Here is a 113,974-nt window from a genome sequence, read left to right as displayed (position 1 = left end):
GCGGAGGAGGTTAATCTGCAGCAAGGTGGACCTTTGGCTGGTGTTAAAAAGGCGACGATTACATGGGGAATTAGTGGCCTGCCTATAACTCACGCAACTTTTAGGGTGATCTTAAAAGAACAGCCTTTCTCGCGAAGTTGAGGCTTCTTCTGCAGCTCAGTAGTTCCCTAGGCAGGGAATGTTATCAGGTGCTGAGTTCATAAAAAAAATTTAAAAACTGATGTTGTGGAAGAGATGTGCTGGTGTCATTTCTTAAATGTGTTTCCACTCCAAGGATGCTTTCATAAGCCTAGTGGTGCTGTGAGATCAATGAGAGTATTTGATGAGTATGAAGGGCAGATGTGAGCCTGAGTCATCAATCTTTTCCCTTCCAGTAGGTGTCATTGCAGATGGATTTTGAATTCTGATTTCTTTGGCTCTTCATGTTGGGGCAAGAGCTAGCAGCCGATAGTTTTGTAGGTCTTTTGGAGGTTTTACAGCACAAAATTTGTTTTTATGATGCTTGCTGCTCCAAACCATACCCTCTGTGTGTGTTACTCACATGAGTAACAGGTATTGCCTGCAGAGAGCATAATAGATGTTATGTCTTTCGTTTAAGCTTTTAGACACACTAGAAAAGTTGGTCATTATGGCCACTTTTTTCCTTTGTTTAAATCTTCTTGAAGAAATTTAAGTAGATTTGAAGTATGGCTGGGAATGAAGGGTGTGACTTGTGTAGTATATTTCTCCTTGGTGCTAAATATGTGAAGAAAAAAGAAGTCAGACAATGTACCATTATAGACCCTTGTACTAGGGGTGTCGAATCAGGAGTTTGAATCACTGTTATTTACATCATTTAATGCTTTAACATTCTCAGTTTAATCCAGGAAAAACTGTTTTCTTAGGAACTGCTAGCCATCTACGATGTCAGGTGCTGCGGGAAATCCAGATCCGCAACTTCCTATTGTGCTAAGGAAGCAGTGGCTGACTACTTGTTCTAAGGTCGCCATAGTGTAATGTTACACATTTAATACTTTGTATTCATGAGTGCTTCTGAATGACACTGTTTGTTTCAGTAGCACTTCTTACAGCGTAAGAATTATATGGTTGAGCTAGGACTGTGGTAACAGTTCCTTGCTCAGTGTCTCTCAGTTTTGGTACAATGTGCTACCTTTGGCCAAAATGTGACAGAACTCATTATTTAGAATAGTACTTTAAAATAAAGAAAAAAATATCTACTGACAGCCAGCTAATCAGAGGGAAAGAGTGTACCTGGTTTGTGTGGGAATGTACTTTGAATTGTGTGATACCATGACCCAGCATACCGGAGTTTCTCCTGCTCTGAATTGTACCGATGTTGAGAGAATATAATTCTAAGTATGTTAAAGCGTTACAGGTTTATGCAGTTAGAATTTTGCATACTTCTTAAGAGCAAAAGCTATATAGAAATACTAGTATGCCTTAAAAAGAATGCTTGATTTAAAAGCAGCATGGCTATTTCTAATAGTAAGATTAGAACTTGCAGTGATCGGTCTTTCATGTGCTACTTTTTTAAAAGCAACATGGTACCGTTTAAGTGTCATCTCACACTTTTCATGACTAAACTTGGTTACCTAAACATACTAGTTCCCAAAATTTAAAGGAGTCATAGTGTTAGGTCAAGTATTAAAGGTATATAAAGGTCAAGTATTAAGAAATAAAAATTAAAATACCAAAAGGCAGGTGCAAAAATGGGATTATGTAATACAGTAAACAGCGTTACTTGATTTTCTCTCTGAAGATAACAAACTCAACTGTTGATTGCAAAAGAATTCATATGTTTGGTATTTTAATAGGCTCGGCAAGTACTGTCCAAGTGCTGGGACATTTGTGATTTTTTTAGTGAAAGCAATGGGAGGATTGAGTGTCTTTTTACAAGTATGGGATCTCACTTGTGAAACTCTGGTGTCTGAAAATCTTACATGTTTAAAGAATCAAACTTTCATGAGCCCAGCTCCATAGCTACAAGGACTAAGCAGTAAATATTGCACACTACATGGTGATATTATTAGTACTCTTCATTATGAGAACTTTTATACCATTAGCATGCTTTGGATGATATTGTAATTGTGAATATCAATCAAGAAGAGAGGAACTGCAATTTTTTCAGTCAGAGACCATTTCTTTGTCTTTAGTAATAGCAAACAGTATTAGAGTAATGGACTGCTATAGGATATTTTCCATTGTAAAAATTCTTTTTTGCACCAGCAGTTAGTGTTGTACTGTGAAGTTTTGCCTCCTTTTATTAAACAAAAGCCTTTAAACCTCCTGTAAGATTTTTTATATGATTAGATGTTTTAACAAAATTTATTTTCAGTATAATAATCTCAATTTTAATTGCAGTGTGCACACCACGAATCCCTCAGCCTCAGTTAACTATGTAGTGAAAGCAAGAGAGCTCTCAGTGTTTTGTCCCTCAGTTCTATCAAACACTCTTTTGAAATAGAAGACGATAATTAGGATCACTTAGGACCTCTATCAGTCTGTTTTTGTTGTTGTTGTTTTTGTTTGTTTTAATTGGACAATCTCAGCTATAAATCCATCTTTAAAAGGACTTCTCTTGCTTCCTGGTGAGCTTTTGCTTTTTATGTTTTGGTTTTTATCTCTTCTGGGAATTACTTTCCAGAAATCAACTCGCTATTCTGGAGGATAGAGAGTATCTATCTTATTTGTCTCTTATTTCTTATGCATCTGCATATTTTTATTGTTGAGGTCCAGGTTCCATGTGAACACTTATGGAACATGCCACTTACATACAGAAATGCTTTGGAAATTTGCATCTTTTGGGAGTGCTGATATCTGAGTTTCTTGCGTTTTCAGGAGTAAATAAGGAAAAAAATTCTTGCACATGAAACCTCAGCTGACTTGCTTTGGCAGTGCTATCTGTTGCCACCAGCATACCCTGGACATCCACTGTGTTTGCAGAAGATAAGATCCCCAGTCCAGCCTTGACTGTGTATGTGTAGGAGATACAAATTTTGAATGAACATGCAAATTATTCCTACAGAGCTACTGATTTAAACTTGTGTTCTCTAGGATTTCATGGGTCACCAAACTAGTTTGTGAGGTGTAGAATGGTTTGCTTTATGATAGACAAGGAAGAAACTGTGTGTTGGTGTGTTCAGGTTAGATCTTGCCATTGTTCTTTCCATAATTTTATTGATTTAGAGGACCATAGGTTATTTAATGTAGGCTGGCCATCCTGTGTCAGAGAGACCTCAGGGGGATCATATTTAATCCTGATCTGTAGGAAGATTTCAGAAGATGCCCCCTCAGAGTATTAACTTGTCATACGGGAAACTGATGCTCATGTTGAGGCTCCTTATTTGTCTGGGCTAAGTCCTGTTTATGTATTTTACTTTTTTGATGTAAGATGAGAAAATTGGAAACCCTGAACTCATCCACCTTTTTAAATGGCTGTCTATTGCCAAAAGCCTTTGATGTCACCTGGTCTATTCTCTATGTTGACGTGCTCGAAGGACACTTTCAGAATAATTTTTTTATGTTTTTATTTATTAGCTGTGACCATCTTTTTTGTGACCTTAAGAGTATTGGAATTTTACTGGGACTTAACTTTTCATCTGGCATCGATGATGCCATTGAAAAGTAGAAGCTCAATCTGAGGTTAAACCAGTGCATCTTTTTGAGATCTTTAGCAGACTTGACAAAAATGCGTATTTTGCTTTAGGTGATGTCTGTTTTGAGCTCAAACTTTGCATTTATTTGTAATTATCCTTTTGTATCATTATCTCTTTGCTGGTGCAAAACAACCGCACAACTGTGCTGGTCACAGAAAGAAGAGGAATTACATTTCTCTGTCAAAAGGAGACAAATGAGGAAGGGTTATTATCTCTGTCCTACTTTTTAATATCCATCATGTGATAAGTGGGCAAATAATAGTGCTGTTGTATATTATTCCTAGAACTTTATAATCAGTAAAGTGTGACTACTTTAGTAAAATGTTTGTGGTACATTTAGGGTTTGTAGCTGGCACATTTTATACTAGTAAAAATGCTTGAATTTCTGCTGACAATGGCACCTATAGCTCTGCTGTTGAGGAACCATAGGCTGTGTCTAATAAGTTCGTTTTCCTTCTTGTCTAAAATCTATATACTTTCTTTCTCTGGGACTAAGTTGGGGGAAAGAAATCATGTATCTTCTGCCCTAAGACTCGTGCAGAGTTGTGTTTTTAGGGCAAACATAACTTGAGGAATTATTTGGAAAACACTGAAATTCTTTACTATTAGTAGTTATAGTACCAGAAACTACCAGGTACCCTGCTACAAAGAGAGAGGAGAAAGAAATCTTTCTACTTTGAGTTCGATTAAAATATATGGTTCTTTTCCCCCTTTATGCTTCTCTGTATCCAAGACTGTAGAGAGAGAAATTGCATGTTTACAGGGAGCAGAAGTATATGCAAGACAGGTGACAAGAATGGCAAAGCATTTATCTGTATTCTCACAGAGATAGTATTTGGCTGTTTCCAGAAAAATGGTTCACTTGTGTAAATCACAACTTAAGACAATTTTTCTTATTTTTTTTGCTGTCAACTCTGTAGGAATCATGTTGAACTTTGTTTCCCAAGAAACAAAAAGAAGCCCAACCTCTGGCCACTGAATTGTGGTCTTTCTAGACACTTTATTTAAGACTGTCATTTTTTTTGTATTTCAAAATTCAGCTCAATCTACAAGAGATTGCCCTGCCTAAGATTCTATGATCTTACTCCTTTATTCCAAGGCAAAAAAGCTATATCTTTTTAGTGTCAACATTTCTAAGGTTCTAGTGAAAATCAAAATCACGTCTGCTCCCTGGTGTTAGTTCTATTCACCAACTCGGATTTATCTACTTATTGTTGCACTCTCAATGTTAGTCTAACCATCAACATCTAAGAAATTCTTGTACTCTGTCAGCTGCTTTCTAAGACTGCTCCTGGATAATGCTCTCAGGGAGGCAGGTCCAGGCTTCCTCTATGTGGCTGTCAGCTGTGGTTTGCAAACAGAAATTCTAGCCGTGCAGCGATTAGTCACATCCTAGTTTTGAATGGCAACAGATCTTTTCCTCACCCTCTTTTTTTGTTAACTATGCATTGTTATGACTTTGGATGACTAGCTGCTGGACTTTTTTAATAAAGATGCTGTGTATTGCTACCACCTCATTCTATGAGAGAGGCTTTGTGCCTCTCTTTGGTCCCTTTTCATTAGATTCTAGTAAAGAAAAAAAACTTATGAAAGAAGAGATTATCTTTTCTCGGAAAAAGAACCAAACAGGTTTCACAAGAATGTAGAAGGAAATTGTTTTGTTTCCATCTTTTGTATTCTCCCAGTAGTCTGACACCCTAGTTCTCAAAAACCTCAACAAACAGTTGAAGTAATTGTAAGTTAGGGTATCTGCTGTCAGATTTATTTTCTTGTTCTTATCTAGAATAAATGCTGTGTGTCTCTGCCCTAACTCCAGATGACAGTCAAGCACAAATGTTAAACAGTAGGTTCTAAGTATAGCTACAAAATTTTATCAGATGGAATTCTATTAATTGGTTTGGCAGCAGTTCTATGAATTTTCACAAGGAATTTCATGATTAGTTGTGTATTTCGGATTTCAGGGAATGTAACTGAATGAATAGCACAGTTGCCACGTAAGGAGAACTTTTTTAATTATTCATTCCATGTGCAGCCTCTTCTGTCTTTTGAATTACTTAGGTGACAGAGGAAAAACAAGCTTCAGCATGGGAGGAATTGTTTGTCTGTCCTTGAATTTTATGCAGTCTAGATCTTTCTTTCTAGAAACAAAATCTGTTGTTTATTCATTTGCAGAAAGGTAATCTCCCAAATTATTTCAATAATCATAGCCATCGATGAAGGCCGTCCCCCTTTGGATCCTTTAATAACTGTGCTGGAGGAAAACAAGAGTAAAATTAATTTTAATGTTATGCTTCAAATGTGAAATGGGTCATGCATAGAAACACATGAAAATGTTGCTTGTATAATGCTTAGGAAACCTGCGGCATGGATACATTCTGGATTACTAGGGACAGTGTTAGGAAACCAGTCTTTGTTCTGAAGGCCCAAAGAAAGTCTGTGGTAGGAACAGTTCCCCTCTGTAAGTACTGGTGAGGCTGTACCGTGTCCAGTTCTGGGCTCCTCATTACATGAGAGATGTGGAGCTACAAGACAGTCCATTGAAGGGCCACTTGGAGATCCTGTCGATGGTTAAGAAACTGGACCATCTCTCCCGAGGAAAGGCTGAGAGAACTGGGACCATTTAGCCCAGAGAAGAGAAGGCTCAGAGGTCATCTGATCAATCTATATAAACAGCTGAAGGGAAAGTGTAAAGAAGATGGAATCAGGCTCTTTTCAGTGGTGCCCAGTGACAAGTCAAGTGACTTCCCAAGCAAAAATAAAAATTGTGGGCCCAAGCTGAACAGTAAGAGCTTCCAGAATTGGAAATTCTGTTCCAAAGCTTCAGTGTTTTGACTACAAACATTAATTTATGATCTTCCCACATGCAAATTCAACTAAAAATAATTTAATGTAAGTCTAGTTAAGGAAATAATTTTTCAAATTATTTTTTCTTGATGAGAATTAGACATCGAGAAAAGATCGTGGGTTTTTGATATGCAATGGAGTGTTTACCGCAAAACCAAATACTCTTAAATAGTTCATTTTTCTGTGATGAAAAACAGGCTTTGGAGTGTTTGCTGGTGGGTTCCTGCTCAAATGTGACACCCGGGGTTCATTCTCCATTTGCACTTGATGGGGGAACTGCCTTCTTCAAAGACTGAAAGCAACATAATGTTGAAACCATGTAATGTGTACCATTCCAAGAGATTTATTACAGCAACTCAAATCACTTGAATGGGTTAATTCACCAAACTATTGTACTTCCTTAATAAGGCATTAAGGCATTTTTCTTTTCTGAATATGATATTTGGAGGGACTGATTCCTTTTTTTCCTTGGAAAGTTTAGATTTCCAACTGAAAAATCATGTCTTTCCCTTAGCTTATTCTTGGGCTTATATGGTGCAATGTTTCATTTGTTTATACTAAAGATAAATCAATTGACTCTCACTTCATCACCTCCAGATGATCTCTAAGGACATAGTTTATATTCCTCCATTGAAGAAGTCATGACTTAATAGGACCTAAATTATGTCATAATTAAGCTAAGCAGTCCTCCTATAAGCCTCTAGCTTAAGTATCTTTTGTCTGTCTATCAGTCAAAATGGCATTTTTTACAGCAGAAGCACTTGGTAGGACAAGGGGTGAGATAATTCCCCCGATGACCATTTTATGCCATGCTTCACAAGGACAAAGTCCCAGTTAAGTGCTGACCAGCTTTTCATGTTAAGTGGTCTCAAGCTGTCATATCTGTAAAAGTCTGGAGGGAAGATTCATGTTCATATCTTAAAGAGATGAGAGGGAGAGAGGAAAGAGCGTGATCTGCCTTTTCCTTGAGGAAAACCAAGTTTTCTGGGTGGTTCTAGAGCTTTACTGGAACATGTTCTACCAGGCTGAAATATGTTTTTTGAGGGATTTTTTATTGAATCTTCATTACAATTTTTTTTTTACCAAGAGCTTTGTGCATCATCTTTTAAAAAAATATTTTGCTTGGATTTGGTTTGATAAAATGAAAATATTTTAGGAATACAGAATAAGATATTTCTTTGATTCAGTTTGAAGTGGGGCAGGAGTAAACCTGTTGCTTAATACACCTGCATACCATTAAAAACGGTATTTTTCCTAATTAAAACGACATGAATAGTAATATCAAAAATATCCAACCAGAACTGAACATCTAAACCATACTAGAAGTTGATTAAAGTAGATAACAGAGCAAGAAGCTACAGGCTTAGGAGCTTGCCTTCATGCATCGTGCTTTTCATAGCCAGCAGTCACATCACCTTCTGAACTGATTCTGTCAGCACTCACAGGCAGGGTCAGGTCAGGTCAATACTTAAATGGGAAAACATCCTGGTGCTGTAGAAAATGCTTTTCTTGATCTGGTAGTTGGGTCTTTTTCTCATAACTGTTGCAAAAAAGTGAGGCTTTGGGACAATGTCTGAGGAAAAACAGGAAATGTAACCAAAGGCTTAAGAGTATTTAATTTTTAAAAATTTTGAAGTAATTTCTGCAGAAATTTTGAGGTCTGCTCTAATCTTTCATCTTTTCCAAATTACAACCAAAGCAGTTATGTTTCTGTTTAGCTATGTTTTCAGTGTTTTAATTTGTTAGTCATCCTCTTGATATAGGTAGGAAAGTAGATTATGTTCCTGACTGAATTTTAACAGCATTATGAGGTTAGCTTATTGTGTTAACAATGTTATTATGATAGTGATAGGCTATCTTAGCCTAGAAACTTGGCATGTTTCAATAATATAGTTCTTTTGAAGGGTTTGTATGAAGTCAAATGTTTGGGGTTTTAAATGCAAAATTTGAAGTTTCAGTTAAGACATAAATTAAACTTCAGGTTTAGAAGTTAATTATTGAGAGTTCATTTTTTTCCCTCTGTAATTGTTTTAGATTGTAAACCATAGTGTACATGTTCTGTATGACATATCAAAAAATTAGTTTAGACTTTACTGTAATTGTTAACACAAGCAATGTCGGCTTTTTAAGAGATACATACTTGAAGCAGAACCTGAAATAATTATGAAGAGATGTTTTTAGTTTTATGTCATCTACATTTTGAGGTTTTTAAAGCTTAAGCTGACACTGACATTAAGCTAAAAAAGCTGGAGAATTTAGTTTTACTTTATATAATACCTCAAGGGTTTTTTTTACTTCAAGATGTAGTTTAACCAGTTTTTCAAAATGTTATTATACCACTTACAGAGTTGTGTTTCTGATTTGGGACAGCACTTTTATCTATCATTTAATTTAAGTGAAAAGTAATTTATTATTCATAAAAATGGCAAGGCTGTCTAATCTGGACTGATAAAGATTAGTCATGTGCTCATATTAAAATTTAGATTTTTTACAAACTTAAATTATTATGCTGTTATAGTGTTATGAAGGAAATTGGTTTATTCACAATATATTTATTTTACTTGGAATGGTTTATTGATTTTGGCATGTTCACATGGTAATCAGAACTCCTGAGCACTTGAAATAGCTTTCAAAGAAAAGTTATAATTTTCCTTGAACTTAAGTGTTAGAAAGTGAAAGTTCTCATAGCCATCTTAATAATTTGGTTGAATGTTTAACCGAGATGCCACTGAATGTTCTTTTCAAAAACATGTATTCAAGATTTTCTGCCCAGGGAGATGCTGATGTGTCATCTGTAGTATGAATTTCCCCTGGTGCAATAGTGAAGCACCTTACAGAATGTTATAGATATGTATAAACTACCTGCATTAGGGCACAGATTGCTCTGATTACTCCATGGGCTACAAAAGACTTTAATTTGTACAAGAAATAACCAGTATCATTATTTGCATTGCTGTTGTAGCTACTGCAATAGTCATGGACTTTAAAAATGCAGTGCTTGATTTGCACAAAAAAGGTCAGAATCAGCCAAGATTACCTTAAGTCTTGGTAGCAAAAGATATGATTGAATTCTTAAGTCAGGCTTATGATACCTATCAATTTTATATTGTAAAAGATAGAAACCACAAAGAATTCCAGTGTGTGCACCATCTGATAACACCACTACTGTACTGCATTTAAAACAAGATATCTCTGTGAGACCACTGCTGTTTAAAAAGCAGGTTTTTTTGTTATTTTACCTAGCTGCTAGAGGATACATATATTCTTAAAACTCCAGAGAAATACTGTATCTCTTCTTCGAAATAACTGTCCTCAGCCTAGTTGCAAAAGACTCCCCTTTAACTAGGATTCCTCATCACTGCTGAGAGGCTTCCTGGTAGACTCCTTTTCTTTTGAATAGGATCTGTAAGATGGTGCCTGATGCTTATTCTTTTATGAAAGCCCTGGGTATTCAGATATTACTTCAGAAGAGACAGTGAATGATCCTTCCAACCATTTTTCATAGGGTTCTAATTTCATTTCACTGCTTGATCCTCCAAGCTTTTTCAGGGGAGTTCCTTTATAGTACCTATTGCTTTGGGCTGCAGACAGGGTGGATCTAGACCAGTATCTGTATGCCCAGGTCAGTCTGATTCTTTTGCTTTAAAAACACACATCTTCTCATGTTAACCATGTTAGCCAAAAAAAAAACCCCAAAAACCCAATCAATCAAACAGAAAAACCCCAAACGTGCAAAAAACCCCTCAAACCAAGCCTTCCATCCTAACAGCAATGTCCAGCCTGTAATTGCTGAAATATTCATGAGATCATATTTGATAAATATTTTTGGAGACTCCTTTTTTGGAGGTCTTGGTATTGTTTGTCTGAGGATTAGCACTGTTTTGCATCAGAATGATGTTCCTATGCTGAAAAGCAGTAGATTTCTAAAATAGGAGTAATAATTCCTCTTGAGCTGTGAACTGAAATGCCTCTTTTTCTGAGCCAAGGTAAGCACATTTGTTCACAGGATTTTTTTCCTCTTTATACTGTCCAAATATAAACAGAATTACTAGGTTTTAAGACAGGTTTATGGAAATAAAAGAATGTTAAACATATGCTTTAGATTAGTTCCAAGAGATACTTCTGTGTTTGATTCAGCTGACAGACTGCTGAGATGCATATCCAGTCTCAGAACCAGGACCCTGTCTTCAGAAAATTCTCACCTGTGCATCCTTCTAGAACAATCTGTGCCTAATTGGGGCATAGCTTGTAGGATTTGTGGCTGGCACAGGAAAAAACCTGAGCAGATCTTGGCATTCTGTTCAGATTTGAACTTTCCCCTTCCCAAGGACTGCTGCAACTTGGATTGGATGTTTCTCTGGGGTTTGAATTCAAGAATCAAGAGAAATGTGTCCAAAGAGTGAGTGCCATAACTTTGGAGAGAATAATGTCAGTTTGAACAAAGTGATCAGCTTTAGAGGTACCCGAAGGTGGTACTTCTACTGATGGTTTAGCCAAATCTGTGAAAGATTACATTTAGGAAAATTTTTCATTTGCCTCTTACATTCTGTTGACTATAGGATCAGTTACATCTTAATTTTCCTCTGGCTTCATATAAGGTATATTGATAAGATACTTGACATAAAGTTACATGTAAATAAAATGCTTGATTAAGGTGAAGAATTTAACTAAAAAGAACAGAAACAACACTGAGGCAAAGGACCAGACCTAGTAATAAAGAAAATGTGTCCAAGCTGAAAATCCTGTTTATAAATTGGTCATAGTTATGGTAAAATCATTGTGTTCTCACATCTAGCTCACACTTTTCACTCCTGATTACTTATTGTATTTTTTACTTTACCAGAATTGGAGAGTGAAATCTGTAGATACGACATAGTTTTATAATAATGCTCTAAAAGACTGGATGAAAAAGTATTGTTTTACTGCTTTGATTCTTTCTATTTATGTGGTATATTTCTTGTGACTAAATCTAGTTGCATATAATGTTAGTTGCATATAATCTAGTTGCATATAATGTTAAAAATAAAATTTTCCGAATGATAGGATAACGTATTTTATGAACAAAGCTCCTGAAAATGTCAGACTGTGTTATAGGTGCATACAAACATTATACATACATACCATTGGGGAAAAAAACCCAAAACACACTTAAGGGTAGAAATAACTTAAAAGAATCTATGCATTTTAGTATTTTGAGGTGAGTGGTAGTAAGATGTCTCCATTTTATCAAGACAGTCTACGTGCAGAATGATTGGATTAATTCTATGTTTTGGTTAACTGACAACTGTATAAACCTTCTCTTGACTTTTAGAACTGTGTTAATCCCTGTTCCCTGTTTATAATCTCTCTACAAGAGCAAGCAAGGTGAATGATGCTTTATCTTAGATCAAGACAAGGCATCAGACGGCATTTGGAAATTGCCTGAAGATTTACTGTGGCAAGTGTGACATTTTAAGTGAAATAGCCTTCCAGAGTACTTAAAGAAATAGTAGGAATATTTGAGAACTGATAAATGTTTTGGGTTTTTTTTAGATCAAGGTCACACATTAGATGATATTTGTGTTTTTAGTTACAGGTTCCTCTTCTACTAACTGTTTTTTCAATTGCTGTTTCTTCTGCCATAGAAATTAATACCATGAAAATGAATAGCCTTTGAAACATTATTCAGTAATAAATTAATTTATGAATAATTGTGGTTTTATCTTTTGCAGGTTACAGCATATGCTTATCATAATGAGTATTCCATTCCATTCCCTTACTGGGATTATTCAACTGAATCAGTATTCTGGAGATAAATATAATTTTTGAGCAGAAGAGTTGTATTTTCTTGAAAGTGTTGCACATGAATGCTCTTCATCCATCTTCTCTATTTAAGTAGGTTTTAATAATTAAGTTTGTGAGCCCACAGAGTCAACAGCTTTCATTGCCTACCAAATACACATTGACTTCTGAGTCCTTTTAGTATTGCATTTTCATATGCTTCTTTCCTGTTTTGTTTATGGGTCTGGTACATATGGGGGTTTTACTTGTTTTAGCAGATGGTCTTTTGTGTAAATACTTTTGTAGCCTCAATCCCATTTTTAGTTTTTTTTCTAAACAAGGGTTCAGATGATGTCCCAGCTTTAAGTGGTATCCTGGCTCTTCTCACCTTTCTGAGTAGGAAGTTAGATGGTGGGATGGTAAATTACAAAGTGTTATAGAGTCCTTGGCTTTCTTTTTCTGTAGGAAAACACCTCTGTCTAAGTCCTGTAGAACATCTGTAGGCCTGAACTTCTCAAGAACTTGCAAAGAAATCTAGTGCATCTGCAGTCTCCAGGGCTGGTGAGATAGTGTTCTCTTCTGCTCTAGACCTTCTTTGGTTGACAATGAAATGCAGTCCATTGAAGTACAGAATGTTGTGCTTATCTCAGCTTTTTTCACTCACAGCTCTGCTACTGCCTTCTTCCCACTATTCCTTATTTTAAGCCAACTGCTAATTTTATCAGGATAACCTTTCTGTATAAAAGAACCTTTCAAAAATTGTCACTGATTACTCTGTGACTTCACTCTTGAATATTCAGATGATAAGTTCTTGCACAGAGAAGTTTTTCATTAATATATCCCATAGGAGAGAAGACTGAATAGCTGTTTAATATACTTGGTCAGAAATATGAAAGAAAATTTTACATTCTGTGATTTTTTTTTCCCCTATATAATACTAGAAGATCTAGTATAAATTTCAAAAGTAGTAGATGGAAAATTAGTAGTGAAAAACTGTTGTAAATCTCCTGTGGAGATGCAATGACTGAGTGAAGAGTTGTTTGAAGGGTTTTAGTGATAATGAAGAAATTTTGTACCTCAAGCAAATTTAATTCATTAACTTCTGAGGTCAGAAGCATCCAAAATAACCTTTTTCTCAAAAGAAATTTTTGAAATGGTCTTGGCTAAGTAATTTTAACTGTGGGAAGAATTTTTGTCATTCAGTTTCCCTTTCTAGCCTGAATTTTGTTACAAAATTTATTTGAAATTAATTCTGTTCTGATTTTATAGCCATAATTGTCTCAATTTTCCCGTAATTAAGTGGCTACAGCATGATAATCTTTACTGAAGTAGTTTCTTAGCTTGTAAACTGTTCAGAATGGGAAATCAGTGTTTCCACCTTGATTTTAGACTGCCTTGGTTTGTCAGTCTGTGATAGGTTTGTAGGTTTGTATGCTTTTCACCATATGTATTCCAGAGTGAAGGACTGCTTTCTAACTTTGTGACTGACAAATCCTAACCAAATGGTTTAATACTGCTTGCTGATTTGTTAAGGGATCTCTTTCAGGTCATCAGATCTAGTGACCCAAAGGAGCTGAATAGCTGGACTGCCTCCCTCCTAAGTTACTGACAACTGATTGCACTGCCTCTTCTCTTCACAGATCTTGTGCTTCTGGGGTTTTTTTCCTTTTTTTTTGGCCTCCTTTTTTTTATCTTGTTGCTAGTACTAGGGGAGTTATTTTTGTCAGTTTAATTATTTAAACCTTTATAAGATATAAACTTAAGTCCATGCATTGTCTTATGAGGAAAAAAGGAAGTTGGATATTTTTTGAGATGAGATTCCATTCCTTGGTAACTTACCTTCAGGCTTTAGTATGTCACATTATTGTACCACCAGTTATTATAATCAGAATTGTTTCTTTCATATGAATAGTTAATAAAGGATAACAGGACATTATTTGTCTCCAAACCATTCTGGAGTGTATGATATTTCTAATTTTTATGTGAGAAGATTTTTTAACTAAGAACATGCAAGTAATTTTGCTGTCTTCTTTTTCAAGGGGCATATTAGAAAAGAAATTTTTTCCTCAGACTGTAAAAACCTGGTGATTAAAGTGTCAAGATCATGTAGAATTTGTAAAAAACCACCAACCCCACTCAGTTAAACCACGAGGTCTCCTGTTGGCACTGGCAAAATCATTCATATTTGAAAAGAAGAGGAATATCTTTATTTTTAATCATTTTTTTATGAATGGTTACTCTTACTAGAAAACTGAAGCCAATCCCTTCCTGAGCAGTGGAGGACATGACTAAGGTAAAATGAGCATCTGTATAAAGGAGTGTACAGTTCCCATAATCTCTTTCCTCAGTTCTCATATTGGATGAGTTGGGAACTTCACATCAGTGTTGCTGTACTCACTGTTTCACTCTTTGAAGCTCATCTGGGCTTCCCTCTCTCCCTCCACCTTGGGTTTAGGAGCAGATAGGAGCCCAAAGCAATCTTTAGGATTCTCTAGGTTTTTTATAAATGTTTCTCATTAACAAAAAAAATTCAGATCCAAGAGGGGAAAATATAGAATGGTAATGAGATAAACTGCAGCTGGGAATAATCAATGTACAGTTTCAATTCACCCTCCCTGTCTCCAGTGCAGACTCTCTTACTTTGAAGTTGGATGCTTTTGCAATTTAAGGAATCTTCAGAAAGCTATATTTGACATTATTGGTGCTGTTACAATAGCTGTATGGAAGACCCAGTAGTGATGCTCTATGATGAATACTGCTTTGTTTTGTCTATGGAAAGTAAGTGTGCTCTGACTTGATCTGTTTAAACTTTGATGAGAGATGTTTGCTGATTACAGCTCTTTCTGCTCTAGAAACTTAAATAGTATGACAGAAATGGTTTGTAGTTTCCCCGTTACTCTTTCTGGGGTAATGTGAATAAATGACAGCAAACAAAAAATATTCTCAACTGAATGTAAAATTCTGTAAACATACAATGAAAATGTTTTGCTGTATTGACACATAGAAACAATTTGACAATTGAAATTAACTAATAATTAATAGATATCTGAGATGCTGTTATTTTACTGCAGCATTCTTCTGTGCATTTTTACTGGTGCCCTACTTTTATGAAGCTCAGGAGTAGTCACATGAATGTATTCTTGGATTTTCATCCAATATTGTTGCTAAGGAAACATCATCTTTAATACTGTATCCTTGTCTGCAGCTTGTCTGTATTAATCAATGCCTGTTAACGCTCAACACAAACCAAATTTAAAAAAAAAGCTTAATTTCTTTTATTATAAAGTAGTTTATTATTGACTATTCTCCTTCAGGATCCCCTGCCACTACAGACCTCAGACAAATTGTAGGGTCTTGTCCATGGCTCTGGTCTCATCCCAAACAGACACAACATGGACAGTTTTTATATTTTTTTTTTCCACAGGCTACCATTAATATTTAATATAATAATCTATCATAGGTATTGTACAGTGCACGAATCTGGTCAAAATGGTAGGAAATTCGTACATATTGCTCTAAAAGGGAGAAAGAACCTTTTCTGTATGAATTAAAAAGAGGGACTTGAATGCACCAAAGTGAGAAACATATCCCTTTTCAGTATACTGTTTAAACTCTGTATTTTCAACCCAATTTGAATATCTATCTAGGAAAAGACCCGTCATTCAGTCATATCAGTGGAAATCTCAGTTCATTACAAGTCCAACTATTTGGCTTTGTTGCAATAGTGACAGGCAGGTTTTTTGAATTTTCTGCTTCTGAATTCTTTCAAGAAGTACCAAATTTTATAGCCAATTTCAAAATTAATTTGACTTAGCAGTTTATTAGCCTAATACCTGCTTTGTTTCATGATAATGTTTGCTGTTTGGACATGTTGTTTGGACATGTTTGGACATATCTGCCTCTTCGGAGACACTACTTTAGATCTAACATCTGTTATTGAGAAGCCTAGGTCAGAAAGGCCAGAGCCAAACAAGAAGTCCTGAAGAACTTGTATCATTAGGGATATCTGTTTCCTTTTTCGGACAAGCAGCAATATCTCGTTCATCAGCTTAGTCATCCCTCAAGGAAGAGGAAAGAAATCAGGCACCAGTTTACAGTCTAGCTGTGTGGGCTAGATGCAAGCACAGTTTCAGCAGTGTAACTTGGATAGGTCACACCAACTTTCATTACCAGGGCAGTAAAGGGAACACAAGTCCTCTCCTCCTGAGTGCATAGCTTCTCATGCCACTAAGTAATCTCCTCCTTCTCCTTAGGAGAAAAAAATGTAAGAAAATAGTCGTGAGAGAGTCAGTGTACTAAAGTCCACAATCTCACAGCAACAGATTGGAAAGTTGCCTTAGGAGCCGAGCCACACTGACGCTTTTCTACCTGACCTCAGGAACTGACTGGATGGATGGTAAGCAGTACTTCAGATACCATCCCAATAGTTTTATGCTGTTAACACCTCAGTAGAGGTGTGTTGAAGATCTTACGAGAGACAACTCCAACTCATTATCTGATCCTGTTAACTGCATCGTGCCCATGAGTTAGTGTAGTCTTTGTATAGCAGATGTTTATGGTTATCCATTTCTGGGCACCCATTCTAGTTATATTTTTTCTTTCAGCACTATGAAGCTATTTACAGTGCATTGTTCAGGACTGTTTTAATAATGAAAATTCCCAAATATGTGAGTTTTATTGATGCTTTTCCTCTAGAGGTTATACGAAGATGCTGTATTTTTGCATTATTTGCTATACTTATAAGGATTACTTAATCACTCATAGTACAATGAAAGAACTGAAAAAAGTCACCACATTGCTTAGAACTGGAGTGTAATCCTTGAGTTTTGATCAGGACCCAAAATTTTAAGTCTGCATCATGTCCCGTGGGATTAATAATAGCCAAGACTTGAGTATTAAGGAAAAGCATTGTCTTATCATTCATGACTCATATGAAAATCATATAAATAAGTGTGGCAGTTACTTTCTTACTGTTGATAATAGAAATCACAGTCCCTTGACTCTTTCCATGCTTCTCTTTTCCATCTGTTCTGATAGCCTGTGAGATAAAATACTTGCAAGTAGTACTTTAACCTATCCTTCACTCCTTGGTCTGTAGGAAATGATGAGGAAAGGTATTTTCAGGTAAGTATTTCTTCAGCCTCTGCAAACAACTCTTCTTCTCCATGTTGGCATTTTTTAAAAAAAAGCTTGCTGTTTTAAAGTATTTATTGTATATTTATTTTCTTCTACTGTCTAGAAAAGTTATTAGCAATTTATAATAGAGACTGAAGTGGTAGAGGAAGGACATTGGTAATTCTAAAGTGTTGTCTGTTAGGATTAAAATACAGGCTTTGGATCTTAATTTGTGCTGCATTATCCCATATCAAGGCAGAATTTGAGCTCAGTTGTCTAAGCCAGTATTTTGCATCATGATGTAGAAAGAACTAATACTATGATATTGCTATTAGTTATTATTTTCCATTTATTACATAGAAAGAGAGGAAGCATTCTCTATAATCACTTAATATTCTTCAAATGAAATTAGTTGGCACACTTGGGCTAGGACAATGTTTTCCTGGCCCTTGGCAGTGCCTTTACTGTTGTCCCTTCCATCTCTGATTCATTGCATTTCTTGCTTCTGGTCTTTAGTTAAAAACATGATAAGCTAATTTTTGGTTGCTGTGAAGTGTTTTCTAAGGTGTGGTGTGGGGTTGCTTTTGGATGCATGTGTGCTCAAGATGGTGCCTGAGTGTTTTTTAAAGTTGCAACTGTGGAGTGCTTTTCACTTGTCTAAAAATGCACAGTGCACTAATAGCACAGCTAAGTACAGGATTGAAGAGGTCATGAATCAGACATGAGACTGCTGTGTTTTTTCTTTTTTCCTCTTAGCTTCTATCTCTCTTTCTTTTTTTCCTTTCCTTTTTTTTTTCTTGCTTATTCTTTCCACTTTCTTTCTCAAATTTCTTTATTGTCCATGTGGTCTAATATCTTTCTTTGTAAAGAAATATCTGCCATTGTAAAAATTAGATCATTTTGGATGAAGCATTTTGTGTCCCTCCAGATGCTTTTCCTTTTTCCCCGTGAGTACATCATCTGCCTGTGCGTTCTCTGGGAGATATGCAGGTGTTGGTCAGGACTAGGTGGCAGAACTGAAGTGAAATGTGATAAGTTTTGCCTGCCAGCTCCTTTCTGCTTTATTTTTTAATTGCAAAGTTGCTCTGCCAAATAAAGAAGAAGGGAAAAACTAGAGAAACAACTCTGGAATTGGAGTGAAGCAAAGGGGGGAAATGTTGGTTGCTTGATCCTGGTCCTGAACATAATGTGGAGTAGCAGAGGGCAGAAATTCCCATTAAAGAATTAAAGGTTCAGAGGCTTTTTACCTTTTTAACTTTGAAATTAAAAGTTCTTCTTAGAGTTGTGCATGTGGAATTTGTCAAGTAATATCAACCAACTGAATTGCTATATTAAAACAGAAAAAATATAGAAGCGTATATATGGTAATATGACTTCATAAAATATTAAGCATCTTCTAATGTGTTTTTTTTCTGACTCTTTTTATATATAGAAAATGTATGCAACTTTTGAGTTAGATATTTATTTTTCTGGTAATTTCCTGGTTAGCTTTAACCTTGCTATTTCTTCTATGCTTATAAACTCCTCTTGTCTCCACCCTTTGAACTTCCCTTATTGAAATCTGTGTTCAGGTGTAAGATCATCTTACCTTTGCAAATGGCTCAACCTTTCTCCTTTCCAAGTGATTTTGAGAAGATAAATACATTTACTATATGTTGTTAGTGGTTCTGTCCAGCAGTCTCTGAAGATCGTTCATTACCCTGTGAGTCATTAGGCTAAGAAATTTTTTAGGCAAATTAAAAAGCCAACTTAGGAACTTTTGTTTTCCTGATTTACATGTGGTATTTCTACATCATTTTGGACTGCTGTACTTAGTCTGTGTAGAATGTCATCAAGTAGCTTGTTTGGGTTTCTATTAGAATATATTCTTACCTTTCTGTATTATGAAAGCTGACTCTTCAGACCTCCTGTCCTCCCTTGCAGCTTGCTTGCACAAACAAAATGAAGACTATCTTGCTGACTAGCGTGCTTTCTAGCTTGGTCCCAGATTTGGCAAAATAGTTCTGATGATCCTCAAGTGGACTTTGAAAATACAAAACTTCTTATAGCTTTGAAATACAAGCTGTAAGAAAATTCTCTGCAATGTTAGAAATGCGGAAAGTAACTAGTTATTCAAAACCAACTATTCCCAATTGTTCTACATTAAAATTAAGGCATTTAGGATAATCTTCATTGCTCCTCAGTGTAGTCATCTGAAGTGTAGTTGTTGCATCCAGTCTAAGCTAGTCATGCTTTGGCTTGCTGTACAGTCAGTGGAGAGACAGCTTCAGAAGGCTATTCAGTCCTCTAATAAAAAGGCCATCAAATACTATGTGGAATGAAATACTTTTGGAGATGCATTGATCCGTCCTGCATTGGTGATAGATATGTAGATAGTTAAACACTAACTTCTGTTGCCCATTGCTTGTGTTCTTAAATGTTAAGAAAGAGAAAGAAAGGGAAAGTAAGTGTGCATGAAAATCTGACCTAATATAATAAATACTTTTGAAACAGAGGATTAATGGCTACTTTGTAATTAGTTTGAATTTCGAAGGCCTGAAGGTTTAAATTGAAGAAAGGTGGTGGTATGTACTGTATTAAGGGAATTTTACAGCCGCTGTGGAATCTGTGATAATAAATGGCTTGTTAATATTTACTATCAATGAGAAAATATTGTAAAATAATTTTTAAGGGAAAATATTAGTGCAACTAGGTAAATATAAATGCATGTTCCATGCAAAAACGTTTTGTATCTTTTTTTGGCAGCCTTGCTTTGCACCCTGAACGTGTGTTGGTGGCAACAGGTCAAGTTGGAAAAGAACCGTACATCTGCGTGTGGGATTCATACACTGTGCAAACTGTGTCTGTTCTGAAAGACGTTCACACACACGGTATAGCTTGCTTGGCTTTTGATTTAGATGGTCAGGTATGTGATTAATATTCTTTTTTCAAACACTTGAATAAATATTTTACCTGTTAGAAATCCTGTCGTGGCTTTTCTTAAAAAAAGAAAGTATATTGTCCCAAGTTTTATATGCTTATTCTCAAGTTGAGGAAAATAAAATTACATTACTAATGAATGACAAATATTCACATTCGGCAAGAAAAGTATAACTTCAGAAGAGTTTTAAATGAATATAAGGTGGTAGGGAGGTTCTTGTGGTCTGTGGGCCACAGCTCAGGGTTAGACCAAATGGTTGAAGATAGTGGACCCCCTATGCAGGGGCACATCATGTGCACAGAGTGGTAGCAGTACCATTGTGTTACTCATCTTGGACTCTAAATATCTTTAGGCAGTATCCCTTTCTCTGCATGCACTGATGGCTCTCCACATTTTGGTTGGTTGTTCAGACTCATTTGTCCTGGATCTAAGAGTCAAGAAAAATGTTTTATTGGATTATAATTTTGTTACTTTAGAGCATTCTCTGAGTAGTGAATTGGTTCTCAGAGCTGCTATCTATAATGGAGATTGTTTTTACCAGACCCTTGCTCCTGTGAGTAAAGAGGCTTTCTTGATTGATGTGTTAGAAATGGAAAATACACATTAGGTAGCAGCTGAAAAGGTATTAACTGTGAAAATCCTTTCTGCGGTTGTGTTTTCCTGGTCTACGAAACATTTTCCCTCCCACTCAGCCTTGCAATGGAATACTCAGATTTAGCTGTATTCTCAGTTCCTTTTGCTTGCTAAAAAGGTCAGTATCTTTTAGCAAGTGGGGAATGTATTGTAGAGACCACTTTCTATCCTTATTAAGAGAATATCAAATGGAGCTCTATTGAACACGAACAGAAGAAAGCCTACTGATAGTTTGTTTCTGTTAAAACATGCTGTAATTGTTGTAGGGAATTTTAAAGTTTGTTGGAATGATCTACAGATTTTATCATTTAGGTTTCTCACTGTTTAGAAAGTCAGCTCCCAGAGTCAGCTTCTTCTTAGAACATCATTTCTACTTCACTGCGATATCTTTTCTCTTGTCTGTGTAAACTCGTGTCACTTCCTCACGTAAATGGCCATAATAATTTAAGGTCAAGATGTATTAAATTAGGATTGAAGTCCCCTAATTTTTTTTGAATGCAGTTAGACATCCCCTGTGTGTATTGGAGGGTTTTGAAGGTAGATCTGTGATTTGTTCTAGGATTCTTGTGTACTGATTCTTGTGTCTACAGCCATAAATGGTCAGAATTTAGGCTGTCTGCTTTTCTCAGCATTTCTATATGATCACCTTTTTTGTTGCATTTGTTAGAATTTTACTGTCTTGAAGGAAAGCTGGATACAGATTTTTCAAGACCTGCATCTCCAGAATTGTCTCCCTATGTGTGCTGGTTTAAAGATAAACCAGCAGAGGAAATGAATCCAACTCAAAAGAGAGATTATAAGTCAGAATAACAATTTAATAAAATAATACAATAAATACGATTATACAGACAAACAATTGGTTTTAACCCACAAAACCCAAATGTATAACCCAGCACCCTGGGGCATGAACAGAGTGGTGTTTGTTGAGCCCCCCTGAGTCCAAAGTACAAGGAGAGGGAAAAAACCCGTTGGTGAGAGTGCTGGTGCAGTCCGGTCTAGAGTGGTGGTTGCAGTCTGGTTGAAAAGTGGTGGTTGCAGTCCAGTCGAGAGTGGTGGTCTCAGTCTGGTTGAGAGTGGTGGTCACAGTCCTTCTCTGGATCCCACGAGTGGTTAAAAAAAGTCCCAAGACTCCAAGATTATATATCCTCTGTTTCAGGCAGGAATGCCCAGTACCTTCCTCAGGGTGGGAGTTCCACAATGGGTGTGAGGACAGGAGCATCCTCCTATCTCACAGGCCTCTTAACACCCAGCTTATAGCCTGAGGAGTCAGGGTTGCTCTGGGCAGATGGTATAAATGATCTGTTGATAACAGTTTCTGGGAAATGACCTGGAAGGCTATAGAATACAAGTTTTGGGTTACACTCATACAGTGATGAACTGGTCCCAGCTGTTCTAACTAGGACACTATGAAAATACTATACACCACAAATCCAGTTCAGAAAGATCTGCAAAACACTTGTTTATATCTTGCCCATCCTTTAAAATCCAAATTTGTCAATCTTTAACCAGGTTGTTTTAGAGGTTTAATGTTTGATGTTAAATATACTTACTTGGCATTATTTGGGTAAGAGTTAGGGTTTAGGGTAAGGGGTTAGTATTAGGGTGATGCAGCAATATACTAAAGTCACAACAAAAGCGATTGCAATATGGATCACAAGAAAAATATGGTTCCTATTACTGATCTCTGTAGGATTATTGTCACGATGCTGGACATCTCCACTGGGAAGGAATGCATGGATTGAAGTGAGGTCAAGCCTTCTTCAAAGTTTATTTTATTAGTTGTTCAGGTTTTATCTTTCATATCGGGCTGTGCCACACACATGTTCTCCTTCTCACCGCCACTGGTCTGGCACAGGAGGACATTATTTATTCCTTATTGTTCTTTGTTAGTCAGGGGAACCTGATGATTCACTGGTGCAGCTGTGTTATCTAAACCCAAGGTTACCCTTCAGTCTCCCTGGTGTTGAGAGTTCAACTCACTTTATGATACTTTATTCTCCAAGCTTGCTGGTGTTTTTTTGCTCTTCTCTGAGGTCTACTTGAGAGTGGGTGTGCTCATTACAAGCAAGATTTTCTAGTTCTTAGGAGAACCAAGAACATTGTTTAATCTCCCTTTTTGAGAGGTCGGTGCCTGGAAAGGCTTCACCCACATTTTTATGATAGGTATGCAGTAATTGTAAAACTAGTCTGCATTTATACATTCATTCTGTAGTAGGACTGGAATTGAACTATTTGGAAGTGTAGCTGGAATTGAAACTGATACTCCTTCCAACAATGTTTTCAAAAATGGAATAGAAAGGTTAGGCTTTGCAGTATTAATAAATAAGAAGCATGGATAGAAGTTGTATTTAACATTTTTATTTTTCTTTTCATAATCTTGGATTTTTTCAGACAGTAAAGAAATTGGGAATAGCTTCCTGTCTTTGGGGTTTGCTTTTGCTTTTACAAACTCACTTTGATAATCTACATAGAAATTGAAAATAAATTTGTCTATAATGTGTGTAGATATTAACTGCTGAACAGTGAAAAAACTTTGTCTTAAAGATTTGCAAAGCTTTTATTTATCAACATTGAGGTATCACAATTCATGCATAAAATGAACAAAAATACTCAATTTTCTTTAAAAACCAAACTCAAAATCACTCAGCTTCTTTTTATTCAATCCTGTTAGTCTTTCTGTTGAGAATTTCTATAGGAAAAATAAAATTTTAACTGGTTAACAGATATGATAAAAGTTTTGGCTAATATAGTCAATGATTTGTATCAAGAAATCTGTTCAAGGTGTCTTCACAGTGAAGTCAAGACAGGCTGCAGAGCATAGGAAGATCTCAAACTTTTATTTTTCTATATTTTTTTGAAAAACTTTTTGTCCTTCCTGGTTTTACAGTTTAACTGGTTTCAAACTCTTTCTGAGTATTAAAGACTTCATAAAGACAAATTGTATATTTGGGGTCTTGTTGGGTTCTGTTTTGAGAAAAGATTCAGAAATAGTTAATCATACATGTCTTGAAGAATCAAGCAAAAGACTTTTAAGACTTTTAATTGTTTATAATATTTTGTTTGTTTCCAAGAAGATTGAAGAAAATATTTTTTCTTTGTATCTCTTGAAATTGTAATGTAAATCATTAAATTCTTCAAGTTATATGCAATTAAACACACATAGTTTCATTAACTTCAGTGATTATTCATTTTTTACAAATGTCTCCTGACTGTTCCTTGCCATGTGTGCTATATATAATTATGTATATTAAACGTTATAAATCATAAATGCATTGTTATCTAAGAAGATTTTCATGATCATGATGTAACTGAAAAGATGCATCTATGGAAGCTTTTGCACAAGATGTAGCTTATGTTTTCTTCTATATCAAAATGTAGGTATTGCTTCTAACTTAAATATGTTAGGAAGTTTTTATCATTCATTCAAAATCATGATTCTATCTTTCATTAATATATTGAGTTATTTTTTTACTTTGGACATTTTTTAGCGTTTGGTCTCAGTTGGTTTGGATTCAAAAAACACAGTTTGTGTATGGGACTGGAGAAAAGGAAAATTGTTGTCAATGGCTCCTGGTCATACAGACAGAGTAAGTATAACTAAAGGATCTGAGTGTCAGTGTAATGTTAGTTTGTTAAACTATGTCTGTGTATAATTACTAGAGCTATGTCTGAACAAAAAACATTTTGTATTTTAGAAATTGAATTTGCATAAAGTTTGGATATGTATTAAGATATATGAAGATATTTAAAATATATGCATTTATTTCTCAAATAAAATGCGTAACTCAGCACTTATTTGTGTCTGGTTTGTTGAGACTGTAAGCATGTAGGAGAAGTGCAGATTTAATACTCTTCCTAGACCCATATGGGAAATCAAAATGCAAATAGTTGCTTAAATTTTTCTAGTCTGTAAATGAACCTTAATGTTGTTTTATCATGTGTTTTAATTATCCTGGGGAAAAAAACCCAGAACTCACATGAGCTATACATTGCAATTTCAGTATTCAATGAGAGGATGAAAAAGTAATTCCAATAGATCCATTTAAAGCATTTCAGACTCTCTGTTAATTTGCTACAAGTTTTTACTGTTTACTGTCCCATGCTAGAAAAGCCATCTTTGCTGACATCCTTGGGTTTTTTTATGCAGATATTTGATATTTCTTGGGATTTATACCAGCCAAACAAGCTCGTCAGCTGTGGCGTAAAACACATCAAGGTAATGAAATAAATGTTAATTCATAAAATATTTAAGATCCAGTAATATATACTCTATAAAATATATAAAAATAGGATCTAAAAGGAATATATGATGATAATACGGAAAGTTCTCTGTAAGAATAAGTTTACTTTTTAGGTGCAATCCATGCAATCATGAATCACACCTGACTACACTAGACATTTTATGAGATTTATGTAGTTGAAAACAGACCCTCTCTGCTCAAAAGAGTTTGTGCCCTGACAGAAGGAAAGCAGTAGGAATGAAACAGTTCTTAGTAGCACTGTATGTCGTGATTGTAATATAACTTAAAATTTACATTGTCTAAAACATGCTGTTTGAAATCCCTAGTAGCATAAGACAGGATGCACATGTTTAAGGTGAGTCCAGGTACTCAAGTTTCTGATTCTTGAACAGTGAATGAGTTGTTGCACCACAGAGGGGAAATGAGTTGAAAAACCTTTTCTTACCATTTGAGAGAGTACGGAGAGAGAGTGGAAGAGAAAGGAAAATGCTTGATCTTTCTTTAATTCTTTTCCCGGCTGTTACTCATACCTTTATCATTTGGAGCACTCTGTACCTGTTACAGGATTCATAATTTGGACAGTTCATGTCTTTTTCAAGCATCCTTTGTTTGATCCATGTACCAACTACTGTGCAGCAAAAGCTTCTTTTTCAACTTTAACTCTGCAAGCAGGTTTATCAATGATTCACTGCCATGAAATATGGCTCCTAAAAAACGTCCCTGCGCTCTCCCAGGCAGTGTCTTCTGTTTTACCACATAACAGCAGTAGATGGCAGCTTGAAAGTTCTGTATTGCTCTTATGTGTAGGTTCCCACGGTGGGGAAAATGTGTTGCTTTTTACACAATGAACTTTTAGATTAATATTTATTAGTGGTTTATGGGAAAAAGTCTTCAATGTGTTGGCTAAATTGCATAAGTCTGATTTGACAGAGTGTTTAGCATGCCAGTTACATATTTCCATTAGCTTGGTTAATAATGACCTTTTTTTTTACTTCATGATCTAAGAGGACTTTTATGCCAATAGTGAGCTAATATTTGCCAGCAGTGATTTAGTATATTTAAGATGGCCTGTGATGTCAAAACATATCTATTTAGATAAGCAAAAGTTTATTTGAACAACTTTTAAAGTTCTTTGAAGGCTTTTTAAATAGCAATAACATTTTAAGAATAATTGGTGTATCCTGTATCCTTTGAGAAAACATTAAGCAAAAATCTGAATTCTAGAGATTTATAGACATTTGGATCAGGCAAGAGATTTTTGTTGATGAATATTTTTCTTAAACCATGCATTCTTCTTGTTCTTTCAGATATCAATAATTACTTTCATGTTTTCAGTACTATTATATTTTTCTCACATGATATTTTATACAAATTATGATACTACTTAAATTATGTAGATAATTCCAAGTGAACTGATGCATCACCTACTTCCACATTGGAGCTAAGTGTTTGATTTATGGAGCGATTGTGTGGTTACTCCTGAAACTACAACATAATCTATGTCCTGTAGTCTCTACTTTGGTTAAAAAAATGCTGGTGTCATGGTTTAACCCCAGCCAGCAGACAAGCCCCACACAGCTGCTTGCTCACTGCCCCACCAGGGGGATCAGAGAGAGAATTGAAAGGGTAAAAGCCAGAAAACTCATGGGTTGCGATAAAGATGGTTTGGTAGGGAAAGCAAAAGCCACACACACAAGCAAAGCAAAACAAGGAATTAATTTACAGTTTCCCACAGGCAGGCAGGTGTTCAGCCATCTCCAGGAGAGTTGGGCCCCATCACATGTAACAGTTACTTGGGAAGACAAACGCCATCACTCCAAACGTCCCCCCTTCCTCCTTCTTCCTCCTGGCTTTATATACTGAGCATGATGTCATATGGTCTGGAATATCCCTTTGGTCAGTTGGGGTCACCTGTCCTGGCTGTCTCTTCTCCCTGCCTCCCATGCACCCCCAGCCTCCTCACCAGCGTGGCAGTATGAAAAGCAGAAAAGGCCTTGGCTCTGTGTAAGTCCTGCTCAGCAATAACAAAAACATCTCTTTATTTTTAATCCTGTGTTCAGCACAAATCCAAAACATGTCCCCATACTAGCCACTGTGAAGAAAATTAGCCACCTCACCCAAACCCAACACAACTAGTTAAGATGCAGAGATCTGTCTAATCAGCACATGGTTATTTCTGAATTACAATATTGCTGGTACAAAAATTTGTTCATGTATGAGCATATCAGTTCAATATTGAGCAATATCAGTTCATTGTAACTGCTTACATTATCTTGTATTAATTGTAGTCTCTGCTCAGAATTTTGAACTGATTATTAATAACGGAGTGACTTGCTGTGAAATACAATTTCATAAACATCTATACAGAAAACATGCTGAGACAACGTAAGAGTAACTTGTCAGCAGCGATGAAATAAATGCTTTCATGTACTGTGCTGTATTACTTCAGCAGCTTCTTGATTTTTTTATGCGCACATTTCCATGTCTGGACAGGAGAGTTTGAAATGAATATGCAAGTGTTTCTCTTTTGCAGAGATCTCAGAAACTACAGTGTGTATCATGATATTTAGTTGGCAATTACTGTGCTCTGACAAGAGACTTTGCATGTCTTTAGTTTAGTAGTCATTAGTACATGTTGGGTCACCTAGGAGGAAATTCACCCTCGTGTGATTGCTGTAATCACATGCTAATGGTTTATTAGAAGGTTCTTAAAAATCTCCCCCTTAGATGGCTACTTTGTGTGATCAGGCGTTCTGATGAGAAATGATAAGTCAATAATTAAACCAGCTGTTTTCAAACAGAACAAATAGCAGCTTTATCAGAAATCTACATGCTTAGATGACATCTTTAAATGTCTAAAATAACATAAAGTACAAATGCAGCATTTGCAATGCGGAGGACTTACGTCAAAGAAAGATAAGACAATTCCATTATGAAACGCTTTTAAAAAATGACTTAAAATACAACTAATTCACAAATTACTATTTGAGAGAATTTTAGTTTGATTTAGTACCCCAAAATTCCTTCCCAACTAGCCTGCTATGCTGATTTTATGGAAAGATAGAGTTGGTTAATAGCATAAAAAGTTGTTAAACAACTGGAGAACTGAAGCATGGAAAAGGCTATAAATGATGATGTCTTTTGCATGCAAGGTACTTCTCTTTCAGATGTACATATTAAATTATAGGATATTAGCAAAATACCTGTGTTTCTAAATCACTTTATGTTACAGTTCTGGAGTTTGTGTGGCAATTCATTGACACCAAAACGTGGTGTTTTTGGCAAAACCGGTGATCTCCAGACTATATTGTGCCTCGCCTGTGCAAGGGATGAAGTGACGTATTCTGGTGCATTGAATGGAGATATATATGTATGGAAAGGAATCAACCTTGTACGGACAATACAGGGAGCACATGCTGTAAGTATATCTCTTTAAATTAATATAAAATGTTAAGCTGATTTCTGCAGAGCTGGAAAGGGCAATGCAAGGTCATCTTGTCTGTGTTCCTAAACAATTTCAACGATAGAGACTCAGTATGTCTTATTCAAACAGTTTTTAGAGCAGTATACAGCTTTGGAAAGTGGAGACATCTCAATGAAAGTTTAATAACCTTTTTCAAAAGTGCTTGGTAACATTTTAATTGAAATGTTTAGTGCAACTATAAAGTGATTATAATTTGGCTATATAAGTTTTAATTATCTTTTCCATATTATTTCAAAGTATATAGTTTTGACATTAAAATAGGCAGCAAAAAAACCCCACTTGGTGCATTGCAATCTAATTTGTAGATGCCAAACTATGAGAGTCCTCATTTCCTCTCCTGGTACTAATTGGATAATATAATGCAAAATTTGACTTAAACTTTGTATAAGTATCACCTTAAAAAAAAGCCAACCAATTTGTTTTACCCTGTGAGGCATGAAACTGCTAAGGTCACTTTATAAAGCTATATGATTTGCTGGTTGAATGTTAATTTTTGTTTTGGAAAGCATTGTACTTTCTAGCTAATATTTGAAGTTCCCTTTTTAGCAGTTTAAAGTAGTGTAAAAATACAAGCATATGAGCTCCAATATTACGGCTTCAAACTTCTAGGTAAAAATCAATAATAGTTAATTATTCTTGCTTCTAAGAATGTTTTTGTTTTAACTGGCAATGTTGGACTGGGTGGCATGATGTATGTAACTGAAGTATAAGATTCACTTTTTATGATTTAATCAGGTAGAAAGGAGGGGACTAAGGCATGATGTGTGTTGGAGAGGTTGCAGTCAGTTGTAGTGAGGAGGCTCTTGGTTTACCAAATATTTAGGAACATCATTCAGGATGGTTGCAGCTTTTTGAATGAGCTAATAATTTAGAAGCAACTACACTGCTTATTCAGAAAGTTGTACAATGACAGTGTACCTGATTATGAATAAAAATAAAGTTATGAAGAACATATGTGTGCAAAACATCTCAGACTATCTTTTGTATTTGAGACTTCTTTATATGCATATGTGTATATATATATATATACACACAGATATACACACACACAAACATGCTGTCCTGTATGCATCTATAGAAATATTAAATATATTCAAGAAAGCATAAATTATGAATCAGGAAGCATGAAGGGACATGTTGGTCTTCAAATATTCCTTGATTCTTACTCTATAACTTCAATTCTTGTTTCAGTTTTCATATTTACTGTTCGGTAGTGTTCTATTCTATATTTTCCTAAGATGATGTGGACATAGCATGTGCAGACCTGGATTCCCAGAGGAAAAAGTGCACTTTGTTTCCTATCCAAAACTGATGCCAAAATATTCTCTCACCCTGTTTGGTGCTGTAGGAGACATCTGTCCTGCGTATTAACATATTTGTTATTTGGAGGACTTAGAATTGCAACAGTTTATTTCTCAGAATAATGCAGTACTTTTCAGCTGTTTTAGTGTGAAATGGCATAACTGGTAAATGTAGGATGATGAGAGCTTGTTGCTTCACTACCTTATGTGCTTTGTCAGTTCTTTGATGACCACAAGATCAAACTTGAAGTGCTGTGCACCTTATCTTCTTTAGCGTCAGTGGATGGAGCTCAGGTGACCTTGGAGTAGGTCTCATCTAGCCTTCTATTTTTGGCTCTGTCCTGTAGGCTCAATGGAATTGTACTTTGCAGTACTGAAAATTAAGTAGGGACACCAGTCCATGTCTTTGAAATTCATTTTTACAAGAGATTAGAGTCAGTACAAATCTCACCAATTTCCACAGGGGAAAAAAAGCCAAAAAAACCAAGAATAAAATGTTACCTTAAAGGATAATATTGTCAGATTATTATAATCACAACAAGCAGCAACTTGGAATGAGAGTGCCTCTTCAGCCATACTAAATTATTATCATGATATTTTATGGTTCTTTTGTACCTAATTTTATCAATTATGTCCTTCTTGTCTGTCCTTTTGAAAGAAAATGCAAGTGTAGATTACAGCATTTGTGATGCACATATATTGCTAAAGGGACAGTGTGCACATAGTAAGGAACTGATATAAATTTCTGTTCAGTATGCTAGTGTTGGAATTGTTGTCCTTGAATGCCTGTTTATCATCCTGTATCATTACTCCTCAACAGGCTTGAAGTAAACTGTAAGCTTTTTGAAGGAAGACATGTCTCAGTAATTACTTAAATACCATGTATTCCTCTCTTGCAGCATGAACAGTAAATATCTGAAATGCTGGAAAGCATTTTCTAAAGCATGTTAGTTATGTGGAGATATAGTCCATCTCCACAATTATTAAATTATTATTAAGGAAGTTGTCTGCATTAATAAAGAAAACATGTTCTTTTCATAGGTTGGCTATCTTTGTTACAATTATCCAAGCTAAAAAGACATTTTTTATTTTGAGAATAATTCCATGTGAAAAATAAAACATTCTCTCCCCGTGTAAGCAACCAAGGAAACAGATAGCAACTTTAGCACTAACAAGCAAAATAAGAATTCTTGATTGAGTTTATCTGTCTTCTGTCACAGCAATACTGAAAACTGTAGAGACAGGAAAGTAGAATTTCCTGCAGTTTCCTATCTAATTTTGAGTAGAAACAAAAAGTTGAAAGCAAATTGGTTGGCATGACTGGAGAATTAGTTGGAAAAGGATCGAAGAGTTCACTTAATATAGAAGTAGGAATGAAAAGTAGGAAAATATGGAAATGAGCAGGGCTTAGGAGTAAAGGCACACAGTTCATATGCAGGGAACAATGGATAGCAATGGGAAACTCCAACTCTAGATTTGCTGATGCCTCCTAAATAATAATACTAATAAGGAAAGTTTTAAAAGGGAGAAAGAAAACAGCAACATGAAAGCCTGTGTAAATTCACTGGTAATGGTAATACTCCAGGAGGTTATTTGTAGGCAATGCATCTGACTCTGGAAAGCTAACATATACCTTGACTAATTAAAAAAAAATCATCTTTTATTAGATGTCTCATTTTTGTACTAGTGCAAAGAACAGACTATAGAATCTTCTACTTATTTTATCATCTTACATGTTCTAAATTCAAGGTAGTCCATGCATATAGATGTTACTCGGATATTAAAACAAAATTGTATGCTTATTTAACAACGCTGTATGTTTTAAAGATTCTTGTGTGATATGACCCTGCCTTGAATAGTAAATGTACATAAGATGCTTTTTCAACAGATGAATAATTAATTTTGAGATAGTCTTTCAGAGGTACACATTAAAGTTGTGCGGATTGATGTCAGAAACTGAGGTTAAATAACAAGCTTGAGGTTAAATAACAGGCAGTCTGTTAAAACTATTGCACGCCTATGTCGGTTGGCTGGATACTAATTAAATATAGATGGAAACAATATAATGAACTTAAATGAATGGCTTTAAGCTGGTATCATGTACCAACACATGCAGTATTTTCTCCTACTGCTTAGAGTAATCGTTGGTTGAAACATAACTGTCCACTTACGTCAGCCAGTGAGAGGTGTGTAGGCAACTGTTTTAAATTGTTAGAGTACTATGCGCATTTGTAGACTGTTTTATGGGTGATTTGTTAGATAGGAGGATTAAAAGGTAGTGTCTCTCCACTGTAAACTTACTGACATGTGTCTTAAATGTTTGCAATCCATTTCCTTACTATGCAGTATATACTGGGAGAGACAGTGTCTCAGAGTAAGTGCCCAACGTATGTGTTGCTGTACATGCTTTACAAACATCCAAGTCCTATATTGTATCTGGGAGTAAAAAGGAGGCATTGGAGTTCTTTTTGAATCGGTATAATGTCTCTGTTCTCCATGTTGCTCGGTAGTAGTCAGTTTTTTCTGAAGTTTCCTTATGATTTTTCAAGCTTGGTCCTAATTATAGCTGACTGCAGTCATGTGTTTTAGGAATTGTGTAGTCACAGTTAGTGTGGTGGATTTTATATAAACAATTACATTTAGATAAATTAGCACTTGATTTTTGTCCATGGGGGGCAAAATAGGTTCAGCAGCAATAGAAAACCAGAAACTATCTAAGTATCGGAAACTTCTTGGATTCAAGCGGTGGCAAAATATTCATGCAGTAGAGACCATCTTTGTCAAGTTCTTCTTTCAGCTATAATTTCTGGTAGATCTGGGCATTTATTTCTTTATTTGCTCTCAGTCCACTCATTTCTTTTTTTTTTTGAATTTGAGAGAGAACACAGATGTGATACCAGCTGGTTATGTTGGAAAAAACAGGAAATATTCAGCATTCTGAGAAAACTGCTGATCAGTTTGAGATGTTATTTCCAGAATTTCAAAGTTCATTAGGAAGTGTAATGAAAATTTATAAAAGAAAATGCAGTCTGTATATCAAGCTTCATAACTTTTCAGATGGAAGAGTTTGATCTACACCTTTTATTTTGATTCAGAAGCACACTTGGTCTTTGTGGCTCATGTTCAATTGGATTTAAAGAAGTCAGTGCAATTGTTTGCCTCTCATTACTGCTAGAAGGCTTTTGACCATCAAGAATCACATTATGTTAATAAAAATTTCAGGCTAAAGGATTAAGAGAAGCATGAAGACTCCAAAGTTGATTTGCATTATAATCTTGACAATTTCTGAAAGCAAGGATTTAGGGGAGGAATTGACAGGCCAAGCTACCCCAGTAAGGAATCTGTCTTTTCCCCATGAAGTGTGAGCCTAACAATTACATGAAGAATAGCAAAGCTCAGCTTTTTCCATTAAATACTTACAGTCCCCATTAATAAGGGACCTTTTTTATAGTTTTCATCTAGTTCTCTTATTCCAGTGGCACAGAGACTGAAATGAGAGCGTCCTATTGCATTTCAAGAGATTGAGCAAGCACAACATCTGCCAAATCTCCTTGACAACCAGTATGTCCTTTTCAAGATAAGGATATTCTGTGAAATGGAAAACAGATTAATGCTGGATCCACTTGATCTTATCTTCAGAACACTCAGCCAGCTTCCCACATCACCAAATGTCTGATTATTTTTTTAATACTGACTAATTAAATAATGGATTTTGGAAAGAGTTAATTAGAGAAAAGAAAATAATTCTATTATCAAGGTTGCATTCCAAAAAGAGCCTTTAAAAGATTTAAACTTGGGCAGAATTCAGTATATGGTACAAAATGAGCCAAAATTTCTCTGGCCTTTTATTTGTTCCATGACACTAAAATCATAAAGGTTGGAAAAGACCTCCCAAGATCATCAAGTCCAACTGTTAACCCAGCACCACTGTGTTCACCCTATCCACAAGTGCCACATCCACATGTTTTTTGAACACTTCCAGGGATGGTCACTCCAGCACTTTCCTGGGCAGCCTGTTCCAATGCCTGGCAACCTTTTCAGTGAAGAAATTTTTACCAGTATCCAGTTGAAACCTCCCCTGGTGCAACTGGAGGCCATTTCTTCTCATGCTGTCATCCCCCACTTTGCTACAGTCTCCTTTCAGGTAGTTGTAGAGAGTGATAAGGTCTCCCATGAGCCTTATTTTCTCCAGGCTAAACACCCCCATTTCTCTCAGCTTCTCCTCATAAGACTTGTTCTCACAATATTAAAGGTTGATGCGGTAAAACAGATAGACATACATGGAGAGAAACAAATACAGTTTGTATTGTATTTTTGAAAATCTCTAGGCTCCTAAAGAAACAGAAAGAGGATTTTCAGGACGTTGGAGATAATAGGAGTTAACCTTCTAATCTGCTTATGACTTAAAAATTCCACTACATTTCTGTTTAGACACATACTGCTCCTGAAAATGTCGCATGTCATAAAGTCTCTTTCCTGAGGATGGACATGACATGTTAAAAAAATTGAGTTCTGTCACCATAGTCTTTCAGTTTTGATTGTCATTTGACCTTCTAGTAATGATAGGCTTTTTTTTTGTGAAGGCCAAGAGATTTCTTTTTCCTTAACTTGAAAAATTATATCCTTGTTACCTGATGTTAGAGAAGCAAACGTAGTCCATATTTTGTTACGACTAGTCCATTATGATGTTTTTCTTAGTTGTAATTTAAGAAGAAAAAACATGCTGATAGGAGAGAATAGTAACGAGTACCTTGGAATTCTCATAAGTCACAACACTGTACCTGATTTGTTCTTTGAGTGTACAGCTTTGTTTTCTCCCAAAAGCCAATCTCTCCTTTGCAAATTGCTTTCATCTTTAGGGTTAATGTGTATCATTACTGTAAAATCCAGACCCCTAACCAAACTATTGGAAATTTACATTTACTTCTTTACTAAACTGAAATTTCAGAACAATATTATAGAAGATATATGTATATTATTTGCTGTTCTACCTTCTTTTGGACAGGACTTAGAGACAGATTTTCTCTTTCATTGTTTCTAATGCTCTCTTGTTTATTTTTGTCATAGCTGAATATTAAATGCTTTCAATAAATATAGAGCAATTTTTTTAACTTCTCATAGGCTTATCAGTTAAAGTTGCCCTTTCAGTAGCTTTGCTTACTGAAATGTGTGAGCTACTTCTGAATTTGAGATTAGTAATTAAAAAAAACCCAACAGTGGGTGTGTAAGGTATGTATCATGTTAAATCACATATCGTGTCTATGTGACTACAATATCTTTATTTTAATATTACATATGTCATCCTTGCCTCTTTGTTATCCTGAAGAAAACATGGATCAAGTGAGTTGAAGAAAACGGGCTAGGTTTCGTTTCCTATTGTTCACCTTTAAAATAACAGCTTATTATGCCTTTTCCAATGGCGTAATCGCTGTTTTTCTTATGTTTTGTTCCTAAACTTAAGTTTAAAATCAGTCTTTGTTGGCTTAACATATAAAAAAACCCCAGATGTTTTTTGTCTTGTTTTATAGAAGCTGAGTAATAGCAATAAAGGCCCTAAACCAAGCCTAGCAGAGATCACAGGATATCTTCATGCTGACATTTATTAGAGTTGGACCAGGTCCTAAGGCAAGAGGATATGAAACTGAGCTCTTTCTAGGAATAAAAAACAACATCACTATGATGATGATTATTAGCATGAAAGCATTATTGCAATAATTGTCTTACTGTTTGTCACTGAATATGAATCCTGCTTGTTGTGAGTTTGTTTCCGTTTCTGACTCTTTCATATTTAAAGCTTTTATTAGTTGCATACTGGTTTCTCTAATCTATGTATATTGTTAAAAATAACTTTCTTCTCTCTTTAGGCAGGAATTTTCAGCATGAATGCATGTGAAGAGGGTTTTGCCACTGGTGGCAGGGATGGCTGTGTTCGCTTGTGGGACTTAAATTTTAAACCAATTACTGTGATTGATCTCAGGGAAACAGACCAGGGATATAAAGGTAAACAGAAGTTTATCACTTTCAATATACCAATAAGGTAGGAAATTTGTCAGTGTTTTGAACAAAAAAAGACTTGAAAAACCAAAAAGACTGTTTCATGTATGTTGCTGTAAACTATTTGCTAGAAATGGAATAAATCATGCCCACTAATGTGAAGGTCACATAGTCCTTCAAAGTTACTGTAAAACATATGATGAAGATTCAACTTTTTATGCACATTGTCTCTAGACCACAGCAGCTTTTAACAAGGAACAGTAATGCTTAAAGAGAACTTGGAAGAGACAGTAGGATCTACAATGTAAACCAACAGAGTCCAAAACTTGTGTTTGCTAGTTATTCAAATTTTTATTAAAACTATTTGGAAGTTATTTACAGTTTTGCGGTACTTAGAACACTGCTTACACAGAACACTGCTTACGTATGCCTACGACTTCAGTTACAGTTTGTCATGCTAAATTTTTACATAGAGTGTTCTAGATATTATTGCTGTAATGATTTAGGAAAAGAATGCAAACATATGCTGAAGGACTAATGTCATTTACAATATTGCTTTTGTTGGCATTTGGTTTTCTTTGCCCTCAGTCACTTTGTTATTTTCTAATATCTTGCCAAGAATTTGAAAATGTGGTAGAATGTCTGATGGCAATCAGATACTCAGGGTCAATACATAACATGTTAAGTCTTTGTATGCTGTAATTGATTTGTATTCCCACCAAGACTGTGAAATACTGCAACAAGATTCAGTACATTCCATTTTAAATACACCCTGTAGTAGAGAGGCTCTGTTTTAAATTTGAATTTACTCAGCTGCTGTTTCTCAGCTCTGTTGCATGTAAATGAAAGCTGTATTTCATTCCCCATTTCTTTCTTTCAAACTTGATATCCACTCTAGATTGTCTTGTTTACTTTTGATGTAACAGGATCTTGCCATGAACTCTTTTCCCTTGTCAAATGCCCATGACAGAGCTAATAGATTTTTTTGAACACTTGTCTTTAATAAAATCTGTTTCTTGAATTTTTCCCCTTTGCTTTTTTTTCCTTCTTGTATACTTTTGAGGATTGCCATAACGACCTGTCCTTTTACTTGTTTTCTTAATTGCATTTTTTGCTGCTTCTATACCTTACCATTTGGTAATTTTTCTTGTGAACATAAACTCAAGATCTGTATCCTTGTGAATGGCTTGCAGCAATTAGTTGACTCTACACATGTTCTCCAGGTAGTCACATTGTATTTCAAAATGTCTCCCTCCACCACAGGAAGTTCCAAATTACTGAAACAAGTATCTTAATCATCCTTTATCAAAGATGTTGGTTGTTTCTTTATTTTTTAATCACTGTAGAGAGAATAGCCATATAATGTCTAAATTATAGGACTGAATGATAACGTGGTTATATTCACCAGTACAGTCGACAGATCAAATCTGTAAAGCAAAACAGATGCTGTAGGGGGTCAGAGTAGAACAATATATATGCATTTTGAGGGGTGTTTGAGGGCTGTTAGCTCTAGTCTGGTTCAGCAGACTGAAAATTGCATTGCACTCCTGGAGCACATTGTTCTGTTTCATGTGGAGGGAGTCTTATTTGTGCATTGGAAGGCTATCTTGTAATGCAAAGCATGTTAAGTAGGCACCATCAGGATCTTTGCTTTGAGAGAACGTTTGCTTTTTCAGAATTAACACATCCATGCAGATGCACCACACTGGCCTACTAACCCACCATTCCCTGTTTGTGAGTCATTCAGTTTCTTTCCAATGTAAATTTAATAACATAAGGCTTTTCTTTTCCCTCTACATAGTTAGAAATATTTTTCCAAAGAACATCAGTCTGGACCATTACAATATTCCTTTCTCTTATTTGATATATATAATTGTGTCTCACATATTAATCTAGAGTAGCTTTTCAAAGATATTCTTGAGTGAGTGCTTAGGCAAAGTTAATTAAGTCAGGCATTGCTACCATCTGGTTATGAGCATTTCAAATTGGCAAAATTGAGTTGCATTATCAGAAGGTAATAAATGCAGCCTGTTTTAAAAGGTGCCTATTACTAAAATCAGGCACCTAAGACTGGGTTCTCAGTGTAAACTGTCTTAACTTCCATTTTGTTATTCTTGACCTTATCTACAAACAACAACTGTGAGTGCTTACATTCACTATAAGCCTAAGTGCTAATTTAGTTGTTAGAAATGCTGTTAAATTCCATCATAAACCCTTTTAATCTCTCTATATGTTGTTTCAATTTGATTTAGTATTATTTTTTTGTTTAGTGGGCACAAATACTTTCATATACTATTAAGATGTTACAAAGAATTGGGCTCTTTGACTTTCTAACATATAATGCTTGTTCCACTGATGCTTTTGTCACTTAAATAATGTAGGTTCATCTAGCTAGTACTAAGGTCCATGGTTTGATCAGAAACTGTAATTTATAGTCTCTGCTAATTTTGTTGAAACTTAGAGACATTAAAGGCATAATTTCATCTGCAAATGTCAGTACTATATTTTTCCTTTATTGAAATAAGGCTCACATTTTATTTTAGAAATTTCTTAATACTAAACTTGAAAAGTTTATGTTCCAAGTGCAAGTATGTGTTATATGGAATAGATAAAAGGAGTAAATGGAGGAGTAAGAGAAGGTGCGTGGATACTTCTTGACATTTTCTTACTTTTATGTTTTGGTGTGTGCTACTTTACCTTTGCTTCATGATATCTGAGGATGTGTCTCTCAATAACAATCTCTTCTACAGGTCTGTCTGTAAGAAGTGTTTGCTGGAGAGGAGACCATATACTTGTCGGGACACAAGATAGTGAAATTTTTGAGATTGTGGTGCATGAGCGTAATAAGCCTTTCCTGATAATGCAGGGGCACTGTGAGGGAGAGCTGTGGGCTTTGGCTGTCCATCCTACAAAACCCCTGGCAATGACTGGAAGTGATGATCGATCAGTCAGGTTAACTCTTGTTTGTTTGTTTAACTGCATGCAGTTTTATACGAACCAATAATTTTGTAGATAACCTAATTGAAATGTGTGCATTTTAAAGGTATTAAAATGTGGCATTGAAGTGCTCCTACAGTTTAGGGATGCATGAAATTAGTGCTCGAATATAGTGGAGGTATATATTTCCCTCAAAAAACCATGTACAAAATTTGAAAAGATTTCATTTAGACTAATATTGAGCACTCAGAGAGACAAGTATCCTGTAAATGTTCCCTTTCCAGGAGCTATGTTAAGCATTCATAGGTTACAATGAAAAAATTGTAATAAAAACTTATATATTTTACTCTTACCATATTAACTTCTCCACATGCTGCAAATTAACTTTTAGTTTGGGAATTTCATCAGACTTAATGCATGCATTGTAAACAGAATATTAATGCTCAGAAAACCCACTGAATTAATCCCTTTTACAAGTTCTTTTTTTTTTTTTTGTCAAAAACACCTTTTCTTTCTTAAAAATATCTTAAGTGTAACATGGTTAAGCAAATCAGTAGTTCAGTTATTAAAATTGAAATAATACTCTAAAATTCCAGTTATATCTTGTAAATGATAGATATTATAATGTATCTTGTAGTAAAAACTTACATATTATATAGTATTATTAGTTATAAGGAGTTATTAGTAATGACTTGTTAGTAGAAAAAGTTATTTATACTGATCAAAGTCTTTATAATTGTTATTTAATGTTCTTGGCTAAAACGATTAGCGAAACAGTGGAATTTTCACAGGAGTGGTCTGAAAGTATATATTGTCATGTTATCATTTTTTATGTTCAAAAAATCAAACAAAATTAATCTATTCCCTCATTTTCTCATTAGATATTTTCTCACCTTTTAAAATATAAAACTATTCCTTGCTCTATACAAAATTCACACTTTTGTCCAAGATTTTTCTTGTGGAAAATTATTTTAAAATAGGACACTGCCATGTCTGACATTCTTCAGAAATTGCGGACTTCATCTTACCTATAACAAAGCTGCAAACCCCTTTTCACATTTGAAATAATTACTTTATTTTAGAATTTGGAGTTTAATAGACCATGCTCTGATTGCCCGGTGCAACATGGAGGAACCCATTCGCTGTGCCGCAGTCAGTACTGACGGAATCCATCTCGCTCTTGGGATGAAGGATGGCTCTTTCACTGTACTGCGAGTCAGGTATGCTACCAAATTAAAAGCAGATACATTATTAACTCCTTCAAGCAGATTATCTAATTGTTTTTATAGATTGTATGTATACTGACACTGTAGTGACCATACATGTGGTCACTTAAATTTTTGTTTTAAGTTACATCTGAGCATTAAATTTTAATTCTCGGATTTTTTAAATGTGCTACATATGTTCATGTTGTTCTATAACAACCCATTTGAAAAAGTATATTGGTCTATTTACAGAGAGTGGCAGTGTTCTAGGAAATGTTTTACTTTAGGTTTTAACTTCATTAATTATTCTTGAATTACTAAGAAATAAATTTCATTCATAAATTGTTTCCCTGTGTTGGAATTTTGCTCTCAGCACATCACGCATATAAACCCAGTGCTGACTTGTTGCTGAAATCCCACAGTTTTAAAAGGAAAATGAGATCTCTGTCTCATGTCAGTGAAGTTTTCTTCCCTGGGTGAATAAAAATCTGGTAACCTCCCTGATGAGGTTTTCTTGTGGACCCAGTTTGAACAGTGCCTTTTGTTTGCTCTCCCTCAGCCCAGTGCAACACCTTCTTGTGTCACTGTTCCCTTCTCTTTTTTTTGGCCATGAAGCCCTAACCAACTCTAAAAACAGCAGTTTTGTGTTTACACATGGGATAGTAAAGTTCACTTCATACTTTCACAATCTTGTCCATTTTTTAAGACTGGGAACTTGACACTGTGATAAGGCTCTTCTATGCTTATGACATGCTTTCTTTCATACTACAGAGATATGACTGAGGTTGTTCATATCAAAGACAGGAAAGAAGCTATTCATGAACTCAAATATTCTCCAGATGGGAATTTCCTAGCTGTTGGTTCCAATGACAGCTCTGTGGATATATATGGTGTTGTTCAACGATACAAGAAAGTTGGGGAATGTATTGGATCTTTAAGTTTCATTACGCATATGGATTGGTCTTCAGACAGTAAATACTTACAGACCAATGATGGCAATGGAAAGAGACTTTTTTACAGAATGCCAAGTAAGATTCTGAGTTGTCTTTATGATATTTGTTACTTACTATAGAAATAATGTATAGTAGTTTTGTAAAAAAAAACAAATGTAAATCCTAGTTCAAAGCATGTGGTTATAGTGAAAATTTTTTGTAACTTTGTATAAATATTTTCTATATTTGAATAAGTACGGCATTTTTATGGCAAAGTTACTTAAGTATTTTTATCCTTATATGTTTACTGTCCTTTATAATGCATCTTTTCATGCTAGATATGTTGGCTTATAATTTGTTTTATTTCTTAAAAGTAAATTTTTGCTCTCACTTTTTTAGAAGGAGAAAAATGCAACATTGAAATTCAATTTTGCAATAGCTTAATAGCTTTGTACTTGTGGAGCTTGGTTATTAAATGAATTACCACTTAATTGTGCTGTAGGTTTTTTTAAATATGTGAAAAAATCAGTATGTTGCAGCTCAGGAGAGTAATTTGATTTTCCTGAACTATGTTTGCAGCAGAACTGAGGAATTTCACTTAAAAGAGCTTTTACACTGAGAAACTTTTTGATAGCCCCATTATTGTAAGTGTTTTCAAGATAACACTCTTGAAATCTTGACTGAACAATCCTTTATTGTTGAAATAATTTCCATCAAGACAGTTCCCTCTGTAGAGGACATATGCACATATTACAATATCTCAAAGCTTCAAATTTAAGTAATCCTGATTAGAATATGCCAAGGGCAGTATTTATCACAAGGCTTGACTTCTTTCTTCTGTCTATTATATACACTCTTTACATAATGATATTTTCCCCACTCATCATATTTTTAGTAATTATGTATTATCATCACCACTTTTTACCTTTTCCCTTCATTGTTGTGCAATATTTATGCTTTACACTGTACATTAGTCACAGATCCATGCAGCTTTTTGTGACTCTCTTTGCTGAAGCATCTAATTAATTTTGATTCTGTGTAATGAACGTGACAGAAGATACATAAGAGAAGATAGTAAGAACTTAGACAGTAACAAATATACACACAGAAGGAGCAATTTGAAGTTATATAGGCAGCTTTCAACCTGGAGTTTTTTATATGTTAGAATGTGGAATTTTAAAACTTGGTTTATGAAAAAAGTTGAGCAAAGTCAGTGGAGATAGAGGAATGTCCTAATATTTCAAAATAGTATTCAAATTGCATAACACTTGAAATTCCACTACAAGTGAGTAAAGGAACTTTCAGTTTCCTGGTACTGAAAGATCTGTAGGACCATGTTATTGATATAACCAGTTTTAGTAGTCATTATTTATGTGGATTAGTAATTGAAAGAGATTATAAAGTAAACCTTGTCAAAGGTTGCAGTTATTTTATCAGAGCTGAAGGATCTTCAAACAGGGCACTTGAGTTCCTTTCCAGCTTTTGGAGAGGTATATAGTAGTTAAAATTTTTCTTGAGTGTGGGAGGTTTGTTGTTGGTTTTTGGTTTTGTTTTTTTGGTTGTTTGATTTGATTTTTTGTTTTGTTTTGCTGTTTTTTTTTTTTTTTTAAGTCTTCATTTCTGATTTGATTGCCATTTTGCTTTCTTTTCTCTAGGGCTGTTCTTTATTTACTCTGTTGAGTCCAGTACACTTGATTTCTCCCTTACTAGGGCGATCCTTCTGTTGAAAACTTATGTTCTTACAGTGCTTGCGGCAGCTCTCCCCTGCATCTCATCCCATCCTATTTGCTTCCACTAGGCAGAATCCTAACTACAATAAGAAAACAGGAAAAAAACACGGCCTAGTTGTCTTCAATTTTGTTACCACTAAAGACTGAGAAGTGAATTTTGTTGTCCCGCTCAGGTTTCACAGTTGTGTGTTCAGTCCAACTCACAGCTTTCACATTTGCTTGCGTCGTTCCTGTGTTGCTCCTGCACTCTGCTTCTGGCCCTTCCAGAAGACACACTATTTATTAAATGAGCCTTTGGTCTGACTCCGTTCTTCAGCTCTTAAGTGAAACTTCGTGGGATTGGATCACTGTCATTATGAATAGAGCTGGTGGGGAAATTGATGTAACAAGGATCCAAGCAGAAAATTGATGTTTTCAGTAATTTACAGTGGCCAAATCTAAATGAGTTCTTCATTTTTTTTCTCAAAATAATCCAGGTTTCTAGAATCATTCAGCAACAGAATTTTTCTGAACTTTATCTTAAAATGACTACATGTGTTTTTTGGTAAACATTTAAAAAATAACACAGCCTCAAGAGATACCAAGACATTATAAGAGCTGTAAAGTACCAAAGCCATGATCTTCTGTTAGGTAGTCTTGAGAAGCCTTACTATTGATACTTTTGGTCATAATAGGGAATATTAGATCAGGACAGTGTCAGAAGTCCATTTTTATTGTGTCTCACTTGGATTTGATTTCTAAAAGATTTTTAAAATATTACATTCTTTAAAATTGCGTAAGTGAAAATTTAAAAATGACTCTATTTTTGTTCTTAGGTGGAAAAGAAGTAACAAACAAGGAGGAATTAAAAGGCATTCAGTGGGCATCATGGACCTGTGTTTCTGGCCTAGAAGTTAATGGAATCTGGCCCAAATATTCAGATATAAATGATATAAATTCCGTGGATGCAAATTTTATTGGGCAAGTTATGGTTACAGCTGATGATTATGGAATAGTAAAGCTCTTTCGATACCCATGTCTAAGAAAAGGTAGTACCTTTAAGTTCAATTATAAAAGTATTTTTGAATTTTTGTTATTCAAGAAAAATTAATTAGAAGTCTGGGGTTTTGAAAATTATATAAATGGCTAATATTTATTCATGGAAGTTTAGTTAGAGCTCAGAGGTAGAGAACAACAATAATTAGCTGGTGTATTGAGAACTGTAATGTTAACAGTATTTTATTTGCATTTTGAATGAACTTTACTTTTATTTTGTAAAATAGTTCTCTTTTTTTTTGTTAGAATTCTGTGAGGTGACTCAGTATCTACCCTTTTATGAGATATATATCTTTATGTATTTCACCTTGTCATCAAGTAGTTTTCTTCCTTTCTCTGAGTGTGTGATAGAGATTTGGGCTAGGAACTAGAAAAAAATAACTTTGTAAATTATTAGAGGTAATAAATAAGTGACCAGTGTATTGATCCTGTAATCAGGGTATGCTACTGTATGTTATTTGAAATTTTAAAGCTTTTCCAGTAGTTTTCTCTAATTTTTTTCTAACAAGAAAGGACAAATCTTGTTAAATTTTTTAAACTGAGGCCTAAGGTGAGAGATGTTATTTTCAAGTTTACTCTTCAGGACTGAGTGAACAGAGGAGATATGTGTATCCTTTTGGACAAGAAAGGCTGCATTGTTTCAGAACTGTGTGAAAAACTCCATTTTAGACACCATTCATTGGATTACCTCATGTACCAATAAAAACCTTTTCACTTTAAACATAATCTGGAAATGAAATGGTTTTGAATATCACCTTTTACAAGAAGAGTGGAAAAAAATATGGGGGAATATCAGTCTTTAAAAACAAACAAACAAACAAACCAACAAGCAACACCCAAACCATTTCTTTAAGTACATATTGCTTGAAGACATATCCTAAGACCCATCTGAGCAGTTGTAGCCAGCATTAAATGTGAATGGTGTCTCGAATGGAGTTCTTCAAACAACTCTGAAACAATGAAGCCTTTCTTGTCTAAAAAGATATCTGTATAATGGAGTGCTGTTAGGAACTTCGTTTTAGTAACTGACCCAATCATTGTATTGTAATTATGTAGTAGTTGGTGAAAATGTTAACTTGATGTAGCTATACTACTACTACTACCAGTTCTACTGCTGCTAAACGTGGGAGCATAGGAATTGCTACAAGTGCTTAGCACTCAGATTGCACAGTGAGAACCAGTGCTACAAGCACATACATGGGGGTGTTTTCACAGACTTAAAAATACATGATTTAAATAACTGTATATTTTCAATGTAGAAATAATAATTGTCAAATTCTTGGTTTGTAAAAAATAAAATAAAATTAATACGATAAAATTAAAAAAATATTTCGATCTCGTACAGGACGATCATATCTCTTTTCTTCTTGAATTTGACTTGCTTAAGATATTTTATTTTGAAACCCAAATTTAAAAATTTATCTTAAAGACAGATAAAAATTTTTGAATACTGCAAAAAGTTGCTGCTATTAATTAAAGTATTACTACTAATTAGAATATATTTATTAAGCTATTACTTGTTATAAGGGTTCCTTAATGTGATTTCCTGAGGTGCTTCTGAAACATTTATTCCACAAATATTGAAAGAGATTTTTTTATTCTTGTTCTAGGTGCAAAGTTTAAAAAATATCTCGGTCATTCTGCTCACGTGACAAATGTCAGATGGTCCCATGATCACCAGTGGGTTGTTTCCATTGGGGGAGCTGATCACTCTGTCTTTCAGTGGAAGTTTGTACCTGACCGGAAGTTGAAGGATTCTCTTCATATAGCACCCCAAGGTAAGCAACTTATTGAAAAAACCACCAACAAAAGGGTGGAAGGAGGGGAGGTTAAAAGAGAAGTAAAATTCTTTGGTGCGCTATCAAAATAAATATTCAGAATTGTCAGTCTGCACAAAGTTGTTGTTCTTTAAACTTTGCCACTGCCTGAAATACCTGATAGAGTTGCCTAATACTTGCCAATACCCTATATGTTCAGGTTAGCAAGAATGTGAAAAATCCCTTCACTGCTGTATTTCTTGTGCAAAGGAAAATTTTAAAAGTTCAGATCATAGATACAAATTTTTGAATTCTATACATCGCATACTTTACCAAATTGACAACAATTGGATGCCCAGATATCACTGGAAAAATAGACTTTTATACTCATTTGATTAAAATTTTGAAGTATTTAAATGATGATTTAAGCATTATAGCTAATTATTTAATTTTAGTATTTTTTTAAAGCAGCATATAGATATTTAATATTTGGGAAAAAATGAAGATCATGTTTCCACCAGTGACTAATACAATAATTATTCTCATGACTGAGTTTCTTAAAATCAAACAATTAACTGACTGCCTCCCCTGAAATTTCCTAAAGGAATTTAGAGAGAAGGGAAATAAGTATATAGAGTTACAATGAAATAGGCTGTTTCACCATTTAGTTGCTAAGATCAGATGAATATATATCAGTGTGGACTCAGCAAATAGGTAAATGAATACCAATTCTGTGCTGAACTTGTCAGTGACAAATGCAGAAAGAAACAATCGTTCTCTTAATCTCCTAGACAAAGCCTTCAAAAAGCCTTTAATTGCTTTTATTCTTCATGGTATGAACTCTTTTTCAACTAATTATTTCCTGTGACCTAAATTTCTCTACCAGCTGCTGCTTCTCAAGATAAAATTTCTACATTTTAGTGGATTCCCTGTTCCTGGATATATAGCCTTACTTCTGCCTATCTGACAGGATGTGCAACATACATCTGCTTTGTCACATGATTGATAATTGTCCTGTTAGTGGTTTTCCTAACTCTGTACTCTTCTACCTTTTTTGGTAGCAATATTGTTTTTCTCTAAATCACTGGTAAAAATAATAAGTATTACAGCTCCAAAGATAGCTCTTTATTGCATTATTCTATAAACAGTCCTTACTGAGTGGTGATTCTCTTGGCAATTACATTTTGAGACCTGTAAAATCCATTTGTGTTCTAGACTGTCTTTATGTCTGGTTTCTTAATCAAAAATATACAACATTCAATCAAAGGTTGAAGAAAGTTCAAAATAGATTATCATTTGTCAGGCAGGACATTCTTCTCAGTTTCTGGAATGGAACTCTGCTACAAGATGTAGTCTGGCTTTCCCTACATGTAAAATTTTAAATTACTATCCTTTTTCTCAGCAGTCACCAAAAATTTTGCCACTTTCTTCCCCTATGTAATTTTCTTCCCCACTTATCTGTCCAAAGAATTTCACCTCAATCGCTCACTTAACCATAAGTTTCTCTTTGGAGCCCCTCTCTTGATAGTTTTCTGCAAGTCTTAGGTTCTGCTTTGTACTCATTACTTCATTCTCTTCTGCTTTCCTTTTTTCCTAACATTAATGTTGATGAAATAATTTTAATGAAAGCTAACTTGCTCCTATACCCCCCAAAATTATCATATTTAGGAGTTGACTCATTTCTAATGTAGCAGCAGAGTTGGTCCTGTCAGTCTGCCAATTATTAGCAGTTATTGTTATAATTAATATATTCATTGATTATCAAAGCAGAAGCATTAAGGTTTGTACTTTAGGTTGCTTAATTTTCTGTTTCTGTTTTCTTGGTGGCAGAGAGTCTGGTTGACTCCAATAGTGATGAATCAGACTCAGATCAGTCTGATGTTCCAGAGCTGGACTCTGAAATTGAGCAAGAGACCCAGATCACCTATCGTCGCCAGGTAAAGGTTTGGGCTTCAGTGGCAGCTGGAATACTTCCCAGGGTTTAAGTTGGTCTTTTATGAAACCTGTTGAAATCTGAAAACTGGGAAGACTGAGAGCTGCATGGGAACTGACCAAAAGCTCTAGAATTGTTATTACCGGATGCATTCAAAATATTAATTAATGAATAATTAATATTAAGATTATAATTAAGATTAATATTAACAGAGAGAAAAATTATTATATGTATTCCTAGCATTCTCTACTGGAGTTTTGGTTGCAATTTAAAAACAAGTTACACTGTACAATCGCTGGCTACAGGTATTGGAGGGGTTTTTCCAGTGATGTCAGGATAACATTTTTGTGGGTGATAGCTGTGCCTGAAATCTCAGAAATATGCTGATTTTTAAGTATGCTCATTCTTAAAGGTTTACAAAGAAGATCTACCTCAACTTAAAGAGCAATGCAAAGAAAAAAGAAAAAGTGCAGCTTCTAAGAGACGTGAGCGAGCTCCAGGGAACAGTATAAGACTACATTTTGTTCATGGGTATGCAAACAAGGATTCTTTAAAATATACAAGCAGACTGTGTTTTGTAGATTAGTATTTATAATTTAATAATTCGATGAAAAACTTTCAGGTCAGTTGCATTGTGATTTACTATTTTTGTTTATTTCTGTAAAAATAAATTTGCACTAAATAAATAGAAAGCTTTGATGCCAACTTACTAATTCTGCACATAAATTCTGAAGAGAATTTGCACTGAAACTTTAGCTGATACTTACTATTTGAATACAGGTGACTAAATAAAGTATTCAGTAGTTTCACCCATACTTTTCAGTATCTGCAAAGTAGTAGTTCTCTTTGTTGTATTATTTTGGTAGCTACAATAGAAACTTGGTGTAGTTGAAGATGACTGGGTGCCATATTAAGTGGTGTTTCTAGCAGTATTTTATTAAAAAAGATATATAAACTGTACCTAGTCTGAAACAACTTACATATTCCTCTGTTAGTTTAGGAACTAAATTTAGTTTTAATAGGTCCTGTAATTTTGTTAAAATTCAGTTTCAGTCTTTTTGGTGCTAATTTGAGTAGCAGAACGACTTTCAGATGCATCCTTGAAATCTTATGATTTTGTCTTTAGGATTGGTAGTCTCTTATAACTCCATAAGTGAAGAATGTTTGTCAGAACAAAGATGTACTGTTTTAAAGCAAACTGGCGTTAGATGTTACTGCATTAGAATAATGATCAGAAATCTAAATTCACTTGATACAAAACAAAACTAAAGCCTTTATTCAATTAAGACATTGTAAATCAGGTAATACTGAGTTTTCCTTTCAAAAGATACCTCTTTGCAGGAATACAGCTTCTTTTCAGACGTAACTAAATGCATAGATAAGTTACTGATACTGTCTTTCTTTATAATGGCACTTAAAGAATTGTCAAAGGGCTCCACATGGAATGATTATTAAATTAATAGGTAATCATTCAACTCAGCAACTTAGTCTGTAGAAGACATGTAATCTGACTAATAGCTTTGGAAATAATGACAACTGGAAAGCTTGGTGCAGAGTTGGCTTGTGGGGGTTTTTTGGTTGGTTTTTTTTTTTTTTAATTTCTGTTTTTGATGCTCCAGAATTCTCAGTTGAAGATTTTTATATCCATATAGAAAATGCATTAACGTGGGTAACTGCTGCATATAGTCTTTAAAATTTGGTCTAAGAATAAAACCAAATGATCCTGAAGAAGATGTAGCACAAGCAAGGGTCCTGGATCTTTGGTATTATTGTTATTTCCTTCACAACAGAAGTGAAGCTTGACCAGAATATCCAGGAATGACCAGAAGTAGAATGTCCTGTTGAGTTCTGTCTGGTTACCCAAAGGGCATCAAGAAAACTAATGAAGAATCCATGCTGAACAACAGATTTTTCTCAATGTCCAGGCTGTTAACTTTAAAGTGACCCACATCCAAGTGAGTAATAGGCATATTCTCTGATTCAGGAAGTCTGCTTTTCTTCATCTTTCTATAGCTGCAATGGAAATGACTTGGATGTTCCTTGAAAGTGTAAGATTAGTGGTGCTTTTTTGAATTAGGGTTAATAGTAAGCTCTTTTTCCTTTCTTTGTTTTTGAGCTTGTTGGTTTTGTGTTTTGAATTTGACAACTGCCTTGAAAGATGAAATTTTAAAAATCTCTCATATCCTGTAAGAAATCTTTTAAACCTCTGGTTACTTTCTGCTTTAGAAGGGCATAAAAACAATAATACTGATCATATGCACCAGCCACTGATTACTATGGATGAGTGCATCTTTCTGTAGATGAGAGAGATCTGAGGCAGTCATGATCTTTAAGTGCATTTTTCTGTAGGAGATATGATGCAGTCATGATCAGAAACATATTATTAAATTGGTGTACTAGTTTGGCCTCTTTTTGACTATTCCTGTATTTTAATTTTGCCATGTCTTTGGCAGTGGTGGTGGTTCAGAAACATGAAAAGGATACATATTTTAAAATATTCAGAGGAACCTTTTTCTATGGTTCAATGCTTATTATGCTTTCTTTTTGCTGTCAGGAAATAAGGATGCAAATGTAATACTTATGCCCTGTATTCTTTCAAAGCTATGCTGTTGATTTCACAAGAATGATTTTTTTCTTTAGAATTTTTTTAAATATTCATAGAATCATAGAATTATTTTTTAATATTCAAAGATCTAGTTTGAGTTTCAACATATTCATTGAACTACCCTTATCTTAAGATGGTAATGGTTTCAAGATGACATGGAAATGCTTTTAAATGAGTCTTGCATGGATTCCTACAAGTACCTACAAGTATTATCTGAAGGGAATAGGCTATGAGTGGGTTTTGTTGCAAAAACACCATTGCCATGCAGAATAAGTTTATTTAAAAATAAAAATCACCACCTTTGTACTAAAGACTCTATTCTCAACCATGTTCATTTTGACATTTGGTTCTTCTAGAGATTTTTAGTGGAGGGTTGGACTACATTTGGAAATGTCTCATACATACTTTGAAGAGTAACATAAAACTTTTGAAAACTCTTACAGCATCAGACAAACTATGAACTTTGACTCTTTTCCCAGAGAGGACGTTACTTGTGAAGTTGCCCCTTAGCTGGCTTTAACTGTGGGTAGGACCCAGCTTTAGGTTACAGAATTCACAGTTGTGTGCCTAAAAGTAGAGGGTTTTATGTGTATATCTAAATTTCCATCACCATCACTGGAGATGCAGTCAGTAGTCAGTGGAGCATAGGGAGTGATTTGTAATTTACTTCAGTGGTTTGTTTTCTGTGTGTGAATACATTGATTCTTTTCATGCTTTTTCTGAGATTAGGTAATAATCTTGGTTCTAAATTGGTTTAATAATATGGAGATGTAAGTAGTTTGGAACTGTGTAAAAGATTCTTAGGGAATGATGTTCTACATTGAAATATGCTTCTTTTCATCTCTGCTTGACCTTAGCCCAATCACTTTCCTTCATAAAAAGTACCTGTGTAGTCAGGGAGTCAGTAAACTGTTGTGTGGGAAAGACCAAATATGTTTATTTGGGTTACAAAGAGTCTTTGTTGGCACTGCTTGATATCTGGCAAAATATGTTGTATTTTAATTGTAAACAACTGATTGTACATATTTTTAATAACTAGATCAAATTAGCTAAAATCAAAACTTCTGATCACAAAAAGTTATAGATATGACTAATAAGAACTATTTTCCTGCATCCTATATACATTTTGGATATTTTGAGTAGCCCTTTGACACATGGCATTAATTTACTCAGTTTCACTAGGTTTAATTTAGGGTATATAGGCAATTGTTATGATGAACTAGGAAAATTCTGAATTTCTGGGTTACACATAGGAGGATCTGAAACCCTTTTGCTGTCTCAATGCTTTTTACTTTTATGGGTGACTGATAAGCTTGTAAGAAATTGCTCAATGTCCAGGATTTTGAAAGCAATATTTCTTTCAGCATACTTATTTTCGTAGCTGTTTTTTAAAAAGTATTCTCCTTTAGGGTGCATATTTGCCTTTTTTCTTTTTTATTACTCTGTACTTGCAAAGGAAATCCAGTATGTTTAGCAGAGCATAGTGCAGAGTGAAGCACAGGAAAATTATGTCTAAGCAACAATAGGTTCAGATATCTTCTTTGGCACTGTGCCTGCCTTTATAATCCCTGCCCCTCATTGAATGTTGTCATGTCTTTAAAATGGTGATGTTACATACTGTGATAGGTTATTTTTCTTTCTTCATAGTTACTCTAGGTCATTGTATATTCTGTCCCTTTAAAAACTAGTGGCTGGACATCAAAGAAAGGTGCAGGCAGGCAGCACTTTGGGTCGGGCAGAAATCAGCTTCAAAACATCTGCACATGTTGCTGCTGGGGGATGTTGTTAGTGAAAGATGTGGGTGGAAGGAGACCAAAGCATGACTGAAGAGTATGCACCTGTATTGTGAGTCTAACTTATTGGTCACTTTGAGAAGAGCAGGGAGGAAACATATAGCTGAGCCTCAGATAAAATGGAAAGAGATTTTTCTAGAGACCTTGAAGGGACCGTAACTCAGGAGACACTGAAAAATTGCTGGACTAGGACAAAACCTGAAGTTAAGAACCTACACATGAATACCAATCTAAACAATAAGTTGGAGAGAGACTTATTTAAAAGCTTTTATTGCTGTGCTATCACAGTTTTTGCTGGTTTAAGATGTTCACTTGTCTTGTTTGCGATCAATGAGACCCAGCTTTGGACTTCACAGTGTGGCAGACAATACAAAGCTGGGAGGAGAGGCTGGGAGGCCCAGTGTCTGTGCTGTCATCTGAAGGGACCTGGGCAGGCTAGAGAATGGGGAAGGGAGGAATTTCATGATCTTCAGAAAGCTCATGAGATGCAACATTCTGCTTCTGGGGAGGAAGGACCTGGACCCTCTGCTGGCCTCTTTAAAAACTTTTTGAGGTGTTTTTAGCAATTTTTGTCTAATCACATATGGTGACATTGTGTGTAATGTAGGTGAGCCAACAAAAATCCAGTGTATTCAAATCTGCTCCAGATATGTGCTATGTTGTTTTCCAGTAATGCATAGATCTAACATTTGTCAACATGTATCCATGTTTTTTGAAATAGTATTCATTAAACGAAAGTTGGTCAGCTGCCTTAAAGATTCATTACTTCACTGGTGCATATGACTGCACTGTGTACATAAGGAAAAATGTATATAATTTCATGAACTATCTACCTGTACTGCATAATTTCTGCATCATTTAAAACTTTTGAGTCTCGTATGTAGTAATTGTCTTAATGCTATACCATAATTGTCTTAATGCTATACCATTCATTTTGTGTATGATACTTACTGGTATGTGTACAGATGCACCTCTGTCTTATGTGATAATTTAAAGACATGCACTGTTGCAAAAGGGGCCTGCTTTTGTTGAGAAGTATAACATGGACATTAGAGAATTCTGTTAATATGCAGTTGCTGAGGATGAATGTGTAGCCATTTTGTTTGCCAAGAATGACTTGCTGATCATCTTCAAAGCTTTTTTTTCAACTGGTTCAGTTAGAAGTTGGATGCAAAAATACTTAGGTAGAGCTTTTGATCCCTAAATGAAGATCCTAGCCTTTTTGAAAAATGTAACTTTTGTTTTTTATGGGATCTTGAATCTTAATCACACCTAGGAAGAAATATGTGTACTGAGATATAGTGCCTACAGACCTCGGTTGGGAATTGGCCTATTCATGCCAGTTGCTGTATTGTAGTTGCCAGTTGCAAGAAGAAGACAGGTTTTCCTTCAAAGAAAGAAATTGTTCTAGAAGAAAATTTATGCATTTGTTTTCTGTTATCAAGTGTCCAGAAACTCTCAGTTGTCTGCATTCTTGTGGAATCTTTTTCTGCCTGAGTTTTGAGCAGTAAGAGATAGCCAAAACTAATACTTTGGACATTTTCTATTTCATTTAATTATATGTTGCATGCCCAACTTCTCCATGTGGTCTGAAAAAATTACTAGCTATTACTTTCACTTCCAAACTAGCTGTGGAGAGTAACTATTAAACGCCACTTTTAAACTAATGCTAGTAGTACTGTTGTCTGAATAGGAAATTAAATTGTTAAATTGGTATTCCTTTTGGAAAATATGTTATAATCTTACCAAAACAGTAATTGGTAAGTAATCTGAGTTTTACATGTGCAAAATTCATTTTGAATAATTTTATCTCAGGTTCTTTATATATGTTTATGACCTTGGTGAACAAACTTTTTTCTCTAATTAGTTACAGAGGTTACGACTGTCGAAGCAATTTGTTTTACACTCAGACGGGTGAAATCGTGTACCATGTGGCGGCGGTGGGAGTGGTGTACAACCGCCAGCAGAACACACAGCGCTTTTATCTGGGTCACGATGATGACATTCTTTGCCTTGCTATTCATCCCTTAAAGGACTATGTGGCAACGGGCCAGGTAGGATGCATATTTATCTTCCATAACAATGTGAAGTTTTTACTACTGAGTTTAGAAAGGCCTGTCTTGGAAGAAGAATGTCCAGTCTATACTTATTCAGGTGAAGGGCTGCTTCTCTGTTGCAGATGGAATCGTGGTAAAAAACTGACACAATAAGTGTTTTTTACAGTTCCTTATGATCTGATAAGAGTTTTACTTCATCGGTTTTTAAACTTCTTTTAAATTCAGAATAGATTAATATTTTTTTATTCAGCATTATGTTGCCATTTCATGATAAGGTGGAGGAAATGTGCAATTAAGAAATATTTTTTTAGTATCTTGTTTTTTATTATTACATTCATGTATTATTACCTAATATGAGGTTAGCAGATGTTACTACAGTCTGGCATTTCATTTTCATGTTATATGTTTTGTTATCACCTATAGACAAACTATTTATTGTTTGTGCATACAACACAGGTATGTATGTTGCTAAAATTCATTTTATAATACTAATAATAGTTCATTTTATAATACTAATTGTAGTTCATTTTATCTTTTGCCTGACAGTAATTTTAGGTAAATTCTTTTCACTCATGTTTTCTGACAAGTCTTCCCATAAATATTTATACACTGGGAATTTGAAGGTTTGATCTGATGTTGCAGGGGGGGTTATTTATGGTTATGATTTTTATCATTGTTGTTGGAATTATTAAGTAAATTGGGAAATATGAACTGAGTTTTTTAGGAGAAATAAACTTTTGCTTATAATGCCCTTGATTTCTGTAAAAATGTTTGAGATTAACATAACTGTAGGTCAGTTAAGAAATTAAAGCCTTAAATATAAGAATTGATTTTACCTAATTTTGGAGTAGTAAAGGCTATGAATAAAAATGTCCTTGGATTTACAATATTTTAGAATACTTTATGCTATGAACAGAACGATACGCTCCATTATATACTGTTTTACATAGAGATATTATATACTGTTGTGTACTATGTTACCTGAAGATATTAGCTAATGCAGTAATCAAATTTCCCATGCCACACTGGTTCAGATTTTCCTGATAGTGGATATTCTGAAAAGCTTTGCAAATATCACATACTAAGTTTGTGACAAAACCAGAAATAGATCCTAGTTTTGTTGAGCTCTGCCCCTGGTCTTAAACACAAGAGACTGTTGCTCTGATTTTACAACCCTTTTCTTGGTGCACTGAGGTGCAAAACCTTTTGAATAGTAATTATTCTTGTAAATACTGAGTAATGATGCTTTTGTACATAGTTGAAAAGAATAAGCTGAATTCAATTTCTTACTAAGTTCTAATTACCTACATTAGTGCCGTTTTAGTGGCACCATTAGAATCTGACCTGTAGATACTTGTAATGACACCAGTAAGCAACAGAAGTCACCTTGATTTCTCAAACATAGAGTAGCAATAAAAATAACCTTTTATTTTTAGACAGGTAATGATTGATGAAGAATTGATGGAATAAATATGCCACAGTGCAATCAATGAAGGGGTTGTTTTTTGTTTGGTTGGTTTTTTTTTTCCCAAGAAGGCTTTAGTTAGTTGTGATTAATGTTCCTAAGCCAGCTGGGAAGTGGTATTTGTGAAGCACCAAAAGGAACAATGTACTGCTAGCCAGACAGCAGGAATACTAGGAAAAGTTTATCACTAATATTTTTCAAATACTTTTTGGAGTATTTTTCATTATTGCGCTTTTTAAACAATTGTGTGAAGTAACTGAGAAATGAAAAAAAAAGTTTATGAATATGTATACTTTCAGGTTGGTCGAGATTCCTCAATACACATTTGGGATACAGAAACAATAAAACCACTCTCAGTATTAAAGGGCTATCACCAGTACGGTGTTTGTGCTGTTGATTTTTCAGGTAATAAGTATTTATTTATTTATTTATTTATTTATGTATTTATGTATTTATTTATTTATTTATTTATTTATTTATTTATTTATATATTTACACTTTTCCTTTTCTGTGTGAAAATACAAGCTAATCAGTTCTACTAAGAAATTTGGGATTCCTTTATGCTGAAGACTATGTATTAAAAATATTGTGTGGTGTTAAATGTCAAATGAGAGAACCTGTCTTAAAATGATTATTCATTTAAAAAAACTCCTTTGGAGTCTTGCACATAAGAAATACAAGAACAGATTCTGTGCTGTTTAACAACTGAGCTGAGCACTTTGGAATTTTATTTGGCTGTATGATGCAGGTGCAAAGGCCTTGAGTGTTGTATCTGCTTTACAACCATGTAACCAAATTTTTGAGCACATTGATCAGGTGTGCAATTCTTTTTCTTTTTTAATGAAATCCTGAAAGCCATTTGGGTAGCACACTTATACATTCAGAAAGTCCAGTTTTGGATTCTTCTGGTCAGAAACCCAGTCTCTCTCTCCACCTTATCCTAACATAAGAGACTATTATTTAAACCCTTTGAGATTTTTACACCCCATACATTGAATTCCTGTACCAAAATTTGATTTCCTCTGGTCCACTGGCTTCTATTTATTCTTTAATAATTTGGATTTACTGGATAGGATCTCTAGACTCACAGTGAAGATGTGTGATCACAAAGATGTATACTTTGTGGTCTTTGATGCTTCTTACTTTCGATTCTCCGTTTTTCAAGATGTGAATCTCGTTTCCCAAATTTTGGCATGGATGCATAGCAATTTTGAAGATGGATATATGTCAGAAAGTCATTGATCACGAGTGAACACAAATAGCTTGTTTATTGGAGGTAAATGTGGAATATGTCAGAGCTTCTCCAAGAGTTTGCAGGAGTACTAAATTTAAGGGCATTTCATAAATTTCATGGTATTGCTTGAGTGCTTTCCTGTTTAGTAAACAGATGACAAGACATGCCTTTAAACACATCATGTGATTATTTACCTGTTTGTATGGTCTTATAATATTTGTGAAGCTATAATATTTTTAATATGGTTTCCTATGATTGCAACATAGTTATCTATCTACTCTCTTAATAATAAATTTATTATTCTAGCGGATGGGAAACGATTGGCTTCTGTTGGAATAGATGACAATCACACTATTGTACTCTGGGATTGGAAGAAAGGAGAAAAGCTTTCTGCAGTAAGGTATGAATTTAGCTATGTTTTAAAATTTGTACCTAGATTTATTTTCAAATGACAGTAAGCAAAATATATTGATTAAAGAATAAAAGTCCTCCAATAAATTAGCAGTCTCTATCACTTGAGTGATACAGACAATAACATTTATCAAAGCCTTAAAACCTTCTTTGGAAGAAATAAATGAAGCTCTGATAGCCAACAAGAATTATTGCGGTGACAGCTCCACTGGTGAAGAAAGAAGATATAGAAGATGAAGTTTATTTGCGTTTCTTTAATTTGACGTGTTTTGAAATAATTTCTTTAAAACTCACTCTATGTACTTCTGTTTGCCTTCTCAAAAATGGTGATGAACGTTCTGTTCAGATCTTTTTCATCAGAGGTCACATCTTGGGATAGTAATCTGAAGTTGTTTTGCAGTTCTTTTTTCTTCGGGGTTCTTTCCTTTTCCTTTCTGAGCAGCCTGATCTAACTTTGAAGTCAAGTCTGCTTGGAGCAGGAAAATAGACTAAATAACTTCCAAAGGTTAAACATTTTGGAAGTTTCTTTGTGTCTGCGAAGATGATTTAATACCTGTTTATTAAATAGAGTTTTAATCTACAAGATAGAATCTTATTTCTGATTTTGAGTAGTGTTTTTGAAACCTCCAACTTTGTTTTTTTTAAGGATCTATTGCTTTAAATAGAGCAGTAATGTGAGAGTTTTCCCACATTCTGTCTGGATTCAGTTTGTGTACTCTAAACGTTGTTCTATGTAGATTTAAAAGAGATTTATTACTCTCTGCAGATACAATTTAAAAAGTGTCAACTTCCTTTTTATCCATTAAGGTCATTATTGCTCTTCAATGACGTTTACTATCATTTTATTTTTAAACATGCGTTGAATTTCTTACCCACTGAGGAATGAAAATCCTGAATACATGATGTAGATAAAGAAGAGTACTCCCTTCCCAATTATTTTTCAGAAGCCCAGTTAGCTTGGCTTATCTGGAGACTCATTTGTCAGCCTTTCACCTGATATTTTCACTTTCAGGTTTGGGTGGTTTTGTTTTATTTTTTTAAATTTCTCCTACCCACACAAAGGAATTGATTGGAATTTTTGAGAGCAGCATCTGTACTTTGAAGATGACTGAGTTTGGAAAGAAACTGTTTCTTGCTTTCTGCACTAGTTCATTCCATGGTTTGAAACAACAGAAAATAAAATATTTTTGCCACTTTTGAATGAGGAGCAAAAGTTAAGGATTGGAGGTTCTTCTGCATTTTAAAGAAAGAAAAAACCACTAGCAAGCATTTCTTTCCATAAATAACAAACATAGTTGAAAGCTGTTTTTCAAACTATAGGACTGAAGCAAGACATTCATTTTATAGAAGCTTAGTAAGAAATCTAAAACAAGAGGTTTTAATGTTTTTAGAAACAGCTGAAATTTCCATTTAAGAAATGTAATAGCACCATATGTTTTATTCTAACAAAAACATAAAACATAAACATAAAAAAATCTATTAAAAGATGTTTTCAAAAAAAAGAGACATTGAAACAATGTTTACAACTTTACTCCTTTAAGTTTCATTATCAGCTGTCAGATCAAAATGCCATATACCTAAACTTAATGCAAATATATTTTCTTTTGCAAAGAAAATGCATCCTAGTGCATCTCTGAAGTAACATAATTGCTCACCTGCTTTGGAGACTGAAAGGTAATGAAAATAGAATGGAACTCAGTATGTTGGTTCTTTGGCTTTCTTCCTTCTCATAGTAAACGATTATTAATGATTTGAAAGTAAATGTTAGCAATATAGAACAGGCATACATTAAGACAAAAACCCACAAACCAAAGCCTTTTTAAAAATATTAATAGTTATATTTTTATTTAAATTATTTTACTTTGCATTTCAGGGGAAGCAAAGATAAGATTTTTGTTGTTAAGATTAATCCTTACATGTCTGATAAATTGATTACAGTCGGAATTAAACACATGAAATTCTGGCGTAGAGCAGGTAAGGACACTTTTCAGAATTACAGCATTTTCTGTCACTTAAAGTATAACTATTGCATCTCCTTACTGCATGTTTCATGTATTAAAGGCAACTCTTTTCTCTGTCTATGTCAGTTTGCTTTGCCCTAGCAGTAATAATGTTAATTGGCATTATGGCAGTAGTGGGAATTTGTTTTAAGATCAATTTGCAGTGGAGCTAGAGGTACATAAGTAGAAAAGACCCTGGATTTTCGACTGTCTGATTTTATATCTAGTAATAATATAGCATATCTGAAAAGGTTACAGAGCTACTCTAGAATCATAGAACAGTTTTTGGTAGAAGGACCTTTACAGCACATCCTCTATGAAGAGGCACAAGTATAAATAAATTTAAGGTTATAAAAAATTCACATACAAAATTCAGACAAAGTACTTGAAGATGATACATCTGCCAGTTGAGAGCTGTTTGTCTAGACACTTCTGTTGAACTTGACAATTAAAACCCAAGGTAAAGCAGCTGGCTATTTCTGCTTGAGAAATTTTCAACAGTGAAAAATCCATTCCCTGATATTGTTCGAACTTTATTGTTTCAAATCTCAAATTGTATCTAAAGACACATGTGCTACAGAAGACTAGCTTTTCTACTAAGCATGTTCTAATTATTCATGCAGAATTTATGCACATCAACTCACAGAAGTCCTGACAAAGATTAATCATGGAGAGAAAAGCCTCTGACAAAAAAAATTACACTGGTTTTCCCAATTCTGGCTCCAACAAAAATTAATCAAGATTGCCTGAGAGCAAGCTGTTGATGTCTATATAAATTATTGATTTTGACAATTGAGCTTGCTATCTATAGAAAGAACAAAGTGTCTCAGAATATTTCCTGAATGAGTTATTATAAATTCTTTAGAAAGAAATCATAACTATGCTAAAAGCTTGGAGATGGTGATTTTGAATAAAGAAAGGAAATTGTTGAAAATGGTAGTTTTGTCTCTGGCATTGCTCAGTCAGCAGAAATCAAATTCCCCTGATGCAGCAGCCCATCTGTGCAAAACTCCAGTGGAACACTGGCAAGGCAGTCACCGTGAAATGCACTTAGCAGTGTCAGTGTGAGGAGCAGAGTATTGGTGTACCTTAACAAATGCCAGGTTTCTGGAATCTGCAGTAGAGCAGGTGCACTTGATGTGAGAAGTGGTACTGAAATATGTGCTTTGGAATAAGTCGTCATCAGTGCTAAGGCAGAGAGGTTCTGAGAGTTTGCCTCTCAACATGAAGTGTCAGATCCTGAGGGACTTCTGTGTTACACCACAAGAAATTTCTCTGAGGATTGTAATGATATAAATCTGACTTTCTAGCCAGAAGTTCCTATGTGTTGTACTTGTCAAATTATTTTAGATATGAAAAAAATATAAAATTTATATATCTGTAACATTTCTATTATCCAGAGGACAATATAAGTAAACCTCTAAAATAAAATGAGAAATCCTCTCACTGAAAACATATAATGAAAAGGGTGGGATGTAAAGGTTTATTTTTTTTTTTTCTTTCTGGTTAATTCATTCCAAATTTCTATGAACGGTGTGTGGGAGATGTTAGGGTTTTTGTTCAGATGCAAGTTTACAAATGCACTGTGTCTCCATATATCTATGTGGGTATATGTGTGTAATACATTCAAATTCAGATTCAAGTAGTAAGTTAAAAGTAAGGGGTTTTTTTTATGAAAGTTGCCAAATAATATAAAAATTTTATTTTGTGAGAACTCTTCTCAGGCTCAATTTTTTGGGCAGCATGTGTGGACCAGAAGAAAAGGACCTGTTGCTCTGGGCAAGGTTGTATAGTTTCTGGAAAACAATTCTAAGCAAATATCTGATGACTTGTTTTTGGTCTTAACCAGGCGGAGGACTAATTGGGAGAAAGGGCTGCATAGGTGCTTTGGGAAGAACTGATACAATGATGTGTGCAGTGTATGGCTGGACTGAAGAGATGGCATTCTCTGGAACTTCCACGGGGGATGTGTGTATTTGGAGAGATGTGTTTCTCATAAAAACTGTCAAAGCACATGATGGTCCTGTGTTCAGCATGCACGCATTGGAAAAAGTAAATAAACTGCTCGTTGTTTTTTTATGTCTGGACAAAGAAGTCTATGATAAAGCTAGACCTCTCCCAAACTTATCCATGTCCTTATTTCCATTACAGAAAAGCCTTGTGAGGTTCAGATTCAAAATAGTGTTTTATGCATGTCTCTTACTTCTGTTATGTAAAAGTTGTTTCTCAAATCCTTGTGGTCCAGTGACATCTTATTCAGTAATTTTCATAACCCCTTACTAAAAAAATAACAGTAACTGATTTAAGATCTGTAAGTTTAATGGAATATGTGAGCTCGTGAGAAAGGAAGATCATACTTCTACCATTTTGTGCTGTAATTACTGTCTACTCATAGAAGCATTCAATCTGTAAATCATTAAGTACTTCTCCTGATTCTCAGCTTCTTTTTAACTCAGCAAAACCTTTAAGCATGTGCTTAAATGTGAATGAGTGTTCCAGTTAGATTACTTGTATGTTTGAACTTATGTATATGTTTGTGTTTTGTTAGGTTAGACCAAGGCACTCCACCTCCTAATATTTGAATGTCAGTATAGTAGTGTTGAACAATGCATGTTATTCATACTCAGAACTAAATGCTCTAAAGGAAAGTACTAATGATTTCAATATTATGTATACCTGTTGCTTCATTAAATACTTGTAAATAATTTTTAAAGACACATATGCATATATTTGAAACATTTAAGCACTAATCAAATTTCTGTGAGTGGTACTAAGTTTGGTTTGGAATAATGAGGTGAAATACCAAAGGGTCATGCAGGCTAAATATCAGGAATAACACTTTATAGTATGTTGATTAAATTTATTTTCTAGAATGGTAGAAGCATACAGCCTCTGTACATTGACTGTACAGAACTGTGCTGCTTTCATCAGGAGGAGAAATCAATCATTTTGTTGCTCCTGTGCTTTTCATCTGCCCTGGGTATTACAGTGTTGTATATAGTCCATTTTCAGTATTTGCAGAAATCACTGAAAAGTTAAGGAAAGATAGTAATGGATTATAATTTTTGATTATTTATTTCTTTTTTTTTCTCCCCTCCCCAGGGATTTGTCACTGGAGGAAAGGATGGGGTAGTAGCTCTCTGGGATGATACTTTTGAACGTTGTCTCAAAACCTATGCCATCAAAAGGGCTGCTTTGGCCCCTGGGTCTAAAGGTAACAGACTTTTATTCTATTTAAAATACTTCCTTTAGAAAACTTTGTGGAATTGCTTTCCTCAGTAGAAAGAAATTCACATTTGACACAGTGAATACTAAAATGGTTTTTTTGAGCGTTACTGATTGTAAATATGTTGTTTTTCTCTTGGGATGGAATTGTATGTTGTAGCGTCTGTTTGCACATTTGATGGGTGCAGATCATAATATTTGCCTTATTATCAACCTAAATTAATTAAGCTTTGAGTTTCTTATTACCCAGGGGATTTTTTTTTTTAATTAAAGTTGCAACCAAAAAAGCCTATTGTATTTCTTATGATTCTGAGTATGAAATCTCTTATCCAATCTTTTTTGTTTCGGAGAAGGGAAGGAATTTAGAATTGTGTTTTTTTGAGGTATTGGTACTTAATTTTCTGTAAATGCAAATGTCTTTTGAAATAATTAATGAACATTTTCATTTCTATTTTTCCTATTTCTATGATTCATTCTTATCTTAGTGCTAATTTACTGTTTCCCCTATTTGTCATTTCGGATAGCCATTTCTCTTCCATCCCCCTGACTAAAAATTATGTTTGCTGAGTTCTAATGTATATGACTTGATTTTCAAACATCATGAATATAAATACTTATTAATGAAAACATTGTACTCCAGGGTATCTTATTCTCATAGCCATTTTACAAAAAGCTAGATTTAAGGTTACCATAAATGCTAGCAATTTAGTAGTGTAGTTGACACATGCCCATTTTTTCACTAAGATTGCCAGTCAGGCTGATTAAATTTCTTGATGTATTGCTCAATACTCCCAAAGGAGTCCAAACATGTAAGCTGTTCCATGCAGGAATGTGTTTTTATTGTTTACTACTGAGTATCTTTTTCTACAGTGAGAATGTAATGTGCGTATGTGTGAGGAACCCTCTTAAAGGCATACATGAGAGTCTCTGGTCTTCCAACATTTTTATGTTCTAGGTCTCCTCTTAGAAGATAATCCTTCTATACGTGCCATATCATTAGGACATGGTCATATTTTAGTGGGCACAAAGAATGGTGAAATATTGGAGGTGGATAAAAGTGGACCAATAACTCTGCTGGTTCAGGTATATATTAAATATCAGTCAAATATTTCATACCACAAACATAATTTTATTTTTCAAGTAAAAACCTATGAAATAACAAAGACTTTAATTACTAATGAAGTTAATGAGTTACCATCACTTCTAGTTAGGCTAGACCATTATGACTTTTCAATGAGCAAAATAGAGATAGGATTTCATTTACTATTTTGTTCAATGAGTTCATCCTTTCAAACAGATAGAGATCAAATTTCTGTTTAAAAAAAAAAAGAAGTGTGTGAAACAGTGGATCTTCCACTGAATTCTTTATTAACTTTTTCTGAGTCCTAATTACTGCTGTTATTTTTAAAGGTTGTCTCCTTGAGGTTGTTATTAGATTTATTTGTAATTATGTAAAAAATGTTTCAGTCTTCTTTGCTGTACCAAACAGCTGCATTTCTTAAGCCTGTCTACAAAGCAGGTTTTTACATTGTATCAATCTATGATTTTCTTTCCAAGTTGAAGAAACTCTGCATTATCTCCATTCTGAGTGGCCAGTGCAATAGATAAAGAACTAGTTTTGTTTAAAGAAAATATTAGTCTAAGGTAAAGAAAAAAATCTAATTCATAGAATAATTTGTTGGAAGGGACCTTTAAAGGTCATCTTGTCCAAACCCCCTGCAGTAATCAAGGACATCTTCAAATAGATCAGATTGTTAAGAGCCCCATCCAATCTGACCTTGGATGCTTCCAGGCGTGGGGCATCTGTCACCTCTCTAGGCAACCTCTCGCAGTCTTTCACCACCGTCATCATAAAAAATTTCTTCCTTATATCTAGTCAGAATATATCCTCTTAGTTTTAAACCATTACCTCTTGACCTGTTGCTACAGGCCCTACAAAAAGTGACCTCATCTTTTCATAAGCCCCCTTTAAGTACTGAGAGGGTTCGATAAGATTTCCTAAGAGCCCCTACTCTCTCAGCCTTTCTTCATAGGAGAGGTGCTTGAGGCCTCTGACCATTTCTGTGGCCCTCCTCTGGATGCAGACCAGCAGGTCCCTGTCTTTCTCATGCTGAAGACTCCAGAGCCAGACGCAGTACTGGAATCTCACCAGAGCGGAGTAGAGAGGCAGAATCACCTCCCCTGACCTGCTGGTCACATTTATTTTGTTGCAGCCCAGATCACAGCCTTTCTGGGCTGCAAGTGCACATTGCTGGCTCTTGTCCAACTTCTTGTCCACCAAATACCCAAGTCCTTCTCCTCAGTCCATTCTCTGCCCAGCCTGTATTTGTGCTTGGGATTGTCCTGAGCCATGTGCAGGACCTTGCCTTGGCCTTGTTGAGCTTCATTGCATGGGTCTACCTGTTACACCTGTCAAGGTCCTTCTGGATTGCATCTCTTCTCCAGCATGTTGATCACTTCACATCACACATCAACTAGCTGAGGATGCACTCAGTTCTACTGTCCATGTCATTGATATAGGTGTGTGTGAGGATTATTTCTCAGGAACAGTTTTCTGCAGTACTAATTACTATAATTTTCTCAGGTGTTGTGTATTTCTATTAAGATATTAATTATCTTCTAAAGATATGCATGTTCTCTCTCTCTCTTTTTTAAAAACTTCCTTAAATGTATTATTTCATATTTCAATTTAAAATAAAAAGTAATCTGATTGTGTTTTTTCAGGGTCACATGGAGGGGGAAGTTTGGGGTCTAGCTACTCATCCTCATTTACCTATTTGTGCCACTGTAAGTGATGACAAAACCTTAAGAATATGGGATTTATCTCCTAGCCATTGTATGTTAGCTGTTCGCAAATTGAAAAAGGGTAAGATGCTTAGTATAAAAAAATATTTAACTGATTCAGTTGACATTTACAAACTTTATGAATCTTTCAAAAGCAGGACTGAATAAATTCCTTTCTTTGCTCAAAGTATTTTATTAATGCTATCTTCAGGAGTTATGTAAAGCTAATGAATCTGTACAGGAAAAATTCTGTGTAGTACTGTTCTGGAGATTATTTGCAATTGTAACATATTTAAGTCGAGCCAATTATATAAATGCTACATTGCTTATAGTATTGCAAAGTGAAGGACTTCAAATCTAGAAATTTTTGGAATAAATCTTAGATGTAATGTTGAAATTCTCTTCTTTGTGAATGTTAGAAGAACCATGAATGTCAAGGAAGAGAACAATCATAAAATTTTTACTCATTGTTTACTATATAACTAAATTCTATTTTGACAGATGGAAAGTCTGTTGTTAGTGACATCATATAAGGTGACTTTTTTTAGGATTAGACCAGACTGGCTTTAACAATCTTGTAATGATATATGGTTTGCTAGACAAAGGAATACAATAGGTTTTATCTGTTTGGCATTCAGCTATGCAGTTTGATTCTAACATAGTAGGAAGCTTAGTTGAAGATTATTTAGATGATAAAGTAAATGTAAGAAGAGACATGAGCTAGCACAAGCAGAGATTAAACAAGAAAGTTTCTAGTAGGCAAACTGCATAAGTCTTAAAGCTCATATTTCTTAATATTTTTAAGAGTACTTTTGGCAAAAAAAGAATAAGTCTGTGATGACTTTATTTGCTGAGAAGACACATTTTGAGATGCTTTGTCAATATTAAAAAGTTCCTGTGTACCATATAGAAAGAGATGGATACTTCTGCAGACTACAGTAATGAAATAAAATTGAATTGGCTGCAGAATTGAAATAATATTTGATAATTAAAAAATGTAAGATCAATTCAAGAAAAATTTCTGCATAGCTCAGGAATAACTAAGGAGCAGAAAGCTCAGGATGTTGTAACTAATTGCAGGATGACAATTACACGTCCCAAGACATATTGGAATATTCATGTAATTTACAAGACACAACTCAGGATATTTTTGGTATACGTTTCTCATCTGTGTTCAGCTGAATGAAATTAAACTAAAAGTTGAGGATGGAGAAGAGCTACAGGATAATGAATGAGGAGCTTTGTGGTGGAGCCATCTAAATGAAGTACTGCTATCTACAAGTTAATCAGAGAAACAAATAGTAAGGGAAAATATTTATGGTAATGGAAAATTCTGGCATGAAAACAAGTCTACGTAAGCTGACTATATATAAATTTAGACTGGAAATTAAACTGCTTTTCAAATGACACTTGACATGTTTATTGGAAGGATTTTATGACTTAGTGACTTAGCATTTGCGATAGCAAATGAGTGGATTCTGGGAGTCCAGAAGACCTTTTCTGGCTGTGCTCTCCTTACCAAAGCAAATGGTAACAACCAACCAGTGCCAGATACTAAGAAAAGGAGCAAACTAAAAATATGCAGACAGTAGTGTTTAATCTGTATTACTAATGTAGAACATATGTCAATTAATATGCAAATAAATGTAATTTAGTTTTCTGGACTGTGTATCTGTTTTTTTGCCAATAGCTTCTGTGTGCTAGTGCAGTTTGGAAATTGTCTTGGCAGCATCAGGAAAACATCCTTGGAAGTTTTGTACTATAAGAATAGTTTTCCTAATGGAAAAATAGATCTAAAAGAAGGATAATGCATTGTAAATTGAACCTGAATGCCATTTCTGTATTCCTTGTAGGAGGCAGATGTTGCTGCTTTTCTCCTGATGGAAAAGCATTAGCCGTTGGTCTCAATGATGGAAGTTTTTTGATAGTTAATGCGGATACCCTGGAGGATCTAGTCTCTTTCCAGCACAGAAAAGATGTTATTTCAGAGATCCGATTTTCTCCTGGTAAGTGCGATTTTTTTAAAATGAAGATTTTTATATTGAGGTTGTTCAAGTGAGCTTTATCACCTTTAAAAGTAGTAGGGATTTGTAGTACCTTTTAACATGTAATAAATAGGTCAGCAAAACTAATACTATCATTTTGAAAAACACTGGTGGTGAAGTCCTCTGTTGCTCATTTAAGGATGAGATTGTTGGAATAAGTTTGCTCATAGTAACCTCCTGAATGCGACAGTCAGTTTTAAATTATGACCATCCAGCAGCCTCCCTAGGTCCCAAGGGTTCCACTTTATGAGCTGCATCAGTTCCTGTTAGCTAATGAGAATGTTGGCAACTGACGTATCAGAAAGTTTCAGCGACTTCTGTTTTCTTATTTTATTCCCTACCGTGCTTAGCACTCCCATTGAGTGAGGGTTTTTTTCCAACAGAATAGCTCTTATTTAAGAATTCAAATGCATGGCTTACTTCAGTTAAAATACTTATCTCTAGGAGAATTTTGATCCAAATTACTGATACCAATTCTCATGTACCACTATGTTCTGGTTCCCTAAGCCTTGCCACTCTCTGAATGCAATAAATGTTTAAAATCAAATGGTTTTTATTATTTGAAAATGTAATGATATAATAGTTGTATATTTCATCCTAATTTTGATTACGTGATATGAACATCAGTTTGTTGAGAAATATGTATAAATTAGCAAGCCAATTTCAAAGAATTCTGGGTTGCATATAGCTAAATTTTAGAATGTACTTGTCTTTAATTTACAGAGCAATACAATTTTTGAAAATGTTTTGTGTTTGTACTGATGTTGTATTAGGGGCTGGAAAGTACTTAGCTGTGGCATCCTGTGACAACTTTGTAGATATTTACAATGTAATGAGTAGTAAACGAGTAGGAATCTGCAAGGGAGCCTCCAGCTATATCACGCACATGGACTGGGACATAAGAGGTAAGTAGCATTCATTGTAAAAATGTACTGTGAGACTGATTACATTATAGACTACATACAGTACATCTACAATATGAATTTGTGATATCATTGACAGATTTGTTTCTTCAGTTTATGAATATGTTCACAGCACCTGAGTAAATATTAAAACCGTGATTTTTACTACTACTTATATATTTAGGAGTTGCACAATTTGAAGTAAATTAGTTTGTTTCTATAGTTTAGTTTGTTTGGATTTCTTTTTAAATCTTTCCTGTTTACTGTTTGACTTCACAAGGGCATCTAGTAATAGAACAAGGAGGAATGGCCTTAAGCTGAAGGAGGATAGGTTTAGAATAGATATCAGGAAGAAATTCCTTACTGTAAGTGGTGAGACACTGGAATTGTCTGCCCAGAGACCTTGCAGATGCCCCATCTCTGCAGGTGGTCAAGGCCAGGCTGGATTGGGCTCTGAGCAACCTGGTGTAGTGGTGGGGGGGATGGAACTAGATGATCTCTAGGGTCCCTTCCAACCCAAAACATTCTATGATTCTATGGTTTTACTTCTTTAATAATATACTGCATAATATGGTTGTGTCTGTAGGTCAGGAATATATATCCTTTTTATTAAATATAGCAGAAAGACTGGTTTTCCAGTCTTCCTGGGTATTAATAGATGATTAATTTAAATGCTAGATTTAGTCCTGTTGCATTCAAAACCAAGGCTGCGCAATTGTGAATCTATTAGTTCCTGTTCTTATTTCTCTATATAGTGACTTTTGAAACAGTCTGATTAAATTTGTAAGAGTGTTAAGAATTAACTTTCTCAGAGAATTTTGAAAGGAGGAAGAGGACATTGGTGAAAATTTCCCTCAGAAATGAAGTAGTATTAAGGCAAGCAGGAATCACCTGCTTGGAAGCAGCCATTGGCCAGGCAGCATATGTGCTTTGCCATCCCAAGGGCACATGCATCATCAACCAGTTATCATAGACAAGCTTTATCATAGACATTTTGTCTACCATCTGATGGGACAACCATAAAAAGGAGAGAAAAGTGATGCATGATTACATTTTTCAAAGAGAGGAAAAAGGGTTGTGAATTTAAGAGATCAAAAGACCTAGATCTCTTCAGAAGACCATACTTCCAGATCCATTATTTATGTATGCAACTTTTTCTAAAATAATTTATGTAGTGCTGTTAGCAGCAAAGATCTCAAAATAACCATTTTTTTTTATTCTTCTGTAAAATGGAATCTTCTATTTAATGTTAACATACAATATGTAATATGTTTTATAGGGAAACTCTTGCAGGTCAACACTGGTGCTAAAGAACAGTTGTTTTTTGAAGCCCCTCGTGGGAAAAAACAGACAATTCCTACTTTGGAGGTAAGGAACTGTACTGCCTTTCTAACTTGTTTGTAAATTAGAGTTATGAAACAGCCATAAGAGGGTATGAAACATACATAAGAGGGAATGATGTATCAAAATATAATTTTTAACTGATCTGTTGAAAAAGCTTCTGTTTCAGCATTTGCTCACCTTTATTCATTGTTTTAGCCTGTTCAATTAGATAATGTAACCAGACCAATGAAATACATAGGGGATATCACATTTGTCTCTTCTGTTAAGTAACAGACATTTGGCTGACTTAGTCACGAAAATCTCACTAGACTTCTGTGTGCCTTTTCTGGTACCTAAACACCTTTGAAAATTGCAGATTAGTTTGCCCTAATCTTGCTGTGGAAAACATCATGTCTCTCTTTACATAACAATGCAATATAGTACACATACTACATATAGGCAAGGGTAGTATATTGTAGCTGTAATGTTTTGTTTTCTCAGAGATAGAGCCTTGTCATAGGGCAGAGAGCAAAAATGGATAATTTTCAAATAATATTTTCCATGAGATTGAAAGACAGTATTAGAATATATAATTTTTTTTCTTTAGCCTGGAAGGGGAGGTAAGGTAAAAATTTTTAAAATATTTCTTTAGGTTTTGGAACTTAAAGTTAATAGAGGTAAAATTACAGATCTCAAATAAAATGCTGAATAATAAGAAAATAAGTGATTAATATGTTAAAACATCATATCTTTCAGACATGATGTATCTTTCAGTGCAAGGACTTTTACTTGAAATCAGATATGGAAGAAAAATGCCTGGGAAGATGCATACTCTATCTGAAATGGGTTGTTTTTGCAGGTAGAAAAGATTGGCTGGGCATCATGGACAAGCGTTTTGGGCTCTTGCTGTGAAGGAATTTGGCCAATAATTGGTGAAGTCACAGATGTAACTGCTTCATGCCTCACTAGTGATAGTAAAGTATTAGCCACAGGAGATGATTTTGGGTTTGTGAAACTGTTCCGATACCCTGCTAAAGTAAGTAATTTTCAGCTGTTTATGGTGAACATTAATTAATAAATCTACCCTTTCAAAACAGTGAAATCACTCAGAACAAAATAGTGCTTTTATATTCTTCTCCCTATGATCAAAGAAAGGCATTCAGTATTACATCGCAGTTTGCAGTGCATTAAACTTGCAGGTGGTAAGAATAACCATTCCAGGTGAGACTATAGAGCCATCTCATGCAGTGTCTTGCTGCTGACAGTGGCAAATGCACAGGAGAAGTGTAGTAATGGGAATGCTTTGGAAAACAATGAACATCTCTTGCTCACATTTCACTCATGAATTTAAGGACCTTCATTCTGTTCAACCTCAGTAATTTTTTTCTAAGATGAAGAGCTTTAATATTATTTAACCATGCATCATAGAAAAACCGTTACGGAAGCACATTATATTTTTACTACTCTTCCAGAACCTTTCTAGTTTTCCTGTTTATTTATTAGTAAATATGTCTTCAATTTTGAAATGTTGCCATGATAAGGATGGTAACAATGCACAAATACTGACTCAAAATATTCGATGTGAATTTTGTTCTGAATCAGTTAGATTATTGTCTCTCTTAGGAAAAGTGATCCAGTATTAATTGCTGGAATCTGTTTATAAACTAATTCTTGCATGCTTGCTATGGAGATATGGTTAACAATTTCATGAAGTTGCTATAGGAGAGGGACTTGGCAAATCATGTGATACAATCATATGAAATGAGAAACAGCTGAAGCATGAACTGTAAAGAAGTTAAGACATGTCATTGTGCACTGGCAACTCATTTCAGTTTTGTCGAGCAAACTGGTTAAATTTGATCCTTGCCTTTCTTTTTCCCTTCTAAGGGAAAGTTTGGAAAATTTAAGAGGTATGTTGCTCACAGTACCCACGTAACAAATGTCCGTTGGACCTACGACGACAGTTTGTTGGTCACTGTTGGAGGAGCAGACACCTCTTTAATGCTGTGGACTTATGAGATGGAAGGACATCGGGATAGCAGGCAGTGTGACAGTGAAGAGTCTGATCTAGATTCTGAAGAAGATGGAGGTGGGTAATAATTTATAGAACTAGCTGGATTATGCTATTTCAAGAAGACTTTATTTTATTAATGGAAAACTGCTAATTTGGAAATAATCATTTTATAGATTGTTTTGATTGTAAGTAGTGAAGAGTCTTCAAAAATGTTAAATAAAATTTCTTTTTGGGGAAAGGACTGTTAAACTGCTGACAAGAAAATGATCGTGAAATGTTTGACTTACTGCTACTTTGAGTTAGAGTATATAAATAGACTCTTTAAAAGAAAAAATTTGTGTCAATGTCTATAAAAATAGAATCATCACAGTTTAGACTTAAGGCACCAATTCTAAAGGAATTATATTGGAATCTGTGTAATGTAAGATCATAGTTATCTTGATGTTATAGCATCTTTTTCCATAACATGGAAGCGTAGTAGACTGAGGTGGACTCATGTTGATAAATGGAACAATCTATTGCGAGATCATAAAATCAATAGTTATAAAATATTAATTACATTTTGTAGTATCAATTTCTGCTGGTTTTGCCATACTTAGTGTTCTACCTTTCATGTTATACTTCCAAGGGTTCATGAGCCTCCAAACTTGTTTTCTCTTCTCCCAAGCGCAGTTTTTCCTCTGTGTCAATTCCTCAGTCTTCAAGCACTTTTAAACTATCACTGCTACTCTTTAAATAGTTCTATGTAATAAATTATCTTCAGTTTTCATTAAAATCTGCTAAATGACCAAAGAAACACTTTAAATATCAGAGACATAGTAAACATTAATTGGAGAAGAGTTTTTATTCACTGTCTTTCTTCTTAAAATTATTGAAGAATACGTCCACAAAGTAATTTAATTGCCTACAGGAGGACTTGTCAGCTTTAACTTTCTAAGTCAAAAATTGCAATTTTCAGAGGTTTTGTTCAGCTTCTGTCTGTGACCTGTTAGCACATCTTAGCCCTATAACCTTCCTTAGGCTCTGGTACTTTACACAGAACCCTCTTAAGCTAAGTGTTCGAAAGTACTCTAGATGAGAGAGGTCTGTGAAGCTTTACAAGAAAAGACACTGACATCTTTATCCACAAAAGTTTCTCTTGGTCATGTCCTAATAATTTCAGTTAGAGTTAAGAACTATTCACAGTGTTGGCACTAGAAGTCTCTATCTTAAATAAATAATGGTGGGTGAGTAACAACCCTGTCACTATTTAGCTTTTTTGCCATGTTTACCATAGTAAACATCACCTTGATATGCCTGACTATCCCTAAGCATTGTGTAGGAACCCTGTGCAGACCTATAGATTCCATCGTAATGGATAGATCCTGGAACTGAGAACAACCAGGTGCCAAATCTTACAGATCTTAAGAGCAGGTGTCAGGTAGTGAGGTCCTTTGTTAGTGATCCTAGTTAAGGCCAACCAAGCAGAAATGGGATAGCTTTGAACTCTTTAATTATTTTTTCGACGAAGATATTGTAGGGAATTTTTTTCTTAGAATGCCTTTTATTAACAATGTTCGTGATTCCCAGCTGCTTTCTTTCTGTTGTGTATTTATGTTACTAATAATAGATGCTATAATTGTTTTTGTAATCCAGTACATTGTTGAAATCTGCACAAATTATGATTTAATTTTTTTTTTCTGGTACCTTAGTTTGGTTTGATACTGTTCACTCTGGTTTTGTTAGGTTATGACAGTGATGTAACAAGGGAAAATGAAATTAATTACACCATCAAAGCCTTATCAACAAACATTAGACCAATGTTTGGAATTAAGCCTCATCTGCAACAAAAGGAGCCAACCTTAGATGAAAGGTAATTACTAAATTACAATTCTAGCCAAGAAATCAATCTGAAAAGATAATAATAGTAAAACAAAATTATAGTGAAGTATATAATTCTTAACTTAAAAGGATATGTATAAAAAGAGTCTGAACATTTCTTTGGAGGAAAGAAAAAGAAAATTCTTACTGAAGGACTAGGCTGTATATATTTTTCAGAGAACACAAAAGACTACAAATGGTGTATGTATATTTTTATGTTTGGGGAGTTTCTTGAGATAATTGATTTATTTGCTGGTGTTTAAGAATATGTTCTTTTTGAAACTTAAATACTAAGTGGTATCTAGTGATGGCATCATAGGCATTAGCTTGTACAATCTTTTTCATGAAACACAGCTCTCTTTCTTGGTTCGGCCAACAAAATACTCTGACAAATTCAGCTCTAATTGCTTGTTGCACTGCCTCTATCTTCACATAACTTGTACCTTCTGTCTACAGTGGTTCTGCATTTTCTGTTAATGAGTCTTGGAAAATGAAGTTGCTTGCTTTGCAGTGTCAGTTGTATTGCTTGGTTCACTATTATATGCTTTAGAAGTGAATGGGTGAGGAGCAGAGTAGAATAAGACCAGAAGGTAAAATAGATGTGAAATAGAAAAACAATTTATAACCACTAGAACATTAGCTGTTGTAGAATCTGCAACCGAGCACAGGACTCTGAAAGTTGTTGTTTGTTGTCAGTAAAATAGATGTGGACAGTATTTGTGAGGGAGAAGGAAAGAGGGATTCCTAACATGGCAATTGAGGAATGCTAATATTAAAGAGAGGGAAGTAAGGAAAACAACACAGTATAATTAGATGTAATGATATAGTGAAATAGCAGATTGGAAATTTCCTGCAGGAATGTGAGGAGTTCTGTTATGATGCTCATGCCTCTTTCCACAGTGAAGCTGGACACATCCATGATACACTTGTTGAGAAATGCAATTTGAGGTTGTGGGAGTTTTTTGTGTTTATTTTGTTTTTAAGTTGTGTTGCTGAAGGAGGGAGTGGGATGCCTGTGTATAATGCCATGGTTCCCTGTCTTGCATTTATAATGAGAAATGGTCTTTCTCTTTTTTAATTAGATTATTTGATGTGGAAATCAAAAAGAAATAATGTGCATGGTATGAAAGCTATGATTAAAGACTTTTTTTTTAAAATGAAATTGTAAACCTCTTGTGTTTCTTTCAAGAATTGTTTCTGGAAGCTGAGTGAGTTGTGGTTTTCAGTTTCAAATAAAATATTAAAAGAGAATTAATTCTGTAGTAAGGTAATTAAGTTCTGATTCAGAATGCATAAAAGTTAATGAAAGAATTCCATTGATTGCATTATTAAAAGTCTGGGACCCTAAAACTTCAGAGAAAAGTTTTTTGTAAAGAGTAAAACCAGGTTATGGTTACTGTATTTAATTTCTGTTCTGCTAAAGTAATATTGTATAAGACTGGTAAATGTTTTAGTCTACTGTCATAGATATTAATTTTTATTTTATTTTTATTACTCTTTCCTTTTGCTTCCTATGAAGGCAGGGGGTAGTAAGGTAAGTTTACTTACACAAAGTCCAGGATTAAATGCATTTTAATAACAAACTACTTAGGAAAGTAATTGCACTTTGAAATAGAAGTGAAGGATTTATCTCTTTACTATTAAATAGTATCTCATTAATGGGTAGAAAAGAGATAAGGATAAAAAAATCCATCCAGTTCTCAGTCGGAGCTGACATGAGTGAACACTATATAGAGTGTTTGGGAGGAGGTGTTCAAACCTCATCCTCCTTTCCTCAGTACTTTGGAGTGACTAAGGAACAGCTTGACTTCAGTAGCCGGAATCAGAGCTTGCCTAACTGCTTGTGGACTTTTGTAAGACTGTATTACAGTGTTGTTGTAGAGGTCCAGCATGGAATAGAGAGTGCAGTGAGCATGTTGCAGAGATGCCTGAAGTGACTGTTTGAGCAGTATCACCATGGCTGCAGTGTTGTGTTGGAGTTAATAATGCTTCAGGAACGAGAGGAAGATTATTGCCTTGGCTGCAGCATTTTACCAATGCACTATACTACTTGAGGATCAGAGCTGCTGGGTGTTCATAGTGTTCATATGGGAGTCTCTAGCTTAGGTGCCTGCATTAGGTTATGAGCTTTTGCACATACTCTATTTAGAATATATGCAAACTCAAAAACATGTTCTTACATTTGTAGCACAAATCCTTAGGCTGTAGGCCACGCTTCAGGTTTGTAGACTGAAGTGTCAGGCCACTTGGACCTACACTGACTAAGAAAGGAGAAGCCCTCTCATACCTACCTGGACTCTGTTTCAATGAAGTCACATACCTGTGGTGCCAGATGATACAATTGTGTTAAATTCTGTGTATCCTTCTTAAAGACAACTTGACATAATCAGGAAAGCTGCTGCCTTCATCTAAATTTTAGAACATACCACTAGCAACCTCTATCAAATTAATTCTGGTTTTAGGCTTTTGAAAAAAAAAGTGCATCTGTAAAGTCTTTGTTTCTGTATAAGTTTTCAGAACATGTTAACTTATACAGAGTTTTGCTTTGACCTTGACTGAATGCCAGGTGCCCACAAAAGCTGCTCTATCACTTGCTTCCTCAGTTGGACTGGTGAGAGAAAATATAACCAAAGGCTTGTGGGTAGAAAAAAGGACAAGGACAGATCACTCACCGATTACTGTCACAGGCAAAACAGATTCAACTTGGGGAAATTATTTGAATTTGTTACCAGTCTAATCAGTAAAAAACCTAAACCTTAAAACACCTTACCCCCACTCCTCCCATCTTCCAGGGCTTAACTTTACTTCTGAGTTCTCTACCTCCTCCTCCCACAGCAGCACAGGGGGACAGGGAATGGGGGTTGCAGTCAGTTCACCCATTGTCACTGCTACTCCTTCCTCCTCAGGGGAAGGACTCCTCACACTCTTCCCCTGCTCCAGTGTGAGGTCCCTCCCATGGAAGATAGTCCTCCATGAACTTCTCCAATGTGCATCCTTCTCATGGGCTGCAGTGGATCCAGCATGAGTCCCTTGCATGGGATGCAGTCCTTCAGGAACTGACTGCAATAGCATGACCCCCACAGGGTCACAAGTCCTGCCAGCAAACCAGCTCCAGTGTGTGGGCTCCTCTCTCCATGGGGACACAGGTCCTGCCAGGAGCCTCCTCCAGCACAGTCTTCCTATGGGGTCACAACCTCCTTCGGGCATCCCCCTGCTCCAATGTGTTGTCCTCCATGGCTGTCCGTCCACTGTGGATCTCCATGGACTGCAGGGGGACCACCTGCCTCACTGTGGTCTTCACAGTGAGCTTCAGGGGCCTGGAACACCTGCTCCCCCCTCTTTCTTCACTGAACCTGGTGTTTGCAGCATTGTTTCTCTCTCATATTCCCACTGCTCTTCTCCAGTTGCTGTTGCTAGCAGCTTCTCATAATGTCACCCCAGCAGCCCCTCCTGCTACCCAAACCCTGCTGTGCAAACACAGTACAGCTGTTCAGAGTGTACACTGTACATCCATGGCATTCCATGTTATGTGTAAGATTGTTAATGTTGACTGTCAAACATCAGAAGAGATATGATTCTTGTAGTAACACTTTATTGGAATCCTTGTAATCTCAGGATCACAGGTGCACACTAGTGAACAATGTGCTTCTGAGAATGTCTTTCAACTAATTTAGACTTTGTGTATGGAGGAGATTTCTGTTCAGAAACTATCTGAACCTCTTTTACTAGAGTGTAGGAAGTGTTTAATTCTCTATGGGAGAAGATGGAGTTAAATACTACAAGATAATTGAGCTCCAAAGCTATGTATAAAGACTTTAAACACCAAACCAAAAATGTGGTTACTACTTAAGATTGTGCCTGACAGCTGATATGTAATTCATAAACCCTAGCTTAATAGTGAAGTTTCCTCTATATAAAAGGAGTATGACTTTTAGTATGCAGAGTATTAAATGAGATAAAAATAGAACACTAGAAGAAGAAGTACCTTACCTGAAATCTCATATGCTTCCTAGTTCTGACTCACAAAAGCACATCTGCAAGGCCAGGAGCTGTAGTCTGACCCTGTGGCCTGTATTTAGAGTCAGGTATTGCTCAAAAATTGATTAATTAAAATTATTTTGATCATAATATTTATGAGAAAGGTTGAGTTGACCTTGGGTTTTTTTAAGCAGTAGGATGACATAGGAAATTACACTTTTATGCCATTTAGTCTATCAAAAATTCAAATACATATCAACACGTGTGTCAAAACAGCGGTTTTTTGCTAAAGTGCTGCAGAAACCAATGAAGGAATCCCTAGAGTCAGAAAGGGACAGCAGGCTGAAGAGGCTGCAAAATGCTGTAGTCTGGTGGGTAGGTAACTTCTCTGTGAAAGAACATGCGATTCTGCTTTTACTGCAGCATAATTATTTTCTTCCAGTGACCCTTAATTCAAAATCTGAATGCAGTTCCCTGAACATGAATCTGAACTAAGGATTACTTTTGATCTTCAACAAATAAAGTTTCCTGTTCTCAGCTTTATGGTTTTGCTCATAAATTACTTTTATCTTTGAAATAGCAGAAGTTAAAAAAAAATTCTTTTTACCTTCACAACAACACAGTTTTACTAAAGGCAGTGGACATTTCTGTGTCTTCATCATTTTTATGGCTAACACATTAACTGGAGATGTGAGTTGCATCAGCTTCTACTTCCATGTCGCACTGCCTTTATTTTCTGTCAGGACAAACGTGATTTTCCCGAGTTTTTCTGGGAATTTTCTTTTTCTTGTTTAAGCAATTCAATAGTCAAAAGAAAATAAGGGAGGGAGTTATTTTTTTTAAACCTAGAGATGCTAGTGCTGTAAAAGTTGATATGCTGAATAGAAATACGTTAAAGCTTTAAATTTCAGGCAACTTTTAAAAAAGACCTTATGGATTTGAATTCAAGATTTCATTCAGATTCAACTGGTTTAAGGTTCACTTGCAGTGTTGTCAAAGGCCACCTCTACTAATATATACCATTCTCTAGTAGTGAAATTACCATACTATGTCACTCAAATGGGAATACTTATTTCAACTTCAGTTGAAAACACAACATGCCACTGGCTGTGAGGCAGCACTTAGGTCTGTAATTTGAATTATTTATAATTTCTGAATAATTATGTTTATAGGTAATATTTTCTTTTGTGAAAAGATGTCTACTGTGTCTCTAGCTTGTTTGTGTAATAGCACTACACATACTCAGCAAGGCAAAATACATTTGAAAACCATTTTGATCCTTTAGTAAGGATCTTTTTCTACTATTTTTTTTGCTAGATAAATTACTCAGAAAAAAATCCATGATTGATTTTGAAAACACAAAACACTTTTGGCTCAGCTACTTCCTGAACTGCAAATCACTGGAGGTTGGGAGATGACTCTGGAGAATATCACTCCATTCTTATTCTGTTCTTATGTTCCCTGAAGTTTGCTATTTGTCACTGTCAAAGGGGAAATGCTGTTAATAATGTCACTTACATAAGAATGGCTGTACCAAGAGATCTCAAAACTAAACAACCAGGATTCCAGTAATTTTTCACCATAAATTTTAAAGATTTGCAGGCAGCTAAAACCATTACTCAGTCCATGTGCTGAGATCTCTTGCATGAAAAGATCCCAGTGGCTTATATCTTTCAAAAATTCTTTGGATGTTTTGCATCCACTCCCAGGTAAATTCCAAACCAGGCATTGTGGCAAAACTGATTTTATTTATATATTTCCTTATTTTTTGTCTTGAAGATTTTTTTTGAGTGTTTATAAGGACTTATGGACAGATGTAAAAATGGGAAGGAAACAAAAAATTATTTACAAACTAGTCCTTTACAGATTCAGAAGTGAAGAATTTTTACCCAATACAGACAGCAAATAAAACTAAATTGTTTTTCCAAAGGAGTGAGAGAGGGAGGAAGCTCCTGAAATGAGATTTCCTTTATCTGAACCTCATAATTATCACCTTGTAATTGCCACTGGAGGAGAAATTCAGAGATTTTAAACAAACATTTTCCATATGTTTTAGATAAATGAACAGAATGCAATTACGTTTTTCTGTTTGCTAATCTAGTGACTTGTGATATCAATGTAAATAGCATGAATTCCAGAGCTCTTTTTAAAAAATCATCTTCTCCTTGTGTGATCTGGGAGAGGAATCAAAATGAAAAATTATAGCAAGAGATTTTGTGATAGCAGCTTCTTCTTTCTCTCTCTCTTCCCCGTTTGCAGAATAAATTAGATTACAGGAAAGTTTAAATTTAAAGTTAACTTCTTTAAAAAACAACAGTTTAGAAAACGGGCCTTTTTGAAGCCAACCTTTATGCCCATTGAAATGTGTGTTAGTACAGGGCATTACCCTTGAGACTGAAACCCCTGAAATTTCAGATTTCATTCTTTCCAAGCACAAATGTAATTATTGTTAGTTTCTTGTATAAAAAGCTGTAGACTGAAACATCATCATGGAAAGGAATAGTCTTCCTTTACCAGTTTGAGGTAATTATTTCTTTCTCCTAAAGATGAGCTAAAACTCATGTCTTTGAGGAAATGGAAAAGCCAATTAGCAAAGTATCAAGTTTTACCAAATAATCTCCTTTTTTGAATGCAAAGAGAAAAAACTATTAATTTTGCAACTAAAAAGGAAATGTCTAGAGGAATGATTGCATGGCCCACTGATGGAGGTTGGAAGATTTGTATTTGATTTATGATCTGTGTAGACTAGTTTTATCAACAGAACCTAAGAAGGTATCTAAACAGAATGCGTTTATTGAAGAAAGGGGGTAACTGGAACACAGGCATATTGCTAGATAGGTTGAATACAGCTTCATGGAAATCTTCTGTATTTCAGTGATGAAGACTGAACAAAAAGCCTTTTATGAAATCTGCCTTGTACCAGTTAGGTATCCAGCCATATCTCCATATACGTAAACATTTGCTAGCTAGTAATTTGACGTGTCATATGTGGTCCGTATGGTAGAATTGGATATTAAAGAATTGAAACTGCCAAATCAAAGCTAAAAAGTTTCCTCTGACTATATGAAAATTTGTTTCAGTGGACTCAGGAAAATTCTAAAAGAAAACTGAGCTCCGTTCTTGGAGAATTTCTCATTTCCCCTGCATAGAGCTTACTGTGAAAATTATCTGAAGGTATTTGAATTCTGTAGTCATTGAAGAATTGCATGTTATTGACTGTAAAACATGTTTAAGCTACATTTGGATTTTATTGTGAGAAAAGGCTTAGCTGTTTCCTATATGAGGAAACAGTGCATCAGTCTTGCATTGCAGGATAAAGTTAGAACTAATTAGAAGAGATTGAGTAAAACACATTAATTTCAATGGGTGAAGAAATCCATTTGTAAATTGGCGAGTTGTTAACATTGTGTTCTTAATTTTCAGGTAAGTTTTTCCTAAATTATTCCCTAAATTATTTTTGCTTCACTTATAAGTGAAAAAAACTAACTCGTGTCCTCCTTGCCGCAATGGAGTTACATGTTTGTTCTAACCACATCAGTGGAAGTACCCACTAATCAAACAAATGGAAAGTGCCCGTGCATACTACAGACATTAGGAAATAATCTATACATGCCCATATATTCTGGTCGTTAATAATGATTTTCAGCTAGCTGAGGTATAGGAGTGTACATCATACCTGACTGAGGAAACCCATCCAGTGCAAAGTATCTTCAGTTAACATAAGCTGGATCAAATAGTCATGAAAAAACAGTATATATCGGCAGAGCTCAATAGCCCACACATTTTGACTAGCTGAGGTAGTTGTAGTTTAGTATAACTGAATGTATTTTTATGAGTGAACTTGAATGTCTGTCTCTAATAGTGAGTTGACTGTTCTATCAGCTAATTTTGTGCATTAAATTCAAGTGTTGTGTTTGCCAACTCTTTAAACACTTGATATACCTCAGAGGTTTTTGGGTCTGCTTCTGATTTCTTTCTGTGTTTACAGTAGGAATTATTCCTAAGAATTTTATTCTCATATGAACACATGTTCATAATTCCCATTGAAGTGAATGGGAGTTTTCTATACAATTAATAGATTTACACAGTCTATGAAGTGAGTAATCCCCTTGTTGTAAAAAAAGTAAACAAACCAGGAAGTCAATAGTAATTATTTATATGAATAATTCACTGACACCTAACTTTTAGCCAAACTTGTATAAGTAATTCTTTTCTCTTTCCCATCTGCTGCTGAAAAGAGGTTCCAGGTAATGCTTTTATTTTGCTATCTAGTCCATCATATACTATCATCTCCCATTTTCCTTAAATAGCCATCTGTCATGTTGGGTGCTATACCATGCACCTATCACTTTAGAATGTTACTGTATTACAAATTATAAATTACATGTATTCATTGTAGTTGTTTCATAAAATAGGCCAGACTTTTTTAAATCTACCAATATAAAATTAATTCCATAAACTATTAAACTGCCCTATGTTTTACAAGTAGTGTTTTTCAATAATATTTATTAAAATATAGAGATTAGCACTCCTTCCCTTTCCAGTTCCCTAATGCACAGCTGTTCTGCACTTGATGGGACAGACTCACCTGACATGTCAAGGTGTATATATTATTAAATTATATAAGTATTAGATTACCTATATCTGCATTAATAGATACAAACTGGCACTTACTACTCACAGGGCACTTGAAAATATTTATGAGTAATTATTACCAAGAAGCAGTATTTATAAACTACCACATTTCATTATCTTCTAATGGAAATCAGACCTCTATAAATTTTTACAAGTGACTTTGAAGATCTTGCCAAGAGTAAATTGAAAGAAGTCATCCTTACTTTTAAAATTCATTCTATACTTCATACTTATTCTGTTAATAACTTTAGAAACTCAGTACCAATAATGAAAATAGGGAGTGAAATACAACATCATACAAGACAACATGGGTAGCAGTATCAGTAATGCTGCAGGTATGTCTAAAAGTGTGAAAAAGGGATTTCTTTGTTTCACACACTACTTAGAAATGATTGTATGCAATTGTTATGGTTTCATAACAAGAAATATTAAAATATATATACCAACGCTATTTTCATTTTGAAAATAAAGCACTAATATTAAGATATTTATTTCCCTTATGATAGATGGCTGGAACTCTCCTTCCACATGCTCAAACTGAACCCATCTATATGTGCATTTACCCCAAAATCTTATTCATGCTCTCCTTCCCATCTTTTGCACACAGTTTTTGAGCATGCAACCAGTTATGCATACAGGCATATGACCACTGTGTGTTGTATATGCCATCAGTCACTTTCCTGCACATTAAATAGCAAGTGAAAAATATCTTCAGCTTTCACACCTTCAAAAATGCACTTGGAAAATGTATTCTTCTGTCCTTCAACATTCTTGCTTTTAAATGCACAAGTTGTCACCTAGAAACTTAACTGGGAAAAAACTTACGTGCTTGTAATTTGCATTCTGGTTCCACTGCTCTGGATCAGTATAGAGTTAGCCTTGCATGGATAGGTACTTCAATAAATTGTTTAGGTGACCTGTTAGATAATAAAGCTGAGTAAAAGTTGCCAAGTTTTATTGACCAGTGTACATTCCCTTTATTCTGTTGTGTGGTAATGTACAGATGTTTAATGTACTCTAATGATTGGCTAGGGTTGATATCAACCTATATTTGTATCTGTGCAGCCTTTGAGTATAGACAGTCTTCTCAAGCAGCTGTTTAATTTGAGACTGTTTTACCTCTTCTCCCATTCTATCATGAGGGATTAGCAGACAGCAAGTGTTATAAAAATGCCATATTCTAGAACGAAGCAGCAGAGAAATGATGAGTTCCAGTAACATGTTGATACTTCACAGCTGAGTAAGGTGGCACTGTGATTTTCTTTTTACTCCTTAATATGTCTTTGATAACTGGATTTCTTTTCCTCCAGAAGTCTTTTTGGGTTCTGCAACATGCCAATAGAAGCAGCATGCACAACAAACAGCATGGACAGTCTGACATTTCTGCAGTACCCCGTACTATACCTGCTGTTTGATTTTATTGCTGCTACATGGGATGAGAGAAGAGGTAATCTGACAGTGGAAAGCTGATTCTTGGGAAAACTAATGGTTAGAACAACAGAATCACTGGTATACAATCTTCCAATTTTTGGCACTTCAGTATTGTTCCCAGTTCCCATGTTAAAAAGAGAAAGCTACATGTTGCGTTTACTTAATTTAAAAAAAAAAAAAAGGTTTCAAAGTCAACATTATGTAAGTGGTTTTTAAGAAAACATTTTTGTATAAGTGCTTTTTAGTGAACTTGCATTTTTAAGTGGGATCCTAGTTACCTAATAAACGAGCAGCAATTACAGAGGTGCCAAAGGAATTCAGAAATTTAAATTAGAATTCGAAGTAAACTTGTAGGTAGGAAAAAAATTTGGTTAGCATCTGTTAATATCATTAACTTTTTACACAAATCAGGTATTAGATATATTTCAATAACTATAATTCTTAGCCATAAAATAACAGGTTATGTAGAGTCATGGGTATTTGCAATTCATTTAACTTGTTAATCCTGCTCATTCTTCAGAGACTTTTGATTTCATAGGCAGAGAACTGGTTATTGTTTTGTCATTTAACTTCACAGATTGTAAGTACTAAAAAACTTAAAAGTTCCCTTTTAAGCAGTATTTATATTCATATGCAAAAAAACCCCAAACCACTTAAAAATCCAAACAAAACTTTATTTGTAATATTTTGGGATATCAGTGTGACCATTTAAAAAAAATATTGGGGAAAAAAATTCTTTTTAGGAGAGAAGAGGGAATCTTAATGCAAATTTACCTCAGGTGTTTAATGAAACTGTCTGATTTATTCCTCCCTCTCCTTGCCCCACCCCAGCAAATTTTAAGAGGAACTGCACTGTGTGTTTCTCTTTGTCTCTTCATTTAATTGAATGAATATGGGCAGGTTTTTATTCTCTGTGTCACCGAAATGCTTTCAGAAAGCCCATTCCATGTACTCAATCTGTGCCTTTCAATTTCTATTCATGCATTTCAGTAGTTTTACTTGATTGGATTTGATTCAGTTTGGGCAGCACACAGTGATGACAAGACTTCTACAGCACTGGGAGATACCTGTTGCCTCCCAATGAGTGTATTTGTAACTGAAATTTCTCATCTGCTGTGAAAGTGGGGAACAAACACAGCCAAACATGTTTTCCTCTTTTAGATAACCTCTCTCCATATATATTTAATATGGTAAACGCTGGGGAGTTTTTTAGAAATTTAGAAAATTCTAAATAAAAGTGTATTTTCTTTATGTTTTAAAATGAAAAATTGAGAATTTTACCTAGCAGAGCTATTCTTGTAGTATGACAAACTAGATGAGAGGATCCTAGGAGTCAATGATGGGATAGGACAGAAGAGAAGACATGGAAAATAGCTTGGCAGGCTAGGAATTTCACATCAAGTATAAAAGCTGAGAGACAGTTGTGATTCAAGAGTGGTCATGAAATCAGATGTTGAGATTGGTGACAGAAATGAGATAGATTCCATGGTTTCTATGCTGGTCAATGTGCTTGTATAGACAATGAAGACACCCAAGACTGTGACTGGTTTGCTTTTCCTCCTCTTTTCCAAAAGTTAGGAGATTACTTTTTCACCTTCACATACTGAAAGTCTGTGAGCTAGGTCCAGACTATAATTGAAAAAGAAATTCAAATGTCTTACTTTTCTGTCGCAAGGTAAATGTGAATCCCTTCTATTTGGAAACCTTGGAGAGGAAAAAAAGAACTGAAGACCTTTGAGAATGAAGTCTGAGGGTACATTCCCACCACACAAATTTCAAGCAGGACTGAAAGACTGTATTTAAATGCTGCTTTCTTTTAACTTGTCTCTGAACAAGTAGACCTTTAGTGCATGTCCATATTGGACTCCTTTTCTGACCTGTCTTGCTATATATGGTGAAGGTCCCCAGATTTTGCCTTTACTGCCAGTTTATTAGAAGCCTGTTTTTAATAAAAAGAATTTTGGGAGTAGCAAAAACCAAGTGTTAGACTACCATTCTTCGTGAAGTTGTAGAAGTCCTTCTCCATACTTAAGTTAGTGATCTCTGTTCTAACTTGCACTTATTTATGAAGAAATAGGAAATATGATCTTTCTTCTTCTTTCACGCCTTGAATTTTCTTTTTACCTTTAAATTATTATTTCATACTTTACTCTGATAAGAATTTAATGCAGCCCACATTCCCTCCCTGTGAAAAGACTCAGTGTTAACTAACTATGCAGTGTAAAGTAGCAATATTTCTTGGTATATCTGGACTTGATTTTCTATTGTAAAGGTTTCACATTTCATAAAATCTAGACGTATGATGCTGAATTTGAGTGATCCAGGCATATGACAGACTGCTTTACCAGAGAGAAATTTTTCATCATCTGTTTTTCTTTTGTCATTTTTTTTCCCATAAGTACTTTACAGGTTTCTAAGAGTAAAGGGAGTAACTGGAACATCTCAGAACACAGTTTGTAGTTGCAGTATAATTTGCATTATAATGTGTACAAATATTTTGTTACGTGATGTGACATCAATCTATAAATATACTGAAATTAGACAGGATGAAGAAATAAAGCTAAGAAAATGTTATTTTATTTGAATAACTAGTTCAAAATATACAGTGTAAAAACAAATCATATTTTATTGTTCTTAGAAAACACAGTCATTATTTTGAATCAAATTCATCACTCAAGAGCAGGAGCAGAGGTGAAATTAAAAGTGCTTTGTACTAAGAAGGAATATGAAAAACAAGCTAACCTGTTGCTTTATGTATGATGTTAGTTTGTTACACTGCCTACTGGATTAAATAATCTGGATGTCATTGAATCTATACATAGAATTTATTTTTAAATTAATTGTTCCTCTTAACAATCAAGCTTACAGGTTTCTTATCACTGCCACAAATGCTGTATCTACAGAATCAATAACCAATACTCCTGCAAATTACTAGGAATAGTTGCATAATTAATAAATAAAGCTCATTTGTTTGTATGTTTCTTTGTATATGAACAGTTGAACATAATGTGAAAGATATGTTGCAGATACTTGTTAAATATAACCAGCTGAGATTTCCTTATTAAATCTGGACTATTCAGAACAGTGGAACATAAATTATGGCTCTTACTCCTGCATTTGCATGGTCATGGTTTACTGCCAAGTAAGCATTGATCGATATCTCATGTCTGCTGATATAAGAGTGAATGGGCAGGTGCACCTGGAGTTTTTTGCAAATTATTACAAAAATAGGAAAAGTTAGGGTCTACTGAAGACATGTGGGAACAGGAATGAGTATCCCAAGTATTTAGATTAATCGGGTAATTAATCATTTTTACTTTATTCAGTAAAAATTACTGCAGAGAAGATGGAAGTACCTTAAGAACATAGCTTGAAAAAGCTAAGAATATTTTATAAGTGTTCAATCATTTTAAAACAAGCCTTTGCATTAACCCCATGGACTGTTGAAGAATTGTTAGAGAACCTGGCATGTTAAAGGATTTTGGGTTTTGTTTTTCTTCTTTGAAAGAGATATTCCTTTTAAAGATGAATACAAATATGAGTTAAGTAGGATAGGGTATAAGTTTTCCCTATGCATTAGCAGGTTGGAAGGTACTGTGTTAGTATGGAATGGGTGACGGACAGCCTTCTCTTATTCACAGTTCTTTATTTCAGACCACCAGTTAGTAGGGCATTGCCACAGCCGGAGAAACTTCAGACAAATAACGTGGGGAAAAAAAAGAGACCTATAGAGGTAAGAAAAACATTGATCTCCTCTTTCTCTCCTTTTAGGATTTTGTTTGCCAGAACATCTGTCTGTGGATACATTAAATGATTGTTTTATGTTAAATACATCAAAGATGGGAATAGTAACTAGTGGGTAAATAGCAGAAAAAGTGAGAGAGCTTGTATTTCTTTTTCTTGCAAATTAAATGGAGTGCAACTTAATTCTTAGTAATCATAAAATCTTTGAAATGTCTGTAGAAATCAATATGTCCTGTGTAGATGACTGGATTGTTAAAAGGTGTATTATCACTAATAAAACTAAACATTTTTTAATCCAAACTTTTTAAAATTTACTCTAAAACTTCATTTAAAATTCATCATTGATAAAAGTTTTAAAAATAATTCTAAAAATTCTATTAATGATACCTTTAGCTTGGGAACCTGTTTTTTCATTACATGGCAATTGCAAATAAATATACTCACTTTTGATTACTCTGAAGTGGAAATTTCATCTAACCTTGGAAAATGCAGTTCTTTATACCTTGGAAAATGCAGTTCTTTATACCAACTCAAATATTGTCAATGTTATAAAATGTTTGGTGTAGCATAATAAGCAGCCTTTTGACATCAGTGTTCTAGAAGTTTTAGGCTGTAATTCAACTTTCTCAATTGCCAGCTGGAATTACATTGTGGACCAGTGTTTGTCGTTCCTTGTTTCTTAGTGTCTTCCACATTAAAAGAGTTATGCTCTTCACTGCTATTTGTTTATTTATGTGCATGTGTATGAGTATCTCTTTCTGTGTATATATACATATGTGTGCATATACACACATAAATAGTCTGCAGCATCCACCAGACAGATATGAAAGGGTGAGATGACTGTGTATGGCAGGAATGAGCAGCAATGTAAACGGACAGGGAAGGCACAATCTCAATTTCTGTTGGTTTGAGACATCGTTAAACTCCTTTTCATTTACTACATAAGGACATAATTAAAAATTAAATCTTACAAAAGATCGTAAAGTTCATAATTGCTTTAAGGTTTTGAGTATCTAATAGATATGGATATCTTTTTTAGGACCTAATTTTGGAGCTGGTGTTTGGGTATCGAGGCAAGGACTGCAGAAACAATGTGCACTATTTGAATGATGGTGCTGATGTAATATATCATACTGCATCTATTGGCATCTTGTACAATGTGGCAACAGGTAGGAGAAAATTCTGAGGGAAAATATTTCTTCACATACATGAAGTTACAATTTATGAAGTAACTAATATGCTTTAAATAACTATGTGGAAGAATTATTATTTGTTGCTGAAAAATTCAGTCTGTAGAGATGATTCATAATATCTGCATAAGCAAATTAAATATATTGAAATGTTCCTGGTGACTAAACTTTGAAGGAAGTAAAGATTTTATTATTTTGATGTTCGTTTTTTGACATTTGCATGTTAAAATGACTACAGAAACTAAAAGAGCTTAACAACAGGGTCCCTGTAGTTTAATTTTTTTGTCTAAAATAAGTATTTTTATTTGCTTTACTTTTCAGTCAGCTGTATCACATACGTTCATTCCCAATAACCAATTTAGTTTAGATAACAGTCCTTTTTTAAGTAACAAAATGCCATTTGTTTCTGTGATATTTGAGCAACTTGATGTAGAAAACTTGAAGGAGTAGTTTGGAATTATTGAGTGCTGTCTGTTAAAGTAGAGATAAAAAATTAGGAGTTTCTGTTTTCTGGTTTTAAGCTCCAGAATGCAACATCACCATAATCCTCTTTTCTAAGAAATATTATAAAATTTTCAAATAGTGACCGTGTCTATGTGTGTGAAAGTGTTTTAATTAAAGTTGACCTCTTTTTTTTTTTCTTTTTAGGCTCTCAGTCTTTTTACCAGGAACACAATGATGATATTTTGTGCCTCACTGTTAATCAGCACCCCAAGTTTACCAACATAGTGGCAACTGGCCAAGTAGGTATGTTTGTATTTTTGTAAAAAGAATGAACATAAGAGCATGCAATTAGGGCTTTGTAAGTTCATGATAAATCACAAAAATATTTGATTATGCTATCTCCGTTTGTATGAGTGTTACTCAGTTACCTGTCCTCTTTACATGTTTTTTTTGAATGTAATTTAATAAAGCTGACAAAAAATATTGAGGCATGAAAGAAGATTAAATTTATCTTTTGTCTGGAGTATTATCAAAGCTATTTTTTCTAAAATCTTAAGCCCCATGAAATTAGTCTGTTTTTATTGAATGATCAACTTGTGTTAGGCCTTCCAAGGTGTCATAGCCCGTCCAAGGAAGCTGAATCAAGCTAAACTTTATTTCTACATGGATTAAAGCCAGAATTCTTCAATTACATCACACTATGTAGGTTTTATCTCATCAAGCAGATTTATAATACATATTTGGTGGTTTAATACTACATATTTTTAATATTCCTGGCAGAACCAAAACCCTAATGGTGTTTCCCTACAGATAAATTTAAACATAGAGGGAAAATGTATATATGTTTAATAGTGCCATTAAAACTGACCAGGTTAAAAAAAAAGAAAAGAAAAAGCAAAAACCACGTTGTACATCTGCATAGCTGATAGAAACTGCTATTTCTAAATTTTGCAGAATAGGGAGCTTTGTAGTCCTACAATCTGGTTGCAGTTGTTTGTCAGCAGATTCAAATCCGCATTGTTTTCTTCAGTGCATAGAATACAGAAAACCCTCTTATTGCATCTTAATCAAAATAGCTTATTTTTTATGTAGGTGTATTTTAGATGTTTCATCTAAATACAGTCAGTTTTTCACAGTTTATTACCTGCTTTCCTGTGTCTTTTGGATTTTTCATTAAAATTGACTCATTGATAATAGTAACTGCTTAGCTAAAATAGCATCATGTCTTGGTGAGTTTCTTGCCTTACATAATTTTAAACAAATTGTTAATAGACATTATTTTAATGGAAAAAATTATCAGCAGATTTTTGCCTATGGTTTGATTGCAAAGAACATTTGCAGGAATTACAGGCCTTTTATTGTCCTTAGGAATTTGATTTTTCAGCATATTTCTTAATCTGGCTCTGCTTGCCATTCCATACCGGAAGAATATGAAATTTCTTTTTCTTCAGTGTTCATCTTACCCAAGAAAAACACAGGATTTAATGCCTTTTTTTGATTTCATAATCATTGCTACATCAACTAGCAGTAGAACAGTTTTAACTGTTTTGTAATATGGATTAAGACATACAAATCAGGGGGAGATGACACTTAAAAATTAGACTACAAAATACATAGTTTTAAGAAGGGAATTAAATCAGAAAAATGAGCAGGAAGCAAAATATCTTCAAACAACACTTAACAATATTAAGGAGTACATACTCCTTAAAGAACATGCTTAACTGCTGCCACTTTTCCTACTGATACGATTGGCACAAACATAGCAATCTTCAAAAGATTTACTGAAACATTATCTCAAGTATTTTTAAACTGTAATGCTAGGCAGAGTATTGGTAATACTTCGCAGTACCTGAACCTTTAAAATCTTGATTTCTTAATGCTCTGTAGATTATTGGGTGTATTTGCAATTTATCAAGGTCAGACCCAAACTCTACTTCTTAGCAGAAAAGCAATCAGCATTTTTTTCCACTTAATTTGTTAAAATATCGATAACATGTTAAAAACCTTTTTCATTTACTTTGACAGAGACCTAACATACACCAAAAGTAGATTTTTGTGTTGTAACTCAAAATGGAAATCAAAATATATTCATTCTATCATTTGTTTCTGATGTGGCTTCCTTTTATCAGTGATTATTCATCTTTAACACTGAAAGCAGTATTGGTGCTGCTGCAATGCAAAGAGATAACATCAAGGTGTGTGTTAAGAAATTACACGAAATGTGGTGTATATTTTCTTTAGCACTTACCTTATTTCTGATCTAATTATCTTTCTGCTGCTTTTCCATTACAGGAGACTCAGCAGATATGTCAGGTAAGGGAAATAAAATTTTAACATCTTCAGGTCTAGTTAGCCTATCTAGTAGTACCCATCTGCAGCTTTATAGAATCATAAGTGATGTGAATTCATTTTTAGTTTATTAAAACCTGTATCAGTCATATTACTGTCAGCACTGAATATTAACCACAACAACTCAGCAAACTGTAAATTTAGAAACAATAAAAAATGTTAGAACACACTTAAAAACTACTTTTGTAGTTGCATATTCCCTTCTTGCTGCTTAGTGATTAGTGAGTTCTGATACATACTGCTACTGTAGCATTCCTGTGTATGCTTGCAGATTTTGCAGACATGTTGGGGCTGACAATTAATGTTTGCTTTAGACATTCAATTAAGTATAATTTTAATATGCATTTTTAAAGTAAATTCCATTGAGGAGGCCTAGGTGACTGAGTGAAAAAACCAATCACCTTTCGCATTTGTGTACAATTGTCATGCAGTTACTACCACTGATCCAAAATGTTGTTATGATGCCAGCTTAATTTTTTCCTGTATCATTTTGGGTCTTTGACAGTTTGACAGTCTTGACTGAGCTATTTTTTATTAACATGTTGTTTTTTCAACTGCAATCTTAAAAATTCATCACCATCGTGTGTGAATGAGTTCATTGTTGAGCAACCATAATCATCTTGTGAAGAATCTTCAGAGATGCATAAATGTGTGTTCACGTGTGCTAGAAACTATAATAATCTTCATGTGGACCTAAAGCTTGTTCTGTGAAGAACATATGTACAATGACATCTTTAATGTGTGTTGACTTCTTTTAAATATGCCAAATTGTGCTTGCTCTAAGGATGGGAGGAAGAATATAGGTACCTTTTCCCACACTTTTAAACTGTATAAAAAAAATCAGTGATTATATGGCTATTTATATGAAAGAACATCTTTAGTTCTGCATATGGTGCCTGGACACTTTCCCTCTTTCACTTGCCTTCTTTCTACTGCAACTTCAGTTTGAGCTTGTATATATAACTAAATTCTGTTGTCATTGCTTGAAACAAGCACTCTTACTTTTTTCTTCTTTGTGGAACCATTAGTCTGGAATCCAAGCTGCTGCCTGCCTTCATTTAAAAGTTGAATAGTTTCACTTAAAATTTATCCATGGCTATTGGGCAACTTTCTTACCAAAAACTTTTGCTTTTCTAGTTCCAATTTTCAGTTGTCTATAGTGACGCAGGGGTTCTTGAAGCAGTAATGTTTGTAATAGGAAACTCAATTTGCCAATCCAGCCTAATAACTTGGTGTAGATTTGCTCCACCTTACTGAAGATATTTTTTGTCCTTCCAGCCCATGGTAACTTTATCGAACTGCTTCCAGAAGTAGCTGACATCTTAGAAAATCTCTCCTATGAGAGTGTTGAGTACTCCAAAGCAGGATGCAGTGTCAGGACAGAGACATTCAGAAGAAGTCCATCAAGTAGGAGGACCCCAGAGTCCATGTCCTCTCTCCTGCAAATCTTGCTCTGAAAGATTTTGTCAGTTCTTATTCAGGAAATCTAGGTGAAATTTTCTGTCTGCCACCCAAAAGGAAAATTTTGGCCAAGGTTATAGGGTATGTGCAGAGGTCAGGGACAATACAGAGTTTTACCAAGGGGAGTGCTGAAAAGAAAAAAACCGTTCAGAACCATAATAAAGCTTTCTCTTCCCTCAGCTTCCCATAAGGACAGCAAGGAGTTTGTTGAAAATTTTGGGACATACCAGTTGTTGTCAACCCCTGCCATTTCTGTTTTAATGGCATGTCCATACTATGCTGTAGTACCTTTCAAGAGGTAAAGGTAAAATCATATTGCTGCCATGAGGGGAAATTCCAATGAGAAAGAAAAGAAATTAGGAAGATTTTTCTAAAGACTGGTTTGGAAGAGGCATGGGATTATGTTCAAGAACTGAGTTTCATGGGGCTACAATTTTGCCTAGGTCCCTGTGCTTACTGTTTCCCATCATGTGCGTGCCTTCCAGGGCCTACATTTAGCTCATTAAAAAAACAAAGGTTGAAGCTGAAATAGAACATAGTTTATGTGAATCTGTGTTTATGACAGGAACCTATGACCTCCAGACCCTGCAGTCAAATTTACTAGAGATCAGAAGTAAAGAATTTTGATAATCTTACTGTCCTGGAAATGCCCTACATACTGTTCAGAGTTTGCAAATTATGTGTGGATTGCAAGGTCTTTTGAGAAGGCATTACATTTGGGAAAAAACTAGCTGTCATTATGGTAGAAATAGTCACATACATTAGTAGCATGGAAAGACAGTTTTTACTGCAAAGAGCTTGCAGTCCAAACAATGCAAACTAAATACCCTAATTCTTGTACATCAGTAAGCAGGATGATGATTCAGCTGACACTCTCCTTTGAGGGCATGCATTTCAGACAGATGGCCATTTTGTAGAAAGAAGATTTTGGCCTTGCACTAATTCCTCTGTAGCTATCAGTTGTCCAAAAGACCCACATAGAAATTACGTTCTTGATAAGTTGCTTGATATTTATGAAGTTTTTTGAGTTAGCATGCTGATCTAAGTTTTACTAGGAGAAAAACAGAAGACAACTGGCTGTCAGAGCTTCTTCTGTGCTTCACAAGTCCCATAACAGGTTAAGCAAAGTTTTCATCTCTGGTAATATAATGAGGCCAACTTGTTTGTTCTATCTAGTGATCCTGTTTACCGTAAATTGGTTTCCAAAGGAGGCCAAAATCTCCTTTCTTTTCTTTCTTTTTTTTCCTTGCCTGATCACAACAATCGTATTTGTCTTACTAAAAAATATTAACTGTTTAACTTATAAGCAAGTTATAAGACATTTCCAAAATGTATACCAATGATATGTATTTGTATTTGTGTAGCCACAGCTCCTTCTATCCATGTGTGGGATGCAATGAACAAACAGACCCTGTCAGTGCTGCGGTGCTACCATTCAAAGGGCGTTTGCTCAGTCAGTTTCAGTGCCACTGGCAAACTGCTACTGTCCGTAGGGCTGGATCCTGAACATACCATTACCATTTGGAAGTGGCAGGAAGGTAGGAAAACGATTTTTTTTAGAGTATGTTTATTTTGTCAGAGGTATGTTGGCTTGAGTCAAGAGTAATTGTAACATTAAAATATCAGAAGATCAAAAATTATTACATATAAATGCTATGCACTATGCTCTGTTCAACAAGAGCTAAATAAATGTATTTACCTATTCTAGTAACTGCTAAATGTATATCCTTTGAAATTACTGTGTAAAGATCAAGATAGTTCACTGATTTCCAGCCCAAATAATTAAAGAAAAATGTAGTTTTCATTCTTTTTTATTATCATTATTATTTCACTCTTCTCTGTTCTTATTCTTCTCTAAGTGTGATTCCTGACTAGGTTGTTATAAAATTATTCCCCAAAATTGCAAATTGCAGAAATGTGGTGCCAGTGCAGCTCCTCTATGCATCTCCTCTACTCCTCTGTAGTTGGTGTCTTAAGCTATACTACATGTTTTCAGATCGGCTTTGATCTGTGTTCAGGATTCAGGCTAAAGCGATTTGGTGAGCTGCTTTCTCATCTTCTTTCTGTCTGACAAAGCCATGCCCAGATTATGAATTTGATTCTCTGGTCTTAGGGGTTTACTTCTTCTCTCTTGGAGGATTTCTGTTGATCGACTAGTAACTCTCAGAAGTTTAAAGATCAACTATCAAGTTAATAGAAAATGATCTTTCACAGCTTGTCTAGTGACATCTAATGATACTTTAGAGATGGACACAATGTCAGGTGTATGTTTATACAATCTTAGGTAAGATGAAGCATTCACTGCCTTTTCAGTCAGAACATGCCTGTGCTCATTCTTAAGAGTTGATACAGAATTAAAATGGCAGCTAAGGATCCTGATTGAGGAATCTTCATATGGGTTAAAATGATTTAAACATTTTTTAATTGGAAATGTGTATTTTTCTCAGCTAGTTCAAAATGTTCATTTTCTTTCTATCAGGTGCCAAAATTGCCAGCCGAGCTGGACATAACCAGCGTATATTTGTAGCAGAATTCAGACCAGATTCAGATACCCAGTTTGTTTCTGTGGGAGTGAAACATGTGAGGTTCTGGACACTGGCTGGAAGAGCTCTTCTCAGTAAAAAAGGGCTGCTGAGCTCCATAGAAGATGCCCGCATGCAGACGATGCTATCTGTAGCTTTTGGAGCGGTATGTACTTCAACAAACTACTTGAAAATGCATACAAACAAAAATGTTTTTATCCTTCTGCCTTTATTCAGTTTAGTGAGACTTTTCTAACCTGCTAATGAGTATGTCAGTTGTTTCATTAAACTCAGTTTAGCATTTCTAATACTTGCCTGCTAATTAGGACTAATACCAGCTTTCTTTAGAACAGAAAAGAAAAGAAGATTATGGATTTGTATTTTTTCAAGAGAAACAAATATAGGTGCTTTGGGCTGGTAATACACTGCTTGGTATTTAATCCAGGTGAAACAAAACTGAGTCTAGACTGCAGGAACCAAACAGTAGAAATAAGGCTAATTTTATGCCCACCCGGAGGTGATTCTGTTATAATCTGTATGTGTTGCTGCTCATGGGTGATCAGAGAGCTGCGTTGCCCTGGGGCATTCGTTAACGTCTGTGACTGTTAGACACTGTTAGACAACCACAGTAGGGTTTTGTTTTGCTTTGGGCTGTTCTTGACATGTGCAGGCCTTGTTGCTAAGTTCCATGGCACTGCTGTTTCAGGAGTTGCTCTGTATGAGCAGCACTCATCTCTTCAGCTGGGTAGAAAGCCACAGATTTCTTTTGGGAAGTGGTGCTTCACATTCCTTGCGTGCATTACTGTCCTGTTTGGTGATCTGCCTGTTTGGTGATCTGCCTGTTTGGTCCAGACTGAATTTACGCCATCAGTTGAGCTTTTTGAAACTGTAACTGGCCTATGGTTTCATTTTTTCATAATGCTGTCTCTTTTCCAGAGGGGTATCTGATTTAAAAGAGAGTCTTACAAAGAAACAAGATATTTTTCAAATAATAACTGTTACTGATGCACAGCTCAGACTGTAAAGGGTTTGGAAAACCTCTGTAAACTTTCTTATCGAGAGGCAGATTCTTAGGGTGAGAATCAGGCTGTATGCTAAATGGCCTGGGGTTTGGTATGACGTTGTTTGAGGATGCAGAATTTGCAGGGGTTTTGTGAAATGCTGTGCAAACTGAATAAAGCCAAACCCAGTATGTTCTCTGTATTTCATGTAGGGAGCAGTTCTGGGAGTGCTCTTGGTTGGGTCTCAGAAGGAGACCCTAAACAGAAGCTGGAAATGGCCTAAAAGATATGCTGTGAGGACAGAATATCTGCTCTCAAGTTAATTTCCAATCCTCTTTTACTTTATTAGATACACACACACACACTCTCCTTTAAAAAAAGGATGTAGAACATCAACCCACTTCAGTTAAGGAAAGTGCTCATGCCACATCTGTACATGCATAATGATACTCTGTAATACTACATATGATGCTGAATTTGAGGATTGTTCATGGAAGTTACTAAAACAGTTTTGCTCAATAACGGGTTCCTCTTGGTTTTAAGTGTATCCTAATAAATTGCAATTCAAATTATTTTTGTTACCTTTCAAGAACAGGAAGCAGAAGTAAAGAACAGGTAGATTTTAGTTTCAAGTTAAACTCTTCTTAAACTAATGGATACTGTAATCCAGTGAGTATGTTCACCTAACCACAAAAATTACTGCAAGTGTAATGTACATAGCAAGGGGATGAAAATTACCTGTTTGTGTGAAATGTCAATACTTACTGTGATTTTCTACTGTTTTACTATACGTTGCACACTTGATAGGCTGAAAGTACAGATAACCACACAACTGAAGCTCTAAGTCATTGCATTTCTTCTTGCAGTGCAGAACCTGTTAGCTACAAGAAAGCATGTTTCAGACTTCAAGAAGGAATGTAGTACCTCACTGTTTTGTCTCTAGAGGTTCTTATTGCTCCTTCTACAGCAGCAAATAAAAGCAATTTAGCCTAAATGCAAATGGTGATGATCTTTATTTCTGAATGTTTTTCTTCCTGCCTTACTCAGAATCAGATGATGAGTTTATTTTTCCCCTTTTCAGAATAACTTGACATTTACAGGTACTATCAGTGGAGATGTTTGTGTTTGGAAAGATCATGTGTTGATACGAATTGTGGCCAAAGCTCACAACGGACCTGTTTTCACAATGTACACCACATTAAGAGATGGTTTGATTGTTACAGGAGGCAAAGAAAGGCCGTGAGTCTTCCTTCCTCTTTTTTTTTCTGCATGCACATGTACTCTTTGAAAATGGTTTGGATTCACCCCATCTAACAGTAGGCAGCTGAGACATCAGAGCTAGAAGAGTAGTCTCTTTCGGATCCCTGACCAGGTATTAGGAAAAAGAGTAGCCACCACGTCCAAAGTGCAGGTAACCCCACATGAGCTCCAGCTACCTATTTTTTCCCACTGATTATAAGAGAAAGCTTAGGGTTGCTAGGATCCTGTAAAACTCCAGCCCCTGACAAGGGTGCCATGCTTAATTACCTAAAGCCAAGGGGCATGAATCAGAATCTAAATGCTGTACAAGAAGTTCTTCATCATTTTAACTGCTAGATAACAGTCATTTTTCTGAAGCATATGTGAAGCTTCTTCAGGCCTTTATGCTGCCTTTACACTATTTTGTTTAAAAATAATAGGCAAGTGTAAAATAAATTATGTGAATGGATTACTAGTAATATTGCATTATCAATTATACTGCATTGCATCAGTCAGGTGATGTTTTTCCTAGTACAAATACACAATTATCAAAGAGATAATACAGTTCTACTTCCTTAAGCTGAAAAAGACTGAACTATTATAAGCAAAAGCAGCCTTGAAATCACCTTATATTACTAAATGGTTCAACAGTATTTATCAGAGGATTATTTATGAGAGAAGGCAAAACATTTAGTTTGAAATTTAGAACCATCAAATGGTTAGAATTGAAAGGGACCTTAAATATTCTCTAACTCCAACCCCCATTTAATTTTAAGCACTAAGAAGTTAACTAGTCCTTGAAGGTCACTTTTTTTTCTGAAGAGGTACTGAGGTTGTTAACTCCAATAATTTACACAATTCTGATTAAATAAATGAGTGATAAATTTTATAGCATGAACAACTTCTTTCAAAGGAAAGACATGCTTAGTTATGATGGCAGAGGCAAACTGTCTTCTCTCAAATCTAAGGTACAACAAGATCATTTTTTTTCTGGGACTGTAAACAAATTATCTCCTCAAGCATTTTAATTCTTTTTAGTGCCTTGCTAATGATAAAAGAAAAAAATGCTTCAGCTATAATATGGTCCATCTGCTGAAATGATAGTGCCCCACTTTGCAGGATACAGGCCACTTACTTTCTTTTCAGACACAGGTGAAATCTTAATTATTCCTTTGTTTTAAATACTTTCTTCTAGTATTTGTAAATATTGCTGTAAATTTATTTAGAGGATGATCTCTCTACTACTTAGCTTCAGAGACTCCTAATTTTTAGTATTTGACCTGAAAGAAATAGTAATGAAAACCAGTAAGAATCAACAGTTCATCTCTTGTGGGAAAATGAAGTATTGACAGAATGCAAAAAGATTCTCATTTAGGAAGATTGCATACTCACTTCTGCCTAGGCTTTCTTAGTTGCAGTTTACCCGCCTGTTTTGGTAAAATCCTTTTGCTGAGTATGATGACCAATCATATGTCAGAACAGTGCTAGTGAGAAGCAAAGAATATTCTATTGTAAGGAATATGAATTTATAATTCATTAGAGTTCTTTTAATAATAGTAGTACAAACTCAGTATTTCTAATTAAACTTTCTGAAATTCTTTTTCAAGGTTCATTCAGTAATCAAAGTTGTAACACAGGCAGCCAATATTGTAGAACATTGTATTTTGTGTCTGTTAGGGGAGATTTTTTTCTCTGTGAAGACACATAAGACATGTTCCAGCTCAACTGGAAATGCCAGATTTATAACTGATTCAGTAAACATTATCTCCTTTTCAGAAACTTTTTTATTTGAATGTGTTCTTTACTGAAATACCAGGTTTTTTGCAAGTGGGTGGGAAATACTTGGTGTTTTCATAATTAATACTTATTAGTTGGGTGTCTTGTGCAATTAATGTGTGTTTTTTCTGCTGTATCTTTGTCTTTTATTTCACAGCAGTGAAAATAGTGAAATTTTCACAAAAGTAAAACTGTTTTGTCATTTATTTCATGGAAGTAAAATACATATCTTTCCTGCTTTCCTCAATTATATATTGATAATGTCTGCCTGTCTTATTATTGGGATGGCAGTTTGTTCACACACTTAACTGTTCTTATAACTACACAAATTCCCTCAGGGCTGCTCATTCAGACTAAGCTTAGCAGCACCCATCTTTCAACTTGTTCTGCAAAGTAGTACAGTAAGAACATGGAATCAGTATGTATTGCTTAGCTAGGAGGCTCAACATATTAACATCAGCAGTTCAGTAAAAAACAAATTAAAAATGCCTCATTTGCAATATATTACATTAAATAACGTAGTTCTTTCATATATTAATTGGTTTTTTTGTGCCATCCATTATACTTATGATTGTTCCTGATGTCTTCACAGTTCAAAGGAAGGCGGAGCAGTTAAGCTATGGGATCAAGAGCTAAAAAGATGTCGTGCCTTCAGACTAGAGACAGGACAAATGACAGACTGTGTTCGCTCTGTTTGTAGGGGCAAGGTAAAGAAAACCTCCTGTCTGTAAAATAAAGCTTATAATTTGTAGGTTGTTCTGTAAATATCAGATAAATGACTTCTGCTTTCTTTTATAATTAATATTTGAAATTAAAGGTTAAGTTAGAAGGTGTCTACAATGGATATTGCAGCAGAAGAACATCTACTTCATGAGATCTCAGTCTTACTTAGGATAATATTCATATATATTTTTTTAAAGACTAATTAATTATTTCTTTTCTATTTTCACACTTCGGATGTCAAATATCAAGTATCATTACAAGCAATAACTCAACTAGCATTATGATTTCTATACAGCTTTGTACTTCAATAAATCAGAGGAGTTTAAAAAATAAAATAACTTTGATTATTTAACAACTCAATTTAAGCAAACTTTCTTGTCAGAACTATAGCTCTAGATTATATCTTTATTACTGTTCATCACGAGTGGTTAATATATTACATCGGAGATAATTCCTTCACTATTGTTCAAGGGGAAAATTCTCGTTGGGACAAGAAATGCTGAAATAATTGAAGTTGGAGAGAAAAATGCTGCATGTAACATTCTAATTAATGGTCATATGGATGGACCAATCTGGGGCCTAGCTACACATCCATCCAGAGATTTTTTCCTTTCTGCTGCAGAAGATGGCACAGTAAGACTCTGGGATATTGTTGAAAAGGTAGGTAGTTGTTTAGTAGTGTTGCAGACTTGAAACTTGGTTTTTAATGTATTCTGAGAATAATCCATCTGATACTGTTATCATGTTAACAAACTATTAGTGTACGGTGCTTTTAAAATATGGACAAATCATAACAGTTACTATTTTGGGATTTTTATTTCTTCACAGAAGATGCTAAACAAAGTCAGCTTAGGGCATGCAGCTCGTACTGTTTGTTACAGCCCAGAAGGTGATATGGTAGCTATCGGCATGAAGAATGGAGAATTTATTATCTTGCTTGTGACCTCTCTAAAAATTTGGGGGAAAAAAAGAGACAGAAGATCAGCAATTCAAGATATCAGGTCAGAAAATATAATCCCTTTGCCTGTTGCAGTATGCTAGAAATCTCTAATATTTTGAGTTTTAAAAGTACTGTTTTGTGTTCTGAGGAGCATTGCAATGATATTTCAGAGAGCTAGAATCAATGAGAGAATTGTGGAGTTTTTGTGATTACTCTGATACCAGGAATAAAAAGGAAGGAGGAGGTACATGAAGATAAGAGAGAACTATCGGTCAAAAAGACTGATGGAATGGGCACCAGTGATGGGTGGTGTTCCTCGGTGGCTGGCATTGGGGCTGTTGTTGTTTTACATCTCTGTTGGCAGTGTGGACAGTAGTGTTGAGTGCACCCTCAGCAGTTTTGCCAATGACGCCGAGCTGGCACGCTCGAGGTAAGAGATGATGTGCAGGAGGTAAAATGAGATCAGAAATTTAGAGATGAAGACTGGATTGTGAGAGATAATGGAAATGCCTGTCTGTCAGTTTGCTCTTTGTTGTGTCTGTTAGAAAGGATTTAGAAGTCAAATTTGCCTATTTCTTGAGTGGAGGACAAGAAGTTTCTTCTCTGAGATAAACTGGTCACGATCAGCTAAGGAAAGCTTTTGGAGAGCTAAGTGAGATGAGAGAGAAATATGAGCAAACAGGGACCTTGCAGGAGTTAGGGGGTGGTTGGAATCAGAAAGCTGTCCGAAGGTACGTTTCAGAGAGAACAGAAATAAACTGCCCTAGTAACATAGAAGGGGCTGTGAGGAATTTTTTCAGCTCAGGAAGCTACTGAAGACTAGAAAGGAAAACCGGAGGAAAAAACCCACTGTGTGAAGACAGAAGGTCTGATTTCACATCTTTTCAGTACATTTCATATAGAAGCTCTGTTTTTTCTTCATTTACACCATTTAATTTTTCTAGCTTGTAACCTTGTAAGTTTAGTATCTGAGAGTCAAAGTCATCAGGGGCATGTCACAAGTTGTTGGACCATTGAGATGGTCATGACATCAGGTAATGAACAGAAGTATTCAAGAGATATTCCCAGTTCACTTATATGTGTCATCTGTACCAAAATTATTGCCACCTTTGACTGGATATGTGTTCCCTGAAAATTTCATTTAAAAAGTTATTGTGCTCAGCAGACTAAATACTCTGCCTCTCTCTAGTTCTGGATAGCAGATGCTTGAAATGCAAATGTGTGCTCCTCAAATGTTAGAATCTGCTGTAAGTGCCAACCTGTGTTTATCTCTTCAGGTTTAGCCCAGATTCTCGATACTTAGCAGTCGGTTCCAGTGAGAATGCAGTGGATTTTTATGATCTGACTTTGGGTCCCACACTAAATCGAATCAGCTATTGCAAAGATATCCCAAGTTTTGTGATCCAGATGGACTTCTCTGCCGATAGCTCTTATCTCCAGGTATCAATCATTAATTGTTCAAGATACTGAATTAAAAACATACAACAGATGTTCTGCAGGTGTTCTCCTTTGACTACTTCTAAATTTTGTAACTAAATGTTGGTAATATGTTACTGTCACTAGACTGTTACTTTGTTGTAGTGATAAGTGGATGCCTTAAATTTTGAACAGTATTCCTGGAGATTAAATATAAGAAGTAAGCATAGAAATGAGAAACAGGATTCAAAATCACTGTGCCTCCCTGCTTTATTATCTCTGATGCTGATGGACCATTTTAAAAGAGGAAAGAGTACAGTCTGTCATTATGCAGGCCCAAGCAGGGCCCTGGACTCTGACCATTACACTCTGCCCAGGGTAATGCCAACAATGGCATTACAAATCATTTTAGTGGTAGCCTTTGTGGAGCGTCACCAAAATCATGGTGTTGCAACTCCCAACCATAGGAGGGCTCAAGAAAGTTCTTAAAATCAAAATAAATTCTGTATAGTTTGCTTTCTATATTTTACTCACATCTGAGAGGAAAAGTAAGCTTCTCTCATCATCAAATCAACATTTACAGGCTGAGAGGAATGCTTTTGCATCAGTTTTAAAGATAGGAATTTATTTTGCCTTATTTGAGTGTACACACACACTAGCACACAATATATAGAGAGAATTAATATGTGCAGAATGTGAGATGTTTCAATTGTTTTTTATTAATTAGAGATTTAAATGTTAAGATATCTTATGCTTTCTCGCTGTTGCTTTATGCGTGTATGGATTTTTGAGAATTTTCAATTCATTGACCAAGTTTCCTTAATAGCTAAGTTACTTTATGGAGTAAGAGATAACTGTCAAGAAAATGCTTTTCAAAGTCCTTTAGATTTATACTTTCATCTTTTGAAACAAGTTAATCTATTCTAAATTCTCTGTGGTCATCTCAAAGGTCTCTACGGGGTCTTACAAAAGGCAAGTGTATGAAGTGCCTTCAGGAAAACAGCTTGTGGACCAAGCTGTGATTGACAGAATAACATGGGCTACTTGGACAAGGTAAATGATTCACATATTTACACCTGTTAAAACGCTTGTAACTCCCAGGAGAAACACCTGCTGTTTAAAAGCGTATTTCATCCCTTCATTCAGTCACATATTTTCTTTTAACACACCCATCTGCTCTGGCAACAGATCAGCAGTACAGCAAAAGGCAGTGCACAGCAGATTCCCTCATCAGACATGAGCTGTGTGACAGTGAGGACGTCCGATAAACACTGATCTCTCACAAAGTCCCTTTCTACTCTCTGGCTATCTCTAGCTCCTTTGGTGCAACTCTTGCAACCTCAGTAGTTTTTTCATTGCACTGTGCAAATTATCTGGAATACTGCACTATTTGCTTCAAAATAGTGATGAGAGTACATATCAAAACCAGAGACAGTACATATCAAAATCAGAGACAATACATAGCTGGGGTAATTCAAGTTTATTTATAGTATGAGACTAATTGGAACAGTATAACAAAGTTGCTATTAACATTTGCAAATAAAAAGGCATGCAAAAGTACTTTTAAATGCATTAAAAGTATTATATTTCTTTCAAGATATTACATGAAGAATGATACCATGTTTTATTTTTAATTAAAATTTAAATAATTTGTTTTCTATTTATGCAAATCTGATTTTTTTGTGCCTCATTTCAGTCTCCTTTGCCTGCTTTCAGTAATTATCCTCTAATTATCACCCTCAGACAAAAATTGAGAATAAATACCTGAAAGTTTTCCACATATGAACCGCTTTAAACAATAATAATCCTGACTTTGCTGCAAGACATAACTAAAACTGTAAGCATTTAAAGGGCTCTGAAAGACTAATTTTCTAGATTTCTGTTTTTTCTTTGGGTAATAAGTTTTTGTCACCTCTTTGATACGAAAACAAGAAACTGGTATTTTCTGACCCAATTCAGTGTGTCTGATGTAAATCATGCCTTTTTGAATGTAGTGTACTGTGCTCTGAATTGAGGGGAAAGAATCACAGAAAAATTCCCAGATCATTCAGCTATTAGCAAATGCTTGTTTCTGTGCATTCTTGGAAGTATGCATATACATGGTAGGCAGAGCTGAATAAAAGCCTTTTTATAAGGCTTTGCAAAGGCAATTTTCTGGAATCTTAAAATAATTAAATCTTCGGTGGACTCAGAGAAAATTTCAATTGATATAAAAGAGTTACAGAATCAACAGAGCATAGTTATAATGAGAATATACAATTTTTTATTTTCCAAAAGCTGAAACTTATTCATCTAATGCTTTTGCTAGGACGTCCTATTTCTATTGTCCTTTCTTTATTCTTTTTTTCTTTTTTTTTTTTTTTTTTTTTAAATGCCTCACTGGACAATATTAGTACTATTGATTTCACTTCTGCTTCTTAGTGTTGCCATGGGCTACAACGTTTTGGGAATTATATCACTGAATCAGTTTCAGAAGCAATTATAGAATGATACAAAAATTAATTACAGAATAAAACTTATAGAAGTCATGTATGTGTGAGAATAAAATGTCAAAATTTCATTTTTATGGAACTGGTTACAATATGCGAGCAGCTTTCTATTTTGTTACTCTATTGTTTTTGCTGTGATTTTCAAGAGAATCTCTTTGCTGTTCTATTTCAGTGTTCTAGGGGATGAAGTAATTGGAATCTGGTCCAGGCATGCTGAAAAAGCTGATGTAAACTGTGCTTGTGTCTCTCACTCGGGAATCAATCTTGTAACAGGCGATGATTTTGGCATGGTCAAACTGTTTGACTTTCCATGTCCCGAAAAATTTGTAAGAATTTTTTTTTTTGCACGTTTACAGCAATAAGTACTGTTGATATTATGGTCTTGTCTTGTTTCTGTAGAAGACATATGATTGAAATATTTTCTTCTCTAAATTTGTAGCTTTTTAATATAACTTTAGCTCCATAGTCTTGTAAGCATGTTTCACCTCAGAGTTTTCCTACCATTTTGAGCAAGAGCTCTTGCTATAACCTCTTGTATATGCTGATATTGTCTGCTAGCCTGCATTAGCATAGTGCCTTCATACTGAAAATCTCAAAGCCTTTAGTAGTTTCCTCATCTTTGATCCTTTTCACAGGTGAGGAAGACAGCTGGTGATTTTAGTCCCATCTGTGTATCTCCATGGATGAAGGGTTTACGTATTTTTTACTAACACTGTCAGTTTGTTTCACTGTTTTTATAATTTTAATTTTTAGTGTTCTTTTAATTTGCTTTCACTGTTAATTTTCAGGGTTTGAGACTGCACAGTGTAAACTGCTCACACAATTACAATTAATTTTTTTTTTCAGTGTTAGGAATTTTACACAAAATGTACAAGTTAATCATGTGACAAGATATATTTCATGGTATTGTGTCAACTTGATCATTGTTCCCAGTTTGCAAGCGCTCTCTCATTTGGTGACATCTCACTCTGCACTGCAGCTCAGTGGTAGTTCTCCTTCAGGAGATCTTTCACATTCGATAACCTATATAACTTCTGAATGATATAAATATGTGATTCAATAGAGAGGTAGATTTAAAACATGCATGCCTTGTTTGATTCAAGAGGGCACAGAATATTTAGACTGTCTCATTCTGTTGTTGTTTGGGGTTTTTTTCAGGCAAAACACAAACGATTTTTAGGTCACTCTGCCCACTTAACTAATATTCGATTTACAAGCGGAGATAGATACGTGGTCAGTGCCGGAGGGGACGACTGCAGGTATGTATCCTTTCCATTACTGTCCAAAAGTACACAGCAGTAGAGATGGACAGTCCATAACAATGTAAAGTTCGAGTTCAGCCTTCAACTTTTTATCCATGTGCTTGCTTTCCTGTTGGTGCATGAAGAGAAGGATATATAAATAACCCAAATGTTAATGAGAACAGTTAAGATTTAATAAGTTAAAACATTAACATCTGTATTCAGAGCATCATACTTTTAACTGAAATTTTTCTTTTGGCTGTGTTAGCTGTTTCTTTTAACAACATTGTAGTCTGCTGTATTTCATATTTAATATCTACTTGAAAACACAGCTTATTTGTTTGGAAATGTGTGCATATGCCTCATTGAGAGAGACATGGAGACCTGCAAGAGGACACTGCATGAAGTACCAGGCATGAAATACCCAGGATTGCGATGTGACGTTCTACTGTGCCCTGCATGTGTAAGAAATGGTGCTGCCCCAAGACACAGAGCACTCTGTCTCTGAAAGACAGGTACCTAGAGTCTGCCAGAAGGATGGACTGTCACAGATATGCTGAGGCTGCTAGATTTGCTTCAGTATCAGATAATCTGGGTTGGTATTCCACTCACTGCCAGATGTTGAAAATGGAATATGTGGATAAACGGAAGAAGTGAATTGTTAATCAATGTACAGTATCACAGCAAGTTCCTGGGGTTTTAATCAAGCGATGCTATTTCTGACCTAGTGCTGTACATTGATCTATTTTCAGCATGAATGTTTTTCCTTTAAGTTTTGAGGTCTAAATAGCATAGATAAAAAGAGTATTCCGTATTTCATTACTGAAAGAGACAGTATATTAACTCTCAAATGAATAGTATTTTAATAAATGTTTAATTATTATAATGGAAATTATATTTCTATGGCTGGTCAAAAGGAAACATCATCTGGTGAAGCAGAAAATAACAGAGCTGATTCCTTAGGACTGAAATATTTCTGTATTTAGAGGCCTGGGTCACAGTCATGTCTGGTGAAAGCCGTTGGATATGCATGATCTTCATGGCTAATTTAGTGTTTTTGTTGCACTTAAACATTAAATTAGTTCTGTGAGCAAAAATAGATTTGCTCACTTTGCGAGTGCCTTTCCCACTACCCAAAAGTCTAACTCCAATTTTTGCCTTGTGAATAAAAGTATTCTCAGTGGAAGAGAGATTATTGCTGTATTACTTGACTGGGCTGTTAGCCTCCATGCTGGAAATGAGGACTAGGGTGAGGATTTTGTAGTCTTCTTAATCAATAAAGCTTTGGATGTCACCAGTGGCAAAAATAGAATTTCATAGCAATATGAATTCATTTTATTTTCTCAGCATCATAAGGGAGATTCAGAGAGAATATAAACTTTCCAAGCATTATATTTTGTACATTTGATCTTTTTAACAGAGTTAGGACTATCTGGGAGAGGTCTCTACTCAGATTTCTCTTTTGATTGTAAAAAATGTCCAATCATATGCTTCTTTAAATGGACCTGCTGTCATCTCTAGCATTTATTCTATCCTGTAACATAACTGAGACTCTGAGTTGGAAAAACATTTCAGTGATAAAAAAAAACCTGAACAAAGCTATGTTTTGGGTACAAGTGAGGAAGATTTCATCAGCTGTTTGTCTAAATCATGTCACAAAGATGCATTACAGACAGTTAATTTTCATGCAACATAGCAGGGAACAAAGTCACTAATTATCAGCACTGCTCTCATCATGGCATTCTGCTGTGAACATAAAGCTCTCTTTCTCTGTGTAAGCCAGCATTGCTTTGGCAGTGGCACTTGTTTAGGTCTGTCAGTAGGCTTTGGTATTATTCATCTCTTGCATTTTTTTGTGCCAGATACAAGTAAAAAAGAAACAAACCTCATCTCTTCTTCTGAGTATCTTGTGTGCATGGTGGTTACAGAGGGAATGGGAGGGCTTGCAGGTAGAAAAGGAGAAAAGTTACTGAGCCAAACCTCTGTGCTCTCCTACGTTCAAAAAGACTTGTTATGTTCTATACAAAGTTAGTTACCCAACTGTCTTAGGTAATATATTTTATATATCAAACTATAACAAATATTTATTTTAAAGAAGTTTATGAACTAAACAGTTATCAGGTTTCTCAGCATGATGGTTCTTAGCAAAGTCTTGCCAGTCATGCAGCTGCTATTCTACAGGAGCAAACACTGTGTGGATTTGGTCATGAGTGTACAGGGAGATCTTGCTGGTAACATTTTTTACTTTAGGGGAATTACATATGAGAATTGAGATTAGACCTAATCTATCTCATAACCTTGTTTCCTACCTGCCTGTTTTATATGAAAATTAGTCTCTGGCATTTAAATCTTATCTATACCAGAGAAATAGGTTGCAGTGTGCTATTCTATGGCTGTGATTCTATCCCTTATTAAACCTGTCTCTGCAGGAGTTCTTGACTTGAAGTAAGATTTATCCTGCCTCTATTTTAAAGTTGCCTTGGATCATGATGGATGACTGTTAAGAGCTCCCTCATAGTCTGTCCTACTCAGACTGCCAGATCGAAGTCCGTATTTTTCTGTCTCTGAGTTTTCCCCTCAAAATCCTACACTTAATGAGCTCTTCCACAGGCCTTCACCCAAAAAAGGAGGTATGTGGATCAAGAAGGTTTGTTTCTCAGATCCCTGTCACTGGTCCTCTTCTCCTCCCTCCCCCTACCCACTTCATTAATGCCGTGCCTCTCCACTGACAATTTGTCCATTGGTGCTTTTGCCCTGAAGAATCCCCAAGGCCGCACCAGAGGTGAAAGACAAGCAAGAACTGGGCGGGCGAATTGCAGCAGGGCTGCCCCGGGAGCTGCAAGGCTGATGGGCTGAGCCTCCAGATCTTGTGCTTCTCCACTCTCTTCCAAACCTCATTGCTACTGTAAAGGGCTGGGATGGGAGCTGGAAGCTGAGGAGCTCTTAAAAAACTAAACTACCAGCATTGTTCCTCCTATTGCAGCCCATATTGGTAGCTAGTATTTTCCCTGGCAAAACCGCTCAGTGGTTTGCCAGGTAAAATGGGATCAGCCAGCTGGGAACGATCACAAATAGTGAGGAGAGGAGTGAGCAGAGCCTCAGTTGCAGTTTTCTTCCTGAGGACAATTTGGAGCATATTCTGTAGGTGCTGAAGAGAAGAGCTGGCTGTAAGCATGATCAAAGTTGGCAGCTTTGTGGGGTTTTTTTTGGTCTTCTTGTCTGTGATGGTGCTTTGCTACTGTGCCTCATTTGCTGTTTACATTAAATGCTACTGTAGTAACTTGCTCGTTGTTGCCACCTATGCTTGAAGCGTGTGTATGTGGGAACAGACTGTCTGTTCCAACAGGCAGTGGGAGCTCAAGGCTGACTGCTCCACATAAAAGGCAGAGGATGACAGAACCCTGAAGGATAGGTTAGGGAAGAAGCTGGAATGTGGAGGGAGTAGTGACAAACTTTAATTTGGAAGCATCAGAGAGAACTGTGGGCAGGAGGGCTCTGCCTGAAGCTGAAGAAAACCTCTTCTGTGGTTATACAACATCAGGCAAGGGGAGGTGAAAGTTCTTTTATAATTTAATCACTCATAGTGGATAATTTTGTCCTGTAGCTTGTTTTTTTGGTTAGTGGCAAACATACATCTTTGGGATCTTTAGTCATCAATATTGTTAGTAATAAAAGAAATTAACTAGAAAACTGATTCAATAAAAATAAAATGGCGTTTCACTTAAAAAAATAAATGTGCCCTTGAAAGCTGTAAGTGTGCTTAAAAAAAAAGAGAAAGAGGAAAATCCAGCTCCTACGAGCAAGCAAAATTAAACACGTTTAGAACTGAAAGTTGCCATAGTGCAGGAACTGAGGAATGTAGTTGAAAATTAGGTCAGAGAGAGCAAATTAGCCAAATATGTCAAATCATTTAGACTTGAAATCCTAATTTATTTTTTTTTATTCTCAAGGAGGCAGTTGTCATATATGACTTTCTGATTTTGCTAGGGAAAGCAAGAGATGGTGTAAAACTAAAATAAGGAAAGGATTTCAGAAAATTAAGCCTATTTTATCACTTGTTGACAGCTGAAGGAAAGCACATATTCAGAGGAACGTCTGACTTTGCTCTATATCAGTGTTTCAGTGTTAGCAAGATTCATTGCAGCATAACTGAACTTCATGCAAGTCCAGGTTAGTGCTGACCTACCATCAGGAAGCAGGCACATTGCAGATGGGTTGTCTCCTCAGTCTAGAAACTAGACTGAAATAAAGGACTTCAATACCAAGAGCAGGACTTTGAGAGCATTCAGGAGTGGCTTAGTTTAAAACCATGACCCACTTTCAGCTGCTGCCTAAACCACTCCAACCCCACTGTTTGCCAAGACACACAGTGCCCTTCAATAAGCCCTGAGCTCCTGCCTGTGCAGCATCTCACCTGCTCTCTGGGTTGCACCAACAGTGCTCGAGTCTCCACATGCACATGGGGGTGACTCCAAAGCCGGGCACTGGAGTCCCATGTTGGACTTGCTGTGCCTGGTGCAGTGGTGTGACAAGCAAAGGATCTCGGATTCAAATGCAGTGCTTTAAATGGAGTGCAAGGTGACATGTTCCCTATCTCATTGTCATGTGACAAGCCTTAATCCTTTAAGATTTTTCTGTTTTAAATTCTGTTAGCATAAGCTATAGACAGATGTTGTCTTGTCAGTGTTTTGGACACAGTGGAGCATCCTGTAGACTCTACAGAAAGGGAAGTAAGATTGCAAGTCACAAAGTAAATTGCCACATCAGTGATGTAAATATCCCCTCGTATTGCATTTGTATGGGTTTTTGTTCTCACTGGTTTTTTATGCTTCCTTGCAATCTGCTCTGTTGTCCTAAATTTTTAGCACCATTTGATTTTTGCTCATGTGGATAGATCCATGTGCTTGCCAAAGCCTGCTGTCATTCTTTATACCAATCACTGTGGTGTGGTTAGACCAAGCCCATTTCTTTCACTATCCTCAACTTCGCTCTTTAATTAACTTTGACTTCAGATTTGAACTCTGCATATCTCATTTTAGGGAAAAAAAATAGTTTTAGGTGTATAATATAAATAAAAGCCACAACAGGTTTCCTTGCCAAAATTATTTGTAACTAAGAAGTACTAGGTGGGTTTTGTCCAGTCTACTTGACGCTAGAACAGGTAAATGCTTGCCATCCCTTTCTCAGTTTACTAACAGCAAACCAGTCATAACCTTGATACCTTCACCTATTTTGTTTTGGGTTTGTTTTTGTTTGTTTGTTTGTTTTTGTTTGTTTGTTTGTTTGTTATTGACTGTGAAACCAGCAATCCAACCCATTCAGTACTTCTTTGGAAAGAAAGAGGAAAAAAAGGAAATCATGGAACATATGTTCTCTTCGCCATCCCCAGTGGGTGTGCTTAAAAGTATAAGCACAGTCACAATAGGCAATTCTTATAATTTCCATGATACTTATAATTTCTACTTCTTTTTGGAATTATGGAACATAAGGTGGAGGAAACAGTAACAGGAAACCAGAAATTGTTTGAGATGGAGAAAAGGCAAATGAAAGGAAAGCAGAGGAAGGAGCACTCATAAACAGGGAAAGGCAAGACCAAAGAATTGATATGGCTGGTGGTGGGTGGCAAACATCTTGTTTCAAATGGAAAGTATTCAGTGGCTCCTTGGAAGAGCAAGGACTGGAGAGCAGCAGACAGCTCAGGAAAGGCTGCAGGCAACTTTGGTTGCTCTGTTTTTGGGATGATGCAGCCACTCGCATTCATTGCTCTCTCCACTCCCATTCCTGTGGGACACCTGTTGAGTGCTGAGGTTCAGCAGCTAATGCAGATCACCCACAGTGGCAGTGGATGCATGTTGGAACAAAGAAAGTACTTATAAAGATAAAAGTGCTCTGTATTGAGAGCTCAGGCAAAAGAGTTTAAGGATGTATTTTAAAATGCTACTCATCTTTCCACCTAAACCAAACACTGATTGTTTTAATAGGCCTCTTCTGAAATATGTTCTTTAAACAAAAATTATTAAACCAAAGAAATATTATACAGAAAACTCTTCATAATCAAGCTGTATCGATTACTGCTTCTCTTATTTCTTTCCCACTGAAACTTTATTCACCAGTTCTTGGTTCTGTTCCCAGGCATTCACAACATTTAAGAGGACAGACATCAAAGTCATGGGCTCTATTATATTTAACTCAGGATGTGACAGAGAGAGGTAACTGCAGAGGGCAATTCAGATCATATATGAGCTCAATTTTCCTTTGGTGATTCCTTGCCATGGGCCTCCATATACAAAGTCAGGTGAATGTAATGTAGTCCTACAAATATATCTGAGCAGAAATAAGTCAGTAGAGTTCTTCTGGACCTTTACCCGTAGCAACTCTTTGTAAGAAGCACAAAAGCTGTGCGTGAATAGCTGGACTGAGTTTGGGATGTGAGAGGCAGAATATTCTATACTTGGTATTTTTGGATTTCTCTTCCATAAGCCAAAATATGAGTTTCCTGAGTTTCTGTTGCTGTTCATGAGATAACTCCAAGACCCTACAAAGTGATTTTGCCCTTAGGAACACATATCTATCTTGCTCAGTTTGGGCACAGATGTCATGTTAGAGCTTATTGAAAAACAACAAACAAAAAACCCCACAAAAACAAAAACAAACAAAACAAACAAAAAAACCACAAAAAAACCTCAAACAAAACAAAACCAACAAACTTCAAATGTCTTTTGTGTTTAAAGATGTCCCCCCAGTTATTGTCATGGTTGTTCCAGTGATGTAAAGATGTGTGTGATTCACATCATTCTACATTTGTAAAAGAATGGGGGAAAAGACGAGGGCTTAAGGAAAAAAAAAAAAGTAGATTATTGAAACAGGCATTGCATTGGCGGGTTCTGAAGAAGGGCTATAGTAGGGGGGTATTTTAGTTTCAGTCTTCTGCAGGATTATAAGCCTTTAAAGAAAACAAAAAAAACCCTTTTCATGTAAAATTCTCCAATTATTCATCCATTAGCTTTGGCTATTACTACTCTTCTTTCTTCTCACAGAAGCCCTTATCCCAACCCCCCCCAGCTGCCAAATAGATATTTTTCCCAATGGAGAGGTCGGCTTTTACCACAGCTTTGCTTTTACTCGGGTGCTTTGCAATACAAAGCCAATACCAAGCATTATGTTGCTGAAAATTAATTCTCTATTAACTTAGTTGCAAATTCTTGCAACTGGGGAGGAGGGGGGGAATCTTTCCATGCAGTGGAGCTGGAAGTGGTACTGCTGTAATGCCACGATTTTTTCAACCACCAATTGCACCCAGGACATGCTCTCCAGTGTATTCTTTGGGAATCCAGTAAATACCCTTTCTAAGGAAACACCAAGCATGAACACAGGCACAAATTGCATGAAATAAAAATGGTTTCCTGTACTTTTGTGAAATGTTGGTGCTGTTGGGTAGTACTTTACACATTTCTGGTCTGTTTTTCCTTTACTTGCTACTGCGTACCATGGTGTTGTGGTTTCGGGTGCGAAATAGCTCGTTTGTTTGTTTGTTTTAAGATGTATCCAGTAATTATAAGCTTTGTTTCTCCTTTTTAGTTCAGTTACGGGTATACAGCATAGTATATTAAGCAATGGAAAAGCTGCATTACTGATTTGTGAAGAAAGTAAAAGCATTTTTAATGTAAAATTTCACATTAGAATATGCTCAAGACCACAATGGTAACTTGAAATAATGTAAAAAACTAAATGCATTAGAGCAGTTCCCTTAAAAAAAAAACCAAGAACAAAAACCAACATAACACTTTCAGCTTTGTGGCTTGATTTTCATTCACTATTTTTTAGCAGAGAAAAAGCAGCAGCTCCTTTTCTCACACTGAACACTGTGCAGTAGGTTATAACCCAGCACAGATGAAGTGCAGCCATGGAGGTGGTTCTGGTCTTCTGCTGCCCTTACAAATTATTATCTCCTCATCTCACACAGAAAACAGCTTCATGGTGGCAGCTATTTCTGCAAGGGACAGCTAATGAAGGCATTGGGAAATGCTGTAAAAAAATGATGTTCTTTGCAGTCTTTCATCTGGAAATCCATTCCAGTGCTCCCTGCAACACCAGACCACATCCTCTCCTCCTCCACTCCCCTGTCAGGTCACCCTAAGAAAGTATTTTACTGTAGGTCTTTAAGCTTAAAATCCAGTTGTCTGTTCAGATTTGTTGTTTC

General features: G+C 35.3%; 1 protein-coding gene across 1 annotated transcript; it reads left to right on the top strand.

The window, feature by feature from the left end:
* The first annotated feature begins 17,364 nt into the window (after positions 1 to 17,364).
* On the top strand, positions 17,365 to 107,774 carry EML5 (EMAP like 5). The gene is made up of 44 exons (XM_018082138.1): positions 17,365 to 17,384; positions 20,121 to 20,280; positions 24,417 to 24,515; positions 25,076 to 25,144; positions 28,402 to 28,587; positions 35,819 to 35,954; positions 38,699 to 38,900; positions 39,968 to 40,105; positions 40,862 to 41,118; positions 43,568 to 43,780; positions 45,398 to 45,565; positions 47,375 to 47,481; positions 47,890 to 48,008; positions 53,743 to 53,929; positions 55,697 to 55,802; positions 56,938 to 57,031; positions 58,916 to 59,016; positions 60,892 to 61,094; positions 62,145 to 62,256; positions 63,223 to 63,350; positions 64,992 to 65,133; positions 66,905 to 67,057; positions 67,870 to 68,001; positions 69,278 to 69,366; positions 70,181 to 70,357; positions 71,209 to 71,410; positions 73,061 to 73,187; positions 74,715 to 74,729; positions 81,412 to 81,420; positions 86,894 to 86,972; positions 88,023 to 88,152; positions 88,822 to 88,920; positions 90,910 to 90,930; positions 93,792 to 93,965; positions 94,907 to 95,115; positions 97,032 to 97,189; positions 99,558 to 99,672; positions 100,160 to 100,348; positions 100,517 to 100,689; positions 101,906 to 102,068; positions 102,994 to 103,097; positions 104,706 to 104,859; positions 105,692 to 105,792; positions 106,107 to 107,774. The coding sequence occupies exons 1-44, from the start codon at positions 17,365 to 17,367 to the stop codon at positions 106,141 to 106,143; spliced, it is 5,757 nt and encodes a 1,918-aa protein (XP_017937627.1). The 3' UTR covers positions 106,144 to 107,774.
* The last annotated feature ends 6,200 nt before the right edge of the window (positions 107,775 to 113,974 follow it).

Source organism: Manacus vitellinus, unplaced genomic scaffold (assembly GCF_001715985.3).
Source record: "Manacus vitellinus isolate BGI_N305 unplaced genomic scaffold, ASM171598v3 scaffold_6_pilon, whole genome shotgun sequence".
NCBI classification, from domain to species: Eukaryota; Metazoa; Chordata; class Aves; order Passeriformes; family Pipridae; genus Manacus; species Manacus vitellinus.
Note: the sequence above shows the minus strand (reverse complement) of the source record. Positions and strands in the feature narration are given on the sequence as shown.

Excerpts from the sequence above, each read along its gene's own strand:
- EML5 (XM_018082138.1), top strand. The coding sequence starts at position 17,365 with ATGAGGAAAGGTATTTTCAG. Across the intron at positions 24,516-25,075 it reads CTCCTGGTCATACAGACAGA|ATATTTGATATTTCTTGGGA; the intron begins GTAAGTATAACT and ends TTTTTTATGCAG. Across the intron at positions 93,966-94,906 it reads CATTTGGAAGTGGCAGGAAG|GTGCCAAAATTGCCAGCCGA; the intron begins GTAGGAAAACGA and ends TCTTTCTATCAG.